Source organism: Salmo salar, chromosome ssa02, assembly GCF_905237065.1.
Source record: "Salmo salar chromosome ssa02, Ssal_v3.1, whole genome shotgun sequence".
NCBI lineage: Eukaryota > Metazoa > Chordata > Actinopteri > Salmoniformes > Salmonidae > Salmo > Salmo salar.
This window is the reverse complement of record NC_059443.1, coordinates 38,459,125-38,591,217: the sequence shown is the minus strand read 5'-3', so window position 1 is coordinate 38,591,217 and position 132,093 is coordinate 38,459,125. Positions and strand designations below refer to the sequence as shown.

Below are 132,093 nucleotides of genomic sequence, written 5' to 3'. Positions count from 1 at the left end.
TACTGTGTTGCTTTGAAGACAAGCTCAGACAAAATCCTCCCAGGCCTTTCAGGCATCAGCAGAGTATTACATAAGAGGATATGGGGAAGCCGTGTAGAGAGCGTATAGAGAACTGCACAGTAAAGCAGGAAAGGGAGAAGCCTGCTAATTAGAATGTGTGTGTGTGTGTGTGTGTGTGTGTGTGTGTGTGTGTGTGTGTGTGTGTGTGTGTGTGTGTGTGTCTGCAGCACCAGCCGTGGTTTAGTGTAGTAGGATTCTTTGAAAGACTTCACATACCCTCGTGTGTCGAGCTAGCATCCATTAGCCGCCACTCAGTGCTGGTGTTGTTTACTTGAGTATAGTCATCATGGATAACGTTTTTACGCATAACATTTTTGTTTACTGACCTACTTGGAGAAAAAGTATTATTTGTTTAAGAAAGAGGGTGATCGTCTTTTGTTTTATCTGTCTAATTTCTGTGGAAACTTTCGTTGTTTATTCCCCAAAGCAAGAAGTGTTCAGTTTTGCATTTGCCATGAGAAGATGAAAAACAAGGCAGTGCATGTGACTGTAAAGTCAAACCAATCCTATTGAGTCCCAGGGAATTGGAACAGGTCCAATGGGAAAGGGAGATGGAGGGAAGAAAATAGGATGGGATTGGATGAATGGTGCAGCCCGGCTATACTAGCGACACACTTCTTTAAATCCCGTGGAAGCTATTTGTGCAGAAGCCGTGGCACTGGTGGATCGGTGAACACATTTGCCTACAAAAGAGATGATGTCAGCAGGAACTATACGGTCCCCTGGGAACCACAAAGGCAAGCTAATATCAGTTGCTTTTACCTTCTACCCACATGTGACCTTCCAAATCACAGCGTTACACCACTCAACCATGGATCTGGGTGTAATATACACACATGCTGCTAATCGGACCCATCTATTACAGGACTGTAGACGTTGATTCAAGCCACTCGCCTTACCCTGTGATGGATGTTTCAGACAAGAAATGAATGGAAGGGGGGGATGGAGAGAGAGGGGGTATGGAGAGAGAGGGGGGTGATAGAGAGTATGTGTGTGAGAGAGGGAGAGAGAGAGAGAGAGAGAGAGGTGGAAGAGAGAGAGAGAGAGTTGGGGGAGAGAGAGAGAGAGAGAGAGAGAGCAAATGAAGTCATCAATGGCATTATATTATTACATGACCATGTAATACTCACTCAATTGTGCATGAATATGTAATATGTCATATCCAGTGTATTACTATTCGTTATATAAATCCTAGACTAATTTATCAACACTGAACACTGAACACTGTCACATTTTAGATTACACAGGTTTCAATACAAATCTATGGTAGTGATCTCATTCAGTTCAAAGGCTTTAAGCATGACTATTAAAATGTTCCTCACAACGCTGCTACGCTACACCTCTTTATGATTCTCAAAATAAAATACAATTTTCAATGTTTTTTCTATCTGATTCAATGGTATATTTGCGGTTGCTTTCAATATTCAACCCCTCTTTCGCCAATTTTTCAGAGCACATTCTACATAAACAGAAATGAGGTTGTCCACCCACTCTGCCCAGAGTGGATGAAAACGTGTTTGGTGATGAAATGTCACTTCCTTATGATATGAAATACATTTTACCAAGACAAATATGATTCTTCAGGTTCTGAATCATTCAGTGGGGTCTTTCTCTAACATATAGTTAACATTATCCCCAAAAAGTCTGATTTCGTAACCTAATGGTCCTGCTACACTATAGCCATTGGGGATCCGGCACTGCTATCAGCAATTGAGAAAATTCTTCCTTTGAAATAAATGAAAGCTCCTATACTGCCCGTGTTGTCCAATGGCAACGTCCAAGCTCAAGAATCGTTGAGGTTCAATTCTTGATGGCTGACGCACCTTCATTCTATCCTGTGTATTGAAATAATGAGCAATAAAGTTGATTTTGTTTGCATATGGACTCGACTATACTGGTTACTGTACTAAGATTTATGAAGTCAAAAAGCTACTAGCTAGCAGAAATGTTTGATTATGTTTTTAGTTTTTTGCTTTTTAGGGGGTACATCTACTTTAATATTGCAGATACATTGTAGCTTCCATCAATGTAATTGTCTGTATCATTTCCAATTTCTACATAATTTCCAATGACCCATATATATTTTTTTGTAATATATATATATATATATATATATATATATATATATACTGCTCAAAAAAATAAAGGGAACACTTAAACAACACAATGTAACTCCAAGTCAATCACACTTCTGTGAAATCAAACTGTCCACTTAGGAAGCAACACTGATTGACAATAAATTGCACATGCTGTTGTGCAAATGGAATAGACAACAGGTGGAAATTATAGGCAATTAGCAAGACACCCCCAATAAAGGAGTGGTTCTGCAGGTGGTAACCACAGACCACTTCTCAGTTCCTATGCTTCCTGGCTGATGTTTTGGTCACTTTTGAATGCTGGCGGTGCTTTCACTCTAGTGGTAGCATGAGACGGAGTCTATAACCCACATAAGTGGCTCAGGTAGTGCAGCTCATCCAGGATGGCACATCAATGCGAGCTGTGGCAAGAAGGTTTGCTGTGTCTGTCAGCGTAGTGTCCAGAGCATGGAGGCGCTACCAGGAGACAGGCCAGTACATCAGGAGACGTGGAGGAGGCCGTAGGAGGGCAACAACCCAGCAGCAGGACCGCTACCTCCGCCTTTGTGCAAGGAGGAGCAGGAGGAGCACTGCCAGAGCCCTGCAAAATGACCTCCAGCAGGCCACAAATGTGCATGTGTCTGCTCAAACAGTCAGAAACAGACTCCGTGATGGTGGTATGAGGTCCCGACGTCCACAGGTGGGGGTTGTGCTTACAGCCCAACACCGTGCAGGACGTTTGGCATTTGCCAGAGAACACCAAGATTGGCAAATTCGCCACTGGCGCCCTGTGCTCTTCACAGATGAAAGCAGGTTCACACTGAGCACATGTGACAGACGTGACAGTCTGGAGACGCCGTGGAGAACGTTCTGCTGCCTGCAACATCCTCCAGCATGACCGGTTAAGCGGTGGGTCAGTCATGGTGTGGGGTGGCATTTCTTTGGGGGGCCGCACAGCCCTCCATGTGCTCGCCAGAGGTAGCCTGACTGCCATTAGGTACCGAGATGAGATCCTCAGACCCCTTGTGAGACCGTATGTTGGTGCAGTTGGCCCTGGGTTCCTCCTAATGCAAGACAATGCTAGACCTCATGTGGCTGGAGTGTGTCAGCAGTTCCTGCAAGAGGAAGGCATTGATGCTATGGACTGGCTCGCCCGTTCCCCAGACCTGAATCCAATTGAGCACATCTGGGACATCATGTCTCGCTCCATCAACCAACGCCACGTTGCACCACAGACTGTCCAGGAGTTGGCAGATGCTTTAGTCCAGGTCTGGGAGGAGATCCCTCAGGAGACCATCCGCCACCTCATCAGGAGCATGCCCAGGCGTTGTAGGGAGGTCATACAGGCACGTGGAGGCCACACACACTACTGAGCCTCATTTTGACATGTGTTAAGGACATTACATCAAAGACATTACATCTCAAATGACTGCCTCGCCTGGTTCACCAAGTACTTCTCTGATAGAGTTCAGTGTGTCAAATCGGAGGGCCTGTTGTCCGGACCTCTGGCAGTCTCTATGGGGGTACCACAGGGTTCAATTCTCGGGCCGACTCTTTACTCTGTATATATCAACGAAGTCGCTCTTGCTGCAGGTGATTTCCTGATCCACCTCTACGCAGACGACACCATTCTGTATACATCTGGCCCTTCTTTGGACACTGTTAACTAAACTCCAAACGAGCTTCAATGCCATACAACTCTCCTTCCGTGGCCTCCAACTGCTCTTAAACGCTAGTAAAACCAAATCCATGCTTTTCAACCGTTCGCTGCCCGCACCCGCCTGCCCGACTGGCATCACTACTCTGGACAGTTCTGACTTAGAATATGTGGACAACTACAAATACCTAGGTGTCTGGCTAGACTGTAAACTCTCCTTCCAGACTCACACTAAACATCTCCAATCCAAAATTAAATCTAGAATTGGCTTCCTATTTCGCAACAAAGCCTCCTTCACTCACGCCGCCAAACATACCCTCGTAAAACTGACTATCCTACCGATCCTCGACTTCGGCGATGTCATTTACAAAATAGCTTCCAATACTCTACTCAGCAAACTGGATGCAGTCTATCACAGTGCTATCCGTTTTGTCACCAAAGCCCCTTATACCACCCACCACTGCGACCTGTATGCTCTAATTGGCTGGCCCTCGCTACATATTCGTCCCCAGACCCACTGGCTCCAGGTCATCTATAAGTCTATGCCAGGTAAAGCTCCGCATTATCTCAGCTCACTGGTCACGATAACAACACCCACCCGTAGCATGCGCTCCAACAGGTACAGTGCCTTGCGAAAGTATTTGGCCCCCTTGAACTTTTCGACCTTTTGCCACATTTCAGGCTTCAAACATAAAGATATAAAACTGTAATTTTTTTGTGAAGAATCAACAACAAGTGGGACACAATCATGAAGTGGAATGAAATTTATTGGATATTTCAAACTTTTTTAACAAATACAAAACTGAAAAATTGGGCGTGCAAAATTATTCAGCCCCCTTAAGTTAATACTTTGTAGCGCCACCTTTTGCTGTGATTACAGCTGTAAGTCACTTGGGGTATGTCTCTATCAGTTTTGCACATCGAGAGACTGACATTTTTGCCCATTCCTCCTTGCAAAACAGCTCGAGCTCAGTGAGGTTGGATGGAGAGCGTTTGTGAACAGCAGTTTTCAGTTCTTTCCACAGATTCTCGATTGGATTCAGGTCTGGACTTTGACTTGGCCATTCTAACACCTGGATATGTTTATTTGTGAACCATTCCATTGTAGATTTTGCTTTATGTTTTGGATCATTGTCTTGTTGGAAGACAAATCTCCGTCCCAGTCTCAGGTCTTTTGCAGATTCCATCAGGTTTTCTTCCAGAATGGTCCTGTATTTGGCTCCATCCATCTTCCCATCAATTTTAACCATCTTCCCTGCCCCTGCTGAAGAAAAGCAGGCCCAAACCATGATGCTGCCACCACCATGTTTGACAGTGGGGATGGTGTGTTCAGGGTGATGAGCTGTGTTGCTTTTACGCCAAACATAACGTTTTGCATTGTTGCCAAAAAGTTCGATTTTGGTTTCATCTGACCAGAGCACCTTCTTCCACATGTTTGGTGTGTCTCCCAGGTGGCTAGTGGCAAACTTTAAACGACACTTTTTATGGATATCTTTAAGAAATGGCTTTCTTCTTGCCACTCTTCCATAAAGGCCAGATTTGTGCAGTATACGACTGATTGTTGTCCTATGGACAGAGTCTCCCACCTCAGCTGTAGATCTCTGCTGTTCATCCAGAGTGATCATGGGCCTCTTGGCTGCATCTCTGATCAGTCTTCTCCTTGTTTGAGCTGAAAGTTTAGAGGGACGGCCGGGTCTTCGTAGATTTGCAGTGGTCTGATACTCCTTCCATTTCAATATTATCGCTTGCACAGTGCTCCTTGGTATGTTTAAAGCTTGGGAAATCTTTTTGTATCCAAATCCGGCTTTAAACTTCTCCACAACAGTATCTCGGACCTGCCTGGTGTGTTCCTTGTTCTTCATGATGCTCTCTGCGCTTTAAACGGACCTCTGAGACTATCACAGAGCAGGTGCATTTCTATGGAGACTTGATTACACACAGGTGGATTCTATTTATCATCATTAGTCATTTAGGTCAACATTGGATCATTCAGAGATCCTCACTGAACTTCTGGAGAGAGTTTGCTGCACTGAAAGTAAAGGGGCTGAATAATTTTGCACAGCCAATTTTTCAGTTTTTTATTTGTTAAAAAAGTTTGAAATATCCAATAAATTTCGTTCCACTTCATAATTGTGCCCCACTTGTTGATTCTTCACAAAAAATTACAGTTTTATATCTTTATGTTTGAAGCCTGAAATGTGGCAAAAGGTCGAAAAGTTCAAGGGGGCCGAATACTTTCGCAAGGCACTGTATATCTCACTGGTCGTCCCCAAAGCCAACTCCTCTTTGGCCGCCTTTCTTTACAGTTATCTGCTGCCAATGACTGGAACGAATTACAAAAATATCTGAAGCTGGAGACTTATATTTCCCTCACTAACTTTAAAAATCAGCTATCTGAGCAGCTAACCGATCGCCGCAGCTGTACATAGCCCATCTGTAAATAGCCCACCCAATCTACCTACCTCATCCCCATATTGTTTTTGTTTACTTTTCTGCTCTTTTGCACAGCAGTATTTCTACTTGCACATCATCATCTGCTCATCTATCACTCCAGTGTTAATTTGCTAAATTGTAATTACTTCACCGCTATGGCCTGTGTATTGCCTTACCTCCTCACGCCATTTGCACACACTGTATATAGACTTTATTTTTTTCTATTGTGTTATTGACTGTACACTTGTTTATTCCATGTGTAACTCTGTGTTGTTGTTTGTGTCGCACTGCTTTGCTTTATCTTGGCCAGGTCGCAGTTGTAAATGAGAACTTGTTCTCAACTAGCTTACCTGGTTAAATAAAGGTGAAATAAATAAAAAAAATATAAAATGTAGCCCACTGCAGTTAATATGAAAAGCGTATACCAAAATATGAAAATACTACATGTCACGTCTCGAACTCGATATACATCTTACCCCTGTATTGGTTCATGTCCTGTGTATTCAAGAAGAAAATAGACGAGTTCAGCGGGAAAGTGAGCCTGTCAGGTAGTCAGTAGCCTTAATTCTTGCACAAAATACAGCCTAGCTGACCGATGCACTTTTCCTGATTTTGGACCACTTTTTTTCTCTGGCCTCCATTGATTTAGTCACCCTAATTCTGTGTTTTTTGATTGGATACCCTGCGTAACTGAAGAATGCGTGTGGGTGAATGACAAATCAACGGTTTGCGACTTTTTAGTGCAATTAGGACAACAGACAGTACCACTGGCTCACTGGGGATTCTATCCAGGCTCCGTAGTTAAGCATGAACCAGTGAAGCAATGTCAAGGCCTATCTATCCACCCCAGAGTGGCTCTGGGTAAATCAGCAGTATTAACCTTATTATACCTTCATTCACAGTTCAACCGGAGGGAGAGCGAGGAGAGCGAGGAGAGATGGAGATGCCCCCTCTTTAAGCATTCAGGCCGTGCTGCATATTGTTTGATATAATCAGTGTGGGCCCGAGAGTAACGTTAGCCAGCACTGCACTCAAATACACAGCTCTCCCAAGGGTAATATAAGTCTAAATAACACCGACATGATTTATGTGGATCCAACACATGCTGTGGGAGATATTACGTGTGAGAGAACATGGCATATTTCCCTCAGCTATTGGTTGAAGATGTTACAGTATGTGTTTTTTGGGGGGGGAAAGGTGTGTGTGTGTGTGTGTGTGTGTGTGTGTGTGTGTGTGTGTGTGTGTGTGTGTGTGTGTGTGTGTGTGTGTGTGTGTGTGTGTGTGTGTGTGTGTGTGTGTGTGTGTGTGTGTGTGTGTTGGCATCTAGATCAGAGGATTCTATGTACGGGTGTATTTGGTGTGCATGGATGAGAATCACAAAGCTGGTCCACGTTGCTATGCTTCACCTGAAATGCATTTTTCTTCCCACCGTTGCCCTGCTATCACAATGTGGACAGACACAGGGAGTACACAGTGCAACAGCTAAGCACACACACTCTATTCATTTCCACAGTTTGCTTAGGATTCAAGTAGCCTTGGAGAAGTAAAGGTTCCACTTGCCTGAGGTCCAGATAAGACTTTACATATGAATGGAACAAGTCGGGTGTCTCAAGTTTGAAAAACAATGGACTTCTTCCTCGGTAGCACCAGATCCCTCTTCAGACAATAATCAGTTTGGTTTTGAATGTGGGCTTAAGTTTTGAATAATGTTGACTGTTGGGGCCGACTAACCCATTCTAGTGTGCTGAGCTGTGGGTTGAGTGTTTGGTGGAGAGGGACAGATGGAGGAGGTGATAGGCAACGTAAATCATCGTCTGTGCTTCCGTATTGTGTATTGTGTGTGCGTGCGTGCGTGCGTGCGTGCGTGCGTGCGTGCGTGCGTGCGTGCGTGCGTGCGTGCGTGCGTGCGTGCGTGCGTGCGTGCGTGCGTGCGTGCGTGTGTGTGTGTGTGTGTGTGTGTGTGTGTGTGTGCGCGCGCGCATCTGGAGCAGAGCGACATCCTATCAGACAGAACACTTCAAATGCAGCTTTGAATAAAAAGGAAGAAGATAGAGGAGAGAAGAGTTGGCTATGGGTACTACAATATTTGACAAACAGGATGGATTTCAGTCCTGACCTCAATGGAATTAGACCAGCATGAATTGGCTTCCACTGTACCCCGGCATATTATTAGTTAAAACTAACAGTAATTAATACTATTCAAATATTTCCAATGTGTTTCCAGTCAGGTAGCTAGCATATACACTCTTAGAAAGAAAGGTGCCCTCTAGAACCTAAAAGGGTTCTTCGGCTGTCCCCATAGGAGAACCCTTTGAATAACTATTTTTGGTTCCAGGTGGAACCCTTTTGAGTTCCATGTAGAACTCTTTACACAGAGGGTTCTACATTGAACCCCAAAAGAGTTCTACATGGAACCAAAAAGGGTTCTATCTGGAACCAAAAAGGGTTCTCCTATAGGGACAGCCTAAGTGTGAATAATCATGCATAAAGTTAACAACATATGAATGAATCTATTGAAATGAACTTGTGAATATATTCACTGATTTATTCACTTCATGCATGCAGGTCTGCTGAGCCCGGGTAAGATTATGTAGTTGTTGGTGTAAAACGTGTCATTGGAAGCCTGTGTATGCTGGCCACCAGTGTAGTATTCAGTATTCTGGAGCAATCAGTATTTCTGAGCATACAGTCAGAGAAGAGAGGAGGGAGGGGAGAGAAGCCCCTATCACTCCCCTCTGCTAATTAAAACTAACGACTCCAGGTGCTGCAAGGAGTCGGACAGAAGAGGGGCCGGGCGGCTGTGTTTGTGTTGGTGGTTTGCCTTCATTATGATCCCCATCCATTCTCACTGTCGACTCCACCGCGCCCGATGTCCAGTATGCAATCCAAGAAAAGGGGCGATCTAAATGCAAATGATATGACATGATGTATTATACTGGTGTGATGGAACTATAATATAGATAGGCGGCCGGAAGACATTTTTTAATGACAGAATCTCAATATTAGCTGACGGTCAATAGGCCTCGGTTATTACCCTCTAGCTGTAGGCCTACTGTTGGAGAGTATTTCAACACTCTCACTCCTCTGTCAATATTAACCCATTCAGTGGCCTTAGAGCACATAATATATTGAGATTGAGAGAGAGAGGCCGAGAGAGAGAGGGGGAGAGAGAGGAAGAAAGAGTGAGAGAGAGGCAGAGGGAGAGAGAGTGAGAGGCAGAGAGAGGGGGAGAGAGGCAGAGGGAAAGGGAGAGGTAGAGGGAGAGAGAGATGGTGAGAATATGTTTATCTTAGACCTACTCTGTTTCTACAATCGCCTAGCTCTGTATTCATGTATTCTGTGGCATTTTCCATATGGATGGAGCGAGAAAGAGACAAAGCCGAGTGTGCCCATGTTTATTTGAATATGTGACGTGTTGAATCACACTTGAATGAGCAGTCATTATGGCGATTGCTCGAATGGGGGCCTATTTAAACTTCACAATCCCTGTTGTCTAGCACTCCCTATATGCTGACAACTGTATTACACAGAATACTGAGCAACAATGTCAACCACCTTCCCACCTCAAAGGGTTACCAGGTGCAATTGACTGATCATAAAACATTGACAATATTGACAACTTAGACTCTCAGAACAGCCAAGGAATTAATAGTGTGTGTGTGTGTGTGTGTGTGTGTGTGTGTGTGTGTGTGTGTGTGTGTGTGTGTGTGTGTGTGTGTGTGTGTGTGTGTGTGTGTGTGTGTGTGTGTGTGTGTGTGTGTGTGTGTGTGTGTGTGTGTGTGTGTACGTGAGTGTGTGTGTGTGTGTGTACGTGAGTGTATTCATACCCCTTGACTTACTCCACATTTTGTTGTTACAACCTGAATTCCCCCCCAAAAATCAAACCCATCTACACACAATACCCCATAATGACAAAGTGAAAACATGTTCTTAGAAATGTTCTATGTTGTGTTCTAGGTTCTTTTTTCTAGGTTGGGATTTTGTATGATTCCCAATTAGAGGCAGCTGGTCATCGTTGTCTCTAATTGGGGATCATATTTAAGTTGTTGTTTTTCCCACTAGTGTTTGTGGGAGATTATTTTGAGGTTATGCATGTTGCACCTCTGTCACGGTTTGTTGTTTTTGTTTACAGTTTGTTGTATGTCTTGCATAGTTTCACATAGAAATAAAGATGTGGAACGATAAGCACGCTGCACCTTGGTCTCCTTCATACGACGACCCTGACACAATTACTCTGTTGTCAGGAAGAATCGGAATGGTGGGGGAATATGTGCGTTTGTGAGATCGGACATTGCTTTTAACATCAGATCGGATTTAAGCGTTGATCTGGAGATTGTCTGGCTGGATATCAGCCTTCCCAAAACCCAGACGATTTTGTTGGGGGTGTGTCAGAATGCATTCTATGAAGATCTCTAAATTGTGTTGTCAAACTGTAATGATTTCCTGGTGAAGGAAGTAATTTCGTTCGGGAATTTCAGTACTGATGTCTGCAAAAAGGATAGCTCAAACAATGTATATATGTACTTCTGTAGATCACTTGCTCTGACCTAAATGATAAAAGATCCCACCAGGGTATGTAAAACAGTGCAAAGTACGATTGACTTAATATTGGTGTCTGATAAATCCAAAATACCGCAGAGTGGAGTAATAGTATATAGAATCAGTGATCATTTTATTACATTTTGCACAAATAAGGATTTTTAAAGATATATTTAAGTGTAACCAAAACTGTCAGAGGACTCCAAAAATACTGTGAAATGTTTAGGGAGCAAGTGGATAAAATTGACTGGTCACCTGTGTTGGATAGTGTAAGGGTAGACAGTGCCTGGGAAGCTTTTAAATGTAGATTCCTTGGTGTGGTGAATGTGATGGCTCCCATTAGATGGGTCAGGGTAAAGCAGAGCTCTAGCCCTTGGTTTAATCATGAGATTCTAGAATCTACTTTGATGAGAAAATCATTGAGAACAAAAAGGACCGTAAAAAGCTTTGGAAATCATTTAAGTTCTAGAACTCAGCTGAATCTGGTAATGAATGGTGTGGCTGTTGAACAAGTTGAGGAGACTAAATTACTTGACGTTACTTTAGATTGTAAACTGTCATGGTCAAAACATATAGATTCAATGGTTGTAAAGATGGGGAGAGATCTGGCCGTAATTAAGAGATGCTCTGCTTTTTTGACACCACACTCCAAAAAGCAAGTAATGCAGACTCTAGTTTTGTCTAATCTTGATTATTGTCCAATCGTGTGGTCCAATGCTGGAAGGAAAGACCTAGTTAAGCTGCAGCTGGCCCAGAACAGAGCAGCACATTTTGCTCTTAATTGTAATCAGAGGGCTGATATAAATACTGTGCATGCCAGTCTCTCTTGGCTAAGGTTTGAAGAGACTGACTGTATCACTTTTTCTTTTTATAAGAAACGTGTTGAAAATCCCAAATTGTTTGTGTAGTCAACTTACACACAGACATGCCACCAGGGGTCTTTTCACAGTCCCCAAATCCAGAACAAATTCAAGAAAGCGTACAGTATTATATAGAGCCCTAATTACATGGAACTTCCTTCCATCTCATATAGCTCAAATAAACAGCAAACGTGGTTTCAAAAAACATAAAGCAACACAACGCCTCTCCCCTATTTGACCTAGATAGTTTGTGTGTATGCATTGATATGTAGGCTACGTGTGCCTTTTATTTTTATTTATGTAGTTCTGTCCTTGAGCTGTTCTTGTCTATTGATGTTCTGTATTATGTCATTCTGTATTATGTTTCATGTTTTGTGTGGACCCCAGGAAGAGTAGCTGCTGCTTTTGCAACAGCTAATGGCGATCCTAATGAAATACCAAATCCCAAAATACCTGAAGATCACTGACGTCATGAGTTGACCTCGTATTTTTCAGTTCCCAGTCGAGTGAACTCCTTCACCTCATTTTTTATAACAGCTTTGGTCTGGCAGACGGTAACATGACAATCAGAATGTCAACAAACATGGCACCACACATAGCTGGCAAATAGCTAAGCATTAGCTCATTATAATCAGTACAACTTTCAAAAAATATTTTACACACATCATGTGTCGATTACAATCTATACAAGAATCAGAATGCATGATTTCTCACCAGTACCTGAACATGTGAATAAAACTGTAAATACATTATGCTCCATACATACATACATACATACATACATACATACATACATACATACATACATACATACATACATACACTGTATGCTACAGTAGAAACGGCAACACTATATACAGAAAATAAGGCACTTATTCTCATTGAAAAGGGAAGTTTGTCCGCCTCAGTAAAGCCTCAAACGTAAATTGTCCGCAACAGTGAAATGGGCTACTTGTTATGTGAATTAATGAGGAGGGGGAACACACCTCAATTCAAACTGTTGTTAGAAATTCAAAGTTGTTAGAAAATTATTTGAAATTGCCAAGTTCAAACATAGCCTATAGATAATTAGCATGCAGCATGCCTTGGTTTGAGGACAGCGCAGGTTAACTGTCCTGCTGCGTAACAACCGCATTTTGGAACAGTGAGTGCATAATGACATGACGCCCATAAAAACCTCACACTGGGGCAACTGTTAGAGATATTTGGAACTCACTTGTGAAAAGGTTAACGATTGCAAGCATACCCATAACGTGATGCAGTCACCAAAATGCTTGAAAATATGGAGAGTGTGTAACAAGGGTCGTCTAAAGGGGACCAAGGCGCGGCGTGTAGAGTGCTCATATTTACTTTATTAATGAAACACTTAACAAAAACAACAAAACGAACACCAACAGTTCCGTCAAGGAACACATTCAAAACGGAAAACAACTACCCACACCCACACATGAAAAACAGGCTGCCTAAGTATGGCCTCCAATCAGAGACAATGATAGACAGCTGCCTCTGATTGGAAACCATACCTGGCCAAACATAGAAAACTAAAACACTGAATTAGAAATCTAGAAAACCCACATAGAAACAGAAAACCAAAACCACCCAAAACACCCCCCTGTCACGCCCTGACCACACTACTATGGAAAATGATCTCTTACAAGGGTCAGGACGTGACAGAGTGGTACTCAGTAATGTGTTGTATTGGATTTGCCCCAAACATAGCACTTTGTATTCAGGACAAAAAGTGAATTGTGTTGCCACATTTTTTGCAATATTACTTTAGTGCCTTGTTGCAAACAGGATGCATGTTTTAGAATATTTTTCTCTGACAATTAGATTAGTGTTGTGGAGTAACTTCAATGTTGTTGATCCATCCTCAGTTTTCTCCTATCACAACCATTAAACTCTGTAACTGTTTTAAAGTCACCATCGGCCTAATGGTGAAATCAAGGAGCTATTTTCTTCCTCTTCGGCAACTGAGTTAGGAAGGACGCCTGAATATTTGCAGTGACTGGGTGTATTGATGCACCATCCAAAGTCTAATTAATAACTTCACCATGGTCAAAGGGATATTCAATCTCTCCTTTTTTTTACCCATTTACCAATAATTACCTTTCTTTGCAAAGCATTGGAAAAGCTCCCTGGTCTTTTTGGTTGAATCTGTGCTTGAAATTCACTGCTCAACTGAGGGACCTTACAGATAATTTTTTTAATGAAATGTACAAATAAAAATCCTCACTTATTTTAGTTAGCTATGTCTTTTTCCTATGTCACTAGGCTATACAACATGATATACAACATGATACAAAACATTTATGTATAAGACTGAGGTTGTGCAGTGAGAAAGACATCAATGAGATTGCATCTTCTCCACAGAGTCCAAAAGAAATGTAGAAGAATAGGGGGGAAATGAAAGGCAATAAGTTAATAAGATGGCTTTAGTGCAGGCAGGTCCTTAGAATTTGCAGCAGAAGCCACAGCCCTTGTTGTGACAGCAGTTGCAGCACCAACGGCACAGGGAGAGGTGGCTCTGACGCTTGAACCTGAAATGCTCCTGTATCCCCGCCAAGAAAAGAATATGAAAAAAGGAGGGAACAAGCAAGTAAGTATTTTTGTCCAAGTCTCCACTTCACAACCACAGCACTGTTCGCCCCGAAGCCCTCTCTAACGGCTCACAATCAAACAATAACAGGTAGCACAAGTAGGTTAATTCAATTCTGCGGGGCAAACGCAACCACTTCGATTTTAATTTGCTAAAGGTAATTAGCGTAATTCATTTATTCAATTGAACGTACCGGCAGATGCATGGACTCGCCGCCCGGCTGTTGATGTTCCCCAACTGGACTGTCAAAGCTTCCAACCTCCTCCGTTCGCACCTGCAAAGACATTATGCACAAATGAGTCATGAACAACCTCTAAAATCGATGCTCACATGTTTGTAGTGGGTTGGTGTTATAAAATTAGACATACCTCGGAGAAAGGAACAGCGGTGCTTTCAAGGATGAACATACATGTGACGACGACTGCAACACTAAAGGCCTTCATTCTCAGTTTTGTTAGGAAGATTATAGCCTATTTTAAAAGTCTGGTTGAAATCTGTTGAATTTGATGTGACAGCCTATGAAGAAGATCAGAACTCTTACATTTTTCCATAAAGAGACGCTCTCCAACGCACAATTTTAAATGCAATAGATGAGCCCCAATTTAGTTGATTGTCTTTTTGGTATCCGTAGTTGAGGGACTTCTCTGTCTTGTGTTGAGACTGCGGTACACTGGTATTCATATACACTTTGGCCACTGTTTTTCAATCCTGCCACTTGACCCGATTTCCTCTAGATAACACAGCCACAAATTCAAGACAGCTTAGCCATTTTGACAATGGATTCCACACCGGTGGGAGAAATCAATTGACAAATATCACAGCCAATCACAACACTGTAAGTAATACTTTGAAACACTATGATTCCACTATTACTGCAGATATATTATGGACATTTTCATTACAGTACAATGCAAACATTTAAGAAAATAAATCCTATGTGTGGCACCTTCCATTCAGTTGTTTCAAGTGTTATTAGTAATACAAGAATATGATAGTATTATGTGGCAGGTATTGTGTAGTGTTCATCCGACCTAATGAAAGAGAAAATATTTTAAAAGGTCTAGATAGGCTATATAATAGTGATTCACGCATGAATTGTTAGCCAAATGTATTTTTGAAGTTGAGAAGAAAAACTAGACTAATTTGAATGTGTAGGCAACTGAAATGTCCAGTGTGGCTCAGTTGGTAGAGCATGTTGCTTGCAACGCCAGAGTTGTGGCTTTGATTCCCAAGGGGGACCAGTACAGGGGGAAAAAACTATGAGGTTAATACACTTACAGTAAGTTGCTCTGGATAAGAGTTTATCTTTAAAAAAATGTACAATGATACATTTAATGATATGCAGCTATATCACATTTCAAAAACACAAAATTATACTGTGAAAAAAAGCCTCTGAATGCATAATTTGCATCCTCAAAAGAGTCTGCGATAAGTGGTTAATAGCCTAATAACAATGAATTGTATGTGCTCTCAAGGGCTCAACTTGTTTGATACTATACTATTACATTTTAATCCATTCACCAATTATTTCATTGGCTGTGCCCAACTTGTCTCTTTAAGCAAAATAACATGTTGTGGGCACCCCTGAGCCCATCTGTCTTGTATATAGATAACCCTTTGCCATCGCTTGTTGACTTTGGGTGACCGGAACATCAGTGTCAACAAATATAACCACAAATGACTACCCATTGGAATCCACCCAGCTAGCTTAATTTGTTGAGTAGCAGTGAAAGCGGTGGAAAGGTAGGAGGTTTTTGCCAGTGTCACCAGTTGCCAGCACTATCTTGTGAATCTTATGGTCAAACAGAGCTCGGCTCCAGTGGGGTGGACACAAAGACACAGTCACCTAGACAGGTGCCAGTCCACCACTCGCTCCTCCTGGGCCGGGACATTGGGCCCATGTTTCCCCCCTCTGTCATCCTAACTACCTCTGTCTCACCCCTCCTCCCTCTCACATGTACTTTATTTGTCTGGGCACTTGACACAAAATGTCCCAAAAATTAAGTTAAGAAACATATTTACGAATGAAATAGCCAACCGCCCCCCCCATTCAGTCATTCAGCAGACGCTCTTATCCAGAGCGACTTACAGTAGTGAATGCATACATTTCATACATTTCATTTCATGCATTTAAAAAAAAATATATATATATATTTTTTACAATTGTCAGTTTTCTTCCGACCCCCCACCTTCTCCAGACCAGCCAGAAAGCCTGTCGTCTTACACGATTTCTGTGGCTAATTTGTTTAATGTTGAACTGGGTCACTATCAGCTCATTATTGAGAACAACTCTGTCCAACTTGTCCCCTATTTGCTGTGACATTCTCTGGCTCATGGGGCAGTGTGGAGCACTGACTGTTTTAGTGGGCTGTATTAACAAGTCAGACCTAGTTCATACAGTAGATAGGATTTTCAAAGTGCATATACTAATGACAATTCCAGTCTCCTTTTAGAAGAGTAATATGGACTACACTGAGTGTACAAAACAATTAAGAACACCTTCCTAATATTGAGTTGCTAATTGTCTGGGCATGAACTCTACAAGGTGTCGAAAGCGTTTCACAGGAATGTTGGCCCATGTTGACTCCAATTCTTCCCACAGTTGTGTCAAGTTGGCTGGATGTCCTTTGGGTGGTGGACCATTCTTGATACACACGGGAAACTGTTGAGCGCGAAAAACCCATCAGCGGTGCAGTTCTTGACACAAACCAGTGTGCCTGGCACCTATTACCATACCTCGTTCAAAGGCATTTTAATCTTTTATCTTTCCCATTCACCCTCTGAATGGCATACATTCACAATCCATGTCTCAATTGTCTCATGGCTTAAAAAAACAACATTTTACCTGTGTCCTCCACATCATCTACACTGATTGAAATGGGTTTAACAAGTGAAATCAATAAGGGATCATAGCTTTCACCTGGACTCACCTGGTCAGTCTATGTCATGGAATGTGTGCCATTCAGAGTGATTAAATATCCTTATTTTGACATACTGTCCCTTCAGAAAGTTTTTCATACTTGTTCCAAATTGTGTTGTGTTACTGCCTGAATTCAAAATGGATTAAATAGATTTTTTTTTCACTCACCCATCTACACACAATACTCCATAGTGACAAAGTAAAAACATGTTTTTAGAAATATTAGCAAATTTATTGAAAATTAAATACAGAAATATCTCATTTGCATAAGTATTCACACCTCTGAGTCAGTATACTTTGTAGAAGTACCTTTGGCAGCGATTACAGCTGTGAGTCTTTCTGGGTAAGTCCCTAAGAGCTTTCCACACCTGGATTGTGCAACATTTTCCCATTATTATTTTCAAAATTCTTCAAGCTCTGTCAAATTGTTTCTTGATCATTGCTAGACAACCATTTTCAGGTTTTGCCATAGATTTTCAAGTAGATTTAAGTCAAACTGTAACTCGGCCACTCAGGAACATTCACTGTCTTCTTGGTAAGCAACTCCTGTGTAGATTTAGATGCACTATTGTAAAGTGGTTGTTCCACTGGATATTATAAGGTGAATGCACCAATTTGTAAGTTGCTCTGGATAAGAGCGTCTGCTAAATGACTTAAATGTAAATGTAAATGTAGATTTGGCCTTATGTTTTAGGTTATTGTCCTGATGAAATGTTAATTCATTTCCTAGTGGCTGGTGGAAAGCAGACTGAACCAGGTTTTCCTCTAGGATTTTACCTGTCCTTAGCTCCATTCCGTTTATTTTTTATCCTGAAAAACTCCCTAGACCTTAACGATTACAAGCATACCCATAACATGATGCAGCCACCACTATGCTTGAAAATATGGTGAGTGGTACTGAGAAATGTGTTGTATTGGATTTGCCCAAAACATAACACTTTGTATTCAGAACAAAAAGTGAATTGCTTTGCCACATTTTTTGCAGTATTACTTTTGTGCCTTGTTGCAAACAGGATGCATGTTTTGGAATATTTTTATTCTGTACAGGCTTCCTACTTTTCACTCTGTCAATTAGGTTAGTATTGTGGAACAACTACAATGTTGTTGACCATCCTCAGTTTTCTACTATCACAGCCATTAAACTCTATATGTGTTTAAAGTCACCATTGGCCTCATGGTGAAATCTGTCCTATCTTTGTAGTGACTAAGTGTATTGATACACCAACCAAAGTCTAATTAATAACTTCAACATGCTCAAAGGAATATTCAATGTGTGCTTTTTTTATCCATCAACCAAAAGGTGCCCTTCTTTGCTAGGCACTGGAAAACCTCCCTGGTCTTTATGGTTGAATCTGTGCTTGAAATTCACTGCTCGACTGAGGGACCTTACAGCTAATTGTATGTGTGGGGTACTGAAATTAGCTGGTCATTCAATAATCATGTAAATTAACCCATAACAGTCTAAGCCCTTTCTAAACTATATGGAATTGTTTTAAGAAGGTCATGACAAGGGTCATTAAGCCATTTTATTTTAAGACCCCTTGAAGTATCCCAAAAATATACTGCTCAAAAAAATAAAGGGAACACTTAAACAACACAATGTAACTCCAAGTCAATCACACTTCTGTGAAATCAAACTGTCCACTTAGGAAGCAACACTGATTGACAATAAATTTCACATGCTGTTGTGCAAATGGAATAGACAACAGGTGGAAATTATAGGCAATAAGCAAGACACCCCCAATAAAGGAGTGGTTCTGCAGGTGGAGACCACAGACCACTTCTCAGTTCCTATGCTTCCTGGCTGATGTTTTGGTCACTTTTGAATGCTGGCGGTGCTTTCACTCTAGTGGTAGCATGAGACGGAGTCTACAACCCACACAAGTGGCTCAGGTAGTGCAGCTCATCCAGTATGGCACATCAATGCGAGCTGTGGCAAGAAGGTTTGCTTTGTCTGTCAGCGTAGTGTCCAGAGCATGGAGGCGCTACCAGGAGACAGGCCAGTACATCAGGAGACGTGGAGGAGGCCGTAGGAGGGCAACAACCCAGCAGCAGGACCGCTACCTCCGCCTTTGTGCAAGGAGGAGCAGGAGGAGCACTGCCAGAGCCCTGCAAAATGACCTCCAGCAGGCCACAAATGTGCATGTGTCTGCTAAAACGGTCAGAAACAGACTCCATGAGGGTGGTATGAGGGCCCGACGTCCACAGGTGGGGGTTGTGCTTACAGCCCAACACCGTGCAGGACGTTTGGCATTTGCCAGAGAACACCAAGATTGGCAAATTCGCCACTGGCGCCCTGTGCTCTTCACAGATGAAAGCAGGCTCACACTGAGCACATGTGACAGACGTGACAGAGTCTGGAGACGCCGTGGAGAACGTTCTGCTGCCTGCAACATCCTCCAGCATGACCGGTTTGGCGGTGGGTCAGTCATGGTGTGGGGTGGCATTTCTTTGGGGGGCCGCACAGCCCTCCATGTGCTCGCCAGAGGTAGCCTGACTGCCATTAGGAACCGAGATGAGATCCTCAGACCCCTTGTGAGACCATATGCTGGTGCGGTTGGCCCTGGGTTCCTCCTAATGCAAGACAATGCTAGACCTCATGTGGCTGGAGTGTGTCAGCAGTTCCTGCAAGAGGAAGGCATTGATGCTATGGACTGGCCCGCCCGTTCCCCAGACCTGAATCCAATTGAGCACATCTGGGACATCATGTCTCGCTCCATCCACCAACGCCACGTTGCACCACAGACTGTCCAGGAGTTGGCGGATGCTTTAGTCCAGGTCTGGGAGGAGATCCCTCAGGAGACCATCCACCACCTCATCAGGAGCATGCCCAGGCGTTGTCGGGAGGTCATACAGGCACACTACTGAGTCTCATTTTGACTTATTTTAAGGACATTACATCAAAGTTGGATCAGCCTGTAGTGTGGTTTTCCACTTTAATTTTGAGTGTGACTCCAAATCCAGACCTCCATGGGTTGATAAATTGGATTTCCATTGATTATTTTTGTGTGATTTTGTTGTCAGCACATTCAACTATGTAAAGAAAAAAGTATTTAATAAGATTATTTATTTCATTCAGATCTAGGATGTGTTGTTTAAGTGTTCCCTTTATTTTTTGGAGCAGTGTATATAAAAAAACTATTTTACGAAAAAAAGCTTCGGCCGTTATTGTTATTAGCCCATACAACACAATGAATAACAGATTCACCATATGGAACAAAAGATAGACCCCAAAATAAATCTAAAGGAAGTTGGTTCTGAAGTGTCTATCAGAGGGATATAAGAAAAATCAGGAAACATATACTGTATATACAGTTGAAGTCGGAAGTTTACATACACCTTAGCCAAATACATTTAAACTTAGTTTTTCACAATTCCTGACATTTAATCGTAATACAAATTCCCTGTCTTAGGTCAGTTAGGATCACCACTTTATTTTAAGAATGTGAAATGTCAGATTAATAGTAGAGAGAATGATTTATTTCAGCTTTTATTTCTTTCATCACATTCCCAGTGGGTCAGAAGTTTACATACACTCAGTTAGTATTTTGTAGAATTGCCTTTAAATTGTTTAACTTGGGTCAAACGTTTCGGGTAGCCTTCCACAAGCTTCCCATAATAAGTTGGGTGAATTTTGGCCCATTCCTCCTGACAGAGCTGGTGTAACTGAGTCAGGATTGTAGGCCTCCTTGTTCACACACGCTTTTTCAGTTCTGCCCACAAATCATCTATAGGATTGAGGTCAGGGCTTTGTGATGGCCACTTTGACTTTGTTGTCCTTAAGCCCTTCTGCCACAACTTTGGAAGTATGCTTGGGGTCATTGTCCATTTGGAAGACCCATTTGCAACCAAGCTGTAACTTCCTGACTGATGTCTTGAGATGTTGCTTCAATATATCCACATAATTTTCTTCCCTCATGATACCATCTATTTTGTGAAGTGCACTAGTCCCTCCTGCAGCAAAACACCCCCACAACATGATGCTGCCACCCCCGTGCTTCACGGTTGGGATGGTGTTCTTCGGCTTGCAAGCCTCCCCCTTTTTCCTCCAAACATAACGATGGTCATTATGGCCAAACAGTTCTATTTTTGTTACATCAGACCAGAGGACATTTCTCCAAAAAGTACAATCTTTGTCCCCATGTGCAGTTGCAAACTGTAGTGTGGCATTTATAATGGCGGTTTTGGAGCAGTGGCTTCTTCCTTGCTGAGCGGCCTTTCAGGTTATATCGATATAGGACTCGTTTTACGGTGTATATAGATATTTTTATACCTGTTTCCTCCAGCATCTTCACAAGGTTCTTTGCTGTTGTTCTGGGATTGATTTGCACTTTTCGCACCAAAGTACATTCATCTCTAGGAGACAGAACGCATATCCTTCCTGAGTGGTATGATGGCTGCGTAGTCCCATTGTCACGCCCTGACCTGAGAGAGACATTTTGTTTCTCTATTTTGGTTTGGTCAGGGTGTGATTTGGGTGGGCATTCGAGATTTGTAGTTCTTTGTTCTATTCTATATTTTCTATTTCTATGTTGTCAGGTTCTAGTTTTGTATTTCTATGTTGGGTTTTGTTTGGGATGATCTTCAATTAGAGGCAGCTGCTCCTCGTTGTCTCTAATTGGAGATCATACTTAAGTAGGGGTTTTTTCCACTTGGGTTTGTGAGAGATTATTTCTGAGATTGTGTATGTTTCTACTCTGCATCACGGTTTGTTGTTTTTGTTCGTTCAGTTTATTTGTGTATGTATTGCAAAGTTTCACAGTGAAAATAAAATGTGGAACGACACACATGCTGCACTTTGGTCCGCTTCTCCTTCCTACGACAACCGTGACACCCATAGTGTTTATACCTGCATACTATTGTTTGTACAGATGAACGTGACACCTTCAGGCATTTAGAAATTGCTCCCAAGGATGACCCAGACTTGTGGAGGTCTAAAAAAAATAATTCTGAGGTCTTGGCTAATTTCTTTGATTTTCCCATGATATCAAGCAAAGAGGCACTGAGTTTGAAGGTAGGCCTTGAAATACATCCACCTGCAGTTGACTCAAATGATGTCAATTAGCCTATCAGAAGCTTCTAAAGCCATGACATAATTTTCTGGAATTTTCCAAGCTGTTTAAAGGCACAGTCAACTTAGTGTATGTAAACTTCTGACCCACTGAAGTTGTGATACAGTGAATTATAAGTGAAAGTCTGTAAACAGTTGTTGGAAAAATGACTTGTGTCATGCACAAAGTATATGTCCTAACCGACTTGCCAAAACTATAGTTTGTTAACAAGAAATTTGTGGAGTGGTTGAAAAACTGTATATTTTTACATGTATTTAACCACTTATTTTTGCCACTAAACAGTCTCCATATATATAGTACTTCCATTCATTTTTTTCAACTAGTACCTGGGGACCTTCAGACAAGTCATGTGAGGCCTGTGGGCATCCTCACCTTTCCATATAGGTCAAATTAGCCCAAACGACTCAGACACTACAGACAGAAGTTGGCAGATTGGCTGTATCGACTTCAGACGAGTCCCGAGACGCTTGTGGGGGTTGTAGAGCAAAATGGAGAACACCATTGTGTTCGTGAGAGTCTCATATTTCCATAGATGGGTCTTAATAGTTTGAAGGCCAAACCTATCACTACAAAGGACTTGGTAAGAAGACCAATTTTGGGGATGTCTCATGGTCTGACAAACACTGCTGTAGCTCTGTCACCTTTCACCACAGATGCGGAAGTGTGACATCGGCGGATTTAGTAGATTGAGATGCATCCAAAAAACACATATCTCTAGCTTAAACTGACAGATTTTTATGATGATTTTTTTAATGCTAATTGGATTTCCGTTGGGGCTTGGACATCGACTCTAGGGGGTTTTAAACACTTATTGCACACAGAGTGAGTCCATGCAACTTATTATGTGACTTGTTAAGCACATTTTTACTACTGCATTTATTTAGGCTTGCCATAATAAAAGGGTTGAATGCTTATTACCTCAAGACATTTCAGCTTTTTTTTTTTTTATTAATTCGGAAAAATTTCTAAAAACATTATTCCACTTTGACATTATGGGGTATTGTGTAGGCCAGTGACACAAAATCTCAACTTAATCCATTTTAAATTCAAGCTGTAACACAACAAATGTGGAAAAAGTCAAGGGCACTGTAGATTCCATTCCCAGACCTCAGGGTAAACTACTACGTGGCTAATTTGAATAAGCTTCTGGCTGTCAGGCCTGAACATTTAGCCACAGGATACACATCTATAACACATTCATAATTCAGAAACAACCACGTTTGTTATTCAAAGAATGTGTTTATTTTTTTTAAAGTGTCACAATAAGAAGTGATTTTATAAATCATTATCATAGTCACAAAAACAACATCTCAGAAAGAAAACATTGCAAACATGTACAAACTAGAAAATGTTGCGGGCAGGTCCTTAGAATTTGCAGCAGAAGCCACAGCCAATGTTGTGACAGCAGTTGCAGCACAAACCGCACAGGGAGAGGTGGATCTGACGCTTGAACCTGAAAGGCTCCTGTATCCCCGCCAAGAAAATAATATGAAAAAAGGAGGGAACAAGCAAGTAAGTATATCTCCACTTCACAACCACGTTGCACACTGCTCGCCCTGAAGCCCTCTAACGGCTCACAATCAAATGGTTAACAGCTAGCGCTACTGATCTAATTCTATTCCGAGGGTAAAACGCAACCACTAAAATGTTAATTTGCTAAAGGTAATTAGCGTAATTCATTCATTCAATTGAACGTACCGGCAGATGCATGGACTCGCCGCCCGGCTGTTGATGTTCCCCAACTGGACTGTCAAAGCTTCCAACCTCCTCCGTTCGCACCTGCAAAGACATTAGGCACAAATGAGTCATGACCAACCTCTAAAATCGATGCACACATGTTTGTAGTGGGTTGGTGTTGGAGAATTTGACATACCTCGGAGAAAGGAACAGCGGTGCTTTCAAGGATGAACATACATGCAATGACGAGTACCACTGCAACACTAAAGGCCTTCATTCTCGTTTTTTTTAGGAAGTTTATAGCCTATTTAAAAGTCCTGTTGAAATCAGTTGAAATTGAAGTGACAGTTTATGAGGAAGATCAGAACTCTTCAATGTTCCCAAAAAGCGACGCTCTCCAACGCACAATTTTCAATGCACTAAGACGAGTCCAAAGTTGATTGATTGTTCTTTTGGTGTCAGCGGATGAGGGACTTCTCTGTCATGTGTTGAGACTGCGGTGCACTGGTATTTATACACACTTTGGCCACTATTGTGCAATCCTGCCCCCCGCCTCCTTTGGACAATGGAACGCAATCCCGTCACACATTACCTAATCCACTTTCCCGCTTTCATAAATGGAATTTGTACATCTAGGCCTATTGGTCTACATAGTGACATTTTTAGTTTGTCATTCCTTTAGGGTGGATAACTGAAAATTGCAATAGCCTACAGCAGGAGTCATGGACGAACAGTTACTGGAAGTGCATAGCTGGCTGCACAGCCCTTTGTCTGACCTGGGAAATCCCTCCCCTCCCTCCTTACAGTATCCATTCCTCTGTCCACTCCTCAGTATCCATACCCTTCCAATGGAATAATTAGCCCTCCATTTGCAACGCTTTCATTTGATGTATAATATAGTGTAATGTGAGGAACCTGAAGTCTAACAGAATAAAATTCATTTGAAAGAAAAGGAACAGTAAAACAGTAGAAAATAAAAGAGGGGTGCAAATAGAGCACTTCATTCAGGGTGTTTCAAGTGTTATTAGAAATATTAGAATATGACAATAATATGTGACACGCATTCTGTCGTGTTTATCAGACCTAATAAAAAATACAATATTTCAAAAGGTCAGGTAGGCTATATAATAGCGATTCACACTTGAATTGTTTCGTAAAGGTATTTTTGAAGTTGAATAAAAATAAAAAAATGCTATTTTAATGTGTAGGGTGGCACATTTAATATCCTGCTATGCTGCATCGCTGAGTGAACAAAACATTAAGAACACCTTCCTAATTCGTCGGGGAATGGACTCTACGAGATGTCGAAAGCATTCCACAGAGATCCTGGCCCATCTTGACGCCAATACTTCCCACAGTTGTGTCAAATTGGATGGATGTCGTTTGGGTGTTGAACCATTCTTGATACACACGGGAAACTGTTGAACATGAAATACCCAGCATCGTTGCAGTCCTTGAGACAACCCGTACCCCGTTCAAAGGAACTTTTTTGTCTTGCTCATTCACCCTCTGAATGGCACAAATTCACAGTTCATATCTCAATTGTTTTAAAGCTTAATAATCCTGTCTCCTCCCTTTCATCTACACTGATTGAAGTGGATTTAACAAGTGGTGACATCAAGAAGTGATCATAGCTTTGGAAAGAGCAGGTGTTCTTAATGCTTTGTACACTCAGTGTATATCACATTTCATGCACACAAAATTATATTGTAAATTGTAAGCCTCTGAATGGATCATTTGCATCTACAAAGTGTCTGTGATGAGTTGATAAGTGATTAATAGCCTAATAATAATTAATTGGACGTTCACTCAAGGGCTCAACTTGTTGGATATTATATCATTATACTATTAGGTTTTAATCCATTCACTAAGTATTTTATTGGCTGTGCCCAACTTGTCTCTTTAAAGGGATACTTCAGGAGTTTTACAATGAGGCCCTTTATCTACTTCAAACTGCACGCAGAGACTTACAAAGTTACAAGTTAATCTGACTCTGGGGAAGTAGATAAAGGGCCTTATTACCAAAATCCCAAAGTATTAAGTGAAATAACATGTTGTGGGGAACCCTGCGTCAGTCTGTCTCATATATAGATAACCCTTTGCCATCGCTTGTTGACTTTGGGTGACCAGAACATCAGTGTCAACAAAAATAACCACAAATGACTACCCATTGGAATCCACCCAGCTAGCTTAATTTGTTAAGTAGTATGTGAAAGCGGTGGAAAGGTAGGAGGTTTTTGCCAGTGTCACCAGTTGCCAGCACTATCTTTGTGAATCTTCTGGTCAAACAGAGCTTGGCTCCAGTGGGGTGGACACAGAGACACAGTCACCTAGACAGGCGCCAGTCCACCACTCGCTCCTCCTGGGCCGGGACATTGGCATTGTTTCCCCACTCTGTCATCATAATTACCTTTGTCTCCCCCTCCCCTGTCTCACCACCTCATATGCACTTTATTTGTTCTGGCACTTGAACCAAAATTTCCCCAAATGTCAGTTGAGAAAAATAATATTTACTACTGAAATAGCCAACCGCCCAAAAACCCAATTGTCAATTTCTTCCGACCCCCCACCTTCTCCAGACCAGCCAGAAAGCCTGTGGTCTTGCACGATTGCTGTGGCTAATTTGTTAATGTAGAACTGGGTCACTATTAGCTCATTATTGAGGGAAAAAAGTAAACAGTATGCTAATGAACTCTAGTAGCGTTTAGTATTCAAAGACCCTGCCCTGTACCTGACTATAGCAACTCTGTCCAATTAGTCCTCCTTTTGCTGTGACATTATCTGCCTCACGGGGCAGTGTTGAGCCCTGACTATTTTAGTGAAATGTACTAGCAAGCCAGACACAGTTAGTACAGGGGTTAGGATTTTTCCAGTGCAGATACTGTACTACTGCCAATCTTCTTGGGAAATTCCAGTCTCCTTTTAGCAGAGTAATATGGAAGAGGTTAAATGTTCAATTTAGAAATGGACCATCTTGGTTCCCTTGTCTTGCAGGACCTACCAGAGAAAAACTGAAATAACCACATAAGCAATGCAAATAACTTGTCTTGTAGGTCCCCCTGATCACATGACTTGTCCTTCTCGCCACTGATTGGCTGCTCAGTCTCTTGTTGTAAATAAGAAAAGACGTCTCCTGTAGTGCTTACTGTAGAGCCAGATGAGAGTCTGTGGAGAATAGTGGTACTGGGGGGAGTGTGAATCACTAAAGTTCTTCTGCCTTGCACTCTTGACAGGCTGAGTTCATAGACAATAACTGTTATTGAAATGCAATTTCTCTAAGGTAGAGAACATCTCAGCACATAAAGGAGAGACATTCAAGCCAAGTTTTCTAACTCTTGAGTCCAAAAGCGTATTGAGGACTGTGGAATTTGTTGGAGTCAGCCATGCATGTTATTTACTAGCCAGCAACTCTGCATTGTAATTACAAAGACCTCCCGTTCAAATTCTCCTCGATGAATTGAGGACAGTTGTGCTGTGTAATGCTATCCAAGGCATACAAGAATAAACATAGTAGAGGCAGCTAGTGAAAGAAAAGTGAATCTCAGGTATGATATGAAACGCACCCAGACCGTTTCAAACAAATAACCATATGAGGATTCATAGTTCTACTCATACATTATAGAATAACAAATATGTGACATAACTATTGACATACCATTACTATATTTATTACAATATTACTACGTTTATTACAATATTGAACTATTGTAGTTATATGCCTGGCATCCCGCTGGGCACAAACGTCAGTTCAACGTCTAGCTTTGATTTACATTCATAACGTGAAATAAAAATAAATAAAAAATCACCCTGTAATTGGATTTAGGTTAAAAGTTGAGTGAACAAATTCCCTTACGTTGATGACTTTTTGCGAAGCCAATCAGTTTTCCACGTTGATTCAACATCCACACATTATAAAAAAAGGAAAAAAAAGAAAGACATTTGTTTGGTAAAAACAGCACGATATTATATCTGTCACATCCTGACCAGTAAAAGAGGTTATTTGTTATTGTAGTTTGGTCAGGACGTGGCAGGGGTGTGTTTGTTTTGTGTTGTTGGGGTTTTTGGGTTGTGTTCTATGTTTTGTATTTCTATGTTCTATTTTCTATTTTTTCTATTTCTATGTCTAGTTTATTGTTTTGACCTTCAATTGGAGGCAGCTGTTCCTCGTTGCCTCTAATTGAAGGTTAGATTTAGTAGGGGTGTTTTTTTCTATGGGATTTGTGGGTAGTTGTTCCTTGTTTAGCTGTGTGCCTGACAGGACTGTTTTCGTTGTTCTTTTTGTTCGTGTGTTTTTTTTGTTTAGTTTCTTCAATAAAAGAAGATAATGAGCATACACATTCCCGCTGCGTTTTGGTCCAATTCATACAACGCCCGTGACAATGTCAGCCTTGGTGACATACTGAATAACTACAATGGTTAAATATCCCTTTCTAATGAGACCATGTTGAATCTTAACATGGTACCTATGTTTACATTTACATTTAAGTCATTTAGCAGACGCTCTTATCCAGAGCGACTTACATATGTTGACATTTTTAAGGCATATTATGTGGGTGTCCGATGTACCATAACTCAAATCCTGTACGGCTGCTAGTCTTTGAATAAGCCAGTTGTCTGCATTGGTCTGTTAGAGTACCATCCTAACAGTGGGGAAAGAAAGAGAAAGACTATGTCTCAATCTGAGGTACATGGGATCAAAGATCAACCACTTCAAACAGAGCAGGGGGAACACAGGCGCCTGGCTGGCTGTGTGTTTGACTGGCGGCTGTCAGACTGGCCCAAAAGACATGCACAGAGGGAGAGAGGGAGGGAGGAGTAGGGGAGGCGTGTGGAGGTGGTGAGATCGTGTGGCAGAGAAGGGGAAACATGAGATGCATCAGTATTAATAAGGATCATGGTGATTTTGCAGCAGCATCTGTCCATCTCTGAGTGTTGACTGAAGGACCGTGCAAATTTAAATAAATACAGGTATTCATAGCTATGATGAATTTACTGGTGATAAGATATTGGGGTTACTTGTTAAACTCATTGGATTGTTCATATAAAGATGTAAATAGAGAGAAAACACAACAAATGTGAAATGTCTAACATTAAGTGACTTTTGCGCGAAATATGTATTTTGTTTATGTGCAGTACATCTGACAATGTAAATAGTTGTATACTGACATGCTGTATGACTGATATACTGTCTGATCATTTATTAATGATTTCACCAAATAATAATTAAGAATAGTCACCCAAAAAATGATACTTCAATTTAAAAAATAAATAAATTCATCTTCTGGGGCCAGTGGAAAAAGGGGAAGGCAGCCGCCAGGAAAGATAAGGGAGAACCTGTTTGTTATCTGAGCGGAGGTCTTGATACTCTGTTTGGATGAAGATCCTGGTCATTCTGGGGTTAACTGTTACTGTGTTCTCTGAACCAGCTGGCGACAAAGTCTCGGAATATCTTAAAGTCGCCTGTATATGAGCCAGGGATGGGGAACAGTTTCCCGTCCTCTGTGGGTTTTGTATGTGTCACGGAGGCATGCATCTCTGCGAAGAGATACACTGTTATACAGTGTGCAACAACCCTTACACACCGCCAGGACACTGCTGTAGAGAATGTAACCAAAGTCCTCAACAACGGCCAGTCAGAGGGGTTGGGTTAAATGCGGAAGACACATTTCAGTTGAATGCGTTCAGTTGTACAATTGACTAGGTATCCCCCTTTCATTCCCTGAACCAAGATACTCTTGCTGGAACTGCACCTGCAATGAAGGCTCAGTGATTTGTGTGAGGACGAGGGAGTGCCCCAATGCTCCAAAGGTGGAGAGCTTTTTAAAAAATAACATTATCTCCAGCAACGGCCGGTCCATCGCTGACCCCGAAGACTCCTGCAGAGTGTTCCACTGCCATTATGGTGCACACTGGTGTACAATGGTGAAACCGTGTCCCACTGCTGCTGCAGCGAGTGTAACTGTTCGTACTCCTATACCGACCGTACGTACACCTCCAACAGTGTCCCCAACAACAGCCAATCCACCCGCGCCCCCAAACATCCGTTACATGTACAGTACCAGTCAAAAGTTTGGACACACCTACTCATTCAAGGGTTTTTCTTTGACTATTTTCTACATTGCAGAATTATAGTGAAGACATTAAAACTATGAAATAACACATATGGAATCACGTAGTAACCAAAAAAGTGTTAAACAAATCAAAATATAGTTTCTTCAAAGTACCCACCCTTTGCCTTGATGAAGGCTTTGCACTCTCTTGGCATTCTCTCAACCAGCTTCATGAGGAATGCTTTTCCAACGGTCTTGAAGGAGCCCTTAAAGGTGTGTTTTGGGTCATTGTCCTATTGAAAAAAACAAATGATAATCCCACTAAGCGCAAAGCAAATGGGATGGCGTATCGCTGCAGAATGCTGTGGTAGCCATGCTGGTTAAGTGTGCCTTGAATTCTAAATGAATCACTGACAGTGTCACCAGTAAAGCACCCCCACACCATTACACCTCCTCCTCCATGCTTCACGGTGGGAACCATACATGGATCATCCGTTCACCTACTCTGCGTCTCACAAATACACAGCGGTTGCAGCCAAAAATATCAAATTTGGACTCATCAGACCAAAGGACAGATTTCCACCGGTCTAAAGTCCATTGCTCGTGTTTCTTGGCCCATCAAGTCTCTTCTTATTATTGGTGTCCTTTAGTAGTGGTTTCTTTGAGGCAATTTGACCATGAAGGCCTGATTCATGCAGTCTCCTCTGAACAGCTGACGTTGAGATGTGTCTGTTACTTGAACTCTGTGAAGCATTTATTTGGGCTGCAATTTCTGAGGCTGGTAACTCTAATGAACTTACCCTCTGCAGCAGTGGTAACTCTGGGTCTTCATTTCTTGTGGCGGTCCTCATGTGAGCCAGTTCCATCATAGTGCTTGATGGTTTTTGCGACTGCACTTGAAGAAACTTTCAAAGTTCTTGAAATGTTCCGTATTGACTAACGTTCATGCCTTAAAGTAATAATGGACTGTCATTTCTCTTTGTTTATTTGAGCGGTTCTTGCAATAATATGGACTTGGTCTTTTACCAAATAGGGCTATCTTTTGTATACCACCCCTACCTTGTCACAACACAACTGATTGTCTCAAACACATTAAGAAGGAAAGATATTCCACAAATGTACTTTTGACAAGGCACACCTCTTAATTGAAATGCATTCCAGGTGACTACCTCATGAAACTGGTTGAGAGAATGCCAAGAGTGTGCAAAGCTGTCATCAAGGCAAAGGGTGGCTACATGCGCAATGGCAAGCATCGGCTGGAGTAGAGTAAAAGCTTGCCGCCATTGGACTCTGGAGCAGTGGAAACACGTTCTCTGATGAATCACGCTTCAACATCTGGCAGTCTGACAGACTAATCTGGGTTTGGTGAATGCCAGGGAAACGCTACCTGCCCCAATGCATAGTGCCAACTGTAAAGTTTGATGGAGGAGGAATAATGGTCTGGGGCTGTTTTTCATGGTTCGGTCTAGGCCCCTTAGTTCCAGTGAAGGGAAATCGTAACGCTACAGCATACAACATTTTAGATGATTCTGTGCTTCCAACTTTGTGGCAACAGTTTGGGGAAGCCCCTTTCCTGTTTCAGCATGACAATGCCCCCTGTGCACAAAGCGAGGTACATACATAAATGGTTTGTCAAAATCGGTGCGGAAGAACTTGACTGGTCTGCACAGAGCCCTGTCCTCAACCTTATCAAACACCTTTGGGATGAATTGGAACGCTGACTGCAAGCCAGGCCTAATCGCCCAACATCAGTGCCCGACCTCACTAATGCTCTTGTGGCTGAATGAAGCAAGTCCCTGCATGCAATGTTCCAACATTTACAGGAAAGCCTTCCCAGAACAGTGGTGTCTGTTATAGCAGCAAAGGGGGGACCAACTCCATATTAATGCCCATGATTTTGGAATGAGATGTTCGACGAGCAGGTGTCCACATACTTCTGGCCATGTAGTTTACTTTTGTATTTTGTGTTTTCAAACGACAAAAAATACTACACATTTTTGGGGGGTAAAATAAGTCTTATGACACTGGATTAGTGCACAAGCTCGAAAGAAAGTTGATGCACATGGATGCACTTCCAGAGCGAGGATAATACAGTGGATTTGGTCCAAAAGGGGGCTAGTGAACTGGACTTTGAAAGTGAACACACTATGTTATTATTGACACACTATCACTACACTCACTTGGAGTCTTGTGTCTCGACTTTCATTCAAACACCTTTGCACCTCAGATAACATCACGCTCATGGTCACAGCATCTCATTTCTGACACAAATGCAGAGAATTTGTAGCAATACAAAGCTAAGAGGACTAACAACTGTGTCAATTGTCTGGGCTATTGCTACTGCTCATAGCATGTTAACCAAGGGTCACAGTTTGTTTTATAACTATACTGAACAAAAATATAAATGCAACGTGTTAAGTGTTGGTCATCATTTTTTTTCTCCATAAGCACAGAACTTATTTCTCGCAAATTTTGTGCACAAATTTGCTTACATCCCCATTAGTGAGCATTTCTTCTTTGCTAAGCTGATTAAAGAGCATGATCATTGCACAGGTGCACCTTGTGCTGGGGACAATAAAAGACCACTCTAAAATGTGTAGTTTCGTCACACAACACAATGCCACAGATGTCTCAAGTTTTGAGGGAGTGTGCAATTGCCATGCTGACTGCAGGAATAGCCACCAGAGCTGTTGCCAGAGAATCTGTTAATTTCTCTACCATAAGCCGCCTCTAACATCATTTTAGAGGATTTGGCAGTACGTCCAACCGGTCTCACAACTGCAGACCACGTGCAACCACGCCATCCCAGTACCTCCACATCTGGCTTCTTCACCTGCGGGATCGTCTGAGACAAGCCACCCGTACAGCTGATGAAACTGAGAAGTATTTATGTCTGTAATAAAACCCCTTTGTAGGGAAAAACATATTCTGATTGGCTGGGCCTGGCTGCCAAGTGGGTGGGCCTGGTTCCCAAGTGGCTGCGCCCATGCCCAGTCATACGAAATCCATAGATTAGAGCCCAAGTCATTTCAATTGACTGATTTCCTTATATGAACTGTAACTCAGTAAAATCCTTGAAATTGTTGCATGTTGAGTTTATATTTTAGTACAGTATAATTAAGGAGGGTCCTTGCAAATGTATTTTCTATATTTGAAAAATACAAAATACATGTATTTTAATTAAAATAATTTTAGCAACAGTATTTTGTAGTATATTTTGGTCTTTTGGGCATTTTGTATTTTTATGCATTTTTGCCTATCTTTGCCCCCAAATCCCTGCTGAAAGACCACCTGAAAGAGGGGCCCAGGCAGGAGTTGTCTCAATGCCTATGGGGTGTCCATCGACACAGAATGAAACACACACGTGTGGATGTGACACCACACACCTGCTGCAGAACATAGTTCAATAAAAGGATCATCTTATTACCAGATTCATGTATTTATTTCAGAAAAACAAAATGAGCAACCATCTGTTGCAGCTTATAATGAGGACGGCTCTTTCTAACTTTACCGTTATCATTATTCATAGCCGGGGCCCAGATCGGTTTGTGCTTGTCTACTCCATTGCTGTCAGTGTCAAACATGTTTGCTTTGGCCTGACAATTCCAAAAGGAGTTGGCAAGAACAGAAACAGACTTGCATCCAGGCTTCATTATTCACCCATGTGCCTTCAATGTCTTATTAACCATCATTAATTCTATTCAACCTTTGTTATTAATATACCATTTTAGTAAGCATGCCTTTACCCTTATGATCTTGATTTTAATCCAAAGTAAATTCATAATTATGAATACATTAGTAGGGGAAAAGATAATGAGCCAGAACACATGCTGACAAGGTTATTATCAAGTCAATTATTTATTTTTTCTGTCCATTTTACTTAGAAAAGTCTTATAATCTAACCTGAGAACAGCACATCTGCTACAGGCTGGTAAATTTTGTGTTTGCCATTTCAAAAAAGAAAACAAACAAAATGAACTACAGCCAACAATTTCCTTCCGCTACCTTATTATTTTCACCATAATTGACAGTGCTCACTTCCCACTAGATGTGTAGAATTCGACATCATCAGTCAACTTCGGCTATATTCAGCTGAAGAGCAACAGTTCTAAGAGACAGTTTCGAGCAAAACAGGGTAACAATTTTATTTTGCACTTACAAAGCAAAAGCAAAAGGAGAGCTTGTCGAGGTGGAATCATTGAGTATACATGACTTTTCACAGGGTTGAGTATTAGTGCTGCTTTGCTGATTCCGGAGCCAGACAGTACAGGTCTAAAACTCCCTGATTAGGGACTAAAACACAAATGTACCTATTCCCATTCCCCAATTTCAGAAGAAAATACATGACGCAAATCCAGTCATCAATAACATTGGTATTATCATCAACTTGCCTGTTTGCACGTTGAAAGCATTTCAACTTGGTTATTGTCCTAGATGACTGAAAGAGTGTCTGAGATTAAATGTTTTCCTAAGTCTTTATTAGCAACCATTACTGTTTGCAAGGAGAGGAAATTCAGAGCAGATACGAAGTGCAAGGACGGGAAGTTTCTCTGTTCTTGGTTTATATCTTGAGCTGGTTCATTTATTCTCTCCAGAGAGTCTTTTTCCTTGGGTTGCATTAAGCTCCATTTGATGCGTTGGTTACAAAAATAAAAGCCAAAACACTAGACATGATACTTGTGGTTATTCTTACACATATCAAGACACAGAAACATCATACACACATTTGCAAAAAAACATCCAGACTTCTGTAGCCGCTAAATTTAGCTTAGCAGTGAACTCAATGCGCTTTCTCAAGAGTGAGTTTAACGTGACACAATGTTGAAATTAAAAACTCAGCAGTGTCTGAAATGGCACCCTATCCCCTACATAAATCACTACATAATAGGGTGCCATTTTGGATACAGCCTGTGATGTTCCACCCAGAATCACTTACATTTGCACTCACTTCATATGTCAGGTGACATTTTAAGAGCTCACCTTTCAGAGGCCGTACCAGTGGTCTATCAAATCTAACCCGGCCACAGTCTCAAACCAGCCTTAAAGATTGTGTATTAAATTGCATAATTGTAGAAAAGGGCCAAAAGTACAGTAAATGAATTATTGATTACCATTTAAATTTCCCACTAACGCCAGTGGCCATTGGCTTTACTTCAACATGAAACATTTATATAATGTTGCATGGATGCTATTTTAAAAACAGGTCTGTTAATGCAAGCACTGTAAACTGTGATATTGGGCAAAGCACAGCTATTCCTCCGGGTACACCAAAATTGCATCCTTGAGCTAGTGAGCTCAAAGTATTGGGACATCAACACATTTCTTGTTGTTTTGGCTCTGTACTCCAGCACTTTGGATTTGGAATGAGAAGATGACTGAGGTTAGAATATAGACTGTCAGCTTTCATTTGAGGGGATTGTCATCCATATCGGGTGCTGTTTAGAAAGCACTTTTTGTACATAGTAAGCCCCCCCAACCCCTCCCCCCCTCTGGTTTTATGGGACCAAAAGTATTGTGACAAATTCATGTATGTATATTAAAGTACTCAAAAGGTTTAGTATTTGGTCCCATATTCCTAGCACGCAGTGATTACATCAAGCTTGTGCCTATTCAAACTAGTTGGATGCGTTTGCTGTTTGTTTGGTTGCGTTTGATGATTACGGATAGTCCTGAATGAATCGTGATAAATGATGAGTGAGAAAGTTAGAGGCATAAACATCATAACAACACCCCCCCCCCAATGCTAACCTCCCATTATTGTAATGGAGAGGTTAGCATGTCTTGGAGGTATGATATCTGTGCGTCGAACTTTCACTCATTATTCACGACTCATTCAGGACTATCCGTAATCATGGTAGCATCCATATTAAAATGTAGAAGTGTTTAGAAACTAATTTACAATAAAAGTGGCTCCAAAATGTCAATGCATTATTTACCATTGATTTCTATTGGGCACAAAATTATCTGAAACAAACAGCAAATGCATCCAACAAGTTCGTAGAGTCACAAGCTTTCTGTAATCATTGCGTGCTAGGAATATGGGACGAAATACTTAACTTTTGACTACTTTAATACACATGAATACATCCAAATACTTTTGGTCCCTTAAAAAGGGGGGGACAATGTACAAGAAGTACTGCAATTTCTAAAACGCTTCACCCGATATGGATGAAAATACACCAAAACTAAAGCTGACAGTGTGCACTTGAACCTCAGTCATTGTATCATTTCAAAGTGCTGGGGAACAGAGCCAAAACAATGTCGTGTCCCAATACTTTGAGCTCACTGTATATCGGTGTCACTTTTGAAAACACCTAATAATATTGCCAACTATCAAGGCATTGTTTCACCTAGTTCTGCAATGCAGTGGTTTATTTGTATCGTGTTTCTGTTCTACTGGCTGGTAGCCTACCACTCACTCATACATCATCTATTCCTCTAGGATACATGGGATTTCCTAAATGAGTCTTTCTGGGAATATTTTTAACAATACACAAACTAATAAATTAAAACCGCTAACGTAACAAAAATGGTAATATGAACCTCAACCACAAATACAGACTAAAATAAAATATGACTGAAGAGAATGGGAAAACAACTCAATAACAAAATATCCAACGTCAACGGAGGGAGGAGTTGTGCAGAGGGTTTCTCTGGGCTAGTAGAGGGTTTCTCTGCTGGTTGTGACTGGTTCTCTCTCTGAGACATGTCTATTGTCTACATGGTGGCTTCTTTTGTCATTTCGACTGATCTTGGATCAGTCAAGTGCAGCCGACAAAGCAGCAGGAGCCTGCCAAGAGTCTCGGATACAGCCTCAAAGACAAGGCCAGGGAAGACTGTCTGCGACTGAAAAACAGTGATTCGTCAGTAGCTCGTTCATTTTGTTCTGTTCCTACGTGTCGTCCCCAGTCTGCCTCGTTCTCCTCTTCCTTCTACCCATCCTGCTCTCCCAGTCTCCCTCGTTCATTGTGGCGGCGTCTCGCCCACGCTCTCGATGCCGTGCTGCTGGAGTTGCGCTCGGAGAAGGGCATTCTCATTCTTCAGCTCCTCGATCTGAGACAAACAACAACAATGTCCGCCAACGAAAAACAACGGGTGTCCTCAATGTAATCAATGAACTAGCAGCAACTTAACAAAATACGTCAACTTCTAGGCCTCACTTGTTCTTTCAATGATTGAAGAACTAGACAGAAACGTCTGTTGTATACACTTTTCAACAAATGTTTTGGACAATCCTGGCCATAACATCCATCTGTTTTAAATCTCAAGGTAAGTGTACTATCATCCCAGCTTCTCCTCTGGGCTATCACACACTCACTGCCTCTCTATCCCCCACAGGACTGGAGACTGTTCACTTCTGAGCATTAGAATGAGGACATGAAGAACGGTGCTTTGGGATTCAATAAGGAATGAAAGGCAAAACACTCCATACAATTCTATGCTATAACTTCATTTTGAAGTAAAAATGGCACTTCGGTCGTCAGACGTAAAATGAACGTTAAATGTGATCAAACGCCTCCATTTGTTTGAACATCAACCTTTTCTGTCCGCAGGCATGTGATGCTATGTGATAGCCTGGTCCCAACTCTGTTTGTGCAGTCTTGCCAACTCCAATGATGTGCCTGAAAATGACCATAGAAGTTGGCAAGATGGCACAAACCGATCCGGGTCCAGGCTAGGCCTCCGATTCTTTGTGGTAGCGTTCTTTCTAGGCTGTTTTACCTGCTGTCTGCAGAGCTCGTTGTCCAGCTGTACTCTCTCCACCTCTTTGACACCGTCCAGGAGCCTCTGGTTATTCTGACGGAGCTCTCGGATGTAGTCACACGCCTTAGACAGGATGCCCCCTTTACTCTGGGGGAAGGAGAAAGGAGTTCATTAAGACCTCTTGCCGTGTGGATGACAGGAAGAGTAACCGATGCTTTCGCAACAGCTATTGGGGATCCTAATAGAATACCAATACTCGTACATGCACACACACCTAAATAAATGCAAACACCCCCCCACATCCACACAATTGATTCCAATATTTTCCCTAAGCCTAACCTTAACCACTAAGCTTAATATAGCCTTCATACAAGGGAGGACCGGCAATATGTCCTCACTTCTCTGAATTTAAGTTGGTTTACCATTCTTGTGAGGACTTCTGGTACTCACAAGTATATTAAAATGTGCACACACACACACACACACACGACAAAGCTGCTGAGAGTGCCTTACAGAGTGACTTACAGCCCCCGTCTTGGTGCTGTCTATGTTGCAGTCGGGGATGATTTTGGAGAGCGTGACGATCCAATTGTTGATCTTGTCTCTCCGCCGCCTCTCAACTGTTGAGACACACAGAACAGGTTCAGAGAAAGAGGTGAACAATAGGGATACATGCAGAGAGTGGTTAGGGTCTACATGGGTATTTTTCTCTGTATGCCTTGAATAGTCACTTAGCTAGACATGTGACATTGTGGGAACATCTGACAGTTCAACAGTAGCCTCTAGTGGTTGGTTGATATACAAAATTTAATTCCCTAAAAGTGCCTCTGGGATAGAATTAGAAAAAATATCTATTGTCCACTTAATGTGGCTTTGGCTTGAAAGATAAAAAAAAAATCACAAGGTGCAGCTAATTTAAAAAATAAATTCAACAAGATATTGTATACACTACATGGCCAAAAGTATGTGGACTACCATTCAAATAAGTAGATTCAACTTTTTCAACCACACCGTTGCTGACAGGTGTATAAAATCGGGCACAAAGCCATGCAATCTCCATGGACAAGCATTGGCAGTAGAACGGCCCATACTAAAGAGCTCAGTGACTTTCGACGTGGCACCGTCATAGGATGCCACCTTTCCAACAAGTCAGTTCGTCAAATTTCTGGCCTGCTAGAGCTTCCCTGGTCAACTGTAAGTGCTGTTATTGTGAATAGGAAACGTCTAGGAGCAACAGCAGCTCAGCCGCGAAGTGGTAGGCCACAGAAGCACACAGAACGAGACCGCCAAGTGCTGAAGCGTGTAAAAATTGTATGTCATCAGTTGCAACACTCACTACAGAGTTCCAAACTGCCTCTGGAAACAATGTCAGCACAAGAACTGTTCGTCGGGAGTTTCATGAAATGGGTTTCCATGGCCGAGCAGCCGCACACAAGCCTAAGATCACCATGCGCAATGCCAAGCATCGGCTGGAGTGGTGGAAAGCTCACAGCCATTGGACTCTGGAGCAGTGGAAACGCATTCTCTGGAGAGATGAATCACGCTTCACCATCTGGCAATTCGACGGACTAATCTGGGTTTGGCGGAAGCCAGGAGAACGCTACCTGCCCGAATGCATAGTGCCAACCTTAAGTTTGGTGGAGGAGGAATAATGGTCTGGGCCTGTTTTTCTTGGTTTGGGCTAGGCCCCTTAGTTCCAGTGAATGGAAATCTTAACGCTACAGCATAAAATTACATTTGTGGCAACAATTTGGGGAAGGTCCTTTCCTGTTTTAGCATGACAATGTTCCCGTGCACAATGCAAAGTCCATACAGAAGTGGTTTGTCAAGATCAGTGTGGAAGAACTTGACTAGCCTGCACAGAGCCCTGACCTCAACCCCACCTAATACCTTTGGGATGAATTGGAACGCCGACTGTGAGCCAGGCCTAGTCGCCCAACATCACTAATGCTCGTGGCTGAATGGAAGTCAGTCCCCGCAGCAATGTTCCAACATCTAGTGGAAAGCCTTACCAGAAGAGTGGATGCTGTTATAGCAGCAAAGAGGGGGACTAACTCCATATTAATTTCCATGACTTTAGAATGAGTCCATATATTTTTTCCATGTAGTGTATCTTGGAATGCAGAAGTAAAGCACAGAGTTGCATGGTTAAGATACACTACCGTTCAAAAGTTCGGGGTCACTTTTGATCGGAAATACAGTGTAGACATTGTTAATGTTGTAAATGACTATTGTAGCTGGAAACGGCAGATTTTTAAAGGAATATCTACATAGGCGTACAGAGGCCCATTACCAGCAACCATCACTCCTGTGTTCCAATGGCACATTGTGCTAGCTAATCCAAGTTTATCATTTTAAAAAGGCTAATTGATCATTAGAAAACCCTTTTTGCAATTATGTTAGCACAGCTGAAAATGTTTGCCCTGATTAAAGAAGCAATAAAACTGGCCTTATTCAGACAAGTTGAGTATCTGGAGCATCAGCATTTGTAGGTTTGATTACAGGCTTAAAATGGACAACAACAAAGTACTTTCTTCTGAAACTCATCAGTCTATTCTTGTTCTGAGAAATGAAGGCTCTTTCATGCCAGAAAATGCCAAGAAATTGAAGATCTCGTACAACGCTGTGTACTACTCCCTTCACAGAACAGCGCGAAATGCACAACTAAGCAAGAGGACAGTACATTAGAATGTCTAGTTAGAGAAATAGATGCCTCACAAGTCCTCAACTGGCAGCTTCATTAAACAGTACCCGTAAAACACCAGTCAACGTCAACAGTGAAGAGGCGACTCTGGGATGCTGGCCTTCGAGACAGAGTTGCAAAGAAAAAGCCATATCTCAGACTGGCCAATAATCTTTTATTTTTAAGATGGGCAAAAGAACAGAGGAAGATTGGGGGGAAAAAAGTGTTATGGACAGATGAATCTAAGTTTGAGGTGTTCGGATCACAAAGAAAAACATTTGTGAGACGCAGAAAAAATGAAACGATGCTGGAGGAGTGCTTGACACTATCTGTCAAGCACGGAGGCAATGTGATGGTCTGGGGGTGCTTTGGTGGTGGTAAAGTGGGAGGTTTGAAGAAGAAGGCTATCACTCCATTTTGCAACGCCATGCCATGTGGACAACACTTAATTGGAGCCAATTTCCTCCTACAACAGGACAATGACCCAAAGCACAGCTCCAAACTATGTAAGAACAATTTAGGGAAGAAGCAGTCAGCTGGTATTCTGTCTAATGGAATGGCCAGCACAGTCACCGGATCTCAACCCTATTGAGCTGTTGTGGAAGCAGCTTGACCGTATGGTACGTAAGAAGTGCCCATCAAGCCAGTCCAACTTGTGGGAAGTGCTTCAGGAAGCATGGGGTGAAATGTCTTCCGATTACCTCAACAAATTGACAACTAGAATGCCAAAGGTCTGCAAGGCTGTAATTGCTGCAAATGGAGGATTATTTGACGAAAGTTGGAAGGCACAATTATTATTTCAATTAAAAATCATTATTTATAACCTTGTCAACGTCTTGACTATATTTCCTATTCGTTATGCAACTCATTTCATGTATGTTTTCATGGAAAACAAGGACATTTCTAAGTGACACCAAACTTTTGAACGGTAGTGTATATTGGCTCTGAGAGAACATTGAATCGGGGAGGATTGTGGGTGACTTAGGCCCTTCCCTTTGCTCACCTTCATTGTGTTGAGCTCTCCTCCTTTCATCTCTGGGTGTCCGTGGGCCATCCATTTTCCTACAGACAAAAATAAATAGAACATTTCACCCATCTTCAAAACCTGGGAGTCCTCAGTCCACCTCCATACAAACAGGTGCAAACAGCTAGTTAAATGTTTCTAACTCTTCAGACCAAAATAAAAAATCTTCAGACTACAGCGCACCACGCAACTAATCCAGTGAAGGAATCCCCCACCAGAACCACTATCTCAAAGCACCTGACCCTTTTACAATTACACACCACTCAGGCAGCAGAGCCGTACTCTTCAGGGGGGCCGCCCTGCACCGCCTTGGGCAGCCGTGCTGATCTGAAGCAGCTGTATGGGGCAGCATGTGAGGTAATAACACCACCTTGGTGCTGACAGCGAGACGCAGTGACTGGAATTACTGTATTACTGACTGTCTGACGACCATCTGGACAGGCAGATTTCTTGGAGGTGTCTGAGGTGTACGTGTCCTTCCCTGCTATACCCCGGAGACAGTCTAAGGCGCGGGCTTCATTATAATCCTAAATTGCGATGTTGTCGCATTGGTGTCCAGAGTATGGCTAATGACAACTGTTTTTCCTATATGTGTCTTCCCCGTGGTATTCTTTAATGAAGTTCCCCATACATGACAGCCAGATGAGCTCATGAAGGCACTGGGGACGAGATGCGCAGGGCCGTGACAGTAAACTAATACAATTCGACAGCACTTACTTTGACAACGCTTTAATCCGTCTAATGAATTGTGTCATAAATTAAACCAAAATGGCTGGTGTTCACACAGTGCCCTTACCTTTTTCGCATCTAATGAGTAAAAGCAATTAAAAGCAAGCTAAAACAAAGGGGGCTGTTTTTACTTTAACCTAGCTATTCAAGGTCTTACAGAACTGAACAGAAACACATTGCAATACTGCATCAGGACTACCATCAAAGAGTACATACACACTTTCCAATGCTAAATGTAGCTCAATCACATCAAGGGTCTAACATAATCACCAGGGAATTGTACTAAAGGGAATGAAGGGGGAATAGGGAGCTGGTATGATTGTTCTTTCTTCTTTGTGGTATATGATCTAGGCCTAATTTGATTGGTTTATTGGTTGCAGGGGGAGGGGATGTGGAAGTTGTCCTCACCAGTTTAAACCGTCATGTTGCAGCATCTCGGTTTCGTCTCTGCGAACGGCAGGTAAGCGGTGGAAGTTTTCATTTAATTTCATTTATTTGCACAGATCAAATATGTTCAGTCATGGATCAGTTTATGCGTTGTTGATGAAAGAATAAATTAAAAAGACACAAATTATCACACACAAGAAAAACATATGGAAAGGGGGAATAGAATGGCAAAACACAGGAAAAACAAGTCCTCCCTACACAACAGCACACACTGCAGTGGTATCCAGCCCTTTTAGACTGTACATTTAACAGTAGAGTAGATAAAAGCTTTACTGGTAGCCAAAGAGAACTGGGGAATCACTGCAGCCCGACACTAGAACTAGACATACAACAACTGGACTGGTCTTGTACGAACGTCCCACACAAAAGCCCCAAGAAGCCTAAAGAACTTAATAACAAACCCATACCCCAACACCTTACTGTGAGAAAATTGATGACCATCCCCTTTACCTAAAGCTAAATTGTAAAATGTATTTTCTTTTTCAGAATATAAGAAGCTCCATGTTGTTCTACAGGCCTGAGAGTAAGAGTTCATCACATACAGGCAGGGAAATGGCAAGGGATATCCACTCAGTCCAACACAAATTAGATTTGAGAGGATCATGTGTTCGTTCTGGATGGCAAAACAAGCATGGCGTTATGTCAAATTTTTAAAAAAGCACTTTGGAACCATTCTTCCAAACCATTTCCCTTATGTGCAGAAGCCTTGAAACGATCTAATAACAAAAAACATACAACTCCTTATTTTATATTCAAACACTTGCCTGGCACCCTCCCTTCTAGATTATATATTAGTTTATGGGCATGTTTACAATTTACTCACACCCCTTGGCTCTGGGCATGCAATATGCCTTCATAGAAAAATAAGCACATTGAAATTACATTTCCTAAATTAACCAGAACACTAATGTCAAATTAATTCACTGACACAAATATCATTAATCATCCATTTGGCATGAGAGATTATTGAGATTTTCAGCATGGATTAACCAGAGTTAACAGTCTGGTTTTGATTCAGTGTTACTCATTCAGAGTGGTTTGAGGAAAATAGCTTCATCACATGATAATGATATTGATGATTGTGAGAGATAAACAAAATGAGGAAGTAGACAAGGAAGGGGGAAACCAGGGCAACAAGGACAGGGACACAACGACCCTGTGATGATGACATCCATCCCACAAGAACAGCAAAGTGTTCAAGGAAACTACACACACACACACGCAGTGCTGTCTGACCCAGGTCCAGGTCATGCTCAACCCAAATCTCTGTGAAAGTGAATAGGGGGGAGGGATGCAGTGCGACTATACTTTCAGTTTTTGGAGAGAATAGTCAATATACTACTTCTTCAATATTCAATCAGTGACTTAGTTTTCCAGTCTAACTGATACATCTCAGACTCAAAGCAAACCAACTCTTAGATGTTCTAGAAAAATCCTGTCAAATGACTTCTTAACAGGTCATTACTGATGAAAGGTTGAAATTACCGCATAACACCTAAGCGTATAGGCTAGTTCCTACTTGGAAGACATGTCTGACATGCTCGTGGTAGATGAACGCAAGGACTGCGTAGGTAGGTTTTTGACTGCTTAACATCTGGAGTGGCTCAGACTGCTGTGTGCATGGGCTCTCCTTTCAGAGTCCCCCTAAAATGAGGGACATAGGAGGAGAGGAAGTAGCGGTGTGGTTGATACTCACTCAGGGTAGGGGTGTGTGCGCGGAGCTATGGTTCGCTGTGTGCCTGTCTGCAAGACGTCAGGAGGGGTCATCATCACGTAGAACTGACCTGTGGGAGAAGGGAGAAAGAGAAAGCAAAAGAGAAAGAGAAAGAGAGAGAGGAAAAAAAATGGGGCAGGTTGGAGACTTCAGTGACAAAGTCTTAAGGGAGAATTTGCTAGCACTGAGACAAACCTTGTGGCTGAGGGGATGAACAGTTAATCTCAGTCAGCACTGTGTCATGGTACTCAAATGTCAATTTGATAAGTGGTCATTCTTCTTTATGTCTGGACTTGAACCAAAAACGAGGGACAGTATTTTGCCCTCAGAGGACTGCTAGCCTAGCGTTAGAAGTAGAGGTAGTGCTGACTCACCCCCGGCCTGTGTGGGGTCGGAGGTGGTCTGCACAGACACAGTGCCATCGCTCACAGCCGTAGCTGGGAAGTAGGCGAAGCGCGTCTCCCCTCCCAGCGTCTCTCCCACGGGGCTACCCCCATTACTGAAAGGGTTCTGGATCACAGCCTGACAGGGGACAAGGTGGGAAGGGTTAGCAAACCCTACTGACAACTAACTTACGACATGTATATTACTTGATAATAATTCATTAAAACAACTGACAAATTTATTTATATATATAAATAAATGTAAGTGTTCTGGTTCCTGCACAACAAAAATATACAGATAACTTGTAAAACGATCAATAGTTTGATACTACTGAAGTATGTCAGGCTCCCTAGCCATTAGGGAACTGTGTTATTGTAAGGGGTGACAGTAGTGGCCTCGGTTCCTGGTGTTCTGGTACCTACCTGGGCCACTGCTTGAGGAGCGCCGGGGAAGGCGGCCGTGGAGACCACGCTAACCGGCCCTCCCCCGTCATCTCTCCCCTCCAGCTGCTGGTCAGTTACCTGGACAACACGGTAAGTCACCTGGGGAAGAGAGGGAGACAGAGTGAGGGAGAAAGAGATGGACAGACAGACAGAGAGAAACCAGAGTCATTAATTCTACAACAAAGAGCATGGGATGCCTTCTAGCCTGACCACTGTCATTTTAATGTCACTGTGTTTTCAGGACTTGCAGATTGTTTACGTCATATTGAGGTTCACACCCTAGGCTGCAGTATTAAGCCCTTGCACATTGAATGATACTGCTAGGCCTACAATTGATCTACACACCCAACATATGCTTATATGGCAGAATGTGCCTAATTCAATATAAAAACAGCTTCAAAATAATCTGTATTTGTACCCCTTCATCATGTGACTCACCTCCTGACTAACATGTGACAACAGCCGCATGCCAATCCAGGAAGGGGATTGGAATCACATGATCACTCACACTAACTGTGTTTACTCCAAATGAGCAGCGAAAGGACCAGCTCTAACTAGCTTCATCCTTCACCCAAAAATAAAAAAATAAAAACAAGTTTATGTGAAGATATAACGTTCACTGTGACGGTCCACAAAAGCGTAGACGTAAACATTCACAATTAATGAACCAATTTAACATCCAAACCTGTAGGCCTATATCAGTGTCCTGGCCGGTTCTGCTGTCTGGGTTCAAAGAGAACGAACACAAGGCTTTCAATTCAATGGAGAGGATAGTGTTGAATGTCAGGGTTATTCAGGGTTTTCCATTGTGTGATGTGGTTGATTCTCTAGTGGAGGGATGGGCAACACCAGTCCACAGGGGCCTGATTGGGTGTCCAGCCCCAGCTAACACACCGGACTCCAATAATCAACTAATGATGATCGTCAGTTTAGAATGCACTTAGTTTAAATCAGCTGTGTTTGCTAGGGATGGGGGGAAAGTATGACACCACTCTGGCCTCTGGGGACTGGGGTTTCCCATCCATGCTCTAGTGTGAGTGATGCAGTAAACTGACCTCATACAGTAAAAACAGACCTATGTGAATTCAGCTAGTTAAATGTTTCTAAAATCAGCAAAACGCTGTTCACGGGATACCCACCTGACCACCCTCAGAGCGGAACTGGTACTGAATGTTGTGGTCCGCGAATGCCTGGGCCTGCTGAATACTGCCTATGGTAACTGCAGTCTGCTCCCCTTCCCCGTCTCCTGAGAGAAGGACAGTGGAATGAGAGGATCGATAGAAGGATGGAAGAGAAAATTAACACTCAGATATCCTTTGATGAGAAATGAGTGAGGCAAGGAGCATTATTGCAAAAATGCTAGGCCTAAAACTATTTGACACTTAAGCGTGTGTTTTTGGTCTGTTCTTTGGTTGGTTTTTGAAAGCATCAGGTTTTTCAAGAGGATGCCTGAAATGTCAGTACTTTGAAATGTATGAAAGAGTCAGAATGGTGAAGTTACGCACAATGGCACACATGCATCCGAAACGCATACAGTGAGGGGGAAAAAAGTATTTGATCCCCTGCTGATTTTGTACGTTTGCCCATTGACAAAGAAATGATCAGTCTATAATTTTAATGGTAGGTTTATTTGAACAGTGAGAGACAGAATAACAACAACAAAATCCAGAAAAACGCATGTCAAAAATGTTAAATTGACTTTCATTTTAATGAGAGAAATAAGTATTTGACCCCCTCTCAATCAGAAAGATTTCTGGCTCCCAGGTGTCTTTTATACAGGTAACGAGCTGAGATTAGGAGCACACTTAAAGGGAGTGCTCCTAATCTCAGTTTGTTACCTGTATAAAAGACACCTGTCCACAGTAGCAATCAATCAATCAGATTCCAAACTCTCCACCATGGCCAAGACCAAAGAGCTCTCCAAGGATGTCAGGGACAAGATTGTAGACCGACACAAGGCTGGAATGGGCTACAAGACCATCGCCAAGCAGCTTGGTGAGAAAGTGACAACAGTTGGTGCGATTATTCGCAAATGGAAGAAACACAAAATAACTGTCAATCTCCCTCGGCCTGGGGCTCCATGCAAGATCTCACCTCGTGGAGTTGCAATGATCATGGCCGGTTCCCCTCTCTCCACTGGGATTCTCTGCCTCTAACCCTATTACAGGGGCTGAGTCACTGGCTTATTGGTGTTCTTCCATGCCCTCCCTAGGAGGGGTGCGTCACGTGGCGGAGATCTTTGTGGGCTATACTCGGCCTAGTCTCAGGATGGTAAGTTGGTGGTTGAAGGTATCCCTCTAGTGGTGTGGGGGCTGTGCTTTGGCAAAGTGGGTGGGGTTATATCCTTCCTGTTTGGCCCTGTCCGGGGGTTTCATCGGATGGGGCCACAGTGTCTCCTGACCCCTCCTGTCTCAGCCTCCAGTATTTATGCTGCAGTATTTTGTGTGTCGGGGGGCTAGGGTCAGTCTGTTATATCTGGAGTATTTCTCCTGTGTTATCCGGTGTCCTGTGTGAATTTAAGTATGCTCTCTCTGAGGACCTGAGCCCTAGGACCATGCCTCAGGACTACCTGGCATGATGACTCCTTGCTGTCCCCAGTCCACCTGGCCGTGCTGCTGCTCCAGTTTCAACTGTTCTGCCTGCGGCTATGAAACCCTGACCTGTTCACCGGACGTGCTACCTGTCCCAGACCTGCTGTTTTCAACTCTCTAGAGACAGCAGGAGCGGTAGAGAGAGACTCTCAATGATCGGCTATGAAAAGCCAACTGACATTTACTCTAGAGGTGCTGACTTGTTGCACCCTCGACAACTACTGTGATTATTATTATTATTATTATTATTATTATTAGACCATGCTGGTCATTTATGAACATTTGAACATCTTGGCCATGTTCTGTTATAATCTCCACCCGGCACAGCCAGAAGAGGACTGGCCACCCCTCATAGCCTGGTTTCTTCCTAGGTTTTGGCCTTTCTAGGCAGTTTTTCCTAGCCACCGTGCTTCTACACCTGCATTGCTTGCTGTTTGGGGTTTTAGGCTGGGTTCCTGTACAGCACTTTGAGATGTCAGCTGATGTAAGAAGGGCTATATAAATACATTTTATTTGATCATGAGAACGGTGAGGAATCAGCCCAGAACTACACGGGAGGATCTTGTCAATGATCTCAAGGCAGCTGGGACCATAGTCACCAAGAAAACAATTGGTAACATGCTACGCCATGAAGGACTGAAATCCTGCAGCGCCCGCAAGGTCCCCCTGCTCAAGAAAGCACATATACATGCCCGTCTGAAGTTTGAATCATTCAGATGTTCTTTGGCAGAGGACAACTGGGTGAACGTGTTGTGGTCAGATGAGACCAAAATGGAGCTCTTTGGCATCAACTCAACTCGCTGTGTTTGGAGGAGGAGGAATGCTGCCTATGACCCCAAGAACACCATCCCCGCCGTCAAACATGGAGGTGGAAACATTATGCTTTGGGGGTGTTTTTCTGCTAAGGGGACAGGACAACTTCACCGCATCAATGGGACGATGGACGGGGCCATGTACCGTCAAATCTTGGGTGAGAACCTCCTTCCCTCAGCCAGGGCATTGAAAATGGGTCGTGGATGGGTATTCCAGCATGACAATGACCCAAAACACATGGCCAAGGCAACAAAGGAGTGGCTCAAGAAGAAGCACATTAAGGTCCTGGAGTGGATTAGCCAGTCTCCAGACCTTAATCCCATAGAAAATCTGTGGAGGGAGCTGAAGGTTCAAGTTGCCAAACGTCAGCCTCGGAATCTTAATGACTTGGAGAAGATCTGCAAAGAGGAGTGGGACAAAATCCCTCCTGAGATGTGTGCAAACCTGGTGGCCAACTACAAGAAACGTCTGACCTCTGATTGCCAACAAGGGTTTTGCCACCAAGTACTAAGTAATGTTTTGCAGAGGAGTCAAATACTTATTTCCCCCATTAAAATGCAAATCAATTTATAACATTTGACATGCGTTTTTCTGGATTTTTTTGTTGTTATTCTGTCTCTCACTGTTCAAATAAACCTACCATTAAAATTATAGACTGATAATTTCTTTGTCAGTGGGCAAACGTACAAAATCAGCAGGGGATCAAATACTTTTTTCCCCCTTACTGTACATCCCACCATAAATTCTTACCTTCTAATTGGACGACCTCCTCCTCTTGTTTTTCGTGACTAGGAAGACATGAACAAGAACATTTTCAAAATATAGGCAAGCAAGGTCTAGCTGACAAGGTTAATATAGAGTAGGGGATGGCAGTGGAGTACAGATGTTACAGTGACTTGGCTAATTGCCAGCAGTGGTGGAAAAAGTACCCAATTGTCATACAGTAAAAATACTGTTATAGTGTGGACACTATATAAATAATGACATGGTTATTATTGGTATTGACCGTGACCTTCCCCTTTTGATGATGTCATCACTAAGAGCGAGTTCTGTGCAATGTGATTCTACCACCGGTTGAGTGGGCTATATAGTTCTGTTATGTTTGTACTGTTTGTACCTGGCAATACACCTTTTAGGTTTGGGTTGAAAGTAAAGGAAAGTAATATCGAAATGTGTGTGGGCATTCCTTGTCAAGTTACTACAAATACCTTAAAAGAAAATGACTCAAGTAAAAGTCATCCAGTAAAATACTACTTGAGTAAAAGTCTTAAAATATTTGGTTTTAAATATACTTTAGTTTCAAAAGTAAATGTAATTGCTAAAATATACTTAAATATCAAAAATAAAAGTGAAAGAATATATAATTTCAAATTTCTTATATTAAGCAAACTAGACGACACCATTTAAAAAAAGAATTACAAAAATAATAATATTTACGGATAGCAGGAGGTATATTCCAACACTCAGACATCATTAACAAACACAGCATTTAGAGATGCCAGTATTTTTACTTAAGTACTTCAAACCACTGCTCCCTCTCACATCGGCGTCACTAAAAGCATGGTCATCGCCTCCTCAAGCACAACGAACAATGGCAGACTGGGGCAAGGGCCCGATGTAGAAATCGCTCTGTCATTTCCTGGTTGCTAAAATTCTACACTCTTCGCTCAATTTGAATAGCGTAGGGAATCATTGTGTAGGGAATCTAAAAAAATATATATAAAAAAAAACATTTTCAATAACAAAAAAAACGTGGCTGTTTGAAGTTGGTGGACTAAACAAAGTAAAAACAGTCTCCACCATCGTCTATGCAATCTTGAATCCTTGGGAGGTAACCACCATGGCCTACAGTATGCTCGCCAGGATCCTTGGGACATCGGACAGCACTAACCTCCTCACAGAGTTGCAGGAAAATTCGATGCGGGGTAAGGGGGAAGAGTTGTTTATATTCAAAGTGTTGTTGCAATTCACCTAGCTTTGGGTGAGATATTCTACATTTAGCATGTTAAATTCTTCAAGAATCAATGGGCAGTGTTTTCTTATATTCATTTAGCAGTGGTGACCGCTGCAAAAAATATGATAAAATAAAACAAAAACACACAGAGCATAACAAACATTAGGAACACCTAAGGTGTCGAAAGCGTTCCACAGGGATGTTGGCCCATGTTGACTCCAATACTTCCCACAGTTGTGTCAAGTTGGCTAGATGTCCTTTGGGTGGTGGCAATTCTTGATTCCGACGGGAAACTGTTTAACATGAAAAACCCAGCAGTGTCGCAGTTCTTGACACAAACCAGTGTGCCTGGCACCTACCATACCCCGTTCAAAGGCACTTACATCTTTTGTCTTGCCCATTCATCCTCTGAATGGCAGACATACACAATCCATGTCTCAACTGTATTAATGCTTAAAAATCATTCTTTAACTTGTCTCCACCCCTTCATCTACAATGATTGAAGTGGATTTAACAAGTGACATCAATAAGGGATCATAGCCGTCACCCGAATTTCCCTGGTAAGTCTATGTCATGGAAAGAGCAGGTGTATACTCATATACTAGGGGTGAACATTAAAACATTTACACGAAGTTGGGATTATTAACATTAAATGACATCCCTAACCGAAAATCTTTTTTTCCCCCTTGTGTTTTTCCCCTCTACATAATTAAAATCACAGTGCAGTTATCACAAAACATTTTTCCTGTTATAGCCTAACTACACGATAGACAATAAAAGGCCTGGAGAAAGTTGTGTAATTTAAATTAAACAGGTAGGAAGAGGCGAACTCTAGGCTGCTTTGGAGAATTTGTGAGCAATGCAAGACAATGCGAGATGCAGAATACCAAGAGATCATATAGGCACGGTTCTGCCTGCCCCATCCTCTCTCTTGGGCGCTGCCCTGCCTGCACTTTCTCTTGGCTAATGATGCAAGCGTGTGTTCAGTCTTCGGTCTGTTGCATGTAGAATAGCCTAGCCTATTAATTTTGTCTCATAGGCCCTAATATGGAATTACAGTAGTCCAAAGTTAGCCTGTATCAATTAACCCTGAAAGCGCCTCAGCTAGAGCATGTTGGTTTGTCTTTTAGGGTAGGCTACACTACGGCTTATTAAAATGCCGACACGAAAACGTCTCTGGTGATATGAAGTGGGACTAACGTCCATTACTAGGCGACCAGAACTGTCAATCAAATAATAGACCATACTCTCCTAAAGAAAGTACTTTAACGTTTGTTAAATACAGTGGCTTAATAAGACATTTAGTAGAAAGAAAACACATCTAGCTACCCTACCATAGCAAACTGCATAAAAAAAAAAAACATCAGTACATTAAAATCAGCAAAGTTTGTTGTCAGGGTAAAAATACAGATGCCAGAGCAGAATTCTACTGTCTGAAATGGTAGGCCTACAGATGCGTCACAAAAAGTACATTGTTGCTAACGACACGCTACTGTAACTGAGTTCTACGTCTGTAAAGGGTTGCGGTAGATATAACTTCATTACCCGGCCGTAGCGGTCATACATACAGTGGTTGCTCCACTAAAAGTTTTGCAATTATGCTGCGGGACTTAGAGGTAATTTGTGGTTTAGTACGGTACCCTGCGTCACCACTTCATTGCTCCAGACCAGCGCAAGGGGGAGTTAGAGCACTGATTATGCTTTTGGGTCCTACTGTGTCTCTGACAACGAATGGGCGACATAAACCTAAATAGAAACTGATAATTGTGCAAGACTTCAGTATTACTTACTAAAACTGTTGTTACACTAAGGTTAGGATTATTTTGCTCTTACTGTAGTACTGTAGCCCACTCCCGACTGGTCACGTTGTACAGCGCCTCAGTGGCGCAATGTTGCTACAGATGCTGGTTCAATACCCGTGCCGGCCTCGACTGGGAGACCCACGAGATGACTGTAGGTTTTTGGTTTCTCTCCCTCTAAAAACAGAATTAAATCATTCTAAATGACAAACTGCCTTTATTTACAAATTAGTAACAATGTCTCACCCCATGTTCAAGAACGGCCTTATTCCTCACTCATATTACATTATTTGAAAAATGTAATCTTCAAAATAGTTGTCATTTAAACAAAGCAATTAATATTAATTTAGAATAATATAAAAGTCCCTTGGATATAATCACAGATCTATTATTAACTCTGTTATTAGCAGGACAATATATATTGGTCATGCTCCCGAGTGGCGCACAATGGGATTGCCTTGCAGTTCTCCAGCTGTATCCACTGAAAGCGCACAAGGTTCAAGGCACGAGGGCAGGGGGCACAGGATGGGCAGCAGAGCCGGGCACAGAAGACGGACCTAGCCAATGGGGAAGGGAGGAGGAAGGGTGGACCCCCACCCCGCCACACTGGGTAGCACAGAGCAACACTAAGGGGCATTGCACTAATAATGGTGGTGACTACGGAAACGTTTCCGCTGTTCTTAGTGCCAGTCTGCACGTTCAAACTAAAACAATGTAACTAATAATGGCATCTTTATGCTTTCATTAATAAAATACTCTTTCAAAATGCAGATGTTACCTTAGTAGTAATTTGTTATGGATGAATAACTATCAAAAAAATATATATTTTTTTAAATAGGCCAAATCGGTGTCCAAAAATACCAATGTCCGATTGTTATGAAAACTTGAAATCGGCCCTAATTAAATCGGCCATTCTGATTAATCGGTCGACCTCTACTGGAAACAATGAAAACCGAGGGGATTTATCCGAAAATAGAGAGTAATGACAGTGTTTTCTATGTTCCAGTAATAGTGCAAGAAATTGTAGAACTTCAAGCTCTGATAGATAGTGGGTCTATGACCTGCAGGTTAAGTGAGTCAACTGAAGACACACTTCTGAAATGTAATGTGATAAAACCAGAGTCTAGAAAGCCAACTCAAGTAGTTCTTGTAGGCTGTGGGGGCAACCAGGCACAGCCTAAGTATAAATATGACTGAACATTGATCTTTTAGATTGCAAGATGGCAGTGTCTGTTTTAGTTGTACCTGGACAGACAGACGATATGATAGTTGGATCGAACGCCATAAAACACATAATGCAACAGGTTAAGAAAACAAAGTGGTATTGGGACAGTCTCTCCAAACCTGCCAAAGGAGATTCACATGGACTTTTACTCAGCATCCTAGCCAACGTGAACCACTGGCACGGTGACAAAATACCAGACAAAGTGGGAACTGTAATGCTCAAGCAGTGTGACTCATGCATCAACATGAACATTTGGTCTGGGGAAAACTGAAAGAAAAGGTGCTGCTATCAGTTGGTAGTACTGTAGTCATAGAGGCCACTACAGCACGATCTGCACCAAGAAATGTCCTAGTAGGACGCACTGTATGTCCTTTGAGGGGTGACAAGTGGGTCCCCATGAAAGTGATCAACATGTTGGATCACCCTATTGTTCTCTGCCGTAACACCAAGTTGGCTGATGTGCACCCATGCCTAGCCCTAGAAGACCTAGAGCTCTATTCCAGTCATGCTGAGAACCCCAGTAAGGTCCAGTCTGCTCTTCAGAATGTCACCCAAGCTGGGGAAGAATGTTCAGTTAGTGGAAAAAGGGTAAAGGAGTATGTACAAAAGTTGGAAGAGTTGGGCTTAACAGAAGTTGACAGAGTCCTGTGAAGTGTCTGATATGTGGAAAGGAAAACTATTGGACCTTATTGCACAGTATGAAGGCATCTTCTCCAGGGACCAACTTCACTGTGGAGAAGCGAAGAACGTCATCCACCGTATCCGACTCAAAGATGAAAAGCCTTTCAGGCTGCCGTTCAGGAGGGTCTCTCCATCCGACTACCAGAAGCTGAGGCAGACGGAGGAAATGGAGGAGCGGGGCATCAACCGAAAGTCCAGTAGTGAGTGGGCTTCCCCCCTTGTCCTGGTTTGGAAGCCGTCAGGAGAGTTGAGAATTTGCACTGATTTCAGATGGATGAACCAGAGGACAGAGAAATATGCATACCCATTGCCCCATCAAGCCGATCCTCTCGCTGCTTTGGGAGGGAACTGCTTCTTCAGTACTATGGATTTGACTTCTGATTCCACAACATCCCCATACATGAAGATGACCGCAAGTACACAGCGTGCACAACACCCACAGGTTTATTTGAGTACAACATAATGGCTCACGGGTTATGTAACAGCCCAGCAACATTCGCCAGAATGATGACCTCGAATCTTTGGCGACCAGAACTACTTGTCCCTCCTGTGCTACTTGGATGATCTCCTGGTTTTCGGGAAGAGTAAGCAGGAAGCCCTGGACCGTCTTGAAATGGTGTTCTCCCGCCTTAAGGGACACAACCTGAAGCTGGCGCAAAAAAATATGTTACCTCCTCAGAAAATCTGTCAAGTTTTAGGCCATATCGTCACGGCAGAGGGCATTGCAACTGACCCAGGAAAAGTGTGGGCAAACTATTATTCCCACTTCATTGTGAGTTTCTCAGGTTTAGCCAAACCACTGTTTCGTCTGATTGCAGGACAGAAAAGTAACCGGAATGGAGAAAAAGGAAAACCTCATAGCGTGGCCTTAAAATGTCTGAAACCTGAAGACTGGACTTCTGAATGTGGGGAGGCGCTGGAGAAGCTAAAAGTTGCTGTCTCCCAAACAGCCGTGCTGGCACACCCAGACTTTAGCAAACCGTTTCTCCTATCAACAGATGCATCAATGGATGGCTTAGGTGCAGTACTTAGCCAGACATTTGAGGGTGAGAGTAGGCCCAGACCAGTAGCTTTTGCAAGCAAGACTGTCGAGGTCCCAGTCCCGTTACCCAGCACACAGATTAGAGTTCTTCACTCTTAACCTGTTAGGACTAGGGGGCAGTATTGACACGGCCGGATAAAAAACGTACCCGATTTAATCTGGTTACTACTCCTGCCCAGTAACTAGAATATGCATATAATTATTGGATTATTAGAAAACATCCTAAAGTTTCTAAAACTGTTTGAATGGTGTCTGTGAGTATAACAGAACTCAAAACCTGAGAAGATTCCATGCAGGAAGTGGCCTGTCTGACAAGTTGTGTTTCATCTTGGCTCTTTTTATTGAAGACTGAGGATCTTTGCTCTAACGTGACACTTCCTACGGCTCCCATAGGCTCTCAGAGCCCGGGAAAAAGCTGAACGATATCGAGGCAGCCTCTGGCTGAAACACATTATCGCTTTTGGCAAGTGGCCGATCAGAGTACTATGGGCTTAGGCGCGTGCCCGAGTCGACCCCATGCTTTATTTTCTTTCGTCTGTTTACCTAAACGCAGATTCCCGGTCGGAATATTATAGCTTTTTTACGAGAAAAATGGCATAAAATTGATTTTAAACAGCGGTTGACATGCTTCGAAGTACGGTAATGGAATATTTAGAAATGTTTTGTCATGAATTGCGCCATGCTCGTCACCCTTATTTACCCTTTCGGATAGTGTCTTGAACGCACGAACAAAACGCCGCTGTTTGGATATAACTATGGATTATTTGGGACCAAACCAACATTTGTTATTGAAGTAGAAGTCCTGGGAGTGCATTCTGACGAAGACAGCAAAGGTAATAACATTTTTCTTATAGTAAATCTGACTTTGGTGAGTGCTAAACTTGCTGGGTGTCTAAATAGCTAGCCCTGTGATGCCGGGCTATCTACTGAGAATATTGCAAAATGTGCTTTCACCGAAAAGCTATTTTAAAATCGGACATATCGAGTGCATAGAGGAGTTCTGTATCTATAATTCTTAAAATAATTGTTATGCTTTTTGTGAACGTTTATCGTGAGTAATTTAGTAAATTCACCGGCAGTGTTCGGTGGGAATGCTAGTCACATGCTAGTCACATGCTAATGTAAAAAGCTGGTTTTTGGTATAAATATTAACTTGATTGAACAAAACATGCATGTATTGTATAACATAATGTCCTAGGGTTGTCATCTGATGAAGATCAAAGGTTAGTGCTGCATTTAGCTGTGGTTTGGGTTTATGTGACATTATATGCTAGCTTGAAAAATGGGTGTCTGATTATTTCTGGCTGGGTACTCTGCTGACATAATCTAATGTTTTGCTTTCGTTGTAAAGCCTTTTTGAAATCGGACAGTGTGGTTAGATTAACGAGAGTCTTGTCTTTAAAATGGTGTAAAATAGTCATATGTTTGAAAAATTGAAGTTTTTGAATAACGCGCCACGGGATTACACTGGCTGTTACGTAGGTGGGACGATTTGGTGCCACCTACCCTAGAGAGGTTAAGTGGGCTGTGTGTGATAAGTTCACTCATTGGCTGAAGGGGAATAGATTCACAGTCCTAACAGATAACAACCCCCTGACATATATAATGACGAAACCAAAGCTAGACGCCTGTGAGCAGCGGTGGGTCTCTAAACAGGTCCCCTTCGACTTTGACTTGAAGTACATCCCCGGGCCCCAGAATGTCCCAGCAGACCTGCTTAGTCGACAGCCGTTCGTTGGAGCTAGGAAGGCAAGTGAGTTCCCAGAGTATGTGACTTCAGAGTCCATCCAGGATGCATTCAAACTGTCAGTCAATATCCAAGGTGGTGAGATCCTGGCTCAAGTCTCTTCTGAAGGAGTGAAAGCAGTTTTGGAATCCTGTCTGGAGTGGGATGCGAGTGTGCCAGTGCGCAAATTCGAAATAGCCCAGTATTCTGCCAGCATCCTTCAGCATGAAGGGGGATTGGCTACTCTTCCAGTCCTTTCTTCTGATGTAATACGGAGAAAACAGAAGGCGGATCAGGTGCTGGCCCGAGTGGCGTACTTTGTTGAGAGGAGGAGACCTTCGCGGAGAGAGGGCTCATGAGACTGCCCAAGTGTTGAGAATGCTGAAGCATTGGGATAAACTCGAAATCAAGGATGAGATCCTCTAATAAAGATCTAAGGACTGAGTTGTCAAGAAGAGGTACCAGCTGGTGGTGCCAGACTCCCTTAACTTCTTATGGCTCCAATCCCGTTATTAAGGGGATTGATTTGACAACATCCGGTGAAATGGCAGAGTGCCAAACTCCCCAAAAATTATAACAAATATTTAACTTTCATACATTCACAAGTGCAATACACCAAATTAAAGCATAACTTCTTGTTAATCTAGCCACAGTTTCAGATTTCAAAAAGGCTTTACGGCGAAAGCAAACAATGCTATTATGTGAGGACAGCACCCCATCAAACAACACAGACATTCATATTTCATCCCGCCAGGCGCGACACATAACTCAGAAATAACGACATAATTCATGCCTTACCTTTGACGAGCTTCTTCTGTTGGCACTCCAATATGCTTCATAAACATCACAAATGGTCCTTTTGTTCAATTAATTACGTCGTTATATATCCAAAATGTCCATTTATTTGGCGCGTTTGATCCAGAAAAACACCGGTTCCAACTCGCTCAATATGACTACAAAATCTCTCAAGTTACCTTTAATCTTTGTCCAAACATTTCAAACAACTTTAGGTATTTTTTTTACGTAAATAATCAATAAAACTTAAGGCGGGATAAACTGCGTTCAATACCGGAGGAAAACAAAGTGGAGCATGCTTTTTAGGTCACGCGCCTCTGTCAAACAGTACATTTCCCTCGAGCCTCATTCTGAACAGGGCTACTTCTTCATTACACAAAGGAAAAACATCAAACAATTTCTAAAGACTGTTGACATCCAGTGGAAGCGATAGGAACTGCAAGCAACTGCCTTAGAATTATGGATTCTCAATGAAACCTCATTGAAAAGGGAGTGACTTAAAAAAAAAGAAAATCCTGGATGGTTTGTCCTCGGGGTTTCACCTGCCAAATAAGGTCTGTTATACTCACAGACATCATTCAAACCTTAGAGTGTTTTCTACCTAAATCTACCAATTATATGCATATCCTAGATTCTGGGCCTGAGTAGCAGGCAGTATACTTTGGGCACACTTTTCATCCGGACGTGAAAATAGCACCCTCAAGCCATAAGAAGTTATAGCCATCGTTCTGAGGGGAACCCATGATGAAGCCGGCCACCAAGGCCAGACTAGAACACTCCACTTGGTACGTCAAAGGTTCTTCTGGACTGGAATGGAAAGTATGTCTCCTACTGTAAGCGCTGTGTGGTTGGCATGACAATCGAGCCAGAGGCTAGGGCACCGTTGGAATCTATACAGACCAGCACAGCGTTGGAACTGGTGTGCATAGACTTGTGGTCAGCAGAAGGAAGGGATGGAGAGAGCGTTGATGTACTTGTCATCACAGATCATTTTACGAAGCTGGCACATGCGTTTCCTTGCCCAAACCAGACAGCAAATGTCGTTGCCCAGAAGTTATGGAACCAGTTCTTCTGTGTCTACGGGTTTCCCCAGCGGATACACTCTGACAAAGGAGCAAACTCAGTCACTTAACCTCTCTGGGAATGTGGGACGCTTACGTCCCACCCTAGTCAACAGCCAGTGGAATCCCGTCGCGCGAAATACAAAACCTCAAATGCTATAACTTCAATTTCTCAAACATATGACTATTTTACACCATTTTATAGACACACCTCTCCTGAATCGAACCACGTTGTCCGATTTCAAAAAGGCTTTACAGCAAAACATTAGATTATGTTAGGAGAGTACCCTGCCAAAAAAAATAATAATCACACTGCCATTTTCAAAGCAACTAGATGCATCACAAATACCCAAAACACAGCTAAATGCAGCACTAACCTTTGACAATCTTTATCAGATGACACTCCTAGGACATCATGTTACACAATACATGCATTTTTTGTTCGATAAAGTTCATATTTATATATAAAAACAGCATTTTACATCGGCGCGTGACGTTCAGAAAATATTTTCCCTCAAATGCTTCCGGTGGATCAGCGCTACAATTTACAAAATTACTATTCGAAAACATTGTTAAACTGTAATATTGTCATTCAAAGAATTATAGATTAACATCTCGTGAATGCAACCGCATTGCCAGATTTAAAAATAACTTTACTGGGAAATCACACTTTGCAATAAACGACGTGGTATGCTCAGAAAAATAGGCTAGGCGATACATGTTAGCGCCATCTTGGAACCAGGAATCCCAGGTCCACAACAAATGTAGTTTTGTTCTAAAAAGTTAATTTATGTCCCAATAGTTCCTTCTTGTTAGCGCGTTCCGAAGGCTACTCAATGTACTGAAGCGTGCGGGACTTGTCGTCACGAATGTGCAAAAAATATATATTTACGTTCGTTCAAACATGTCAAACGTTGTATAACATAAATCTTTAGGGCCTTTTTCAACCAGAGCTTCAATAATATTCAAGGCGGACGATTGCATTGTCTTACTAAACGTTTCGGAACAAAAGGGTTCCCATGGGCGCCCGCGTCATAGTAGTAATAGCCCTCCCCCTGTGACCAACTTCCCAAGCCTCTCTTTGGGTCTGTTTCTACCATAGAAGACTCAAACCACTTTGTAAAGACTGTTGACATCTAGTGGAAGCCTTAGGAAGTGCTAAATGATTAATAAGTCCCTGTGTGTTTCAATGGCAAAGGTTTGAAGTGATTCCACACATCAGATTTCCATTTCCTGTTAGGATTTGTCTCAGGGTTTTGACTCCCATATGAGTTCTGTTATACTCACAGACACCATTCAAACAGTTTTAGAAACGTTAGAGTGTTTTCTATCCAAATCTAGTAAATATATAGTTACTGGGCAGGAGTAGTAACCAGATTAAATCGGGTACGTTTTTTTTCCGGCCGTGCAAATACTGCCCCACATCCCCAACAGGTTAATCGCAGAATTGCTACAAGTGTCAGGAGTCAAAAAGTCCCATACCACTCCATATCATCTTATGGGCGATGGTCAGACGGAAAGATTCAACCACACGCTCGGTAACATGGTCCGATCGTTGCCAGCGAGAGCAAAAGAAAGATGGCCCCAGATGATAGACGCTCACCTTCTCGTACAACTGTACCACACACACACGAAACGAAAGGATTCTCACCGTTCTTCCTGATGTTCGGCCAAATTCCACGGCTGCCAGTGGACATCATGTTTGGAAGTACCTTGAATTACGAAGACGTGTTGACTCATGACGAGTATGTTGACTTGTTCCAAAAAGACCTGCGAGAGGCTGTCAGGATCGCTCAGGCCAACACCACTGAAGCTCAGAAAAAGCAAGCAAGGCAGTATAACAAGAGAGTGAAAGGTACTGCCCTGGAGATTGGGGACCGAGTTCTCTTGGCAAACCCGAAAGGAAAGAGGAAAAGGTAAACTTGCCGACTTGTGGGATTCAACGGTCTATGTGATCACATGGAAAGACCCGTCTGTGCACATCTACAGAGTCGAAGATCCTACTACCAAGAAGAGTAAGGTAGTTCATCGAAACTTTATACTGCCAGTGAACTTCCTGCCGGTGGGACAGACAGACGAGATGTCCACAGTAGCCTCTACTGCTTCAGAGGAGGACATAAAATGCAGACAGCGGTGATGAAAGACCGGTATTCGATGTGGATGAGGATTCAGAGGATCGAAGGACTGCTGTCTGGATTCTCGAGGGCCAGAACCCTGAGGGGCCCACAGAAGCTGAAGCTCAAAAATCTTCAGGACTGGAAGATGGAGTGAACATGATCCTCAAAGCACAAGGAAGGACATGATCTCCCCGGACAAGCAGCTAACTCAAGCACAGGAAGCTCCTCAAGGATGCCTGGTGATGATTCAAGTGATACTTCTGAAGATGACAAGTAGAAAAGCAACGTCAGTGAGCAGTCTAGATGGCATCAGCAGTAGAAGTTCATCAGTCAGTGGCTCTGTATGCATAAGATCTACTAAGAAGAGAATGAGTAACCAGAGAGAGGTAGAGCGCAGAAACAGCCAGACGTCTGAGTTCACTGATACAGTCCTGAGACCCAGTGAAGGCACTTTGAGAACTCAAACTGGAAGAGTTGTGAAGCCTGTCAGAAGACTTTTAGAGTCAATGAGTCAAGTGATTGCTGAGCCGGACAAAAGAGAGCATCTAGCTGCCCTGATTCAAGCCTTATCAACTTTTGTTGAAGTGACAGTACCCCAGTGAAACAGAAGCCAGAGGATAGATTAAGGAAATGAGAAATACTTTATTAGGGGGTCATAGGTTGTATGTATATGGGCATATTTCTACCTGGCAAAGTCTCTTTGCTGTCCTTCTGGATGACTCTTGGTCAAGGTTACCCCTGTGGAGGAAGAACTCTTACCTTATGTCTTAAAGTTTGCCGAAATTAAGAAGGGGTGAGTGTAGTAGAGTTAAAATGGTTATTCCATCAAACTTCTAATTATTAGAATAGTACACAACGCAGAACAGAACAACCAGGTTGAGGGTCAGTGGCCAAAGCCCGTGAACAGGAATATTCCAAGTTCAGACAGAAGGGGGGAGTCAGATCGCTATGATCGCCAGGAACTTTACTTTTGGTCTCTATTTTTAATTGTTGTGCTACTGGTGATGCCCGTTGATGTTAGGTAGGCAGCTACAGTAGCTGAATGATGTTAAAATCTTTGGGTTTTGTTTCATTAAATGTATTTTATTTCATCTGGGTGCTTGCGTCACCTACTAACACCCTGGTACTACCCGTAGCTCCAGTTCTCCTCAGTCCGAGAAAACACAGAAAAAGGTATGTGTTGCAGATTACTCCTTTGTAGAAGTCCATAACGTGAAATAAATAAAACATCCCAAGGATAATGCTGTAGATATTGTTATAAGGGAGTGTGAGACTATTGAAACATGTAACTTTCAGAGTTTTACTGTTGTTATTAATATAGTTTACAGAGTGCTAAAAGTGTTGCTAGCTAGCATGCCTTTCTGTGATGCAGACGGTTAGCTGAGCTGCCGACTGGTGATGCATTATGGGAGATGTAGTTTTGGCCCTCTAAGGTCTGAATGGGATAAAGGCGATTTCACGTTGTAACTTGTTTGTGTTGCAGTGTTTTTGTACACTAGTTGTTGTATTTTGGTACTGTCAACACTGAAAGCACCTAGCAATGTATTGGGGATGTGAGACAGGATATGTGTTTTACCTTTCTTCATGCTCATGTGTAGAACAACTTGTCAGATGGTGCATTGGAGACTGATGTGTTCCTGTCCTGTCTTTTCACAATACTATTGCAGGTATGGTTCTATTGTCTAAGAATTAAGATTATACATTCTTTGTATTAAGGACTGGTTATTATTTTATACTATACATTATGGCTTTATGTATGAGTGTGATTGTGTGAGTCCGAGAAAACGCAGAGAGAAAGAACAACTTGTCAGATGGTGCATTGGAGACCGATGTGTTCCTGTCCTGTCTTTTCACAATACTATTGCAGATCAACATAAAAGCCTAAAAGACAGCCGTGGTGTCGCTCTTCATTTCTTGGTTCTCCTGTGGTACATAACAGACCCGCTACACAATGATTCTCTACACTATAGTTTCTTGTTTTGTGGCAGAGCGATTTCTACGTCCAAAAAAGAAAAATGAATGTAGCAACTACATTCTAGCTGTAAGCTAACAACTTTGTATATCTCTAACTAACTAACGTTACCTAGCAAGCTAACTAATGTTATTTCAGTGTCATCGAAACTGATAGCCATAGCTAGCTAGGTAACGTTAGTTTAGTTAGCTGCCTGGCGTTACTACTAGCAAGTTTGATTACTTACCTAGTACTGTAAATTATCTACCGTAGATAACCGTGTTTGCATGAAATGCTGCAATCGTTTACTATACTGTAACCATTTTCTAATTGGATTTGCTAGCTTAGCTGTCCAAAATTATGACTAAAATAAACCACTTTATTGTATCTAGTTTATACTTCACATAATCAAGCTGTTCTCTAGAAAATGGAGGCCAGGCCTTCGCTTGCTAGAGGAGACGTCCATACATGATGAAGAGGAAGTGGCGGGCATTGTATTACCTTGTCGCGGTGTCCAGACTCTGTTCGAGGTGCAAATCCATCAGGGTTGGAATAAAATGTGATATTCAGTGACACGGACGCGTAGATGGAAGTGCTGATCACGGGAACAAACACTCGGGTCATGTGAGAGAGACAGTCCAAGACACGTGAGGCATAGATCGGACTCGAAGTTAAAATGGAGACCGCTGGCTGGGGTTTATGTCGCTCTCGAAGCTTTCGTTCTCACGGTTTCACTCGCTCCGCTTGCACTGCTAAATTGAGTCTGTTCCGTCAGGATAGCAACTTGGACTGTTGGAAATGTTTCGTTGCAAGGTTATGGCACAGTAATTCGTCGAGTAATTTCGGTCAATGTTTTGTCACGCTCGGTTTTTTCTCCTCTCAAAACCTCTGCAGTAAACCAGCGTCCGTCGTGTCTCACAAAATATGGAGTGGACTGTTAGCGAATTTAATTCCCCGCCCTGCTCTGCATCTATTTTTGTTCAACTTTTGATCTTGGAAGAGGAGTATGTAGAAATGTGTATTATGAACAGTAGGCTACTTCTGCAATGTTGATTTGGTGTGCCCCTGTTTGAAATTAATTTCAACCTTCTCCATTATATCCATTGCGTGCCAACATTTGTATTATTACACAACATTACAATTACAACTCTGATCATTTTGTCCTGTCTACATTCATGTCTGATATTTACACCAAAGATGGTTTCGAAACTGTTCGGAGTACAAATCAAGCTCATGTGACGTGATGCTGCTGATCACGTTGGTTTACTCAGGTGAGAGCTGAGATCGAATCCGGGTTTTTGCTTTAACCACATGACTACCCTGTCAAATGAAAGTGATATACGATAACAAACAGCACCATTTTGTGGTGCACTGAGCATTTTGTAAACATTGAATCAATAAAATAAAAATTGTGTGCAGTCTACCTACGTTTTTTTATTTTAAGTGGTTGATATAATAGTTCCATTTAAATAGATACATTAAGAGGATATGTGTAGGAGATTCTTCCACTGATATTTTCTATTGACCACCAAGGAACATGTTGCATATTTGATATGATTTAATACAACTTTTTAGATTGGGTGAGCATGATAATTTTCTTGACAACTTCCCTAAATATGATCTACAGTAGCGCAATCGTAGGAGTTTTTTCAGGGATTACAGACCTGGGCCCGTTTTCTAAAAAGCATCTTAATGCTAAGTTAATTTTAGAACCATAAGATCCTATGGTTCTAACGATGAAGTTAGACTTAAGATGCTTTTGGGAAACAGGGCCCTGGAGCCTTTCAGTTGGGACAGCCTGGGTCAAATTCTGGGTTGACCTCGCTTTGTCCGCTTATGGCAACCATTGGTATTACTATGCATCTCAAATGCATTGCCAACTCACTCTTCCATTCCCCAGGATATACTGTATATCATGGGCTTGATGATGCTACTGGTTCCAAAGACTGTTTTCTCAAAGTCTGAGAGGCCCCCAAAGTGTATATATTTTCAGGTATGGTTTTAACTGAATGTGTGATTGTTTGGTCAACATGGTCATAAAAAAAATATTATCTACAGACCAGTGGCGGTCAGTGCCGTTTAAGATGAGGGAGGACAGTTTTTATTTCTATTACAGCATACTGGATGATTCTCATTCATATTCCATTCACCCAGTTCAATGTAATATTGATAGGTTTAGGCTACTAAATGATACTCAAATAATTTTCCCTATACCCATCATGAGGTTGCTACAACCTAGCCTATGAATGAAAGTTCACAAAGTAGGTGCACACACATCGAGAGACATTTGAGTTGACAGACAGTGACATATGAACAGACAGTGACATTCAATACCAATTTGCACAATTTTGCATGCATCTAGCTGATATAGGGTGTAATCATTAGTCCAACAGTTGCAAACAACATTGTCTATTGGACAACTTCAGGTATTTAAAAAAAGAAAAGTCAACAGAATCGGCGGAATGAATACACCCCTAATCAGGCATAAACATAGTTCACTTTCATAGCAGCCACGCTGTATTCCTTCTTGCATCTATGCGCTCTCCTCTCACCTTGTCCCATTGCTTGTGGACTTCAATGCACAACACATCAGCTCAGCTGTATGTGACCAGGCGAAAAAACCTTTCCAAGCCAAAACGCTGCACACATTCTACATCGTTGTTACCATATCAGCTAAAGTAACGTCATAGCTAATAGAACTAAGGCGTTAGTAAACCCACTACAATCATGCAGTAACGTTACAGTATACAGTCAGTCAGCAGTTACACCAGCAGGCCCCGGTGGCAATACATTAGTAATACCAAAAGCTTACCTTGACTTGGAAGAGTTCCAGTGTTGTGTTGGAAAGTCATAGCCAGCTAGCTAACATAGCATCCTTCTTTTTAGAGTAGGGTGTTTAAGTAGACTTAACTTGCTAGCTGCATTTGCTAGCTAAGTAAGTGAAACTGAAAGTGAAAAAGAAATGATGAAATTTCTCTCTTGCTTCTCCTTCATTTTGGGAGAAATTAATTTCTTTAAAACTGTTAAACTATTGTCTTTCTCTTTGAGTCAACTACTCACCACATTTTATACACTGCAGTGCTAGCTAGTTGTAGCTTATGCTTTAAGTACTGGATTAATTATCTGATCCTTTGATTGGGTGGATAACATGTCAGTTCATGCTGCAAAAACTCTGATAGGCTGGAGGACGTCCTCCTGAAGTTGTCATGATTACTGTGTAAGTCTATGGAAGGGGGTGAGAACCATGAGCCTCCTAGGTTTTGTATTGAAGTCAATGTACCCAGAGGAGGGCGGAAGCTAGCAGTCCTCTGGCTACACCATGGTGCTACCCTACAGAGTAATGTTGAGGCTACTGTAGACCTTTGCAAAATGGTGTGTTTTAATAAATCATTTGGTGAAGTGATTGTATTTAGTTTAGTTATATTTAACAAGGATTTACATTTTTATGAAATTCACTGAGGAGAATGGTCCTTCTCTTGCCTTCTCTTGCTCCTCTGAGGAACCTCTGCTAAAGACAATCTTGAGATTAGATGCCTATGATGTTTGAACCAGACTTCTATTCCCATAAATGATTACAAAAACAAACCATTTTTAAATTAACTAGTCAAGCCAGTTAAGAACAAATTCTTAATTACAATGACGGCCTACTGGGGAACAGTGGGTTAACTGACAGATTTTTACCTTGTCAGCTCAGGGATTTGATCCAGCAACCTTTTGGTTACAGGCTGAATACTCTAACCACTAGGATACCTGGTGCCAAAAAACAATGAAGTATTTTTTAACCCTATCCACTTTATATTGGCCAAGTGTTTGTTTTCATAATCTTACATAGCTGCTGCCACTCGCTGTGTATTATCTATGCATAGTCACTTTACCCCTACCTACATGTAAACTCAGCAAAAAAAGAAACTTCCTTTTTTCAGGACCCTGTCTTTCAAAGATCATTTGTAAAAATCCAAGTAACTTCACAGATCTTCATTGTAAAGGGTTTAAACACTGTTTCCCATGCTTGTTCAATGAACCATAAACAATTAATGAACATGCACCTGTGGAACGGTCATTAAGACACTAACAGCTTACAGACGGTAGGCAATTAAGGTCACAGTTATGAAAACTTAGGACACTAAAGAGGCCTTTCTACTGACTCTGAAAAACACCAAAAGAAAGATGCCCAGGGTCCCTGCTCATCTGCGTGAACGTGCCTTGGGCATGCTGCAAGGAGGCATGAGTACTGCAGATGTGGCCAGGGCAATAAATTGTAATGTCCATACAGTGAGATGCCTAAGACAGCGCTACAGGGAGAAAGGACGGACAGCTGATCGTCCTTGCAGTGGCAGACCACGTGTAACAACACCTGCACAGCATCGGCACATCCGAAAATCACACCTGCGGGAAAGGTACAGGATGGCAACAACAACTGCCCGAGTTACACCATGCACAATCCCTCCATCAGTGCTCAGACTGTCCGCAATAGGCTGAGAGAGGCTGGACTGAGGGCTTGTAGGCCTGTTGTAAGGCAGGTCCTCACCAGACATCACCGGGCAACAACGTCGCATATGGGCACAAATCCACCGTTGCTGGACTAGACAGGACTGGGAAAAAGTGCTCTTCACTGACGAGTCGCGGTTTTGTCTCACCAGAGGTGATGGTCGGATTCGTGTTTATCGTCAAAGGAATGAGCGTTACACCAAGGCCTGTACTCTGGAGCGGGATCGATTTGGAGGTGGAGGGTCCGTCGTAAATAGTCTGGGCATTTTGATTAATCATTCAGCAGTCTTATGGCTTGGGGGTAGAAACTGTTAAGAAGCCTTTTGGACCTAGACTTGGTGCTCCGGTACCACTTGCAGAGAGAACAGTCTATGACTTGAGTGACTGGAATTCTTGGGGCATTCCTCTGATGGAAGGCCTGGATGGCAAAAAGCTTGGCCCCAGTGATGTACTGGGCCGTACGCACTACCTTCTGTAGCGCCTTACGGTTGCATGCCAAGCAGTTGCCATACCAGACGGTGATGCAACCGGTCAGGATGTTCTCGATGGTGCAGCTGTAGAACTTTTTGAGGATCTGGGGACCCATGACAAATCTTTTCAGTCTCCTGAGGGGGAAAAGGTGTTGTTGTGCCCTCTTCACAACTGTCTTGGTGTGTTTGGACCATGATAGTTTGTTGATGATGTGGACACCAAGGAACTTGAAACTACGCTCCACTGGAGCCCCGTCATTAATGGGGCCTGTTCAGCCCTTCTTTTCCTGTCGTCCACGATCAGCTCCTTTGTCTTGCTCACATTGAGGGAGAGCTTGTCCTGGCACCAGACTGCCTGGTCTCTGACCTCCTCCTTTGTAGGCTGTCTCATCGTTGTCGGTGATCAGGCCTACCACTGTTGTGTCATCAGCTAACTTAATTATGGTGTTGGAGTTGTGCTTGGCCACGCAGTCATGGATGAACAGGGAGAAAAGGAGGGGACTAAGCATGCACCCCGGAGGTGCCCCAGTGTTTTAGGATCAGCGTGGCATATGTGTTGTTGCCTACCCTTACCACCTGGGGGCAGCCCGTCAGGAAGTCCAGGATCCAGTTGCAGAGGGAGGTGTTTAGTCCCAGGGTCCTTAGCTTAGGGATGAGCTTTGTGGGTACTTTGGTGTTGAACGCTGAGCTGTAGTCAATGAACAGCATTCTCACATACATGTTCCTTTTGTCCAGGTGGGAAAGGGCAGTGTGGAGTGCGATTGAGATTGCATCATCTGTGGATCTGTTGGTGTGGTATGTGAATTGGAGTGCGTCTAGGGTTTTCGGGATGATGGTGTTGATGTGAGTCATGACCAGGCATTCAAAGCACTTCATGGCTACAGACGTGAGTTTTACAGGGTGGTAGTCATTTAGGCAGGTTACCTTCACTTTCTTGGGCACAGGGACTATGGTGGTCTGCTTGAAACATGTAGGTATTACAGACTCGGTCAGGGAGAGGTTAAAATGTCAGTGAAGACACTTGCCAGTGATTCCGCGCACGCTCTGAGTACATGTCCTGGTAATCCGTCTGGCCCCACGGCCTTGTGAATGTTGACTTATTTAAAGGTCTTGCTCACATTGGCTACAGAGAGCATGATCACCCAGTCGTCCGGTACAACTGGTGCTCTCATCCATGCTTCAGTGTCGCTTGCCTCGCATTTAGCTCATCCGGTAGGCTTGCGTCACTGGGCAGCTCGCGGCTGGGTTTCCCTTTGTAGGCCGTAATAGTTTGCAAGCCGTGCCACATCAGACGAGCATCAGAGCCGGTGTAGTAGGATTCAATCTTAGTCCTGTATTGATGCTTTGCCTGTTTGATGGTTCGTCTGAGGGCATAGCGGGATTTCTTATATGCATCTGGATTAGTGTCCCGCTCCTTGAAAGCGGCAGCTTTAACCTTTAGCTCGGTGCAGATGTTGCCTGTAATCCATGGCTTCTGGTTGGGATATGTACTTAAGGTCACTGTGGGGATGATGTCGTCAATGCACTTATTGATGAAGCCGGTGACTGAGGTGGTATACTCCTCAATGCCATTGGATGAATCCCTGAACATAGCAAAACAGTCCTGTAGCGTAGCATATTACCTCAATTACCTCGACTAATTACCCCTGCACATTGACACGGTACCGGTACCCCCTGTATATAGCCTCGTATTGTTATTTTATTGTGTTAGTTTTTTTCTTACTTTAGCTTAAAAAAAAAGTGCAAATATATTCTTACTTACTTTAATTTTAAAAAATCAGCATTGTTGGTTAAGGGGCTTGTAAGCATTTCACGGTAAGGTTGTATTCGGCGCAAATACATTGAATTTTTTTTACATAAAGATTTGTTTTTCACTTCACATAAGCAGTTTATAAAGATGAGCTACTCCTTTAATTACACAATGAACTTTACCCTAGTTGACCCAAGATCGGAACACATTTCCTGGGCTTTGTGTCCAACTGAAATAGCAGGAACACCAGCTTGTTCTCTGTGATTGGTTACAGGTCACTTTTGCTGACAGTCTTCATGTTCACATAATTTAATTGGTTCCAACCACGGGCGGTCTCGTTTAGACCCGCCTTCTTTCTTTCAATGGAATAACTCTAAAATCTTCCCGACCTTTCGTGCGTTACCGTTCTCCTGCAGCAGGATAGTATGCTGGCAGTACGATCGCGGGTTTTCTTTTTCAAAGTAACAGTTCCCCTGCAAAGACATAATAAACTTCGATTTTTCTTTAACACTAGTGCAGTACAACTGTTTTTCACAGCATTGCAACCCACTCTGAAAAAAATGATTGATAATTTGACGTATTTTATTTGTAATATTGGATTATTTATACCAGTATGTTGAAAGCTATTGTGTAGGCTATATATATTTAAAGAAATACACTTTTAATAAAATACAAACATATCTTATTGGAAATCCTCAATAGAGTCCGCAAAACTTTAATTGGTCTTGTGCTGGGCAACTGGTTTAATACAGAGTACTGGTGACTCCTTACTCCACCCACTCATTTCACTGCAAAGCAATACACGGTATATGGGATACTTATTGGCTTGTAGAGAGAAAACTTGTCTGCCTGTCTCAACTAAAGTGGGGTGGGAAATACTCAGTAGGGTCTCTACTAACCAAACATGTGTGGTTTTTCAGGGCGATTGTTGCTGGCTGAGAATGAAGTCCTGCTGGGTATGTTCAACACAGTCCAACTCCAAAACAAACCATAATATTTGCTTAGTAGAGACCCTACTGAGTATTTCCCACCCCACTTTACCTGAAACAGGTAGAAAATGTATCTATGAGCCAATATGTAACCCATGTACAGTCTATTACAGTGTCTTGCATTGGGGGCTATTGGGGAGGGACACATACCAGTGTCAATGTTGCCTTTTGTTCATTATTGGTCTAAATATAAATAATTTTAAAACATATTTGGGATATGTTTTCATAAATTACTCATTGCATTTTCTTGTTGTCACAATAGAAGTGGCTATTGATTACAATTCAATCTGTTTTGAATGAGTTATTCACATTGCAACGTTTTGAAATACGTGCTTTTATTTTAAAGGTTTTATAATTACCATACCGAAGTGACGTTATCATTTGTGCTGCTAGCAGAATACTGTCTGCTGCCTCTTGGGTGAAAGCTCTTTGTGGTGACTGGGTAGCTAGCTACTGTACATTGCTGAACCGAAGAATCGCTAACAATGTCGCGGGTTCTTGTTGGAGTTAAACGTGTAATTGACTATGCTGTCAAGGTAGCTACTTCCCCACTGTCTTGTATTTAAAAGCAATTCAACATTTCACCTGCAGAATTTCCATTCGAGACTTCCTATGGCAGCTAGCTAACCACTAGCTAACGTTAGGTGGATGGATGAAGGGTTAGTTTAGCAAGCTAGCGTCCATTGTTTGAATGTCAAGTCTTCAACTAACAACCATAACTGCAAGGAAAATACCAAGGTCATTACAGGGTTATCTAGGTAACAGTTAAGGTTAATTTGTCTAGCGTGCTACTTCTAGAATTGGTAAAACGATAAATGACTGTCAAAATTAAAAAAGAAAGCTAACAATACATTGTCACTGTGTTGTTACAATGTATTGCTGCTGATTTTATTGCACATGTTAAGCTACATGTATAATCCTCATTCAGGCTTCATCACAATGATTTAAAAACATATAATCAACTAGGTGTCACAGCATCAAAACAGTTAGATAGTAGGCTATCACTATCCAAGCCACCCCTATCAGATAGTTCCAAGGTAATATATGTTTTGTTGTTGTAAAGGAACCCTAGCACCATATCTATTACCAGTTATTTCATACTACAGTCTGAGCACTCTTGCTTCAGCTGCACCCAACTAGATCTGTGTGGCCGTCTCTCGATGCACTCAGTTAAGCTATGTTTGTACCCTTCCCCGTCCCATATGCTGCCCCAACTCATCAGACAGAGGCAGGGAGGTGTGTGTGTGTATGAGAGAGACACACACACACACAGTCTTTGCCAGTCATGTATTATGAGGTGACTCATGTATATGGGATGGACTTATTGACAGAATTTTGGCGTTTTAAAAGGTTTATTTACAATGGCTTGTTCAATACTATTGGGTTAGTGGTAGGCTTTCAAAAGTGTTCCAGAATTGGTTTGACTGCCTCACAAATTCAATTGGAAAGCTCAGAGCACACCTACATTGGGCCCACAGCAACTATTTCCAAGTGCCCAGACTGCACAGTGTCCCCACACTCAACTCTGGCACATTGACTTCATGTCTCCAGCCTCTGTCTTTGTCTGTCTCTCTCTGACCCTTCTGAGTGACTATCCAGTAGTCACTTATGTTCAGTAGGGCAACGCTCTATGAAACTGAATTAGCATTCTTATTGGAGTTCAGGTAGTCCCACCGTTTTTCAGTCAGTTTTTTCCTGTTTGGTGCCTAATGAAGACTTCCCTGCCTTCTCCCTTAGATCCGCGTGAAGCCCGATCACAGCGGGGTGGTGACAGATGGCGTCAAGCACTCAATGAACCCCTTCTGTGAGATCGCTGTGGAGGAGGCCGTCAAACTCAAGGAGAAAAAGTTCATCAAAGAGGTGGTGGCCGTCAGCTGTGGGCCCGCGCAAGTAACGGTAAGAGTGACGTGGTGCTCTGGCCTGGCGATGTCATTTTGAAGACGGGCGGATTCAACGATGCAAAACATTTTCCTTATTCTACATGACATTATACATATCAGTTCTACTCAATTCATTTCTATCTTTACGTTTCTATCCGAACGTTCTGTAGCATTAGGCTACATCCTTAACAGGCCTTCAATAGCTGACATTTGGAGGGAAGCTTTGGATCATGTTTTTTCATTAGGATAGCTGTCATGAGTATGTTTTCATTCTATTGTAAGAAGGATTCTGCAGTTGGTCACCTCCAACTTGACTGTGCTAATGATTGTATTATTCTGTCATTGTTCTCAGGTGGTGTTCTTATATAATTTTGAGAACCCTACCGCTCAAGCGTTTGTATTGTGTGTGTGTGTGTGTGTGTGTGTAGGAGACCATCCGTACTGCACTGGCCATGGGGTGTGACCGCGGCATCCACGTGGAGGTCTCAGGAAAAGACTACGAGGCCATGGGACCCCTGCAGATCTCCAAAATCTTTGCTGCCCTGGCCAAGAAGGAGGAGGCCTCACTCGTCATCCTGGGCAAACAGGTCATCCGATGTAATAGATTGTACCACTGCCACACCAATGCCAGTTGACTTTGAAATCGAACCTCATCATCTCATGTAATGCTCACTGATTGTGTTGGTATTTTTTGACAGGCCATTGACGATGACTGTAACCAGACGGGTCAGATGACAGCAGCCTTGTTAGACTGGCCACAGGTCAGTAGTGGTTTCTTCTTGTTGTAACCCTTTTTCTCAGCAGGAATTACTAAACTGATCTCAGAGCATAGAGGCCTTGTTTACTGTTAACTGCTGACTTGGATACCATTGCAGACCAGGACCTTTACTCATGGTCTTTATAAGCATTAGCATATCGACTTAATGTCAGGTGAAGGGAAGAGCTGAACTAGCAGGCCTTAGATTATGTCACTACAGTCAACATGGTCTGCACTGAAAAGTAGACCGAAGGCCAAATAAAGGGCAAAATTAGGGTGTATTTACATGGTTAAACCACCAGATGTCACACTTGGATTGCCTCGTGGCCTACAACGGTTTTACAATTGTCAGGTAACAAAAACAAAGCCTTCTTTCCGTTTAAGTTAACTTGATAATTTCAGATAATATTTGATCTCAATGTGGATTATGACATCTTCTAAATGTAGGACCTCCCATTCTTGCAGGGCACATTTGCCTCTGAGGTGACCATCGATGGGGAAAAGGTGAAGGTGGTGAGGGAAATCGATGGTGGTCTAGAGACCATCAAAATCAGCATGCCAGCCGTCCTCACAGCAGACCTTCGACTCAACACACCCAGATACGCCACCCTGCCCAACATCATGGTAATACACACAATGTACATTTCCTCACAAAGTGTACACACACACACACACACACACACACACACACACAGCACACACACATACACAGCACTTTAATTTCTCATCTCCTTCTCCCTCCACCTCCCAGAAAGCCAAGAAGAAGAAGATAGCCAACATGAAGCCAGCGGACCTGGGGGTGGACATGGTGTCGCGGGTGGAGGTGTTGAAGGTGGACGAGCCCCCAACGAGACTGGCCGGAGTGAAGGTGGAGACGGTGGATGACCTGGTCGCCAAACTCAAGGCAAACGGAACAATCTAGAGGCCCTGTGGGAGCCAAAGGGGGAGTGCAGGGGACACACAGAGGGGTGAGTCTCAAAACCTAAAAACAGTATGACTGTTTGAGATAATATCGGTAACCCATTAGAACATGTCTGATGGATTCTCAGCATGACAGAGCACTGATGAATTTCATGTTCATGTAACAACTTAACCTTGTGAATCATATGCTTCTTCCACCAAATTGCCACAACTGTAACACAGACCTTTGCCATAGTGCGCTGTACTTGGCCAAGCTCAGTGTTTCTGTCTCTATTTGGCTGTAATATGTAATTTCCCCCTTTCTTTTGCAGGTCTCTGTTTGAGAGATGGAACAAAGTAATTTAGCAGACGTGGAGGACTGGTTGCATAAGGCAGAACCCATCGCCACCCGGCCCTCTGTGTTTAACTCCGACTTCCATGATAGTAGCCTACTGACCTGGAATGAAGGGATACTGAGAAACACTGTCCTATAGGAACCCACACAGCCCAGAGGGTGAAGAAGAGGGCCTGTTGTTATTGTGCAATTGAATTCACATGGTACATCTGTATTGTAATTAATGTATCTTCTCTGTGAGTGTAGCTAACTAGTTAGGGAGGACCTAGACTCAAAAAATGCACAACTTCCAAGCCAGTAATGTAAGTCAGTAACTTTCATTCACCCATGTTTTTGTATGTGTTGCACTGTACATTCAAGCGAGTGTCACAATAACATTTTAATCTGTAACATGGACCTTTGTAAATTCTATCATGAAACCCTACATTGACACATCTGGGCTATGCAGTTTGAGTTGGATGCTATGTGTAAATAAGAACCCAAACTTGCAGAGCTGAATGTGCATTCAGGGTGTGTGATATGTGTACTGACTTGGTTTGTATAAAGTTGATATAAATATAATTATTTCTGGGTTGGGTGGCAGCTCCGGTTGAACAGTGTCTCTCAGTAGATGTGGGAAAATGATCAAAAACACACACAAAGATGACTTTTTACCATAAGCGCCTCTTCTGTTTAGATTGTACAGGATCCTACCATAACAATAAAGATATCTTTTTCATATGTAGATCTGCTGTTTTCCAGTGTCATTCTATGTTGCTGTGTTCTGTCTTTCCACATCAGTGTTTTGGTTTTAAGATAGTCTCTTGAGTAGCTATTACTTGGCAACAACCATCCAGTCACTGACTATGTTTATTCCATGTGTAACTCTTGTATGTGTCGAACTGCTTTGCTTTATCTTGGCCAGGTTGCAGTTGTAAATGAGAACTTGTTCTCAACTGGCCTACCTGGTTAAATAAAGGTACAATAAAAAATTTGAGTGAATGTTCCGAACCCCCTAAATCCCTGGGGAAGATGGTACTCCATCTTAAATGTTTTCCTAACTGTGTAGCAAAAGTCATTTTATAATGAGGGGATTTGCTTATCTGGCCCAGGTTAGCCAGTGGGAGGAGTTTGCACCAGGTGAAAAGTTTTGGAACCGTGCTACCTCCCGGGCGTGAGACAGGTGGCCGTTCAAAGCCACGACGAAGTCTGCTCAAAACAAAAGTTGTGTAGCCTAGACTAGTGGCACATGGGAGTAACGAGTAGGATTCTGTTTTTACATGCAAAAGTGATTGCTTTTGATACAAATGCTTTATCTGCCTTCCCAATGAGAACAACTCGTTTGAAAATTCCAACATAACATATATTTTATGAGACGTAGGTTTCTAGATGATGCTGACAACCTGACCAAGCCACACAGATCACTGTTCGATTTGAGAAGAGCGCTCCTCCCTCACTGCTTTTGCCCGTTCACGTCACGGGCCATCGACCGGTGCACTGCAGCTCGGGTTAATAGAACTCCTTCAATGAAACTATACTATTTCAGTGGTAACCAATAACTGGGGTATCTGTGTGTGTGATTGGCTCACTCCTTGGGACCAGACACCAAGCTTGTCTCCAGAGAGGAAGAGGCCCAGCTCGGCGGGAAATCTTTCTCCCTCCAGCCGGTAGCGTTTTTTCGCCCACCATGCAAAGCATTTTTGTACTGAGGTTAATGAGTGTCGAATTTGGTCAACAAAAATGAATGATTTGCTACGTGAGGTTTATTTGATCAAATAGAAGTTACAAAATCTTAAATTATTACGAGTGTACCGAAAAGTAGGGCACATGACATCCCGGCAACTTTGAGAAAAACACTTTATATCAGAGTTGTTTCAATGGCTGGCTATTCATGGCATGAGGCTAGTAGCTTAGCTTTTATTTGATTTTTATTAACAACAAATCAATACAGGAAGTACATGTGGGAACACAAGTATATATAAATATTATACAAAGGACAATTGGGCTAGGGGGTACAATATCACATTACACAAGGACCTGTTTAGGATAGTGGGCAGTATTTTCATGGCCGGATAAAAAAAACGTACCCGATTTAATCGGGTTATTACTCCTGCCCAGAAACTAGAATATGCATATAATTATTTTATTTGGATAGAAAACACCCTAAAGTTTCTAAAACTGTTTGAATGGTGTCTGTGAGTATAACAGAACTCATATGGCAGGCCAAAACCTGACAAGATTCTATATGGGAAGTGCCCTCTCTGACCAGTTCTTGGCCTTCTGTAGCCTCTTTATCAAAAATACAGGATCTCTGCTGTAACGTGACATTTTCTAAGGCTCCCATAGGCTCTCAGAAGGCACCAGAACGTGGAATGATAACTCTGCAGTCCCTGGGCGAAAAACAGTAGGGGTTTTGGAAAGTGGTCGTTCTGAGAACAATGACACTGGTGCGCGCGTGCATGTGACGACTCCATTTTTCTTCTTTCAGTGTTTGAATGAATACAACGTCTCCCGGTTGGAATATTATCGCTATTTTACGAGAAAAAACGCATAAAAATTGATTTTAAACAGCGATTGACATGCTTCGAAGTACGGTAATGGAATATTTTGATTTTCTTTGTCACGATATGCGCCGGCGCGTCACCCTTCGGATAGTGTCTTGAACGCAAGAACAAAACGCAGCTATTTGGATATAACTATGGATTATTTGGAACCAAAACAACATTGGGTGTTGAAGTAGAAGTCCTGGGAGTGCATTCTGACGAAGAACAGCAAAGGTAATCCAATTTTTCTTATAGTAAATCTGAGTTTGGTGAGTGCCAAACTTGGTGGGTGTCAAAATAGCTAGCCATGATGGCTGGGCTATCTACTCAGAATATTGCAAAATGTGCTTTCACCGAAAAGCTATTTTAAAATCGGACACTGCGATTGCATAAAGGAGTTCTGTATCTATAATTCTTAAAATAATTGTTATGTTTTTTGTGAAAGTTTATCGTGAGTAATTTGGTAAATTCACTGGAAGTTTTCGGTGGGTATGCTACTTCTGAACAAAACATGCTAATGTAAAAAGTTGGTTTTTGATATAAATATGAACTTGATTGAACAAAACATGCATGTATTGTATAACATAATGTCCTAGGAGTGTCATCTGATGAAGATCATCAAAGGTTAGTGCTGCATTTAGTTGTGGTTTTGGTTTATGTGACATTATATGCTAGCTTGAAAAATGGGTGTGGGATTATTTCTGGCTGGGTACTCTCCTGACATAATCTAATGTTTTGCTTTCGTTGTAAAGCCTTTTTGAAATCGGACAATGTGGTTAGATAAAGGAGAGTCTTGTCTTTAAAATGGTGTAAAATAGTCATATGTTTGAAAAATGGACGTTTTTGCATTTTTGAGGTGTTTGTAATTCGCGCCACGCTATACCATTGGATATTGGTGAGGCGCTCCGCTAGCGGAACATCTAGATGTAAGGGACATACATACACTTATAATTCTAACGGCTTTTTTGTTAATTGTCATAAGATATAGTTACATTTATTTTTGTAAGGTAAGAAAATGTGGTGTTTTGTTTGTAAATTTACATTTGTGAATATGAAATTTGGCCAAAAGAATAATGAAATGAATTACATAAAATTGTTTCAGCTTATTTCTATATTAGGTAAAGAATCTAAGCAGCGCATCTCTCCACAATAGTGTAAAATCTTCATGAATGTGTTCAATTATAAATCTACTGATGTTTTGCCACAGTTTCCTTAAATCAATACAATGCCAAAAAAAAAAGACCCAACACCGTTTCTGGGCGGTCATTACAAGGTACAATTTCAGTTTATGTTTTCCTTGAACTTCTTCATATAGTGGTTGGCAGGATAATATTTATGAACAATTTTAAAGGAAACTTAATTAATTTTGTTAATAAGTAGGTATGTGTGTGGCAACATCCAAACTTTTTTCCAACAGAGATCAATCAAACCGTTCCAATAAGGCATGACATAAGGTATAGATACAACATCCTGCTGAAACAAGGTTCGTATTGCTCTGTTGTTGAATGGACCAAAAGAGAAACAAATCTTTCTTACTGATGAGTCAACAGGGTTAATGGAAGGTAGGTTCTGAGGGTCAGGTCTTGACATGGTCCTGAATAATAAAGCAACACCTGAGGGAGTGGCATCTAATACAATTGCAAAATCTAGGTGTTACAGGGACCTTGTAAAGCGATAAGAATTCCTTATAACTAAGTAAAAAACCCTCTGCATTTACAAGTTGGCTGGAGAATCAGATGTTACCTGAAAGTTCTAGAGCACTAGAGTTATTAGGCTAAAGCAGCACAATGGGTTCTTAGACTGTCTATAGAAAAACATGTTGTTTTTTTCTTTTTACACGAAGCTCAATAGTCTTCCTCTCCACCCCTCTCTCCAGGCCCCACCATCTCAGATTCCCGTCTTTTCCCTAATCAAGATGGAACCATCATCACAATGACCTGGGATGTCCCTCCCACCTTGTGATTACAGGTAAAGCTGCTGAGGTACCTATGCTCACAAATGTTCCTGTAAAAACAATATTGACAGCATATAAGAATAGTATTTTCCACAATTTAGGCATTGTAATTTGACGACATGGGAACCTCCAAATGTTCAACCTTTTTGTTAAAATAATTTTGATCTCACTGCTGAACAACTAGACCTCACCAGTACTGCTGCTGGGAAAAGATGCAAATCCAAACACAGGAGATGTGGGTGTACTGTAAATATTGCTTAATGTCTGAGACCATCTGGACTATCGGGCTTTGTTCTAGAGTGTACAATGCTTTGGTGTGAGAAACTGATATTGTAGCCAATTTTTATAAATGAGCCGGCTTTTTTGTTGCTATTTTCCTTGGGTCTGTAAAGCTGTCCTCAAGCAGTTGGCTGAGAACTCTGTATAATATTACTCAGTAGTGACAGCTTTGGGAAACAATTTTACATTTTACCTGGTTTTACATGTATCTTGGCTGTAGTTAATGTCAAATGATATGGAACATCCCTGTAAGTACTGCTCAACGCTGATTTCTCTCCCTCCGTTGCTTTGAAGGCTTTGTCATCCAGATGAGTGGACCAGACCTCCTCACTGTCACTAAAAATGGCAGCCGAAGGAAAAGAGACACAGAGGGATTCCGGAGAATTCAGAAGAGGCCCGGTTCCTCCCGGAGCACTGATATCTCTGTTCGGGATCCAAAATCCACATACTACTTCCGGGTCATCCCCATTGCTGGCAGAACTCAGGGGGAACCATCAGCAGTGCAGAGAATTGGACCCGGTATTTGAACTGACTTGGATAACATTCCTATTCAGGTCAGATTGTTTGGGAGGTGCTAATCTGGTTGCCACTTACTAGAAGGCTTGGCATTGTTCCATGTGAGCAATGAATTCATTTCTTTGTAAGATAGTCTGTTGTATTGTTGAAAGAGACTGGGGAATTACCTGTATGTTAACATAAATGGAAACTACATGATACTGGTAAAGTTAAACTTATAGTCAACATTATGCTTCCACGTCACCTTTGACGCATCAGTGGCGAGTAGGCTCTGCTGCTCTAACAGATTGTACTGTGTCTGTGCTGGTATGACAGGTGGTCTGAGCGGACCACAGATTATACACCTCGCTGTCGGGATCCCCTGTAGCCTCCTCTTCCTCCTCCTCCTCATCGGCCTCATATACCTCTGTGTCTACTGCTGCCGGAATCAGGTGGTTTTCACTATAAAATGGAGTTTCTGTTTCATAGGTCAACAGAACAGATATCCAGTGCCCAGAGCAGTAGAGAAGATAATGTCAGTAACTGGGGAAATGTCATGTTCCTACCAGTACTTAAGCCCCCCCCCCCCCCTATGATGCAGGTGATGTCAACCCAACCAGACATAAACACTCCCAACCACCTGCTGACTGGAGGACTCAAATCACTGCCTGATTACAACAGAATAGCATTACAAGCGGTAATTCACCCCGCATTGTCATGACATACACTTACAAAATACCTTAAGTACACAGGGCCCGTATTCACAAAGCATCTCAGAGTAGGAGTGCTGATCTAGGATCAGTTTTGCCTTTTAAACCATAAAGAACAAGACTCCTACTCTGAAATGATTTGTGAATATGAGCCCTGTGGAATTGCTATTGTGTTAGAACTGTTATATAGAAATCTAGAAGAGTGACATACAAGATGTCTATTCCAGGCTCCGTCTGAGCGGTCAATCCCTCTCCCCACGTTTGTCGCTCCTCCCCCTGTGAGAACTGCCACAATTGTGTAAATGGAATAAAACCGTTATTTTCACTGTGATGTGCAATATTATATGTCCTAAAGGTTTTTATATTTTATATTCTTCATATTATTTTATCACTAACGTGAAAAGCTCTTATGTAAGGTTGATCAATATGGGGATATGATGCTCTCTGTAACTGCAGAAATGACTATGGTGTTTCTTAATCAAAATTGTGTTTCTGCTTGTGTAACCGATGTGAAATGGCTAGTTAGTTAGCAGTGGTGCGCGCTAATAGCGTTTCAATCAGTGACGTCACTCGCTCTGAGACTTGAAGTAGGGTTTCCCCTTGCGTTGCAAAGGCCGTGGCTCTTGTGGCGCGATGGGTAACGATGCTTCGGTGGGTGTCAGTTGTTGATGTGTGCAAGGGTCCCTGGTTCGAGCCTGGGTTGGGGCGAAGAGAGGGACGGAACCTACACTGTTACACTTCAACCAAGTTGAAAATACGTATGTGTATATCTGAACACCAATCTCTGTGATCAGCATACTTTGTACTGCTATTTATTTTAAATAAATCTTATAAAAATGACTGTCTATTGTATAGATACCCTGAGTGTATAAAACATTATGAACACTTACTCTTTCCATGACCTAGACTGACCAGGTAAATCCAGGTGAAAGCTATGATCCCTTATTGATGTCACTTGTATAATCCACTTCAATCAGTGTAGATTAAGGAGAGGAGACATGTTAAGGAAGGATTTTTAAGCCTTGGGACAATTGAGACATGGATTGTGTATGTGTGCCATTCAAATGGTGAATGGCAAAACTAAAGATTTAAGTGCCTTTGAACGAGGTATGGTAGTAGGAGACAGGCACACTGGTTTGTATCAAGAACTGCACCGCTGCTAGTGTTTTTCACACTCAACAGTTTCCCATGTATATCAAGAATGGTCCACCACCGAAAGGACATCCAGACAACTTGACACAACTGTGGGAAGCATTGGAGTCAACATGGGCCAGCATGAGTTGAGTAGAGTTACTTTATTAATCCCAACTTGGGAAATTGTTATCACAGCATGCATCATCAACGACAGAACCTGCAACAATGACCAACACATGATCAAAAATAAAACCCATTAAGACAAAGGCACATGCCCCAACCATAATATCCCTAAAAGAATAGTCTGATTCAAATTCTGTTTTCTATCCCAGTCTGGGGAAAAAGGTAACATTTTCCAATAGAAAGACCTCATAAAACAGTTATTCCATTACATTCATTAAAAAGCCTCATGGTTGTGGGTAAAAGTGACCGTCTAAACCTCTGTGGAACATCTGGGCAGGATGAACCTGCTACTGAAACTGCTCCTGTGCTGCATTAGAGTGTTGTGGAGCGGGTGTGTGTCATTGTCCATGATCATGTGTGTTTTTACATGTCCTGCATTGCTTCTGGGCTGCAACCAATTGTAGGACTGGCTTTATTAATGATTTGGTCCAGCTTGTTTGTCTTCCTTAGCTTAATTCCCTTTTCAGCAAACAATGGGATAGGTCACTACACTCGTCACGACACTGCTATAGAACATATGAAGCATTTTGTCACATAGATTAAGTATATCTAAGCTTCCTTAGGGCTTTTTAGTAGACGCTGTGAGGATTCTCCTTCCAGTTCAGTTTGTTGTCCACTATTACACCCAAGTACTTATAAGAGTCAACAGGGCCAATCTCTTCACAATTAATAGAAATGGGATTAAAAACATATTTCTCCTAAAATCTACCACTAGCTCCTTGGCCTTCAGTACATTCACGTCCAAGTAATTGGCCTCACACCATTTCACAAAGGACTGAGTTATATCCCTATAATGAGCATTGTCTCCACCACATGACACAGTTTACTATAGCAGAGACATCAGAGAATTTCTGTAAGTGGCTCAGTTCGTTGTTGCGTGTGAAGTCATTTGTGTAAAGGGTAAACAGAATAGGTGACTGCTTCCGTGTTTGTACATATCCGATCTAATACTGTCTGGATTAGTCTTGCAAACTGTGGTCAATTGGTCAGGAATTTCACAATCCATTTGATTGTATGTGGATTTATATGAATGTCCTTTAGCTTTTGGGCCAGTAGGTGGGGTTGTACGGTATTGAAAGCACTGGAGAAGTGGAAGAACATTGTTCTCACCACACAGCCGGGCTTCTCCAGGTGCTCATATGCTCTGTGGAGGAGACGAAGACAAGTATCTTCAGCACCAGTTTTTGGGTGGTGGGCAAATCATAAAGGATCCAGGGTATTAAAAACCACTCAGAGGTTGTGATGTCCTGTCCTTTGACTTGTGATGTCAAAGCCACTGGTCTAAAGTATTTCAGTGCAGTCTCTTCTGCTTTCTTTGAGATGGGCACTATGCAGGATGTTTTCCATTTGGTATGAATATCTGATAGTATTAGGGACAGGTTGAAAATATACTGCGGTATGAAAGCGGGTTGATTAGCACATATCTTGAGTACTCTGGCTTTAACCCTATCAGGCCCTGCTGACTTACTGGGATTGATCCTCTTCAACTGCTTCACCACTTGTTCCTCCGAGATGCTCATGGGCTCAGTGCTTCCCAGATCAGAGTCCAGCACCTCCCCTATCTGCTATTGCTCTGCTGAAAAATCATACTTATCAAATCTGGTAAAAAGAAAAAAACTGGTTAAACTCTGTGGCTCTGTCCCTTTCCTCATCACTCTGTAGTTGTCTCCTGGTGCTGCAGCCTGTTGTCTTCATCATACCATCCCAGACATCCTTCATGTTATTCGCTTGGAGCTTGCGTTCTAGCTTCAGTTTGTATTCATCTTTGCCTTTCCTGATTAGACCTTTAATTTCCTTCTGTACTACTTTCAACACATGCCTTTTTCCAGTTTCATCTCTGTGGAACGCATTTGACACCTTGTAGAGTCCGTGCCCCGATGAATTGAGGCTGTTCTGAGGGCAAAAGGGGGTGCAACTCAACATTGGGAAGGTGTTATTAATGTTTTGTACATTCAGTCTGATGTAATTGCAATGCCGTTCAGTTAGTTACACAATATCCAGTTTATTTTAACACTTTTTAAGCAACCAATGACAATTGATATTTTAAGAAATTCCTTTTTCCACCAATTTAAAATTTTCATAACTTGGGGATTATTACAGTTCATATAACCACTCTGTTCTGGTTTAAAGATGCGCCTATTTTAGTGTCTTTAAGGGTTACTTATGGTTGTGCCCCTGGTAAACATAAACATGGCCATCTCTGACAACCACTTTCAAATCCATTTCTATCCTCTGCTCTTTCAAAAGAGCTTCCTAAGTTCAACAATGAACACGATGAAATGTCTGGACGCCCGTCAAGCTGTTGTAACTTAGTAAAAAGTCTAATTATACTTTGTAATAGAGTTATGACCTTGAGGGACATTGCTACATGTCCTCCTGGGCTGCTCTTAAAGCTAGCCACGATGCTCTTGGATTGCTCTTTCTCCACTGATTTCTCCTAGAAGGTATATCTAAATACTTTGTAAGCTTGCGAGCATAGTACTTCAGGTAGTACTGCTGTTATAGAAGTGTTGTATGTCTATGTGGTTTCAGATGGTTGAGGTGTGGAAGGTGGCAACATTGTGACCACACTTGGGCATGAGAAGCAGAAGAAGGTTTGGCATCAAGTTCACTTTAGTGTCATTTCCAAGAGCATCGGTCATCAGTGGGAGACACGGACAGGACTACTGAGGTATGTTACCAAATGTAGCCTAATATATTTCGTTAGAAACATTTTGTGAGCAGTTGCACTGCATTTACATTTCTCAGAAATGTCAGTGACTGTATCGGACTGTTCCTAATGAATGATTGCATCTAGACAAAGGCATGCTGTATTTTGTTCTCTCTTTCTGCCTCAGATTTTTCGTATTGGAGAAATCGGCAGTAACTGAATGAGTAGTCTTACCAGTTCCATTTTGATCACAGTTTATCTGCACTCGAGTGACATTTTTGTCCTCCAGATTCAATAGGATTTCCAGAGTCTAATTCTAATGATGTCATCCATTTATGCAGGTGCATCAGTCATGATAACGCTCAGAAAACATGTGTTCCTCTGCTATACACTACAAGGTAGGTCTACTTTATACCTCATTGATGATGACTGTTTGTGCCTGCTCATAATGGGCATTTATCATGCCTCAAGTTGAGAGGTAAATGTTTACAAAAATGATCATGATGTCCTTAGCCTTGAATGGGTGTACAATCTGGTAGATAAGACATTGTATTGTCTTCTGTTTCTACGATAAATGTACATTGGATCTTTATATTCTCAATATCATCACGAAATTGCTGATACATTTGAGCCCACAAATTAAATGTTTTCTGGACGTGGTTTAATTATTCCAGCATATACGACAGCATTCAGCTATCAAACAATACTCATTAAATGTCTGTCACTCTCTCATTTCTTTTCACCCTCTCTCTTTCTGTCCAGTGGTGTGGTGTGTGTTGGTAGTGGCCGAAGAGTGGACCGTGACCATTCCTAATCAGATATCTGGCCTGATGGGGTCTTGTGTCCTCATCCCCTGTTCCTTCACACACCCCAGCGCTTACATCCCCACTAATGTCGCCTGGTACCAGTACTCCAAGCTGCCTGGTAAATACCCAGTCGTCTTTAGCCGCACCAAACCAGGGGATATCGTAGAGCACTACAGTGGTAGAACTGAGCTGGTGGGAAGGGCCTCTGATGGAGACTGCAGCCTGATGATCAATGGAATGATATTAGAACATAACGGAGAGGACATTTACCCCTGGGTTGATGAGGTCAGCAAGTCTGTCTTTGCCTTCTTTCAGTGGAGGGTGACACTGGAGGTTACAGGTAATGAATTATGCAAAACCTGACCAAGGGCTCTTGAAAATGGATTGAGATTTTCTTTATAAACCAAACATTATAAAAACAAGAATCCAAAAGAAAATGTGTCTTAATGTAGTTTTTTTGGTTACGTGTTAGCGGACTACTGCGAGGAATGACCGATAACACAATGAGTGGACCCATTGTCAGTGTCTTAGACTTAGTGTCTCTTGTTACTCCCAGATACAGCACCAAGGCCACAGCTGTCGGTCAGTGAAGTGCAGAGGGAAGGGGGCAACGTCACTGTTTCCTGTGCTGTCCTCCACACCTGCCCCTCCTCCCCTCCCTCCCTCTCTTTCGGGGACCAGAGGGGGGTGGTCCAGGGGTACCACACCGAGGAGATACAGGGTCGATGGCGCGTCCTCTCCACCATCTCGTTTGTGGCCCGAGCAGAGGATCATGAGAAAGTGGTGGCGTGTAACGTGACACATCCAGGAGGCCAGACAGCTGCAGGGGAGGTGGTGCTCGACGTGAGCTGTGAGTCTCAGCTAGAGTCGCTCTACACTCCTCTTACTGTTTGTTTCTATTCACTGTGTATCTTAGCATTCAAATTGTAGCATTACATGAACTAACAGAGGTCTTTGAGTGAGGTTCTAGATCTGCACAGCAGATGTTGTGGTATCGCAGTAGGAGCTTTGCTTTTTAGGCTGGGAACATTCTGTGATACAACTTGGGACATAGGAACATCAGATTAGAAAATTAGGAGCAATTCCCTCAACAATAACGAAAGATGAACTCCATTTTAAGGCTCACTGTGATATTTCCAGCATCTCTCCTTTGCCCCTCTTCTCTCTCAGATGCCCCCAGGTCTGTGAGTGTCACAGGGGGAAGCACTGTGGTCCAGGTTGGCACTAACCTGTCCCTGTCCTGTGTCAGCGATGCCAACCCCCCTGCCAGCTCCTACCTGTGGTACTTGCTGAGAGATGGCCTGGTCATGCCACTGAACCACAGCACAGAGACCGCTGCGGTTACAGACTTGCACCCAGACGAGAATGCGTTCCACTGCACAGCTATCAACCCTCTGGGGAGGTCCAAGCCCTCCTGTAGTTTTGTGGTCACTGCAGAATGTGAGTTTTAGGTTGATCTGAGGTATATTGAATGGATACGTGGATTTAGTGTCTTGTAATCAAATCTATTCCAATGGAAAAATGTATTAAAAAGATCAAATGTATTTGTCCAGAGTTATTCCACCACTACAACTTGCTGACCATGGAGGACTACTACCGCCAAAATATGGACTGTGAGATTTTGTTTAAAATTAGGCCTAAATGTAAACTTTTATTGATAGCTAATGGAACTAACAGAAAACATATTTTAATTCTCCAGACAAGCCATCTATATTAGCAAACTCCAGCTGCTTCTACCACACTGGCCAAGTCATCTGCAGGTGTCAGGCCCGGGCTCGACCAAGGGCCAAAGTGCTGTGGATGGTGGATGAAGGACCCCTGTTCCCTAGCTCTGACCCAACCACCTCCCCCCAGAACCACACGGTGATGGATATCTGGGCTGCAGAGGGCACCTATGAAAATGTGTCTGTCACCTGTCTGGTCAACAACACACATGGTTATGATAAGCTTCTCCTGAGTGTATTTGTGAAAGGTATTATGAAAATGTCCTCAGTGGTATATGAGGGTCTCCTTTTGTAATGGTCATTATTAATTGAATATGTAGTATGAATTATGTTCAATTAGAGATTGTACACTCAGTTGTGACATTTATGCTTTCCACAACGCTTTTCTATTCAACATAAATGTACTTGAAGATTATGTCACTGTGAGAGCTATTGGATACCATTTTAACATACCTGTATTTTCCTACATTTTTTTGTCTTCACCAGCACCACCCACCAATGTGTCCATCAGCCAGCTCCCAGCCCGGCCTCTGGAGGGAGAAAAGGTCACTCTGTCCTGTCTGGGTCACAGTCACCTCCCAATCAGTTCTTACAGGTGGTACCGTGTGTTCGGGGAGCAGTCAGTCCTGCTTAGAGAGGATTCTGGGAGTTTGAGTCTCTCTGTTACCAGAGACGTGGGGCGGTTCCGCTGTTCTGCTCTGAACGAGATGGGAGAGTGCAGTTCAGACACCATGGCTGTGAACGTTGAGTGTATGTATCATTATGCCATAAACGTTTTTGTAACCATTTTATAAACCATGTTATATATGGACGTTTGCCATAGTTGTTTTGTCATTTTCTCTCTTTCCATTTATCTTCCTCTCTTTTAGACGCACCAGCTATACTTCCCCTCTCCTTCTGTTCTGGGAATGATGGGCAGGTGAGGTGTGAGTGCGTGGTGGACTCTCACCCTGTGGCAAAGATCATTTGGACACCGTGGAGAATCCAGGACAATCAGACTCACAACATCACTGACCTGCTCAACTGGAGGATCCTGAGGTCCATTCTCATTGGGCCCAAGGTTGATGACATGGGTGACGTCCTCTGCAATTCAACCAATGAGCATGGGAGTGCCTTCCTCAAACTCCCATTCATTGGTAAGTTTGGCCTTATCTGAGTGAAGGACATAGGGTAATTGGCAAAATGCTAAACAAACCAATATCTAAAGGACAGTATTTGTAGTGAAATGTGTCATCTTTATCCAGCAGAAGTTATACCATATTCACCACAACGTAGTGAAGAGAGTCGGCTAAATTGACAGAGTGAAATGAAGCTGGAGTGTTATCGTGTCGTATCGCTACTGTAGCATCTGGCTTGCCCTAATGTACCTTTGTAGCTTGAATAAATCCAGCCGACATTTCATGTGAATGTAGAACATTGGAAAGCTCCAAGTAGTAAGACTGATGATCCCTTTGTGGATTTTTCAATAGCAGGTGAAACGTCCGCCCAGCGGTCCCTGTTCTACGGAGGAGTTGGGGGCGCCCTGTTGCTGGTGCTCTCCTTCGCCTCCTTTTTATTTTGGAGATTCTACTCCACCAAGAGGTGAGCACGACCATAAAACACTGATCTTATAAACACATCTGGCTTCATAACCAATATTGCACACCATACGGAGTATACCAAACATCAGGAACACCTTCGTAATATCCCCTTTTGCCCTCAGAGCAGCCTCAATTCATCAGGGCATGGAGTCTACAAGTTGTCGAAAGCGTTCCACAGGGATGCTGGCGCATGTTGACTCCAATGCTTCCCACAGTTGTGTCAGAATATGAGATGGTAGGGTTTATTAGGGATGCAGGCGAGATAGTGATTGGCAGAACAGAGATCAAACCATTGCCTCCAGGGGATATGTGGCCAAGGACAGCTGCACTACCAGTCTTATACACTACATTTACATTGACGTCATTTCTCAGATGCACTTATCTAGAGCGGTTTACAGTAGTGAGTGCATACATGTTCATACTGGTCCCCCTTGGGAATCGAACCCACAACCCTGGCGTTGAAAGCACCATGCTCTACCAACTGAGCCACCCATGACACTAAACGGACCGTATCATAATTTTTACAATTTCACACTATTATTCCAATCGGATCGTGTGGAAAAATATATATTAAACATAGGAAAATCAGGGTTTGGACTGCACTACCCATTAAACAGTAATGTCAGCGATGTCATCTAATGAATGTGGTCTTACCTTCACAGAAGAGATTGCCGCGTTGCACTGGAGGAGGTTGAGCTGAAGGGGGCACTGCAGGTGATACACCATGATCCTACTGACTGCCCAGGTAATACACTCACTCTGACGGTGTCAGAAGAGGACTTCCACTATAATGTGTATGACACCGGGTACAGTGTCCAAGTTTAAAATGGCCGTCTCCTCCTTTGTATAATGCTGGGAGGATAATATTTGGAGATGGGAGATATTAAAAAACACACTAGCACACAGACCAATAGATATGGATAGATGTTTATTAGAACAAGAGGTCAGTGAGAACTGAACTCGGGAACATCTTTGAATGCTCATCGTAGAATCATTTCCTGTGTTTCTTTAGGCAGCCCAGAGGCCCGTGTTCACTGGATTTGAGGTCCATGAGGCCTGGAGCTAAATAACTGGGAGACAGACACACAGTCAGTTCTGTTTCAGTTCTGTGTTGGTTCAGATCACTGGTGTATTTACTTACCATACCATTTTTTCTCCTTGAATTCTGGGCATGAATGCTAATATTTAATTAAGCTCCTTAATGACTGATCAAACCATTTTGTCTGACTGCAATATACATGCATTGAAATTCTGTGTAAATAATAATATTGTAATTACTTGGCAACAGATCATTTTGAATAAAGTAAAAGTGCCCATCAGTGCGTCGTGATGATACTGCGTATGTATGTTAACATTGTGTGTGTGTGAGCAGGTGCATATGAGTGCGTGCCAATGCGTGCGTGAGAGAGCGAGATGGAGAGAGGGAGTTCATTTAAGCCACGCATGTGGTCATGTGTGGGCTCTCTCTAAGCGTGTATCTGCTCTCATGACCATACTCAGCCCACAGATGACAGTGCGCTCCTCCAACTGAAAGAAAGTGTGAGCTTCAGCATGTTGCATTGACCACCCCCAGTACTGCAAGCCTCTGCACATCCACAGTTCCAGAACACCAGATACAACAACAGAAAGGAGACCACGGCACACCGGTGGCGGCCTCATTCCCCCAATCCCCCCCCCACCCATCCATTACTGTCCCACACTATCAACCCAATCCCCCCTCCAACAGTCCCATGGTCGCTCAATGGGAAAGAGCCACGTGCCTCTGCGCCCACCAGCTCAAGAGCATTTGTTCTCGCTGTTGGTTGCTGTAAAGGATTTGCCTCCATAGACAGAAAAGCAGAGCGGATAACTTTTTGGAATTCAGCCTAGGGGGTCCTCTTCGACATTTGCTCACTCCGGGCTTCCACTCTCTCTCTTTCTCGCTCAGTCTTTCCCTGCGGAAAGGTTGACACTTAAGAGGGTTTATTTATCCTGAAGAACTCAGGTAAGATGCATCCTGGTACTTTAGCCCCGGTGCTGTTGTGTTGCCAGATTGGGCCGTTTGGACTGATTGGACTAATAAACAAGCGTACAGTAAATCTGTGTGGAGTAAAGTATTGTAGCCATGTGGGGCACAGGTGGGCAAAGAGGGACACTTCTGTCCATGGAGAAAAATAGCAGAGCTACTGAATGTAAACATATTTTTCTAAGACTAATGAAGACTTGGTCTGAAGTGCAATTAAAGGGTTAAGGGAATCATTCAGTACTAATCAGAATAAGATAATGCTTAAGTCTCTAAAGCGAAATAAGTAAACAACTGTCATTTGTCATTTCATTTTCTCACAAAGTATGCTTTAAAAAAAAATGCAGTCGTAATCCATTCAGCATTCTACAGATATTGACTTCAACGCTTGACCTCAAGTAACGTTCAATGCAAGCATGTTGAATGTCATTTGAATGTGGTTGGGCTCCTGAGTGGTGCAGTGGTCTAAGGCACTGCATTTCAGTGCTGGAGGTGTCACTACAGACACCCTGGTTCAAATCCAGGCTGAATCACAACCAGCATTGTATGGGTTAGGCCAGTGTAGGCCGTCATTGTAAATAAGAATTTGTTCTTAACTGACTAAACAAATGTTAAATGGAATGGATAGCCAAGATGGATGCAAAAGTTATGAGGCATCCATTAGTCTCTGTAGTACATAGGACCTTGGTGATTGTTCTGACTGGGTTACAAATAGTATTCACTTTGCATTGAACCACTGAACTGAATGTTTATTTTCTAGTGCCTCGGGTGATGTGAGTGAGACAGTTAGCTCTTCATTTCCTCGACCATGAAGGAATCTCTATGGACGTTTTATCATCTGGAAACATGGAGGTGTTCCAGAGGTGTTATGACTGTTGGCTGGATGGTCATGAATCACTGTCTCAGGAAATACCATCCAGCTTTTATATCCATCATTTGTTGTTGGTTAGTTCTACATGAGCATTTTCTTGGAGCCGGTAAATACTTACACCACTGCCCATCCTCCACTCTCACTTTGAAATGTAACACTTCGATATTCATTAAAACCACGCTTGTGGAGTGTTGAAGTATTTTTGTATGTGTTTGAGGTTACTGAGTTGACATTTCTACATTGCATGCGGGTAGTAGATAGCATAAGTGGATTGCACAGTGTTGACAGTGAAACAGAAATTGAACATTTCAGTTCAAAATAGGGTCCATACTGTCTCTGTGCAACTACAGGGACACTTTGCCATCCTGTGCTATTGAATATGACACATGTTCACGTGTGTCTCTGCAAATAAGGAAGTGATACTGTGTTTCTTCGTCTGGTTTGTGCTGAGTGTGTGTCACATCTCTGCACTGTTGCTGAGTGAAGCATTGCCTGCATTGTATGCACCATTGATGCATCTGTCTAGGCTAGGTCTGTGTGTTGTGTTTAGTGTGTGGGCACAGTGTGTGCCATTGTTGCCTGCAAGCCTGGGGTCAGTTCTATTTCAATTCAGTCAATCCAGGAAGTGAAAGAAAAATAAAATAATGATAACGATAAGCTGCTATTTGTAATTCTGGACATGAAATTCACTTCCTGAATTCACTGAATTAAAATGGAATTGACCCCAACCCTGGCTGCATGCAACTTTGTGTAGTAGGACCTTGAAGGCATCCGTAAACCGTCCAATGGCTGACTCTATTGCCTGTGCCCCATAGTTGACTGTGTTGCCTGTGCCCCATGGTTGACTGTGTTGCCTGTGCCCCATGGTTGACTGTGTTGCCTGTGCCCCATGGTTGACTGTGTTGCCTGTGCCCCATGGTTGACTGTGTTGCCTGTGCCCCATAGTTGACTGTGTTGCATGTGCCCCATAGTTGACTGTGTTGCCTGTGCCCCATGGTTGACTGTGTTGCCTGTGCCCCATGGTTGACTGTGTTGCCTGTGCCCCATGGTTGACTGTGTTGCCTGTGCCCCATGGTTGACTGTGTTGCCTGTGCCCCATAGTTGACTGTGTTGCATGTGCCCCATGGTTGACTGTGTTGCCTGTGCCCCATGGTTGACTGTGTTGCCTGTGCCCCATGGTGACTGTGTTGCCTGTGCCCCATGGTTGACTGTGTTGCCTGTGCCCCATGGTTGACTGTGTTGCCTGTGCCCCATAGTTGACTGTGTTGCATGTCCCCATGGTTGACTGTGTTGCCTGTGCCCCATGGTTGACTGTGTTGCCTGTGCCCCATGGTTGACTGTGTTGCCTGTGCCCCATGGTTGACTGTGTTGCCTGTGCCCCATGGTTGACTGTGTTGCCTGTGCCCCATGGTTGACTGTGTTTCCTGTGCCCCATAGTTGACTGTGTTGCATGTGCCCCATGGTTGACTGTGTTGCCTGTGCCCCATGGTTGCCTGTGTTGCCTGTGCCCCATAGTTGACTGTGTTGCCTGTGCCCCATGGTTGACTGTGTTGCCTGTGCCTGATGTTTCCCTGTATTGCCTTTGTGCGCTGCAGTGCGTAGAGCCTCGCCACGGTCGCAGTGTCACTCAGGATGCACAGCTTTATGGGAGGGGGCCTGTTCTGCGCCATAGTGGGGAACATCCTGCTGGTGGTCTCGACTGCGACAGACTACTGGATGCAGTATCGCTTGTCGGGGAGTTTCGCCCACCAGGGCCTGTGGAGGTACTGCATGTCGGGCAAGTGCTACATGCAGACGGACAGCATCGGTGAGTGGGGCGCACTGGGGACCCATAGCACCACTGGGACTGCCTGTACGGCATCCATATTAGGAAGTCCCTCAGTTGTCAGACAAAACTCCCTTAGTTGAAGGACTTCCTAATATGAATCTTGTATGCCTGTCTTACCTATGTTCAGGACTACCAAGGAGCACTGTAAATGAAGGAGATGACTGAATGACTGAAATAGCAATATATGCCATTAGACTCAGACACAAAAGAATCAATAAGTGTTTTAGACTCAATATGTTTTTACAGTTAACTATGGAGGCAAATCATGCACCCGTTGGCCCTAATTGGCTGGCACTAGTGTAGGTGAATAATAACATTTGGAGCATTAGACTGAATGAATGGGTCAAGACACAGTTTTCACAGGCTTGCGACTTTCTCTAATCTTTGACATTTTTCTTGTTTTATTCCTCTCTCTCTCTTTGTCCTTAGCCTACTGGAATGCCACCCGTGCCTTCATGATCCTGTCGGCCATGTCGTGCTTCGCGGGCATAATCGCAGGCATTCTCTCCTTTGCCCATTTCTCCGCCTTCGAGAGGTTCAACCGCTCCTTCGCTGCAGGGATCATGTTCTTCGTCTCCAGTGAGTCCCACTGGACATTGCGAAGCTAACAGAGCTAGACACAATACACAAATACGCACAGCCTCAATACGCACATGTAAATTAATTCAGGAAAAATCATTATGTCTATGTTTACTGACTTGACCGCTATTTTGCCTACAGTTCTGTCTACTGTAAATTGGGAGTCAGAATTTGAATTTGTCCTATCTTACTATCCACCAGCTCTCTTTGTTCTGCTTGCAATGGCCATCTACACTGGAGTGACGGTGAACTTCCTGGGGAAGCGCTTCGGAGACTGGCGCTTCTCTTGGTCCTACATACTGGGCTGGGTGGCACTGCTCATGACCTTCTTTGCAGGTAAAAATGATAAAGACATAAATATGGATGGAGGGCCCACTTGCCAGAAATTCTGTTTGAGCATGGGCAGCACCATTACAAGCTTACACAATTTAACCCCTGTGCGGCCTCCGTCCCGTAACTCCTATCGCCATTAGCATAACAAAATGTAATAATATTTTTTTTTCCATTTTTTTCTTCAAATTATATCGTTTTATAGATACACCTCTCCTGAATCGAACCACGTTGTCCGATTTCAAAAAGGCTTTACAGCAAAAGCAAAACATTAGATTATGTTAGAGGAGTATATCGTAAAAGTAGCCACATAGCCATTTTCCAACCAACCACATGCATCACAAATAACCTTTGACAATCTTCATCAGATGACACACCTAGGACATCATGTTACACAATACATGCATTCTTTTGTTCGATAAAGTTCATATTTATATATAAAAACAGCATTTTACATCGGTGCGTAACGTTGACTAACTATTTTCCCTCAAATGCATCCGATGAAACAGCGCTACAATTTACTAAATTACTATTCGAAAACATTTTTAAAATGTAATATTGTCATTCTAAGATTTATAGATGAATATCTCTTGAAAGCACCTGTAATGCCAGATTTAAAAATAACTTTACTGGTTAATCACACTTTGCGATAAAAGGGGATGCGATACTCAGAACAATAGGCTAGCAATACAGGTCAGCGCCATCTTGGAACAATCGCATATCAAATCTAGTCTTGTATACTATTGTCAATAATCCCTTACCTTTGATTATCTTCATCCTTAGGCACTTCCAGGAATCCCAGGTCCACAACAAATGTATTTTCGTTCGAACAAGTTCATCCTTTATGTTCCATTAGCTTGTTGTTGTTAGCGCGTTCTGAAGGCTGCACCAAAAGTTCCGACGTGCGCGGGGCTACTCTTTCAACAAAATGCATTTTTTTTCTTATTTAGGTTCGTTCAAACATGTCAAACGTTGTATAACATAAATCTTTAGGGCCTTTTTCAACCAGAGCTCCAATAAGATTCAAGGGGGACGATTGCATTGTCTTTATAAATGTTTCGAAAGGGGAGGGTAGCCAGGGGCGCCGGCGTCATAATGGTGATGGCCCTCTCCGTGTGACCACGTTCCACAGCGTGTCATTCTGTCAGTTTTCACAGTAGGAGACTCAAATCACTTTGTAAAGACTGGGGACATCTAGTGGAAGCAATAGGAAGTGCTCAATGAACCATAGCTCACGGTGTGATTAATAGGCAACGTGATGAAGTTGAGTCCGCAATTCAGAATTCCACTTCCTGTTTCGATCTGTCTCGGGGGTTTGACTGCCATATGAGTTCTGTTATACTCACAGACACCATTCAAACAGTTTTAGAAACTTTAGGGTGTTTTCTTTCCACAAGTATTAATTATATGCATATCCTAGCTTCTGAGTTTGAGTTGTAGGCCGTTTAAAATGGGCACGAATTTTTTTCAAAATGCGCTGTGGCGCCCCCTATCCTAGGCGACCGTCAAGAGGTTAAAAGGTGTCAACTGGGTGGGACTTCCTGTAGGTTAAGGAAGGATCATAGAATTCCCTCCCGGTCAGCGGGAGGGATCAGCCAAAGAATTATACTCCTGAGCAAACATTCCAACACTGCAGGTGGCAGTAAATCACCAACTTTGGCTGTATGGATGTTTCGACAAAAAACACAATCCCGCACAGTAGGTGGCGGCATGCACCTTTTCCGTTTGTTTAAAGATCGGCGATAAATGTATAGAAGAAGATAATATTCAACTACAAAAATGGAGGAGCTGCCAATGCTGTCACAGAAACATCAATGGCAAATAGGAGTGTTCCCTCTTTTGTTCTCTATGGATGAGCAGAACTAGAGTCAGATGGCATATGTTCTTCTCATCTCCTGAGTCATGATTTAAAATCCCCAAATGCTAGTCGAATCGAGTCAAACCAAACACTGCAGAAGATCATCAATTGTTTCAGTTTTATTGATGAAACATGCAGACAATGCTGGTATTTATTGATAACAGATCATACACTATTCTTTATGTTCAGTTGAAGTTGGAAGATGACACACACTTAGGTTGGAGTCATTAAAACTTGTTTTTCAACCCCTCCACAAATTTCTTGCTAACAAACTATAGTTTTGGCAAGTCGGTTAGGACATCTACTTTGTGCAAACAATTGTTTACAGACAGATTATTTCACTCATAATTCACTATCACAATTCCAGTGGGTCAGAAGTTTACATACACTAAGTTGACTGTGCCTTTAAACAGCTTGGAAAATTCCAGAAAATGATGTCATGGCTTTAGAAGCTTCTGATGGGCTAATTAACATAAGTTGAGTCAATTGTGCCCCATGGTTGACTGTGTTGCCTGTGCCCAAATGCTCCAAATGTTATTTTTCAATTGGAGGTGTACCTCTGGATGTATTTCAAGGCCTACCTTCAAACACAGTGCCTCTTTGCATAACATCATGGGAAAATCTAAAGAAATCATCCAAGATCTCAGAAAAGAAATTGTAGACCTCCACAAGTCTGGTTCATCCTTGAGAGCAATTCTCAAATGCCTGAAGGTACCATGTTCATCTGTACAAACAATAGTACGCAAGTATAAACACCATGGGACCACGCAGCAGTCATACCGCTCAGGAAGGAGACGCGTTCTGTCTCTTAGAGATAAACGTACTTTGGTGCGAAAAGTGCAAATCAATCCCAGAACAACAGCAAAGGACCTTGTGAAGATGCTGGAGGAAACAGATACAAAAGCATCTATATGCACAGTTAAATGAGTCCTATATCAACATAACCTGAAAGGCCGTTCAGCAAGGAAGAAGCCACTGCTCCAAAACCGTCATAAAAAAGCCAGATTACGGTTTGCAACTGCACATGGGGACAAAGATCATACGTTTTGGAGAAATGTCCTCTGGTCTGATGAAACAAAAATATAACTATTTGGCCATAATGAGCATTGTTATGTTTGGAGGAAAAAGGGGGAGGCTTGCAAGCCGAAGAACACCATCCCAACCGTGAAGGACGGGGGTGGCAGCATCATGTTGTGGGGGTGCTTTGCTGCAGGAGGGACAGGTGCACCTCACAAAATAGATGGCATCATGAGGAACGAAAATTATGTGGATATATTGAAGCAACATCTCAAGCAATCCCATAGAAAATTTGTGGGCAGAACTGAAAAAGTGTGTGCGAGCAAGGAGGCCTACAAACCTGACTCAGTTACACCAGCTCTGTCAGGAGGAATGGGCCAAAATTCAACTTATTGTGGGAAGCTTGTGGAAGGCTACCCGAAATGTTTGACCCAAGTTAAACAATTTAAAGGCAATGCTACCAAATACTAATTGAGTGTATGTAAACTTCTGACCCACTGGGAATGTGATGAACGAAATAAAAGCTGAAATAAATCATTCTCTCTACTATTATTCTGACATTTCACATTCTTAAAATAAAGGGGTGGTCCTAACTGACCTAAAACAGGGAATTTTTACTAGGATTAAATGTCAGGAATTGTGAAAAACTGAGATTAAATGTATTTGGCTAAGGTGTATGTAAACTTCCAATTTCGACGGTATCTCTATGGGGACTGCCTCAAGTAGCATGGATGCTGGACAGTTGTTGATGTACATTTTTTTTCTTTTGCAGGAATATTTTACATGTGTGCCTACAGAATGCATGAATGCAGGAGAGTGGTGAGCCCACGCTAAAAGAGAGAGGAAAGCCTGTGAAAAGATTGCAAATCCGGGACATTTTGGCCCCGCAATTCCAGCACGATGAAAGAATCAAGCTTACACCAATAGACACATCACTGAAATATAGAAACTGTACTAGGAAATATCGAACCAAAGATTAATACAAATGTTTGGTTCTGCCTGAGCAGGTTACGTGTCATTTTAATAAAGCTATAACTCTAACAGTAAAACATTTATACTCTTTCTTACGTTCAGCCTTGAAACTCTTGAATACAGAAAGGTCTTTGCAACACAAATATGTTAGCAGATTCATGCCAATACAAATAGAGGTAGAAAATATTTAGCATTATGTGTCAATTCAAATGGGTAACACAGAACATACTCTAACCAGACAAATTAATAATTTAAAGGATAACAACCAAGATATCACATAGTGTGCAATTCAAAAGGGTAACAGAAGCTACTGTGATGAAACAAATGAATCATGTATGAAGTGCTCACTTTTGTAAATGGAATGTAAACATTTAAACATTTAAATATGATTGACTTTGGCAAAAAAAGGTACAGTTCACAGAAATTCTTAAAACACAAACTACATATTATTTTGAAATATACTTTATATAGCTGGGTCGTTCCACGAATAGAGTGCCTTTGGTAATTTCAATAAAACACTAAATTTAACATTAGGATTACATACATCTATGCTCTAACTAAGCTAAGCCTTTTACATTTTTTTATTTACACATTCTAATAGCAGTGTGTTTTCATTAAAGTAAGGTATTTGTTTTCTCTGAAAATCCCCATTTTGGCATGTCCAATGTCATGTTTGTTCACCTTCTACAAAGACATATATCTACTTAATTACAAGTCCTAGTTATTTTGTTACTTTAGGAAAGTAATGTCTGAAGATTTTTACTTATTTAATGATTCATTTACATTTGTCCCTCAGGTTTATGCTAACCCTGTAACATGAACTGAACTCTCGTTTTAATATGGTAAAACTATTCCTTTTTAAATGATTGAATCAAAAGAAAAATGTACCATCTAGTAATATAGCCATATCATTGTGTAAAAGCAGGTGAGCTGGTTCTTTCTATTTTAGGCCGTTTTCTGGTGTTTTGTGCTGGGAAACTGAGCGTGTCAAGCATAACCCATCAACCCTGTGTTACCCATAGATAGATAGGCTAGAAATGTTTTTAACAAGTTACTAGAAATGGGGAATGCTTCCCTTCCCCGTCACAAAGGGAGTTATGGCTGATTAAGATGTTGTTAACCCTATTACAGTCAATCCTGTCACTTTCATTTGAATTTGTATAGTTATTCATAATTGAACCTCTTGAGATGAGAAAACATGTTTTTTTATGAAGTTGAACATTTGCTCTTTATGACAGAATTAAAACATTTGGTGAAATGAATAGTTATTTTTGACAAAATTACCCAAAAGGCACTTACTGGAGTAAGGTGACTACATTTTCTACTCTTGGCCAATATCGGCTATTGTGCTTTCCCTTTGGATTGCAGTCTGACCCTGTCGCAGTCCCAGCATTTTGCAGATGGACATCTTGATAGTGATGCAGAAGGTGGAGGAGGAGAAGTAGAAGATGATAGGGTCCAGGCAGGTGTTGAAGGCGCTGAGCAGTAGGGTGTAGTACCTCCACGAGGGGCTGCGGCCTGTGTAGAAACCCAGCACATGGGAGAAGTTGTAGGGAAAGACACACACAAGGAAGACGGCCAGAGTACCCAACGCCATCCCGATGGCCTTCTTCTTCTGGCCTGGGCTGATCCTGGGGAACATGTACAGGATCCAGATACAGCGGAGGTAGCAGAAGAGGCAAACCATGAGTGGAACCAAGCAGAGCATGACGAAGAACTCCAGACGCACCGGGAGGAGGATGGCCAGCTGTTGTTCGGTGAAGTTCTCGTAGCAGACGGTGGTGTTGCTTTGGGAGAGGTCCGGGTGGTGCTGGATGATGAACACGATACTGCAGTGGGCGGTGGTGAGAAGCCAGATGATTGTGCTGGCCACCACAGAATAGAAAGGTTTGTGGAGTTTGCGATAGGTGATGGGGAAAGCAACCGCCAGGTAACGGACCACACTGACAGACATCAACAGGAGAGAACTGGTGTAGATAGTGGAAAAGAAGGTGTAGGAAGTGATGGAGCAGAGGAACTCGGGTAGGTACCACTGCATGCCGGAGGCCGCCTCGTACATCTTGAGAGGCAGGAAGAAAAGAAAGAGGAGGTCGGACACAGTCAGGTTGAGCAGGAGGATGTCTGTGGGAGTAGGCTTTTTGTGGATCTTGACGCTGAAGGCGTAGAGTGCCAAGATGTTGGCAGGCAGGCCAATCAGGAAGGTGATGATGTAGATGGACAGAATCACTTCACTTTTCACCCACACCATGGCTTTGAAGCTATAAGATAAACAAAACCAAAAAGAACACGTTCAGGGTGCCCAATAATCATATTTTCAAATGATAGAAATTTTGTTGTTTTCAATGCATTTTTGTTACAATATCTCAGCCACAGTACACTTGCAGCTCAACAGTGAAAACCTTAAATGGAGAAGGAAAACACATTCTTAATTCCAAATGGTCATAACCTACCTGGCTGTAGATGTGTATTTCTTTTTAATCAGGAATTGGAGAGCTCAGCCAAGGGTAGTAATTTAAGATCTGTTACGTGCCAGCATATATAGTAGTCAAGCAGACCTGTCTGAGTGTACAGCAGATGCATTGAACAGTGTTCTGCAAACATGAGGAGGTGAGACTGCATGGTAACGGTTAACTAAAATGCAAAACATTGCTGTGTTTACATTTTATATTATATATGTTTAGGAGGGAGTGAAATACCAACGTCTAATTTCAATATCTTTTTTTGTAAATAGTGTACAAACAGACTTTGCCTTCCCAAGAGAACAGTCATGTCAATGATAACAGGGTACTATAATCCTAACATTTATTTTCCCATGTGCCCAAGGTTGATATAACATCACATGTGTATTAGCATTTTGCTAACACTTGATGAGTACTGTAGCAACAAAACACTAATTGTTACTGTATGTGTCCATGTGGTTGTGGCTCAGGTTTGGAATAATCTATTAGCATTTTGATGCCACTTCATCAATAAGTACTGTATAATAACAAGTTACAAATATTAATGGGCTGAAAAGCAATACTCTTTCAAAGAGAACAGTTATGTAAAGATTGGCAGCTTCACAATGAACCTTTCAGGTTTTAATTTTACCCGTATTTTACCAGGTATGTTGACTGAGAACACATTCTCATTTACAGCAACAACCTGGGGAAAGTTACAGGGGATAGGAGGGGGATGAATGAGCCAATTGGAACTTGGGGATATTTAGGTGGCCAAGATGGTATGTGGGCCAGATTGGGAATTTAGCCAGGACACCAGGGTTAGCACCCCTACTCTCTCACTACAGACAGATGCTGGCACTAAGACCGCACTCAGACAGCTGTATAAGGAAATAAGCAAACAGGAAACCACTCACCCAGAGGCGGCGCTCCTAGTGGCCGGAGACTTTAATGCAGGGAAACTTAAATCAGTTCTACCAAATTTCTATCAACATGTTAAATGTGCAACCAGAGGGAAAAAAATCTAGATCACCTGTACTCCACACACAGAGACGCGTACAAAGCTCTCCCTTGCTCTCCATTTGGTAAATTCGACCACAACTCTATCCTCCTGATTCCTGCTTACAAGATAAAATTAAAGCAGGAAGCACCAGTGACTCGGTCTATAAAAAAGTGGTCAGATGAAGCAGGTGCTAAACTACAGGACTGTTTTGCTATCACAGACTGGAACATGTTCCGGGATTCTTCCAATGGCATTGAGGAATACACCACATCAGTCACTGGCTTTATCAATAAGTGCATCGAGGACGTCGTCCCCACAGTGACTGTACGTACATACCCAAACCAGAAGCCATGGATTATAGGCAACATTCGCACTGAGCTAAATGCTAGAGCTGCCGCTTTCAAGGTGCGGGACCCTAACCCGGAAGCTTACAAGAAATCCTGCTATGCCCTGCGACGAACCATCAAACAGGCAAAGCGTCAATACAGAGCTAAGATTGAATCGTACTACACCGGCTCTGACGCTTGTCTTATGTGGCAGGGCTTGCAAACTATTACTTGACTACAAAGGGAAGCACAGCCGCGAGCTGTCCAGTGACGCGAGCCTACCAGACAAGCTAAATCACTTCTATGCTCGCTTCGAGGCAAGCAACACTGAGGCATGCAGGAGAGCATCAGCTGTTCCGGACGACTGTGTGATCACGCTCTCTGTAGCCGACGCGAGTAAGACCTTTAAACAGGTCAACATACACAAGGCTGCAGGGCCAGACGGATTACCAGGACTTGTGCTCCGGGCATATGCTGACCAACTGGCAGGTGTCTTCACTGAAATTTTCAACATGTCCCTGATTGAGTCTGTAATAACAACGTTTCAAGCAGACCACCATAATCCCTGTGCCCAAGAGCACAAAGGCAACCTGCCTAAATGACTACAGACCCGTAGCACTCACGCCCGTAGCCATGAAGTGCTTTGAAAGGTTGGTAATGGCTCACATCAACACCATTATCCTAGAAACCCTAGACCCACTCCAATTTGCATACCGCCCAAACAGATCCACAGATAATGCAATCTCTATTGCACTCTACACTGCCCTTTCCCACCTGGACAAAAGGAACACTTATGTGAGAATGCAATTCATTGACTGTAGCTCAGCGTTCAACACCATAGTACCCTCAAAGCTCATCACTAAGCTAAGGATCCTGGGACTTAACACCTCCCTCTGCAACTGGATCCTGGACTTCCTGACGCGCCGCCCCCAGGTGGTGAGGGTAGGTAGCAACACATCTGCCACGCTGATCCTCAACACTGGAGCTCCCCAGGGGTGCGTGCTCAGTCCCCTCCTGTACTCCCTGTTCACCCACGACTGCATGGCAAGGCATGACTCCAACACCATCATTACGTTTTTAGACGACACAACAGTGTGTTGATGTGCCTGATCGACGAGACAGCCTATAGGGAGGAGGTCAGAGACCTTGCCGAGTGGTGTCAGAATAACAACCTATCCCTCAACGTAACCAAGACTAAGGAGATGATTGTGGACTACAGGAAAAGGAGGACTGAGCATGCCCCCATTCTCATCGACGGGGCTGTAGTGGAGTAGGTTTAGAGCTTCAAGTCCCTTGGTGTCCACATCAACAACAAACTAGAATGGTCCAAACACACAAATACAGTCGTGAAGAGAGCACGACAAAGCCTATTCCCCCTCAGGAAACTGAAAAGATTTGGCATGGGTCTGCAGATCCTCAAAAGGTTCTACAGCTGCAACATCAAGAGCATCATGACTGGTTGCATTACTGCCTGGTATGGCAATTGCTTGGCCTCTGACTACAAAGGGTAGTGCGTACGGCCCAGTACATCACTGGGGCTAAGCTGCCTGCCATCCAGGACCTCTACACCAGGCGGTGTCAGAGGAAGGCCCTAAAAATTGACCCCAGCCACCCCAGTCATAGAGTGTTCTCTCTACAACCGCATGAAAAACAGTACCAGAGTGCCAAGTCTAGGACAAAAAGGCTTCTCAACAGTTTTTACCCCCAAGCCATAAGACTCCTGAACAGGTAATGAAATGGCTACCCGGACTATTTGCATTGTGTGCCGTCCCCAACCCCCCCAACCCCTCTTTTTACGCTGCTGCTACTCTCTGTTTATCATCTATGCATAGTCACTTTAACTATACATTCATGTACATACTACCCAATTGGGGCGACCAACCAGTGCTCCCACACATTGGCTAACTGGGCTATCTGCATTGTGTACTGCCACCCACCACCCGCCAACCCCTCTTTTACGCTACTGCTACTCTCTGTTCATCATATATGCATTGTCACTTTAACCATATCTACATGTACATACTACCTCAATTAGCCTGACTAACCGGTGTCTGTATGTAGCCTTGCTACTTTTATAGCCTTGCTACTGTATATAGCCTGTCTTTTTACTGTTGTTTTATTTCTTTACTTACCTATTGCTCACCTAATACCTTTTTTGCACTATTGGTTAGATCCTGTAAGTAAGCATTTCACTGTAAGGTCTACACCTGTTGTATTCAGCGCACGTGACAAATAAACTTTGATTTGATTTGAAGTGAGCAGTGGGATGCAGGGTGGTATGCTGCTGGCAGGTATGCTGCTGGCAGGTCTCTCTCTAGTCTACATCATTGTCTGTGAACTGGTGACTGTTGGCCCCGTGATATGGCATCCATATGGGAAGTCTTCAATTGTCAGAAAAAGCTCTGTCAGTGGTCAGACAAAACTCCCTCAGTTGTGGGTGGGTTACTTTGTCTCTCTATGTTTCTAGTGTTGTTTTGAGCTGTCATGAAGACGCCAGACAGCTCGTTCATTCACTTCCCAGTCAGGATCCTCTTCATGGTGGCCTGGAACATGGAGGAGGAGAAGTTGAACGTCACTGAATCCAGGACGGTGTTGACCGTGGTCAGGTGCAGAGCGTAGAGCCGCCACTCCACATTGTCTTGGATGATGAACCCCTGTACATGGGTGACATTATAGGGCAGGAAGCAGACAACAAAAACCAGTAGGGTCCCGATAGCCATTCCAATGGCTCTCTTCCTTTTCTCTGCACGAAGGCTAGGGGTCCTATTGTGGATGAGGATGAAGTTCAGGTAGCAGAACACACAGGCCAGCAGTGGCACGATGTATAGAACCACACACAGCTCCAAGCGCATGGGAAGCACCACCTTCAGCTGCTCCTGGGTGAAGTTGTCATAGCAGGCATAGAAATCAGGTGAGTTCTGGTTCACCACAATGTAGATGAAGCAGAGGTTGACCGAGCTGAAGACCCACACCACCAGTCTGCTCACCACTCCGTAAAAGAGCTTGCGGCGGAGCCTGCACGGGACAGGGAAGGCCACACACAGGTAGCGGTCAACACTGACCACCATCAGCAGGAGGGAACTGGTGTAGATGAAGGAGAAGAAGACAAAATAGGTAATGTTGCAGAGAGGGCGGGGGAGAGTTGTTAGAATAATTTGATATCTTGATGATAATAATCAATAATCAATTCGCCTTGACTAATGCCCAAGGTTTGTAAGACAATGGGTTAAATAATTAGGCAAGGACTCAGCTTTCTGCAAAAGGTTTCTGTAGCTTTATTCAGAGAACGTTCTGAGGTCAGGATAACAAAACAGTCATGGTACAATGTAGATTGTTTAAATTGTCGTTTGAAATGAATTGTATCAGCTCCCATCAGTAGGCTATTTAACTACATAAATTGGCAGTGTGCTGCCAGGACCAAGTCTTAAATAACAATAATGAACACTGAAGTATTACTCACGCTATCAACGGTTCATCAAACAGAGGATATGGTGGAAAGTCCAAGGCTGTCTGCTACCAAGGCTGTCTGCTACCAAGGCTTCACGGAAAGTTACTTGTGCAGCGCGATTGTCATCGATTTGGTATTAATGTCACTTCTCTCCTCAGCTCTGTTGGGGAGGACTGTCCACCTCTTTCTAACTGCATGCTCCTAATTTTACTTGAATTTAATTTTTTCTCTCTAGCTCATTTTAGCAGAACAAGTAAGCAGTCAAAAAATGGGTGGTTTGTATATAATGAGATAAGCAACGGTGTAATAAACCAAGTGTAACAGCCATCACTGGGACTAAATCATTGAAGTTTTGCATAACAGTCACCATAAGGTGTGCCTTCGACTAAGGGGTTAATTAAGCTGCTACACTCTTAGAAAAAAGGGTTCCAAAGGGTTCTTCAGCTGTCCCCATAGGAGAACCCTTTTTGGTTCCAGTTAGAACCCTTTTGGGTACCAGGTAGAATCGTTTTGGGTTCTATATATATGGACCCTGACTGAATAATCAATATACACTGAGTATACAAAACATTATGATCACCTGCTCTTTCCATGACATAGACCAGGTGAATCCAGGTGAAAGCGATGATCCGTTATTGATGTCACTTTTTAAATCCACTTAAATCAGTATAGATGAAGGGGAAGACAATTGAGACATGATAGAGTGAATGGGCAAGACAAAAGATGTAACTGCCTTTGAACGGGGTATGGTAATAGGCGCCAGACCTAGGGCTGTTATGGTGCCCATATTACCTCACACCTGCGGTCACGAGTCATGACGGCAGTCAAATTCCACGTGAACGTTTAGTCACAGTAAATAGGCTTCTCCAAGCTCTGATGCTTGCTTGCTTGCTACCAAACTTGCTAACTGCATGGCACTCAACACTCTATTGTCCTTCTAATCACTTTTACATCAATGCAACCGAAAATCTAATCAAACACTTCATGAGAGTCGATGAGCTTGTTGCGCAACATTTATATAGGTTATGAAATTGTGTAATTGATGGCCTCTATTAAAAAGAGGAGGGTCCAATCAGCTTTCTATAGGCTAGCCTACTATATTTATTTCTCAAATATCCTAATATTAAGCACATTGTTTCTCTTTACAACAGCTACAACAACTACCTGGCTGGCATGAAAATGAGCCACGGGAAAAGCGTCCTCCATTCGCTATTTAAGTGCATAGATGTCATGTATTTTTTTTTACCCTGTCCCTGTTTCCAGACAGGTGTATGATAATGGTCCATTCTAATCAAAAGAAAAATCCAAATTCCACTCCTATAATTCAATATATGTAAAGACATGATTAAATCAAGAATAGTCTGATGGGTGACAATATTAGCCTGTCACTTGTGAATTATATATTATCACTTGTGAATGATGCCCAGCGTAAGGTAAAAACAATGCATACCTTTTTTATGCGACCTTTTCAAATCATAGTCCCACACCACATGTAGCCTAGCCCATAGGCCTACATGCTTTTTTTATATGGTTTGTATCACAACTAAAGTGGCCAAATAACATCTTAAAATTAAGCACATTAATCCGCTTTACAATGGGTTTAGAGCCTAACTGACATACATATGCAGCGCATGAGTTTCACGTTTGGGGAAGATCATTTTCACCATAAAAATGAACCTTTACAATAAAAGCGTTACATCAATCAAATTCAACCAAATGTAATTATAAAGCCATTTTTACATCAGCAGATGTCACAAATGCAATTACATGCATAATCGCATTTGCCATCACTTTTGATAATGGTGTTTTCCTGCTAATTAGCGCTTATAGCCTACTGCCCTGGCCGCATTGCTGCATTTATAATGTGAAGAAATAGCCTAAGCTAAATGTTCTGATCTGTTGTGTTAGCCTTATTGCGTAAAAAAGTTTTTGTTGATGCTAGTGGTTATATTAATTTGGGATCTATCGCATCCCACAACTGTCCTAAACTATGTTCGTAATATTTATTTCTAGCACAGAATAGAATACCTGGCCACCAGTAATTCTCCTAGGCCCGGGCTACCCTACGCCTGCTCTACGCACGGCAGCCATCAGGCCTCTGCACTGCCCAGTTCACCCTGTGCCAGCACTCCGCCCGTGCAGGGCTACTGTTACCACCCAGCCAGGACGGGTTGTGCAGGCTGTGCGCTCCAGATCTCCAGTGCGTGTTCATGGCCCGGTGTATCCAGCTCCTGCTCCTCGCACTAGCCCTGAGGTGCGTGTCTCTAGTCTGGCGCCTCCAAAGCCAGCGCCACGCACCAGGCCTCCAGTGTGTCAGCCCAGTCCAGTTCGTCCTGTTCCTGCTCCTCGCACTAGCCTTGAGGTGCGTGTCTCCAGTCTGGTGCCTCCAAAGCCAGCACCACGCACTAGGCTTCCTGTGTGTTAGTCCAGTCCAGTACGTCCTGTTCCCGCTCCTCGCACTAGCCTTGGGGTGCATGTCTTCAGTCTGGTACCTCCAGTACCAGCCCCACGCACCAGGCCTCCAGTGCGTCAGCCCAGTCCAGTACGTCCTGCTCCTGCTCCTCGCACTGGTTTTGAGGTGCGTGTTACCAGTCTGGCACCTCCAAAGCCAGCCCCACGCACTAGGCCTGTAGTGCGCCTGTCCAGTCCAGAGCTTCCGGAGACAGTTCCCCGTCCAGAGCTTCCGGCGACAGTTCCCCGTCCAGAGCTTCCGGCGACAGTTCCCCGTCCAGAGCTTCCGGCGACAGTTCCCCATCCAGAGCTTCCGGCGACAGTTCCCCATCTAGAGCTTCCGGCGACAGTTCCCCGTCCAGAGCTTCCAGCGACAGTTCCCCGTCTAGAGCTTCCGGCGACAGTTCCCCGTCTAGAGCTTCCGGCGACAGTTCCCCGTCCAGAGCTTCCTGCGACAGTTCCCCGTCGAGAGCTTCCGGCGACAGTTCCCCGTCCAGTGCTTCCGGCGACGTCCTACAGTCCGGAGCCTGCAAAGACGGCCCACAGTCCGGAACCGGCAGAGACGGCCCACAGTCCGGAACCGGCAGAGACGGCCCACAGTCCGGCGCCTGCAGAGAAGGCCCACAGTCCGGCGCCTGCAGAGACGGCCCACAGTCCGGAGCCTGCAGAGACGGCCCACAGGCCGTAGCCTGCAGAGACGGCCCACAGGCCGGAGCTCCCAGAGTCGCCCTTCAGTCCGGAGCTCCCAGAGTCGCCCTTCAGTCCGGAGCTCCCAGAGTCGCCCCTTCAGTCCGGAGCTCCCAGCGTCGCCCTTCAGTCCGGAGCTCCCAGAGTCGCCCCTTCAGTCCGGAGCTCCCAGAGTCGCCCTACAGCCCGAGGTCACCAGCGACGCGCCTCAGCCCGAGGTCTCCAGCGACGCGCCTCAGCCCGAGGTCTCCAGCGACGTCTGCACCTTTGGGGGGGGGGGGGGTACTGTCACGTCCTGACCAGTAAAGAGGTTATTTGTTATTGTAGTTTGGTCAGGACGTGGCAGGGGGTGTTTGTTTTATGTGTTTTGGGGTTTGTTGGGCAATGTTCTATGTTAGTCTATTTCTATGTCTGTGTCTAGTTTATCTATTTCTATGCTTAGTTTATTGGTTTGACCGTCAATTGGAGGCAGCTGTTTCTCATTGCCTCTAATTGAAGGTCCTATTTAGTAGGGGTGTTTTTTCATGGGTTTTTGTGGGTAGTTGTTCCGTAGGTGTAGCTGTGTGCCTCACAGGACTGTTTCCACTAGTGTAGCCCACAGCCATATGGCATAGCCAGATCAGGACCTAACATAAGGACAACTCAGAGTATGCTATTCTGTTCATCTGAAATAAACTACATTTTCTTCATATCATGTTTCTTTAGACTTGTCTAAAATAAATAATGGATTAAATTATGGATTTATTTGAAAATGTAGATGTTCCAAAGGTCTGCATCAGTGGCTTGTAGGCTGTGTGTGGAAGCCAGGAGATGCTAAATGTGTTTATATTAATTAATGGTTAATTACCGTGAGACCGGCAGTTATTTGCTTGACAATCACCCGGCTGACAAAATTTTGTGACCACCACAGCCCTAGCCAGGCCAACAGGTTTGTGTCAAGAACTGCAACGCTGCTGGGTTTTTCATGCTCAACAGCTTCCTGTGAGTATCAAGAATGGTCCACCACCCAAAGGACATCCAGCCAACTTAACACAACAGTGGGAAGCACTGGAGTCAACATGGGCCAGCATCCCTGTGGAATACCTTGTAGAGTCCAAGCCCAGACGAATTGAAGCTGTTCTGAGGGCAAAGGGGTGCATCTCAATATTTGGAAACTTTTCCTACTGTTTGGTATACTCAGTGTATAGACTGCTCTGTAAAAAAAAAGTTAACATGTATGTATTTTATTTCAGTTATAATTATGTTCACATAACACATTTTTAAAAGCAATTTGACACACAAATGAAGTTGATACAAAAGTTATAATACAAAACATAGGTTACATTCATCACTTGAACACACAAAAAAACACAATCCACACAGCCCAGACAGGTGCACAAACACAACAACTTTAGACTTTTAACAGTAGGCTACACGACTCAATCTTCAACTTATAACAATTGGATAACATTATTATTGTGTACTCTTTTATTATTATTATTATTTAATTAAACCTTTATTTAACCAGGAAGGGCTCATTGAGATTTAAAATATATTTTTCAAGAGCGTCCTGGCCAAATAGGCAGCACCAAGTCATTACAAACATTACAGACAAACATGAAACTACAAGTAATCTAGTAAAAAAAACAGAATTCAAGAGTATAACTCTGAGTATAACTCTTGAAGCAAACGCTGTGTTCACTGGTAGTTCAATAGTTTTGGTAGATATCATCCCTGTCTGAACACATAGCCTGTGGGGAAAAAATAAGAACGTTTTAACCTATCTTTTTACATGCTTGAGAAACCAACAGAAGAGCACTGTATTTAGGCCACCAAAATGGCTTCACAAATATACTTGGTCTGAGGGCTACAGGGGTGTAAAAGTATGTAATTGAGGTTTAGTGGTAATTACTCTCCTGTCATAACAGTGTCTGAAATATGAAAGTGAGGGTAAAAAGTATGTGGTATTTACATTTTTATCAAACGCTGCACCAGCCAAATTGTGCGTGCAGTGAGGTTACAAAGTTTACCTTTGTGTTTTCTTCTAATTTGATCTTCTCGTTGTTCTTTGCTGGGTTTAGACTAGGCTTCTTTGGCACAAAGTCATTTTCGTAGACTGACGATTGTCTATCCGTCCTTGCATTCTCCTTGGGTATGGCCATGGGCATGGCCTTAGGCTTGGTCCTCTTAGCCGTTTGCTGTGGTCTGAGAAGGAGAAGAGAATGTGGAACCTAATTATAGTTCAGTACCATTTTTACTTTTTAAATGTTTTATTCTCCAACCACCCTCTACACAAGCGAATTAATTTACATGCTATATCATATGAATTTGATGATTGGTCAAAGGGTAAGAGAATTCAACTTTTTCTTACTTTTGGGGATTGCTGTACCTTAGGGACTCTGACATGTCAGCTTGCCTTATTGACAACAAACATCTCAATGTCAATGAGCTTGAACATTATTAGTTGTTGTATGTAAAATACAGATGCAAAAATGACAGTACCTTAGAGGGATATCCAAAGTGTGGAGATTAGAGCTGGCCTTTGGTCTACAGATAATGTAGAAGGGAGACATCATTCAAAAATGACACACCTAAAATGGTTGAATATGTGACATCTTCTCATCATCAAGAACCATACAAACCTCTCTCTGCAACGTCTTCTGCGTACAACCATTACAAATCCCAGAAAGACACTTCCAACTGCCAGAGCAGTCAGCATCCATGGCATAACTGTGTTCAAAGAAAGACAGACAGAGAGAGATAGAGAGTGAGGGCAAGAGAGAGAGAGAGAGAGAGGAGGGGGGACACATGGGGAGGCAGAGGAGGAAGAAAGACTGTCACCGTGTGTAGATTCTAATGACATCAGAAGATTAAGAACAGAAATTCTGTACTGAAAGCTTGCTTACACTGTCCAGCTGTGGATTTTGTGTTAAGGGGCAGCTGCTGGATGTCAGTGGCCAGTGAGTTACTGGCTACGCAGGAGACATTTGGACGACTTTCCACAGGCCCAGTGAGTTCTGCTGACACCGTATCATCTCTGTATATGGTGATGGAAGTGAAGGAGGATGGGAGAGTGCTGCTTCCGCTGATTGTCCAGCGCAGAGTGGCATTAGGTCGGGCTTCTGCTCTACACACACAGGTCAGAATCCCACCCTCCAAAGAGCAAGTGGAGTCAGAGAGGATTGCTGGGGGGACTGGAGTGACAGAATGACACAAAGTGGTGATTTAAAAAAAATAATGTTTTCCTTCTTATTGTAAGTGAGAAACAATGACAATAGAACTACGTTAGGGTGGGAAGGAGTCTGTTCTTCTATTTTACACCCATAGCCTGTTGCTAGAATTAGCATTTCAGTGTACAAATATAATGCTAGTTCCATTGGAAACTGTGCAACCAGACAATAGACACATACAATGAGATACTTACAGTTGACATCCAGAAACAGCCAGGCTGACTGATTTGATCCAATATTGTTTTGGACAATGCAGGAGAATGAAGAGTCTCTGCTAATGTTGGCATAGGACATGTTTCCCTGAGTTGAATTCGTTTGGATGCTTTGGCCTCCCTGTCGTCTGATCCACACATACCGGCCTGGCTGGGGGTTGCTGTCAGCAACACACTCCAGGTTGACACTATGACCTTCACTGACTGGCTGTTCATCCGCCATCATCGTCACAGCTACAGGGGCATCTGTTAATGAAGTAGACAGACATGTATTGGTACTATGTAGTTGTTTGTTCTGTAAAATGGTATATGATGTGAACGGAATAATTACACAACTGAGAACAAACAAGAAAGACCAAAAACGTACATGAGATGTTAAGAATGACTGGTTGACTCTCAGTTTGGACTGTAGCGAATTGAGCTGTGCATTTCATCTCTTGTTTGTGCAGTTGCAACGTTCCTCTTCCTTGTATTGTCTCAGTAGACACCCACAGCCCTCCCTTTTCCTCCATGGAAGTCACCGCTGTAGAATTTACAGGCAAACGGCTCCAGTGAAGGGACGGAGGAGAGGATGGGCAGGAATGCCAGACACTACAGTTGGCCTGGAATAAGGCTCCATCCACCATTGCATTCTGCATGGATAACGCAGGAGCTTTTCTATCTGCAAGTTCAAATAAATTATTATTAGCTTATGATTTAACACCCTGTCTGCAATTCTCATTCAGTTTTAACATAGTGCTTTAACTACCGACCACTATCACTCCTAAATACAGATGTCAAAGTAAGGAAGTACTGTTCATCTAATCACAATCTGTTGTTTTTCAGTTGTTCAACTACAACAAATATTCAATCTAATCCACCTCTCCATGACTGTGCTTACTTTCAATTGTAATCGTTACAAACTGATGATGGAACTTTTGTGTAGCTGACTCATCAGGGTTGATCCACACGTAGAGCTTGAGGTTATTGTCTCTCCACGTCACACTCTCAATCCTCAGTGTACAGTCCCCCTTTGCTGAATTGCCTGGCACTGATGTGCGCCCTCTAAAACTGTCTTCCACACTGGTCGGTTCCTTGCCATCGTAAAGCTTGGGATATTGAAAGCTATGATACAGGTACCAGATGACCCTGTGGTGGGGGGTGGTGTGACAGGACACTTCTACACAGCTGCCATCTACCGCCTTCACAGTACTGGACACCTTCACTATCCAACAGTGACCAAGCGAGACAAGTGTGCACCCTGAGGAAGAAGGCCTAACAAGTCAGTTCACATTGCATCACTTCTCTTTTATTACTTTGCCAGCTGTATTAAGTGGAGCTTGAATCAACGTCCCCAACTTGAGGAACTGAATAGGTTGATCCGCAGAAGTGTTTTCCCCGTGCAACAGAAAGTGCTGCATTGCAGGACAAATATAACAGCTGCATTGACACTGCATCTAAACCAAATTCACTTGCCGTAGCCAGTAAGCACATCTCACACATTCTGTGACCACAGGTTGAAAATACTGCATGTGGTTCTGTCATTGTCTTTCTTTATACATGTAGCACTTTCAGCAAAGACCATTGCTAACAATAATCAGAGTCAATAATTGGGTTCCATTATAAAATCTTCATCAGTTTCTGTAGCACCAGCTTGTCCAAATCAAAAATAATTAGCATTTACTGTACATACTGTATTTATCTACATACTGTCCACATACAGTATTTAACACATAGTGACATTTAACGGCTTAAAGCTAGAAAGTTCAATTCAGATAATTTGGACGCAAACATACAGTTTTACCACGCAAGCAAATGTCATATAATCAGATGTGTATAACGTACCTGTGATGAAGCTGAGGATGTCCATTAGAGTCTGTGGTGTCTTTCGTCTATTCGGGTCCCGATACCATGTGATGCTTAAGATGCCGACGTTTATAGCTATAAAACAAACAATTAATCACCCAATCAATTCATTAAAGGAAAACTCCACCCAAAAACAATCTTTTGGTATTTGTTTCATTAGTCTGTCGTTGACATACTCCCAAAATGTTTCGCTTGTCAGCATTATTTTGAAAGTTACATATCTTGAAGACTTGTTTGCTGACAAGCAAAACTTTTTGGACTATATCAACAATGGACTAATGAAACAAATACCAATAGATTGTTTTTGGGTGGAACCTTTTTTATTTGTATTTATTTTTTAAATATTTTTTTAGGGGGTAGATCATCTTTAATATAGCAGATAGATTGTAGCTTCCATCAATGTAATTGTCTGCATCATTTCCAATCCCCCATATATGTATTTTTAAATGTGCATGTATATGCAGTACCGGCCAAAAGTTTGCAGACACCTACTCATTCCAGAGTTTTACTTTATTTTAAATATGTTCTACATTGCAGAATAATAGTGAAGACATCAAAGCTATGACAAAACACGTGGAATAATGTAGTAACCATTTTTTTTTTTTATAAATCAAAATATATTTTGGATTTTAGATTCTTCAAAGTAACCACCCTTTGCCTTGATGACAGCTTTGCGCACTCTTGTAGGTTTGTCCAAACTTTTGACTGATACTGTACATACACATATACATACATTTTCCTCATCAATTTTCCTCATCAATCTACACACAATACCCCATAATGACAAAGCAAAAACTGGTTTTGAATTTTTTAGCAAATTTATAAAAAAAATAGAAAACAGAAATAATAAATTTAAATAAGTATTCAGACCCTTTACTCAGTCCTTTGTTGAAGCACCTTTGGCAGCGATTCTTGGGTATGATGCTACAAGCTTGGCACACCTGTATTTGGGAAGTTCCTCCCATTCTTCTCTGCAGATCCTCTCAAGCCCTGCCAGGTTGGATGGGGAGCGTCGCTGCACAGCTATTTTCAGGTCTTCGCAGAGAAGTTCGATCGGGTTCAAGTCCGGGCTCTGGCTGGGACACTCAAGGATATTCAGAGACTTGTCCCGAAGCCACTCCTGTGTTGTCTTGGCTGTGTGCTTAGGCTCATTGTCCTGTTGGAAGGTGAACCTTTGCCCCAGTCTGAGGTCCTGAGCGCTCTGGAGCAGGTTTTCATCAAGGATCTCTCTTTGCTCCGTTTATCTTTGCCTCGATCCTGACTAGTCTTCCCGCCACCACCATACTTCACCATAGGGATGATGCCAGATTTCCTCCAGACGTGCGCATGGCATTCAGACCAAAAAGTTGAATCTTGGTTTCATCAGACAAGATAATCTTGTTTCTCATGCTCTCAGAGTCTTTGGGTGCCTTTTGGTAAACTCCAAGCGGGCTATTTTGGCAAACTCCATGTGCCTTTTACTGAGGAGTGGCTTCCGTCTGGCCACTCTACCATAAAGGCCTGACTGGTGGAGTACTGCAGAGATGGTTGTCCATTTGGAAGGTTAACCCATCTCCACAGAGGAACTCTAGAGCTCTGTTAGAGTGATCATTGGGTTCTTGGTCACCTCTCTGAAGCGGCCATCTCTGTTAAGAGTCTTGGTGGTTCCAAACTTCTTCCATTTAAGAATGATGTAGGCCACTGTGTTCTTTGGGCCCTTCAATGCTGCATAAATATTTTCGTATGCTTCCCAAGATCTGTGCCTCGACACAATCCTGTCTCGGAGTTCTACGGACAATTCCTTCGACCTCATGGCTTTGTTTTTCCTCTGACATGCACTGTCAATGGTGGGTCCTTATATAGACAGGTGTGTGCCTTTCCAAGTCATGTCCAATCAATTGAATTTACCACAGGTGGACTCCAATCAAGTTGTAGAAACATCTCATGGATGATCAATGGAAACAGGATGCACCTGAGATCAATTTCGAGTCTCATAGCAACGGGTCTGAATACTTATGTAAATAAGGTATTTCTGTTTTTTATTTGTAATAAATTGGCAGAAATGTCTAAAATCCTGTTTTACTTTGCCATTATGGGATATTGTGCATAGATTGCTGAGGATTTGTATTTATTTATTCCATTTTAGAATAAGGCTGTAACGTAAAAATAATGTGGAAAAAGTTGAGGTGTCTGAATACTTTCCTAAGGCAAGCTGTACGGAGGAAACACCTTACAGCTGGCAACCAAAGTCAGCGTGCATGAGCCACAGTAGTCACTAGAGCGCGATGGGACAAGGACATCCTGGCCGGCCAAACCCTCCCCTAACCCGGACGACGCTGGGCCTCATGGGTCTCCCCGTCGCGGGGGATTGACCTTGTTGAGTGTCTGATAATCTACCGTTTACAGTGGCAAAAATGGTATGTGAACCCTATGGAAATACCTGGATTTCTGCATAAATTGGTCATAACATTTGATCTGATCTTCATCTAAGTCACAACAAGACAAACACAGTCTTTAAACTAATAACACACAAACAATTATAGGTTTTCATGTCTTTATTGGACACACTGTGTAAACATTCACAGTGCAGGGTGGAAAAAGTATGTGAACCCTTGGATTTAATAACTGGTTGACCCTCCTTTGTCAGCAATAACCTCAACCGAACGTTTTCTGTAGTTGTTGAACAGACCTGCACAACGGTCAGGAGGAATGTTGGACCATTCATCTTTACAAAACTATTTCAGTTCAGCAATATTCTTGGGGTGTCTGGTGTGAACCGCTCTCTTGAGATCATGCCACAGCATCTCAATTGGGTTGAGGTCAGGACTCTGACTGGGCCACTTGTAACGGCTGTCTTCTGTAGAAATGGACCAAGGCGCAGCAGGTATGTGAATACTCATCTTTAATTAAAATAAAGGAGTAGAGCATCCACTTAACAATTCAAACAATATATAAGACAGGAACAGTTTTGCAGGCACACAACACGCAGTGCAAAAATAACTACCCACAAAACCAAGTGACAAACATACTCCTACATATATGACTCCCAATCAGGAACAACGATCCCCAGCTGTTCCTGATCAGGAGTCACAAGACCAACACAGAACAATCACACACACAAGACTGCCACGTCCTGACCCCAAAACTACAACAGCTCCATCTGCTGGTCAGGACGTGACAGTACCCCCCCCTCAAGGTGCAGACCCCGGAATGCACCTAACAACGAAAAAACACCAACAAACAAAATCCCCAACAAAACCCATAAACAATAACCCCTAAACAATAAGGGAGGGAAGGGAGGGTGGCTGCCGTCAACGACGGCACTGTGCTACACCCTCCCTCCCCAACCCACCTATCCTGGAGGTGGCTCCGGTGCAGGACGTGGACCCTGCTCCACCCTCGGCGTCGCCCACTTCGGTGGAGCCGATAGCTGCGCCAGGCAGACGGACCCCTCGAGCCGGGCCGGAGGACAGGAGGGCCCCTCGGGCTGGGCCGGGGGACAGGAGGGCCCCTCGGGCTGGGCCGGGGGACAGGAGGGCCCCTCGGGCTGGGCCGGGGGACAGGAGGACCACTCGGGCTGGACCGGAGGGCAGGAGGACCACTCGGGCTGGACCGGAGGGCAGGAGGACCACTCGGGCTGATCCTGACAGGCCGGGCACCCTGGCAGATCAGGGCAGGCGGGCACCTCTGGCAGAACCGGGCAGTCCGGCCACTCTGGCAGAACAGGGCAGTCCGGCCACTCTGGCAGAACAGGGCAGTCCGGCCACTCCGGCAGAACAGGGCAGTCCGGCCACTCCGGCAGAACAGGGCAGTCCTGCCACTCCGGCAGTTCAGGGCAGTCCGGCCACTCCGGCAGTTCAGGGCAGTCCGGCCACTCCGGCAGTTCAGGGCAGTCCGGCCACTCCGGCAGTTCAGGGCAGTCCGGCCACTCCGGCAGTTCAGGGCAGTCCGGCCACTCCGGCAGTTCAGGGCAGTCCGGCCACTCCGGCAGTTCAGGGCAGTCCGGCCACTCCGGCAGTTCAGCGCAGTCCGGCCACTCCGGCAGTTCAGCGCAGTCCGGCCACTCCGGCAGTTCAGCGCAGTCCGGCCACTCCGGCAGTTCAGCGCAGTCCGACCACTCCGGCAGTTCAGCGCAGTCCGGCCACTCCGGCGACTGTAGACTGGCGGGCAGCTCCGACGACTGTTGACTGGCGGGCAGCTCCGACGACTGTTGACTGGCGGGCAGCTCCGACGACTGTTGACTGGCGGGCAGCTCCGACGACTGTTGACTGGCGGGCAGCTCCGACGACTGTTGACTGGCGGGCAGCTCCGACGACTGTTGACTGGCGGGCAGCTCCGACGACTGTTGACTGGCGGGCAGCTCCGACGACTGTTGACTGGCGGGCAGCTCCGACGACTGTTGACTGGCGGGCAGCTCTGACGACTGTTGACTGGCGGGCAACTCTGGTGACTGTTGACTGGCGGGCAGCTCTGGTGACTGTTGACTGGCGGGCAGCTCTGATGACGACTGTTGACTCCTGATGCGTGGGGCAGGTATTGGACGTACCAGCCTGGAGACACGCACCTCCATGCTAGTGTGTCTAGCGGGAAACACCGGACCGAAAGGGCGCACTGGCGGTCTTGAGTGCAGGGTTGGCATCACCCCTTCCGGCTCGATGCTCCCCTTGCCCTGGCACCTGCGGGGCGCTGGTACTGGGCGAAGTGGGCTGTGCGTCCGTATAGGCGAGATGGTGCGCACCTCAGCGTAACATGACGCCCTCCACCTCGTACGCACCTCCCTGTAGTCACGGGTAGCTGGCTTACGGCTCTTCCCTGGCCTGGCCAAACTACCCGTGTGCCCCCCCCAAAAAAAAATCTTGGGGCTGCCTCTCGGGTTTCCTAGCCAACCGTGTTCCAGCGTAACGTTCCCGATGGTTCCTCTGTCCAGCTGCCTCCACTCTCCTGAGTGCCTCCACCTGTTCCCATGGGAGGCGATCCCTTCCGGCCAGGATCTCCTCCCAGGTGTAGGCTCCCTTGCCGTCCAGGACGTCCTCCCATGTCCATTGTTCCCTTTTTCTCTCCTGTGGCTTCCTCCTCTTCTGCTGCTTGGTCCTTTGGTGGTGGGTAGTTCTGTAACGGCTGTCTTCTGTAGAAATGGACCAAGGCGCAGCAGGTATGTGAATACTCATCTTTAATTAAAATAAAGGAGTAGAGCATCCACTTAACAATTCAAACAATATATAAGACAGGAACAGTTTTGCAGGCACACAACACGCAGTGCAAAAACAACTACCCACAAAACCAAGTGACAAACATACTCCTACATATATGACTCCCAATCAGGAACAACGATCCCCAGCTGTTCCTGATCAGGAGTCACAAGACCAACACAGAACAATCACACACACAAGACTGCCACGTCCTGACCCCAAAACTACAACAGCTCCATCTGCTGGTCAGGACGTGACACCACTCCAGAAGACGTATTTTCTTCTGTTGAAGCCATTCTGTTGTTGATTTACTTCTGTGCTTTGGGTCGTTGTCCTGTTGCATCACCCAACTTCTGTTGAGCTTCAATTGGCAGACAGATAGCCTTACATTCTCCTGAAAAATGTCTTGATAAACTTGGGAATTCGTTTTTCCGTCAATGATAGCAAGCTGTCCAGGTAGGCCAGCATCCCAGAGTCGCCTCTTCACTGTTGACATTGAGACTGGTGTATTGCGGGTACTAATTAATGAAGCTGCCAGTTGAGGACTTGTGAGGCGTCTGTTTCTCAAACTAGACACTCTAATGTACTTGTCCTCTTGCTCAGTTGTGCACCGGGGCCTCCCACTCCTCTTTATATTCTGGTTAGAGCCAGTTTATGCTGTTCTGTGAAGGGAGTAGTACACAGCATTGTACGAGGTCTTCCGTTTCTTGGCAATTTCTCACATGGCATAGCCTTCATTTTTCAGAACAAGAATAGACTGACGAGTTTCAGAAGAAAGTAATTTGTTTCTGGCCATTTTGAGCCTGTAATCAAACCCACAAATGCTGATGCGCCAGATACTCAAGTAGTCTAAAGATGGACAGTTTTATTGCTTCTTTAATCAGAACAACAGTTTTCAGCTGTGTTAACATAATTGCAAAAGGGTTTTCTAATGATCAGTTAGCCTTTTAAAATGATAAACTTGGATTAGCTAACACAACGTGCCATTGGAACACAGGAGTGACGGTTGCTGATAATGGGCCTCTGTACGCCTATGTAGATATTCCATAAAAAAATCAGCCGTTTCCAGCTACAATACTCATTTACAACATTATCAATGTCTACACTGCATTTCTGATCAATTTGATGTTATTTTAATGGACCAAAAATTGTATATACAGTATTTTCGTGGACCCCCTGCAGTACCTCCGCTGAGCAGCTTTTAATTTTTTTATTTAACCTTTATTTAACTAGGCAAGTCAGTTAAGAATAAATTCTTATTTACAATGACGGCCTACCAAAAGGCAAAAGGCCTCCTGCGGGGACGGGGGCCTGGGATTAAAAAAATAAAATAAATACAATATAAATACAGGACAAAATACACATCACAACAAGAGAGACAACATAACATTACATAAAGAGAGACCTAAGACAACAACATAGCAAGGCAGCAACACATGACAACACATCATGGTAGCAACACAACAAAACAACAACATGGTGGCAACACAACATGGTAGCGGCACAAAACATGGTACAAACATTATTGGGCACAGTCAACAGCACAAAGGGCAAGAAGGTAGAGACAACAATACATCACACAAAGCAGCCACAACTGTCAGTAAGAGTGACCATGATTGAGTCTTTGAATGAAGATATTGAAATAAAACTGTCCAGTTTGAGTGTTTGTTGCAGCTCGTTCCAGTCGCTAGCTGCAGCGAACTGAAAAGAGGAGCGACCCAGGGATGTGTGTGCTTTGGGGACCTTTAACAAAACGTGACTGGCAGAACGGGTGTTGTATGTGGAGGATGAGGGCTGCAGTAGATATCTCAGATAGGAGGGAGTGAGGCCTAAGAGGGTTTTATAAATAAGCATCAACCAGTGGGTCTTGCGACGGGTATACAGAGGTGACCAATTTACAGAGGAGTATAGATGTGTCCTATAAGGAGCATTGGTGGCAAATCTGATGGCCGAATGGTAAAGAATGTGTTGCTGCTCGAGAGCTAAATCTGTTTTTTTTTAAACGACTCACAGCACAACGCGGACAGTGAAGAAACACTATGCACACACACCGGACTCTACCTACACACTCACACATACTTACACTGACACTCCAACACATACATACACAATCACTCACACACAACATGTACACACAGGCACACATTCGCCACACACCACAGGATTTTGGTGGCACCTTAATTGGGGAGGACGGGCTCATGGTCACGGCTGGAGCAGAATTAGTTGAACGGTATCAAATAAATCAAACACATGGTTTCCATATTTTCGATGCCATTCCATTAGCTCCGTTCCAGACATTACTATGAGCCGTCCTCCCCTCAGTAGCCTCCAGTGCCACACAAATGCTTAAACACTCATCACATACGGTGCTGCTACTGTTTATATTCTATCCTGTTGCCTAGTCACTTTACCTTTACCTATATGTACATATCTACCTCCATTACTTCATACCCCTGCACAGCGACTCTGTACTGGTACCCCGTGTATATAGCCAAGCTTTCATTGGTCATTGTGTATTTATTCCTTGTGTTACAATTTTTTGGTTCTTCTTCTTCTATTATTATTATCATTATTGTATTCTAAATTGTTGGAAAGGGCCTGTAAGTAAGTATTTCACTGTTAGTCTACACCTGTAGTTTACGAAGCATATGTATTTTATTTGGCACACACACGCATGCACACAAACAGTCTAACACATTTTAATATTGTAATATTGTATTATTGTAGTATTTTATATAGTACGTTTGTAATAATAGAGTGATAATGTAATGTCTTGTATGAAGAATTGTTTTATTTATGATGTAGCCTGTGGTTTTGTTGAGACGTAATTCTTTTATTCCTGTTTGTACCACAGGAAGAGAAGCTGCTGCCTTATGAGGATCCTAATAAACACCAATACTAGGTCCTGTGTGGCTCAGTTGGTAGAGCACGGTCTTTGCAATTCCAGGGTTGTGGGTTCGATTCCCACGGGGGACAAGTTTGAAAATGTATTCAAGTCACTCTGGTTAAGAGTTAACTCCTGATATTCTACAGGATGTGAAACTGCCATGGCCAGAGACCCTCCCTCGTTTCTTGTCACTACTTCTGCCAATTTAATTTTGGTTTGTTAAAACAGGATGTGGGTGGACAGTTTCTCAGAAATCACCCCAGGTGAAAAAAAATTGATAACAAATTGAGAACAATATCAAGATGAACAGTCTATCGTATATTATGTGGTAGGTGGGAAGAGTTTACTGGAAATAAATCCCAGTCTACTTGTAGGCTGCAAAATGACATTATAAACCATAATCAGACAGCAGAACCATGTATGATGACCTATGTCAACCAATGAAAACACTGTTTCTAACATTAATAAACGGCAAAAAAGACACTCAAAAAATGTATTAAAAGGAATAGGATTTTGATGTCTCTGTCCTTTATCTAGGAGATATAAGAAAGGTCAGGAAATATTTTGGTTTCTTTGGACACATATACCATAAATATAACCTAAAATAGTTCTACCTGAAACCAAAAAGTATTCCCCTATAGGGACAGCCTAAGAACCCTTTTGGAACCCTTGTTTCTAAGAGTGTACAGACATACCATCATATTTACATTTCCCGAAATGGTTTGTTCAACCTATCACTGTCATTGAAATATTGTCACAAATCCCCATAAAACCAGAGATGAACATCATGCCTTACCTTCAGAGGAGGCGGTGAGCGTGTCTGTCTGAGTTGGCCCTCTGTTCCCTGTCACAAAGCGAAAACCTCTACTGCACATCATCCTCCCCTTTGTTCTTTTCAAACAGGAAACTCACTGAGTCTGTCAGAGCCTACTTTCCAATTGGCCAACAGTTTGTTCTAATGTTAGCTTTCAAACGCACCTTTGTATTTTTTATTTTTTTGTTGTTAAATGCTATTGGTGCATTCAGTGATATTATAGTGAGTTTATTAAGAGTTTTAAATACCTTGAAAACATTAAAGGTTATACAGAACGTATGCCATCATAATGCTGTGAACAATTACATAGGCTACAATAAAGAACAATAAGGTGGACATTTAATGTGTTTTGTGGTGGGAAAAAAAACAGCGTTATACTTTCATTAAGAGCAATATATCTTTGTGAAAGTACAATAGGCCTACAGTAAATTCATGAAAAACTAGAGAAACTGTAGGTTATCCACCTCCAGTACCTTACTTATTCTGTGTCTGCCTACATTTCCTAGCACACACCTTTCTTCCTCCAGGTAGGAACCGCTAGACACCTCCCTTCCCCCGTCCACGGACCCCTCGTTCTTCTTCTTCATCCACTTCTTCTTCTTCCAAATCACACTGGAATGAAACACGTCATCCCCCTCCTTCTTTGCAGTGCCTTCTCCTGGAACTGTAGCAGTGTCAGTGACGGGACGGGGCACGCTGGTTCGGTCTGTCTCCGAGATGGCTTTGGAGGAAGGCAGGGGTTTGGGACCCGGATTGGGGGCCTCTAGGTCTTGTTTGCGTCCCTGTCTCCTGGCCTGACACGGTATCGTGCTGTTGGCTTTTATGTCTTCTTCTGGCGCAGGAGGATCCTGCAATAACATACATTTATAAACATTTAACAGATTTTTGTTGTTGTTGTAGTTTCATTATCAAAATATTTCTAGGATAAATCTGATGATGCTTACCTGTGTCCTCTCACTACTGGTCGGAACTAGGTTCATCACCACATCACCGTCGTAATATTTGTATTGACCTCTGAGTACTGTAAAACAAGGATCCCAAACCCTGTGAAATCATCATACAACAAACTGGTCAAATCAAATAGCTATAAATAAGTGTACACTTCAGAATCAGGAACTAAGTCATAGTAAAGCACGAAAAGTATAAAGACACAAATATGTGCAGTTTTTCCGGAACATTTTACCTTTGGAGAAACAGTAAAGCACTTATCAGTGCTGTCATTAATGCCGAAATAAATATTGCAGTGATGAAGATTGGCAAGGAAACTTGACCTAGGGGTGAACAGAAAAATCTTTAATCGATAGACTTACAAAAGTTGTTATCAAGGTTATCAAGGTCATCATTGTAGTCAATTATGGTGTCCAAACCCCTTGTGAATAAGATCCTACAGAGTTGGTGCTGAGGTAGACCAGAGCGGGCGTGTCCTCCTCCTGTGATTGGTGGGTGGTGAGGGAGCTTCTCAGGCCTATGCTGACCATTGGCTCCCTGATGACAGTGTTAGTAAACTGATTGACAGGCTGTCCAGACAATTGCCACTCAACTTTGGGAGAGGGGTTCCCATGACTCTCACAGGTACAGTTGATCTGATCTGCAGTTCTGATGCAGCGAGAGGAGAGCAGGATCTGTGGAGCAACTATAGACAACAGAGGAGGAAGACAGTTGAGTCAAAGATATTTATAACTAACCCAAGATAGTTCATCTGTGTCGTTTTCAATGGGAGAAAATTAAGCATAGTGGGTAGAACGGGCAAGGAAGTGGGCAGAGCCAAGCAAGAGCTAGCAAGATCCTATTGGCGGGTTCTAGCATGTATTTGCATATTTCCGTTACGGAACGCCTTCGGTGTGAAGTGTGCGTGTGCAGTAACTCAATTTGCCATTGCAGTCCTTGTAAACAACACAACTTTTAGAAACTTTGACAAAGGGTCACATTTACAGAACTTAGTGCACTCTGTTCATAACAGATTCTAGTTTTGGGAACTGAAAACTGTACTGAGATCAGGCTTGGTGTGAATCAGGGGGAAGCAGAACTCGCTAAGCAAGCAGTGTGACATCCTTTTGTAAGGCTCTGGGTGTAGTGGGTGCAAAGTCAGGCGCAGGAAGCAGAGAGTACAGGTTAGTGCTTTATTGGCACAAACGGCGAACATAAGCCACCCCACTAAGATACAGGGTGCATACAAAACAAATGCCCCAAACACTGGGTACTGAAACAGTCTGGAGAAAACCCATGACCGAAACACCTGAGACAACAGCGTGCACAGATGCAACACACAAAACAATCCCGCACACAGAGCAGGCGGGCCTACTGGCTAAAATAACCCGACTAATCAGTCTAACAAAAAACAGGTGACACCAATAAACAGAAAGGGGAAAAAAGGGAATCAGTGGCCGCTAGTAGGCCGGTGACGACGACCGCCGAGCACCACCAGAGCAGGAAGGGGAGCCACCTTCGGTAGGAGTCGTGACACCTTTACAGTGGTGACTAGTGACTCAGAATGCTGGGTCGCTGTTGAGTAAGTTTGAAGGGTGAATTTAGCACATCGGTATGTGTGAAACTTACTCCTCAGTCGGAAGTGTCCACACTTGAAAGAGCAAACAGCTGGCTCAAGTGGACACCTGCTCGTCGAACATCTCATTCCAATATCATGGGCATTAATATGCAGTTGGTCCCCCCTTTGCTGCTATAATAGTCTCCACTCTTCTGCGAAGGCTTTCCACGAGATGCTGGAGCATTGCTGCGAGGACTTCCTTCCATTCAGCCACAAGAGCATTAGTGTGGTTAGGCACTGATGTTGGGCGATTAGGCCTGGCTCGCATCCGGCATTCCAATTGATCCCAAAGGTGTTCGATGGGGTTGAGGTCAAGGCTATGTGTAGGCCAGGCAAGTTCTTCCAGACCAATCTCGACAAACCATTTCTGTATGGACCTCGCTTTGTGCACAGGGGCATTGTCATTATGAAACAGGAAAGGGCCTCCCCAAACTGTTTCCACAAAGTTGGAAGCACAGAATCGTCTAGAATGTAATTGTATGCTGTAGCGTTAAGATTTCCCTTCACTGGAACTAAGGGGCCTAGCCCGAACCATGAAAAACTGCCCCAGACCATTATTCCTCCTCCACCAAACTTTACAGTTGGCACTATGCATTCGGGCAGGTAGCGTTCTCCTGGGTGAAAAAGTTTGGGAACATCTGGTCTAGACTCTAGGGCCTACCCCGCTTACCACTTAAAAGTAGGAGGATACATATGCAAATAAAATATGACTGTGAGAATAATCAGATCAGATTGTGATGTCATGCTGTGGGCCAAAAACTCCATCCATTTTACATTTTACATTTTACTTTTTTTTCCACACTTGAACAGGCTGAAATTCAAAACATATATATATATATATATATATATATATATATATATATATATATATATATATATATATATATATATATATTTGCTCTTACACTAAAAGGATATCATTTTCACAATTTCAGAGTGTTATTTTGACCCCAGTGTGTGGAAATATCATATTACTTTTTACAGATCACGTTTTTGACTGCACTGCCCCTTTAAAGTATGTTCACAGGACGTGGAAGTGTAACAACTTACATGTCACATCTATGTTAGTAGTTGTTGAGTTGTTGACCCCATGCTTATTCTTTGCTTCCAAATAGTACCACCCACTGTCATTGACAGTGATCTTATTGAAGGTGAAGCTCTGTTCAGATCCTACAATGACTCTCTCACTCCCATTGACTCTGTACCAAGTGCAGCACACTGCTGGGTTGGCATTGCTGCTGCAGGTCAGAGTCATGGAGCTGCCCTCTACCACTGGACCAGAGGGACTGACTGACACTGAGGTGTTCTTGGGAGAAACTTATAGAAAGAGCACACAATGTTATTCATGTTTGACTGAAATAAAACCAACCAACTGATGCTAATATGAGGTGGGAAAAATCCAAATGATTTTATATAGAACAGTAATGGTCAGACTTGTTTCAGGTGATTTGACATTCTTGCCATCGTTTGTAGAGAGCAGTGCAGGAGATATTCTGTTCATGATGGAGGTATAAAGCAGTTGTCATTTCTTTGGCATCATTGTAAGTGAAGACTGTTATTTTATCAAATAAATTATCTGTAATTATTATTACGTGATTAAACTAATCATGTAAATGTAATTAACTAGGAAGTCGGGGCACCAAGGAAAATCTTCAGACTAGAAAGTTATAATTTTCCTAATGTAACTCTTCAGATATTTGAATATCTGATCAATTAGTCTTCTAATTAATTAATTATCCTTTACCTCAAGTCAGTCTCATTCCAAACGTCGTAAATTGTTGGTTATCTGCATGAACCCAGCCTTTACTATGAATCATCCATACACCAATTGTCTATATCATTTATTTACTAACTAACTAACTAACTAACTAACTAACTAACTAACTAACTAACTAACTAACTAACTAACTAACTAACTAACTAACTAACTAACTAACTAACTAACTAACTAACTAACTAACTAAATAATCACAGAAATGCACAAACAAACACTAGGTCTGTTACTAACAAACGATAGGGAAAATCCCTAGTGGGCTAATCCGATATGATGGCTTGGTGGACAAAGGGAAGTGGCTGTGGACTGAGCGAGAGCGGGAAAGACAAAAGGGATGACTACACACACAGTTGATAACTATATTAATTGAAATGCTAATCCTTTGCACATGAACATTCACTCATTCGGGAATAATTGCAATCAATATATATTTACGCCCATGTGTCGTGTTCTCTGTTGGAATCGTCAGTCTGTCTGCTGGAGAGTCAGTTCATCCGCGTCTCTTTCTCGCTCTCTCTGTTTCCCTGAAGATCAAAGTCTTTCGTGGTTAGAGTACCATTCAAACATTTTCTCATAGATAGATGTCCACATCCCAGGTTTACATAATTTCTATCTGCAGACTAGTAATTAGTATCTAAGATTTGCTCAAATCCTGTAGGGATCGATAGTCTCAGAGTTGAACCAATTCCAGCCATGTAGCCAATGCTCCACATGGTATGGTTTGGAATTCAATAACTATTCGCAATCACAGCTTACTCTGTGGGTTTGCTTAGTCTAAACTCAAAACCTGTGCCACCTCAGTTTCCACCGAGGTACGCGTGGTCTAAATTATTCGCAATCACAGCTCACGCTGTGGGTTTGCTCAGTCTTGGTACTCAAACCTGTGCCACCTCAGCTGACACAGAGGTATGCGTGGTCTGAAGAGGATTTTCTTAGGAGGGGGTCGTAACAATAGAAAAGGCTATTTGTAACAATAGAATTCGTAACAATAAAAAAGGTGGTTCTATTCGTAACAATAGAAAAGGCATTTCTATGATGCCTGATCATGTATGTGCTCACGGGGGCAGGCCAATGACTTAGTTAAACTTTAAAGGGAATACAATTCTCTCACATTAAAGGTTTAACATCACATTACATAATTTCACCAATAGTTTCATCTTTACTCATTCATTTTATAGAAGAATTAGATGCAAACCCCATAATTGAGAAATGTACACATTCAGAGATATAGTTATGTGTGTTTCCTGTCCTCTCTGAGGTCACAAATTGAAACCCTAATCATACCCGTCCCTTAAGTGTCCAAGGACCATTCCTACCTTCTCACAAGTGGACATTTTGTTTCAAATTGCCATTTTGGGTGTTTAGGAGATCGCCACGTGAAATCCTTTGTTCTCTCTGTGTCTCTCTTTCTGCATGGCCAGGGGGAGAGAGTCTCCGGCAGGAATTTACGACCTGAGATAACAGAACCTGGGTGTAGGAGAGAGTGGGAAGCCATGATCTATACCCAGAAAGGGCCACGTCATGACAAAGTGAAGGTCAGAGCAGAGGACTTGATTTTAATTTTATCCTGATTCTCTGGTAGTCCCTCCTCACTTTGACCCAGTCTGATGGTCCATGTCAGAGTTGGGGGGAGAGAGGGACAGGGGGCTGCAGCAGAGCAAATCAACCTCACTGAGGTCCCCTCCCTCACCTCCACTGTAGCTGGGGTTACAGTGGGTGTGGGGGTGTGTCTAAACTAGAAAGACACAATACTAGCTCAATGAAACAAAAGGAACCAACACACCCACTATCAATGATAATCAATCAATTGTTCAATAAGATGTGGAAACAAAGTCTATAATTACAAATACGTTAAATACAATTTCATGTAGTTTTGTCGAGGTAAAGAGTAAAGAATCATGTGTGGTCAATCATTCAGTTTAATTGGGTAGCTTAATAAATCAAACAATATAAATATTATTACTTACAAGCCCCTAACCGACAGTGCAGTTTAAAAACATAAGGATAAGAATGAGAGATAAAAGTAACAAGTAATTCAAGTAATTCAAGGAGCAGTAAAAAATAACAATATACATATACAGGGGGGTGCCGGTACAGAGTCAATGTGCAGGGGCAATGGTTAGTTGAGGTAGTATGTACATGTAGGTAGAGTTAATTAAAGTGACTATGCATATATGACAACAGAGGGTGGCTGTGGTGTGGAGAGGGGAGGGGGGCAATGTGAATAGTCTGGGTAGCCATTTGACTAGATGTTCAGGAGTCTTATGGCTTGGGGGTAGAAGCTGTTTAGAAGCCTCTTGGACCTAGACTTCGCTCTCCGGTACCGCTTGCCGTGTGGTAACAGACAGAACAGTCTATGACTAGGGTGGTTGGAGTCTTTGACAATTGTCAGGGCCTTCCTCTGACACCGCCTGGTATAGAGGTCCTGGATGGCAGGAAGCTTGGCCCCAATGATGTACTGGGCCTTTCGCACTACCCTCTGTAGTGCCTTGTAGTCGGAGAACGAGCAGTTGCCATACCAAGCAGTGATGCAACCAGTCAGGATGCTCTCGATGGTGCAGCTGTAAAACCTTTTGAGGATCTGAGGACCCATGCCAAATCTTTTCAGTCTCCTGAGGGGGAATAGGTTTGTTGTGAAATTTATTGTCAATCAGTGTTGCTTCCTAAGTGGACAGTTTGATTTCACAGAAGTGTGATTGACTTGGAGTTACATTGTGTTGTTTAAGTGTTCCCTTTATTTTTTTGAGCAGTGTATATATGTGGAACTACAACCATGCTGCACTTTGGTCTGATCTTTTAGACAGCCGTGACACAGATCAATTTTATCCTGGATTGCAAAAAAGAGGATTATAGAATCCGGATCATTCTGATCCAGATTAAAAAATATGAAACTGGACCCTGAGATTTGAACTCACAACCTCTGTATTTGCACTTGCTGATCTTTCTGCTGCCCCACAAAGTCTGTAGTAAGCTCAGAAGTCCCCTACATATTCATTACCTATAATACATCTCTGCTCCCGAGTGGCACAGCGGTCTAAGGCACTGCATCTCAGTGCTAGAGGTGTCACTACAGACCTTGGTTTGATTCCAGGCTGTATTACAACCGGCCGTGATTGGGAGTCCCATAGGGCGGCGCACACAATTGGCCCAGCGTCGTCTGGGTTAGTGTTTGGCCGGGGTAGGCCGTCATTGTAAATAAGAATTTGTTCATTGATCATTGATTTCATTTACTTAATTCAGCAATTTGAGGGTTTTCTGTATTGTTGTCTGATGTTGGTATTATGATAAATATAATTTTTCTTCTGTGTAATTTTAACAGAGCTAAGACTTACTTTGAAGTACTAAGAGTAGGAATTGAGTCAGACATTGATGGTGACATTGATGGTGCCGACGGAGATGGCAGCATCGCGACTAGCTCTTAGAAAACTGTATAGTATTTTGTATTTGATGTACTATTTTTTTATATTATTAGCTCAGGAAATGTTTTGTGTCATTACATACAGCCGGGAAGAACTATTGGTTATTAGAGCAACAGTAACTCACCAGAACTATCAGCATTACGAACAGGAATACGACTTCCCTGGATCATATCCTTCGTTCACTCTCCCCAGAGCAATGGATTTGTCACGTCCTGACCAGTAAAGGGGTTATTTGTAATTAGAGTTTGGTCAGGACGTGGCAGGGGGTATTTGTTTTATATGGTTTTGTGTGTGTGTTTATGTAGAGGGAAGTTTGATATATGTTTCTGGGGTTTTTGGTTTAGTTCTATGTTGTATTTGCCAGGGGGAAGTGGGCATCCAGCCAGTAAGGGTGGAGCCAGTACTGCGCTCAAGACCGCCAGTGCGTGTCTCCAGTCTGATACCTCCAGTACCAGCCCCACGCACCAGGCTTCCAGTGCATCAGCCCAGTCCAGTACGTCCTGTTCCTCGCACTAGCCCTGTGGTGCGTGTGCTTAGTCTGGCGCGCCCTAAGCCAGCCCCACGCACCAGGCCTCCAGTGCGTCAGCCCAGTCCCGAGCTTCCGACGACAGTGCCTCGTCCAGAGTGTCCGGCAACAGTGCCTCGTCCAGAACTTCCGGCAACAGTGCCTCGTCCAGAACTTCCGGCAACAGTGCCTCGTCCAGAACTTCCGGCAATAGTGCCTCGTCCAGAACTTCCGGCAACAGTGCCTCGTCCAGAGTGTCCAGCGACAGTGCCTCGTCCAGAGTGTCCGGCGACAGTGCCTCGTCCAGAGACGGCCCACTGTCCGGAACCAAGAGAGACGGTCCACTGTCCGGAACCAAGAGAGACGGCCCACTATCCGGAACCAAGAGAGACGGCCCACTGTCCGGAACCAAGAGAGACGGCCCACTGTCCGGAACCAAGAGAGACGGCCCACTGTCCGGAACCAAGAGAGACGGCCCACTGTCCGGAACCAAGAGAGACGGCCCACTGTCCGGCACCAAGAGAGACGGCCCACTGTCCGGAACCAAGAGAGACGGCCTACTGTCCGGAACCAAGAGAGACGGCCCACTGTCCGGAACCAAGAGAGACGGCCTACAGTCCGGAGCACCCAGAGTCGTCCTACAGTCCGGAGCTCCCAGAGTCGTCCTACAGTCCGGAGCTCCCAGAGTCGTCCTACAGTCCGGAGCTCCCAGAGTCGTCCTACAGTCCGGAGCTCCCAGAGTCGTCCTACAGTCCGGAGCTCCCAGAGTCGTCCTACAGTCCGGAGCTCCCAGGGTCGTCCTACGGTCCGGAGCTCCCAGAGTCACCCTACAGTCCAGAGCTCCCAGAGTCCAGTCCAGGGTCTACAGTGACAGGTTTCAGGCCGAGGTATTCAGTGGGGGTGGACTGGTCAGGTAGGGGACTAAGGCCTGAGCCTAAGCCACCTCCACTGTAGGAGGTTTGGTGAGGGGGGGGGTGTAAGCACGGGAGCCGTCGGTGACGGCAGCCACCCTCCCTTCCCTCCCTTTAGTAAGGGGTTTATTTTAGTAGATTATTATTTTTTGTCAGGTGCATCCGGGGTCTGCACCTTTGGGGGGGTTACTGTCACGTCCTGACCAGTAAAGGGGTTATCTGTAATTAGAGTTTGGTAAGGACGTGGCAGGGGGTATTTGTTTTATATGGTTTTGTGTGTGTGTTTATGTAGAGGGGCGTTTGATATATGTTTCCAGGGTTTTTGGTTTAGTTCTATGTTGTATAGTTCTATGCCTGATTCTAGGGTGTTTATTTCTATGTTTAGTATTGGGATTGGGGCCTTCAATTGGAGGCAGCTGGTTATCGTTGCCTCTGATTGAAGGTCCTATAATTAGGAGTATGTTTGTTTTGGGAATTGTGGGAGGTTGTTTTGCACTGCTAGGGTTAGCCTGCAAACTGTTATGTTGTCGTCCGTTTTCTTAT

At 43.1% G+C, this 132,093-nt stretch overlaps 9 protein-coding genes across 21 annotated transcripts; 3 read left to right on the top strand and 6 right to left on the bottom strand.

Annotated features, from left to right (window-relative positions):
• Nucleotides 1–14,060: 14,060 nt before the first annotated feature.
• Nucleotides 14,061–14,666, bottom strand: LOC106584591 (hepcidin). Its single transcript, XM_014170058.2, has 3 exons — nucleotides 14,592–14,666; nucleotides 14,417–14,497; nucleotides 14,061–14,175 (listed from the first exon to the last, which is right to left on the bottom strand). The coding sequence occupies exons 1-3, from the start codon at nucleotides 14,664–14,666 to the stop codon at nucleotides 14,077–14,079; spliced, it is 255 nt and encodes an 84-aa protein (XP_014025533.1). The 3' UTR covers nucleotides 14,061–14,076.
• An 8,768-nt stretch (nucleotides 14,667–23,434) lies between these two features.
• LOC106584587 (hepcidin-1) lies at nucleotides 23,435–24,393 on the bottom strand. Its single transcript, XM_014170044.2, has 3 exons — nucleotides 24,089–24,393; nucleotides 23,914–23,994; nucleotides 23,435–23,679 (listed from the first exon to the last, which is right to left on the bottom strand). Exons 1-3 carry the CDS (start codon nucleotides 24,167–24,169, stop codon nucleotides 23,581–23,583), a joined length of 261 nt encoding a protein of 86 aa, XP_014025519.1. The 5' UTR covers nucleotides 24,170–24,393; the 3' UTR covers nucleotides 23,435–23,580.
• Nucleotides 24,394–33,773: 9,380 nt separating this feature from the next.
• Nucleotides 33,774–64,033, bottom strand: LOC106582686 (upstream stimulatory factor 2). 6 transcript variants are annotated; one of them, XM_014165994.2, is made up of 11 exons: nucleotides 63,327–64,033; nucleotides 49,225–49,262; nucleotides 46,210–46,313; nucleotides 45,050–45,169; nucleotides 44,618–44,765; nucleotides 44,226–44,313; nucleotides 42,491–42,529; nucleotides 41,333–41,391; nucleotides 38,160–38,266; nucleotides 37,665–37,793; nucleotides 33,774–36,995 (listed from the first exon to the last, which is right to left on the bottom strand). In XM_014165994.2, the coding sequence occupies exons 1-11, from the start codon at nucleotides 63,365–63,367 to the stop codon at nucleotides 36,906–36,908; spliced, it is 963 nt and encodes a 320-aa protein (XP_014021469.1). In that variant the 5' UTR covers nucleotides 63,368–64,033; the 3' UTR covers nucleotides 33,774–36,905. The 6 variants fall into 6 exon arrangements, with proteins under 6 accessions (XP_014021469.1, XP_014021505.1, XP_014021461.1 ...); XM_014166030.2 differs by having other exon boundaries at nucleotides 38,172–38,266; XM_014165986.2 differs by having other exon boundaries at nucleotides 46,210–46,316; nucleotides 63,327–64,030.
• Nucleotides 64,034–70,896: 6,863 nt separating this feature from the next.
• Nucleotides 70,897–75,138, top strand: LOC106582677 (electron transfer flavoprotein subunit beta). The gene is made up of 7 exons (XM_014165976.2): nucleotides 70,897–71,058; nucleotides 72,260–72,418; nucleotides 72,831–72,989; nucleotides 73,101–73,163; nucleotides 73,625–73,783; nucleotides 73,911–74,127; nucleotides 74,392–75,138. Exons 1-6 carry the CDS (start codon nucleotides 71,008–71,010, stop codon nucleotides 74,079–74,081), a joined length of 762 nt encoding a protein of 253 aa, XP_014021451.1. The 5' UTR covers nucleotides 70,897–71,007; the 3' UTR covers nucleotides 74,082–74,127; nucleotides 74,392–75,138.
• An 8,916-nt stretch (nucleotides 75,139–84,054) lies between these two features.
• LOC106582654 (myelin-associated glycoprotein) lies at nucleotides 84,055–89,756 on the top strand. 4 transcript variants are annotated; one of them, XM_014165912.2, is made up of 11 exons: nucleotides 84,055–84,135; nucleotides 84,224–84,362; nucleotides 84,683–84,739; nucleotides 85,104–85,487; nucleotides 85,704–85,997; nucleotides 86,318–86,587; nucleotides 86,847–87,119; nucleotides 87,358–87,621; nucleotides 87,741–88,007; nucleotides 88,341–88,452; nucleotides 89,114–89,434. In XM_014165912.2, the coding sequence occupies exons 3-11, from the start codon at nucleotides 84,694–84,696 to the stop codon at nucleotides 89,274–89,276; spliced, it is 2,073 nt and encodes a 690-aa protein (XP_014021387.2). In that variant the 5' UTR covers nucleotides 84,055–84,135; nucleotides 84,224–84,362; nucleotides 84,683–84,693; the 3' UTR covers nucleotides 89,277–89,434. The 4 variants fall into 4 exon arrangements, with proteins under 4 accessions (XP_014021387.2, XP_014021414.2, XP_014021407.2 ...); XM_014165932.2 differs by adding an exon at nucleotides 89,464–89,756 and having other exon boundaries at nucleotides 84,126–84,362; nucleotides 89,114–89,196; XM_014165939.2 differs by having other exon boundaries at nucleotides 84,125–84,362; nucleotides 85,104–85,265; nucleotides 89,114–89,435.
• Nucleotides 89,757–90,145: 389 nt separating this feature from the next.
• Nucleotides 90,146–97,985, top strand: LOC106582670 (lens fiber membrane intrinsic protein). 2 transcript variants are annotated; one of them, XM_014165953.2, is made up of 5 exons: nucleotides 90,146–90,435; nucleotides 92,920–93,131; nucleotides 93,582–93,731; nucleotides 93,933–94,067; nucleotides 97,709–97,985. In XM_014165953.2, exons 2-5 carry the CDS (start codon nucleotides 92,957–92,959, stop codon nucleotides 97,768–97,770), a joined length of 522 nt encoding a protein of 173 aa, XP_014021428.1. In that variant the 5' UTR covers nucleotides 90,146–90,435; nucleotides 92,920–92,956; the 3' UTR covers nucleotides 97,771–97,985. The 2 variants fall into 2 exon arrangements, with proteins under 2 accessions (XP_014021428.1, XP_014021439.1); XM_014165964.2 differs by having other exon boundaries at nucleotides 90,167–90,435; nucleotides 92,917–93,131.
• A 95-nt stretch (nucleotides 97,986–98,080) lies between these two features.
• LOC106581694 (free fatty acid receptor 2-like) lies at nucleotides 98,081–100,211 on the bottom strand. Its single transcript, XM_045703863.1, has one exon. The coding sequence runs from the start codon at nucleotides 100,154–100,156 to the stop codon at nucleotides 99,230–99,232; it is 927 nt and encodes a 308-aa protein (XP_045559819.1). The 5' UTR covers nucleotides 100,157–100,211; the 3' UTR covers nucleotides 98,081–99,229.
• A 3,974-nt stretch (nucleotides 100,212–104,185) lies between these two features.
• LOC123737056 (free fatty acid receptor 2-like) lies at nucleotides 104,186–105,939 on the bottom strand. Its single transcript, XM_045713253.1, has 2 exons — nucleotides 105,923–105,939; nucleotides 104,186–104,837 (listed from the first exon to the last, which is right to left on the bottom strand). The coding sequence occupies exons 1-2, from the start codon at nucleotides 105,937–105,939 to the stop codon at nucleotides 104,186–104,188; spliced, it is 669 nt and encodes a 222-aa protein (XP_045569209.1).
• Nucleotides 105,940–109,468: 3,529 nt separating this feature from the next.
• Nucleotides 109,469–122,475, bottom strand: LOC106584585 (uncharacterized). Of its 4 annotated transcripts, none has more exons than XM_014170029.2 (11): nucleotides 122,379–122,475; nucleotides 113,507–113,602; nucleotides 112,563–112,922; nucleotides 112,050–112,343; nucleotides 111,665–111,928; nucleotides 111,147–111,434; nucleotides 110,883–110,970; nucleotides 110,743–110,787; nucleotides 110,612–110,656; nucleotides 110,271–110,445; nucleotides 109,469–109,991 (listed from the first exon to the last, which is right to left on the bottom strand). In XM_014170029.2, the coding sequence occupies exons 1-11, from the start codon at nucleotides 122,458–122,460 to the stop codon at nucleotides 109,950–109,952; spliced, it is 1,779 nt and encodes a 592-aa protein (XP_014025504.2). In that variant the 5' UTR covers nucleotides 122,461–122,475; the 3' UTR covers nucleotides 109,469–109,949. The 4 variants fall into 4 exon arrangements, with proteins under 4 accessions (XP_014025504.2, XP_045559796.1, XP_045559799.1 ...); XM_045703840.1 differs by having other exon boundaries at nucleotides 110,612–110,629; XM_045703843.1 differs by lacking the exon at nucleotides 110,612–110,656.
• Nucleotides 122,476–132,093: the final 9,618 nt, after the last annotated feature.

Bases quoted from the DNA above. Each gene is read 5' to 3' on its own strand.
- LOC106584591 (XM_014170058.2), bottom strand. From the start codon at position 14,666: ATGAAGGCCTTTAGTGTTGCAGTCGTCGTCACATGTATGTTCATCCTT. The intron at 14,498-14,591 runs GTATGTCTAATT...ATGTCTTTGCAG, and splicing joins CCGCTGTTCCTTTCTCCGAG to GTGCGAACGGAGGAGGTTGG. The intron at 14,176-14,416 runs GTACGTTCAATT...GCGGGGATACAG, and splicing joins GCGAGTCCATGCATCTGCCG to GAGCATTTCAGGTTCAAGCG.
- LOC106584587 (XM_014170044.2), bottom strand. From the start codon at position 24,169: ATGAAGGCCTTTAGTGTTGCAGTGGTACTCGTCATTGCATGTATGTTC. The intron at 23,995-24,088 runs GTATGTCAAATT...ATGTCTTTGCAG, and splicing joins CCGCTGTTCCTTTCTCCGAG to GTGCGAACGGAGGAGGTTGG. The intron at 23,680-23,913 runs GTACGTTCAATT...GCGGGGATACAG, and splicing joins GCGAGTCCATGCATCTGCCG to GAGCCTTTCAGGTTCAAGCG.
- LOC106582686 (XM_014165986.2), bottom strand. From the start codon at position 63,367: ATGGATTTGCACCTCGAACAGAGTCTGGACACCGCGACAAG. The intron at 46,317-49,224 runs GTAAGAATTTAT...TCCTTCTCTCAG, and splicing joins GGAGGTCGTCCAATTAGAAG to GAGACGGGGAAGGGGAGCAG. The intron at 38,267-41,332 runs GTGAGCAAAGGG...GTGTCTCAACAG, and splicing joins GAGAGCTCAACACAATGAAG to TTGAGAGGCGGCGGAGAGAC.
- LOC106582677 (XM_014165976.2), top strand. From the start codon at position 71,008: ATGTCGCGGGTTCTTGTTGGAGTTAAACGTGTAATTGACTATGCTGTC. The intron at 71,059-72,259 runs GTAGCTACTTCC...CTTCTCCCTTAG, and splicing joins TAATTGACTATGCTGTCAAG to ATCCGCGTGAAGCCCGATCA. The intron at 73,164-73,624 runs GTCAGTAGTGGT...CCATTCTTGCAG, and splicing joins CCTTGTTAGACTGGCCACAG to GGCACATTTGCCTCTGAGGT.
- LOC106582654 (XM_014165921.2), top strand. From the start codon at position 84,694: ATGATAACGCTCAGAAAACATGTGTTCCTCTGCTATACACTACAAG. The intron at 87,120-87,357 runs GTATTATGAAAA...TGTCTTCACCAG, and splicing joins CCTGAGTGTATTTGTGAAAG to CACCACCCACCAATGTGTCC. The intron at 88,008-88,340 runs GTAAGTTTGGCC...ATTTTTCAATAG, and splicing joins CCTCAAACTCCCATTCATTG to CAGGTGAAACGTCCGCCCAG.
- LOC106582670 (XM_014165953.2), top strand. From the start codon at position 92,957: ATGCACAGCTTTATGGGAGGGGGCCTGTTCTGCGCCATAGTGGGGAAC. The intron at 93,132-93,581 runs GTGAGTGGGGCG...CTTTGTCCTTAG, and splicing joins CATGCAGACGGACAGCATCG to CCTACTGGAATGCCACCCGT. The intron at 93,732-93,932 runs GTGAGTCCCACT...ACTATCCACCAG, and splicing joins GATCATGTTCTTCGTCTCCA to CTCTCTTTGTTCTGCTTGCA.
- LOC106581694 (XM_045703863.1), bottom strand. From the start codon at position 100,156: ATGGTGTGGGTGAAAAGTGAAGTGATTCTGTCCATCTACATCATCACC.
- LOC106584585 (XM_014170029.2), bottom strand. From the start codon at position 122,460: ATGATGTGCAGTAGAGGTTTTCGCTTTGTGACAGGGAACAGAGGGCCA. The intron at 110,971-111,146 runs GTAAGCAAGCTT...CTTTGAACACAG, and splicing joins AAAATCCACAGCTGGACAGT to TTATGCCATGGATGCTGACT. The intron at 110,446-110,611 runs GTAAGAAAAAGT...TCTCCTTCTCAG, and splicing joins AGGTACAGCAATCCCCAAAA to ACCACAGCAAACGGCTAAGA.